Source organism: Mauremys mutica, chromosome 4 (assembly GCF_020497125.1).
Source record: "Mauremys mutica isolate MM-2020 ecotype Southern chromosome 4, ASM2049712v1, whole genome shotgun sequence".
In the NCBI taxonomy this organism is placed as follows: domain Eukaryota; kingdom Metazoa; phylum Chordata; order Testudines; family Geoemydidae; genus Mauremys; species Mauremys mutica.
In genome coordinates this window covers 99,009,032-99,153,210 of record NC_059075.1, presented here as the reverse complement: position 1 = coordinate 99,153,210, position 144,179 = coordinate 99,009,032, and the positions used below count along the sequence as shown (strand labels likewise).

Sequence of the window (144,179 nt, the reverse complement as noted above, 5' to 3'; positions counted from 1 at the left end):
CCTGGGAGCATTGACTCCTGTATCTCTCCACAGGCTCCTTCTAGCTCTTAAAATGTTAACCTGTGCCATATGAAGTCATGCTGAGAGATGCAAGGCTTTCATCGGGGTCTCATAGCTAAATGACACAAGCGGTCTTCAGTTTGTTATTTAACTTAATTGGAAGGACACAGGAAAGTGGCTCATGACCTTCATATCACAGCATACAGAGCAGCGGGCAGGCAGAGACTACGTAGGGGCTTCCTCTGCAACAGAAATGTGATCTCTGTATGAGCACATTCATTTATGAAGTTAGTCAGTTGCTGTAAGTGCCAAATTATTTAGTCCTCAGGTAGAATTTGGTTTTAAAAATAAACTATCTCCAGCCTGAGGAACAAAGTAGCTTTCCCCCCTACTCCTTCTTACTTAAAAAAAACAACTCAATTCTAAAATATTGCATTTAAACTGAAATTGATAAAGGACATGTTGGCTACAGTGAAGAAGTTGGTAGTGAGTAGAGAGCTCTTAGAATCCACAGGTTTTCTCTGCAAGTCTGCTGAGTCAGAAAGGCTACTGACCTTCCATAAAGCATTACTAACACCACAATCATCATACAGAATTATCTGTAATTCTGATCCTTTAAGCACCTACTTCTCAGTAGACCAGCACTGAATCAGATTTCACCTCCTTTAAGGTCTACTCCTTCTCAGCATCAATACCAGTTAAGTAATGTTAAAGTAATTCTGATCATTTTTCAAAAGGTCCAAATCTCTAATGTTGTCAACAGAAAGTCTGGTTGCTAAGCTACAGTGCGGTCATAATCAAGTCCATGTTCAGCACAGAGGCTCTAATGAAATGCTTTCTGAATTCAGGAGTTTGGGAAAGACGAATAATTTACCCTAAAATATTTCCCTTCTTTTTAAACTGATAGCCAGACCAGCTGGTTGTAATGAAGTTTGTCAAATGGATTAAACTGCCATTGAGCTTTCATTTGTTCTCAGTGATTCAGTATGCTTCAGGTTTGAGAGCCTGAAAATATTCTCCATTGCTTATAATAATTTTTTTTGGGGGGGAGCAGGGGATTATATATATATTCCACCTTCGAAAGAGAATATAGCACTTTGACAGAGTTATTTAAGGTTAAGATAAATGGTGCATTTTTAATATTATTTTTAGCTGAGTTCATGAAAAATCCCTTTAAAGAACATACCCAACCTGAGGATGTTTATATAATGATGCAACTAACTTCACACAATCATATCTTCCTGTAATGGCTAGCCTCAGCAGCCTGCTGCTTATTCGCAATGAAGGGGGTTGACCTCCTGCTCAAGTGATAGAAATAGTTCCTTGCTGAAAATCAGCATTTGATGCTCATTGTGCATGTCTGTCAGTATCCTTGATTGGTTACAAAATGACACCTCAGATAGGTATTGAACTTGGGAGGGAGTGTGCAATACATTGGCTTAGTCTGTGTCTCTAGCTAGTCCTTGCCTAGGAATTATAAGAGCCCTCTACTTACAGATAACTAATAATACACTCCTTTCCTTCACGTGGGAGAACGCTTCTGATTTTGATACAGAAGGGCCTATTGACAACCTGTGACAGCAGTTTGTGCACAGGAACAGTTTGTTACATTTGCAATGAAGAGGCACTTTATAAATGAGATTTCCACACAGTAACTGGGTGGAAAGAAATTGTATTTGGAGCAGTAGGTTTTATAATGTTCATAGATTCCAAGGCCAGAAGGAATCATTGTGATCATCTAGTCTGACCTCCTGTATAACAAGGTCATAGGACTGCCCCAAAATAACTCCTGTAGTGTTAGAAAAACATCTAATCTTGATTTTAAAAACTTGTCAGTGAGGGAGACTCCACCATGACCCTTGGTAAATTGTCCTTGGATGATTGAAGACTCTTTGTGGCCAATCTTGATAATCTTATGGGTTGGGCCAATCTGCCACCCACATGTGTGTCCCATACCTCTCTCCATTCCCTTGGACCTGCTGGATCTTGAGAGGTATCTTCCAAAGTTTCCACCTTGAGGACCTGGTATCTGTTTCAACCTTCTAGCAGTGAGGAATTCCTCCAGGTTCTCTTCTCTCTGGTGGATACAGCCTGCTCATCCCTCAACTGTCTCCAGCCATGTAGAATGCCACCATGGCCTCTAGCAGGAACATACTGTCAGGCCTCTTCTCTCTGGTGGCCAGTTCCATTCTTCCTTTAATCTGGGGTACTGTGTCCCCCGAACATGTCCATCAAGGAACTCCTCAGCTTCTCTGATTCTCAGTAGCATCCTTACTTGCTTCTATAATCCAAGAATCTTTTTCTTCGCATAGCCGCCAACTTGCACTTCATGCACAGGAAATCCCTTCTGTCTTTAGGCAGGAAAGAGAACATGACACATCTGTTGCAGGTCATCACTGTTCCATCATTAGCCATCTTGATATCACATGTAGTGCTGAACCTGGAAGGAAAGCCTTTCACACAGCCTCTCGAAACTTCCTTGTTCACATATTAAGACATATTGCACCTTGCCTTTTTGCTAAATAAAGAGATTACCCTGGTGAGCTTTTATAATGATCCAAAGCCATAATAATACACAGATACAATGGACATTAGTTAACTGTAGTTAACTGCTATCATGAGGAATAGGATTTAGAGGTTCTCTCTCTCTCGCTCTCAAAAAAAAAAACCCACAAAAAACCACCAGAGGCCTTTACCACATGAGGAAAAGGAAAAGCTCAATTTGCTGTCAGCAGAGGTAGCCTCACAGTCTGTAGTAACAGCTCTCTGTAGTAAAACAGTAGCTCTTTCCAGCAGGGCCAGCTCCAGGGTTTTTGCCGCCCCAAGCTGCGGGGAAAAAAAAAAAGCCATGATCAGCTCTACCGCGCCATTTTCTTCTTCAGCGGCAGGTCCTTCCCTCCAAGAGGGACTGAGGGACCTGCTGCCGAAATGATGCTGAAGAGCCGGACGTGCCGCCCATTCCCCTTGGCCGCCCCAAGCACCTGCTTGCTGGGCTGGTGCCTGGAGCCGGCCCTGCTTTCCAGTCCTCCAACCACTAGAGGCCAGATAATTGAAAGCAGATGAACACTTCAGTAGGTCTGACACATTCCACTGCATAGAGACCAGTGATATACATATAAACAAGGCAAAACAGGAGGAGGTGAAATCTCATTAGGACCTTTAAGCAAAGAAGCTTTTCAGAAATATTTTGTAGCTTTTAACATTTACATCCTAATAAAGACAAATCGAAACTTCTTCAAAAACAACAGGATGCCTTTCTGGACAGTTAAAGTGTTTATCACTGCTGTGTAAGCCACTGTGTGTGGTTATTTTCATCACAATGCACAAATATGTATTCTGTCACATAAAAAGAACCCTGTTTTCCTGCTGGTTTAACTTCCTGGTATTGCTACATTCTTGGTATTTTTACTGCATATTTTTGATTGCTAACTGATGTATGTTGCTTTGATACCCACGCTGATAATGACAGTCAGAGCCAGGTAATGGCTTCATTATATCAACTGGCTTTTTGGCTAATCTATTTCTATTGAAGAACTACTGACACCTACAGTGTAATTTCTAAAGTCATGTGCTGTCTATGGTTATGTGCTCTTGGTGGAGAGAGAATTAGAACGTAAGTGTATGGAAAATGTAGTTAAAGGGCTGGGTTGCATAACAACAAAACCAAAAGGCAGTGTTTAGTTCGTACTTTATATTTCTAATAACAAAAAACAAACCAGGAGTCATAGATTTGAAGAGTAGGATGACAGCATAGCAAAATGAAAAAAAAAACTATATACACTGAGATAAATGTATGTTGTCATGATGGGATTAGAAATTAATAAGTGTTGAAAGTCTTGGCCCAAATTCTGGTCTCACTGAAGTCAATAGCAAAACTGCCACTAACTTCAAGGGGAACAAGATTCGGTTCTTTGTCTTTAGCTGTTCCTTAGTAATAACTGACCTGTCATTCAAGAGCCTCCAACTGGGTTTTATATGAGCTGTAGATCTTCCTATAAATGTTGCCAGAAGTGCAGCAAAAAGGGGGCTGTAGTAATTGAGCCTAGATACAATAAAGGCACAAACTAAGCTGTCCCTCTCCCAATGGGGAGCAAGGGTGCACACTAGCAATGTACTGAAGGTGATAGAAAAGAACATTTGAAAGCACATGTGACGTATCCCTGCTCAGAGTCTATAATGACAACTAGATTTTCATCTGATGAGAGGCAAGTACAACTCTGCAGCCATCTCTTAAATGGCAATGTGATAAAGGAACATAAAACTCAGCAAATGTTTGCCAAAACTAAAATGAAATAAAAATCCCAAAGACATTTTGCTTTTATCATACTATAGTTTAAAATAAGGCATCCAGTTATTCACTTCTGAGTGTCATGGAGCAGATTAGATAACAGAGTACCCAAGACAGAGCCCCAGTGAAGGCCCTAGAGCAGGAGAGGGCAAACTATGGCCCGTGGGTTGGATCCGGCCCATCAGGGCTTTCAATCTGGCCCGCAGGATTGCCAGCCCCATGGCACAGCGGGGCTAAGGCAGGTTCCCTGCCTGCCCTGGCCCCATGCGGCTCCCAGAAAAGGCTGGCACCACGTCCCTGCAGCCCCGGGGCTGGGAGGGGCTCCGTGAACTGCCCCCCGCAGCTCTCTTTGGCCGAGGATGGGGAACCGCAGCCACTGGGAGCTTTGGGGTGGTACCCTCAGGCGAGGGCAGCACATGGCGGAGCCGCCTGCCCCACCCTATTCCCGGGAGCCACTGCCAGACATGCTGGCCACTTCCGGGAGCGGTGTGGGGCTGGGCAGGCAGGGAGCCCGCCTTAGCACCGCTGTGGACTGCTGTCACCCTGGAGCCGCTCAAGGTAAACGGCACCGGGCCAGCGCCCCACACCTGAACCCCTCCTGCACCCCAACCCCCTGCTGCACCCCCTCCCACACCTCAACCCCCACTCTGAGCCCCCAAGCCCCTACCCCAGCCTTACATTCATGGCCCTGCATACAGTTTCCCCAACCAGATGTGGCCCTCGGGCCAAAAAGTTTGCCCACCCCTGCCCTAGAGGGTCTCAGTCTAAATAGATGCTCTGCTGACAAAAGATATAGAAACTTGGGGCATAAAATGAAATCATATGTAAAACACTCAGGAGCAATCCTGGTGTGGGGCTAATCCTGTAACGGTCTGAGACCACTCTGCTCCAACTGAAATCAGAGGAAGGCATTTGACACTTCATGGGCTACGGCAGGAGTTCTCAAACTGGGGGTTCGCAAGCTGTCAGCCTCCACCTGAAACCCTGCTTTGCCTCCAGCATTTATAATGGTGTTAAATATATAAAAAAAAGTGTTTTTAATTTATTAGGGGGGTCGCACTTAGAGGCTTGCTATGTGAAAGGGGTCACCAGTACAAACGTTTGAGAACCACAGGGCTAGGGTATATGTTTTGCCAGATGTCACTTTCCATAGTTTTGGATCAAGTGGAGAGTTCAAAGTTAATTTAAAAGGAAAACAAATCTGCAGGAGAGCTCAGTGCAGACTCCAGGCAATGCCATTTTAATACTATGGGAGATAGGATGGCCTAGCAGTAGCCTGGAACTCAGAAAAATCAAGGTTCAGGTCCCTGTTCTGCAACAGGCTTCCTGAGTGACCTTGGGCAAGTGACTTAGGGGAAAAAAATGTCAAAATATTGTTTAAGTGATTTGAGAGCTTACATTCCATTTTCAACAGTGATTTGGGCATGTAGGAGCCTACGTCTCATTACTCCTAAGCAAGTGCCTAATGCACATGTGAAAATGGGACTCAGGTTCCTAAGTCACTTTTGGTAAGTTTATCCTTAGTCTCTCTATGCCTCAGTTCCTCATCTGTAAAGGGGATAATAAGTACAGTACAAACCAAAGAACTCAGATATTACAGAAATGGGGGCCAGAGAAGTACATAAAGAGATAGTGTATGAATGCAAAAAAAGAAAATTCATTTAAAAAAGAAACAGTTAAGGTTGCTAAGTGACAATGTACTTTCCCTTTTGTAAAGGAGGTGATAGATAATGGGGTCAGCTACTCACTACTCAGTGGCACCTCCTCATGACACATCTGGAGCACTGGCTCACCTCTGTCGGCCCCCCATCCTACAGTCACTCAGCCCATCGCCTCAGTCACTAACTCTGTGGCCTCTCTCTCACTAGTCAGGAGCTGCAACACCTCTCTTTTGTGGCTTAGCCATCTGGCCAAGTCACATGGAAGTTCCACTTCCCCCCTTCCAGGGTATTAGCAAAGTCTCCTTCAAAATTATCCCCAGAAGCCCCCAGATAGGCTGCCCTTTGTGTGCCATTCCTGCAGTGGCTTTTAGGGGAACCCAGACCTTCTCTCTACACTGGCTTCCAATCCAGGGACCCTCAACAACCCAGTAGCTCAAGTCTTTACTCTTCCTTACTAGCCCTTACTCCTCCTTCCATGGACCACTTTCTACACTGCCTATTATAGGCTACAGCTCCATAGCAGGGAGTGTGACTGCAGATCCTCCTTCTCTCTTGCCAGCAGTCCTGCTTGCTTCTGCCCATGTGAACTTCATCCCCAATTAAACCTCCTAGTGGCCTAGTTCCCCGCCTGGTGCAGTTTATGACTAATTGGCTTCTCTTGCCTATATTAACCCCTCTGGGGCTAGTGTGGGATGAGCACCCCATCACAAAAAGGAAAGCACTTGACCCAAGGAAATGAACAGTTAAGGACATTGTAAACCTTATACTCCCGCATAAGAAACATTGTTATTCTTCTAGTACACAGAAATGTATATGCCGTCACAACTTTCTTCCCTTTTCCCTATGCTGGCAGACTGACAAGAGGATGTTCTTATACTGTCCCTGTCCAAGCAGGAGAGAGACATACCCAGCATCACCCAAAGGTGGTCCAAGCAGGTTTAAAACAACAAAGGAAGTATTTTTTCACACAATGCGCAGTCAACCTGTGGAACTCCTTGGCAGAGGGTGTTGTGAAAGCCAAGACTATAACAGGGTTCAAAAAAGAAGGAGGTAAATTCATGGAGGATAGGCCCGTCAATGGCTATTAGCCAGGATGGGCAGAGATGGTGTCCCTAGCCTCTGTTTGCCAGAAGCTGGAAATGGGTGACAGGGATGGATCACTTGGTGATTATCTGTTCTGTTCATTCCTTCTGGGGCACCTGGCATTGGCCACTGTCAGAGGACAGGATACTGGGCTAGATGGACCTTTGGTCTGACCCAGTCTGGCCGTTCTTATGTTCTTAAGCTTGAGGACCTGCAGAACTCAGTCCCCGCTTCTGTGGTTGTGTAGTAATTTTTGTTGTCAGGAGGGGGTCACGGTGCAATGAAGTTTGAGAGCCCCTGCTTTAGAGAATTGTGCTTTGGTAGTTCAAGGTACTTTACTTAACAAGCCCCCGCTAATGTGACTAGGCTTTTCATTTTCCCCATTACCACTAAGGGGTCTGTTAGAAGATGACTCGGAGGTTGGAAAGAAGGTCTTGTTGGCCCATTAGGTTTGACTCTCCAAAGCATGAGTCTCTGGGACAAACTATGGTGTGATGTGTGCAGGGAATCAGTTACAGACCTTGTTAGTTATTGTTAATGAATGTTGTGAATCCAATTCTTCTAAAATCAAGATGAAACAGTAACCCCTTGTATGTTTTCTGCCCCAATAGCCATACAATCACTGTTGAGAGCAGAAGTATGCGCATGAAGCTCTCCAGAAAAACAAAATCAACGAACAGTAAACATATTATACTTCAGCATGAATATGTGAGGAAAAAAGAGCTGTGGTGTTTGTAGTAGTAAGCAAACATACAGAATACCTGGTCTCTAGTTTGGCTGCTTCGTGCCAGTCCATCAGCATCAAACCAGCAGATTCAGAAATCTAAATCTTCCCTGATGTGGAGGCTCCTTGGGCAGTATCGAGCCATTGTAGCAGCTCCTACACTACACCTCTCCCAGCCCCCAACATACAAAGCACTTCTGGGAGGAAAGGGGTATGATTAGGTGTCTCTAAGCTAGGAGATTAGTTTATAGCGTGATTTGACTAGCACAGTTCTCAGTAAGGATTCCAATCTCAACTGGTCAGGTAACCTGTGTTAGAATATCACTGTGTTTAAATACAGGAGCCCATCTGTACCATATACAACCGTATAAAGGAATGCTATTACAATCCTATTATCTTCTACCATGGTAGCATTTTGTAGTGTAGACTGGACCTTAACCATGTACCTGACAGTCCAAAGGGACAGTATGTTTTGGGGACATGTTTAAAATATAGTGTGCATCCTGTCTACACTATAAAACAGAACCAGATTTTAACCATGATCAGCTTATAACCAGGGCCCTAAAATAGCCACATTAGTTTATCTAGGCCCAAGAATGATCCTGATTCCACTGTGAACATATAGATTAACAAAATCATTTGCATGCTTGGACTATCTTCTTGCAGACAGTGCTGGAAGCTGCTAAAATAACAGCACAATTACTGAGTCCATCAAAAAATAGACTAGGCCAAATTCTGACATTTGGTTACATTGGGCAGCCCACTAAAGTCTGTGAGGTTGCATTAGTGGACAAGAGGACAGAATTTGTCCTACCATAAAAAAAAATCCTACTTTCTAGCAAATGTCACTAGTGGTAACTTCGGATCTATACGGAAATCTGAATATGCAGGTCAATCAAAGTCAGTGTCATTTGACTTTCACTATGATCAAGCAATAAATAATGTAAGGACTAGATCCAAAATCCACTGAAGTCAGTGGAAAGAGTCCCGTTTCTTCAGAGGGCTTTGCATCAGGCCCCAACATCTGATCCTGCAAAGACTTATGCAAGTGCTTAACTTAAAGTACTCAATGGGCCCACTACGTAGTTATAGTTAAGCATGCACTTAAATCTTTGTAGATTCAGGTCTGTAAATGGACGGGTCATATCATGCCATCAGCTTTTAAACTGAACTCTGCATTGACGTCAATGTGACATTCTGCTTAAAAATTAAGAACATGATCTAGTTGATGTGTGCTGTTGAAATGGTAGGTGAGCTATTCATGTGACCTGGCACGATACCATACTATTGTATAAGAAGCGTTAAATCTAGAATATGAAAAACAAGATGTTTATACTTTGCATGTTCTGGGAGCTGTAGATAAACAGAAAATCCTTCCCTCTTATTAACTAGCCCAACCACATTATTGGTAGCTCTCCCTGAAGCTCAACAACTGCTACAGCTTTCAGGCTGTTTGTCTTGGGAGATTTAAAGCTCTGTATAAAAATGCTTCAGATTTCACACAGATGGTAGTTTTGAGAAAACAAACAATGATCTCTTCCTCTTTTAGACTGTTTAAAACATCGGTTATGTTCTTTGTTGGAAGTATGATATTTGCTGGCAATAATCTTAACTAGTTTGGTATCTTCTTTTGAAACTGATTTCCCAGAAATGGAATTTTTGACTCAGTTTAATACCCAGTTCTCTCTGGAATTAAGAGGATTTAAACTCCTTCAGATTTCCTTCCACTGTGAAATCCTCCCTGCTTGAGGGAATGAATTTCTTGGCAACACATTTAGTGAAACATTGTGTAAAAGATGCTAAGGGAGCTATCGCAAAAGGTCATAACATCTGATGAGTCCTGACACTGACACTAACACTGGTTAGTGTAATGAAGTGAATGGTCCTTTCTGGTCTTCAGAGATTGCCTCTTCAGTTCCTTTTTGGAAAGGCAAGGAATCACAATACTGGCCTTGCTTTTTGGGAGGCCAGCCTTCTCCAGAGAGCTACTTTGACTTATGGCAGCTAATCCACAGTGCAAACTAACTGCAGCACAGCATTCCCTCTCTTCCCCCCACCCCGACTCACCCCTGGCATGCTCCTAAGCTAAAAAGTTCAGGGGAGGGGGTGCATCTTAGGGTCACCTACACTGGTAACTTAGCCCTCTGGCTGAGGTTCAAAATACCACCTTAGAGGGTCTGACATTCAAAACACCACCTTCTTACTGCCTTTGTACTGCTTCCCTGCCTAGACCAGTATTTTCATCCTCAGTGGGCTATGGCTTTCTCTTCGTGTCCGCCCAGCCTTCATCTTGTTGATATAGTTATCACCACAGGGAGGACCCAAGCCCTACTACTAGATGCTGGCACTAGGACCTGATTGCATGAGCTGTTCACTCTCAGACTCAACACTGCCCTCTCTAGTCACAGGACCTCTTCCTATAAAGACTTTTCCTGGTTCCTAACCCTCTCCCCAAGGGTTTTCTCTAAAACCACCTCAATGCCCCCTTTCTAGCCTTTTCCTCCACCTCCCTTTCTCATGCTGAGTGCTGCTTCTCCCCCTGATCTTTCCAGATCTCAGCTGCTGCTCCCTGCAGGTCTCTCTCAAGCTTTTCTTATAAAAAGAGAGGAAGGTTGGTTAAGGTGCCAGTTTAGAATTCAAAAGAGCTGTGTTCAATTCCTTCCTTCATATGCGTCCTGTGTGACCTTGGAAAAATCGCTTAACCAGCTCCTCAAAGGTGTTTAGGCTCCTTGCTTCCATGGATTTCAGTGTTATGATAGTGATATGGTAATGATTTCCAGTTAGAAGCCTAAATAGCTTTCAGAATCTGCACCTCACCCTGTCTATACCTCAGTTCCCCATCTGTAAAATGGGGATAATAGCACTTCCCTACCTCACAGGACTATAAATACACTAAGGATTATGAGGCAATCAGATATTATGGTAATAAGGGCCTTCTTAATACCTGTGATAGATACAGTGGTTTGCTGCTGCATGATCCCTGTAACATATAACCTATTTGGCCTTCCTCAGAAATACATTCCTTATAGGCTGGGCTAGAGGGGTCTGCCCTTAATGAGTATGCAGCACACACTGCTCTAGTTGGTAAAAGACTTTCTGGTCTCTTGGTAATAGTTGTTCTGAGGTTTGGCTATGGAATTTCTATTTGAGCTTGGGAAAGCCAATATTTTATTCTTGTGGTAGATTTCCTAGTCTTACCGTGAAATGGGCTTTGGGCCTGATCCAAAGCCCATTGAAGTCAATGGAGAGGCTCCCATTAGGAGGGTCTGGCGTGGAGCTTTGGGTTTTCCACTGTCTGCGAGTGGCTGTGTGTAGATTTTCCTTTCGTTTCTTGCTTCAGGAGCTCTGAGCATCTTGAAAATTGTAACACCTTGTGGAAGGATGACAACTAATTTATCTTCCTCTTGTGCCGTGTCTTTGCTGAAATCTGATTCCTGTGGACTTTTTATAATCTGGGAGAGAACATCATAACATCCACCCTGTTGACAAACAAATATATAAACTGAAAGCTGCAGGTTGTGGGATTATTGAGCCATGAAAAAATTCAATTTGTTTATAACTTTGGCACCATAAACTGGAGGAAAATAAACATATTCCCAGCAACAATTGAGAAGCAGCTCTTGAGAGAGCAGTCTGAGCATGGTAAGCACAGCACACCACTCGACTGTTTGGGGCACATCGGCAGCTGGCACAAATTGGCAGGCATAGCTCATGGGTCTGGCCCTCCATCTTCACACAGGCTCTGAAATGTTATGTACTGACTGAAATCCTCCTGCCACACAACTGTTTAAAAGGGATCAGAATTAGAGATCGTACTCTGAGGGTTTTTAACCTGTTCCTAAGCAGGGCTCCACTGCTCCTTCCTTCCTGGCGCCCTCAACCCAAAAAACAGAGACCTCCCATTTGAGATCACTAGGGCCCCAAATCACCCTTCCTCCCCCACAAGCCATGTGGGCTAGTGAAGAAAAGCAGTGGTCCAAGGACAGAGTAATACAAGTTTAACAGGGCCAGCATGTGAGGGCGTCATATCAGAATGAGTGAGAAATAAGATGAGAGACAATGGGCTAGTGAATTAAGCACAGAATGATCATCTGTCTTTTTCTAGCATTGACACACTGACTGAGTGACAAGGAGATCTGGGCTATGGTGTGTGCAGCACGTGGATGATACCTCGTGTATATCTCCATTACAGCTGGTGTCGCTCGTGTAATAGAATGGATGACCCAGGATCTACAGGAGATTTGGGTTTGGATTTGGATAAACTCTAGTTGATGCAGGCTCAATCCAGACAAGGCAAAGATATTACTAGTAGTTAGAGGGAAGCAACTGAAAGAATTGGCTAGAATTATATCAGCCCCTCTAGTCAAAGATGTTCATTTGTTATTTGCGAATCACCTTTACAAATTGAGAGCTCTTATTTAGAACTGGCTGGAAAATGGGAATCCTTTCCTGGGGATTCGGGGGGGTGGGTGAGTGTTTTTGAAAACAATTGTGTCCAAACTAGGACAAAACATCACAAATGTGAAAATTTTTGTGGGAAGCGATTTAAAGAAAATTTATTTAGTGAGAAATAAAACTGATTTTTGTCCATTTCCCAGCAGCCTTCCTGGGATGTTTGTGTCAATTTTTCTTGCCGCTGAATGCAACTCTTTGTTTCAGACATGGACCTAGGTATGCTTGGTTGTGACGATCCTGCCAGGATTAGGTTGCTGTAATGCTATACCTTGAGCCCATTCAGAAGCTATAGCGAGCCTGGAATGCACAAGTTGCTTATTAAATAACACTGTTCCTAGGAAGCACATGACACCAGCGCTCTGTGAGTTGCACTGGCTGTCTGTAGTTACCAGCTGGAATTCAAGTGGTCATTTTTGACTTTTAAAGACTAAAGTGGTTTGGGCCTGGGTTACCAGGAAACAGATCCTGCCACTGTGCTGGATTGTCACAAATGCTGTCACAGAGGGGTTTGACATGGAGCTGCTTTGATTATAGCTGCTTTGATCACAGAGGGAACTGCTGGCAGGATATTCTCCACATGTACCCCTCAACTCTGGGACATGGGTCATTAGAGCACAGTATCCCAACTGAGCAAAACATTTAAGAATGTGAGTAGTTCCACTAAAGTTAAGCACATGCTTAAGTGCCTTACTGGATCAGGGCCTAGATTTATTTCCTTTCTATACATGCTGAAAAATCACCCCCCACAGGCATTTGGAGAGGAAATGGGAAGAGGGTTGGCCAGAGTTCTTTAGTAGCTTGGAGGAATTGTTTTGGGCCAGATTTAGATTATGATAATGGCGACCCTAGCAATCTACATGATCTAATACAATTTTTTTTAAATATTAGTGATATTTAAGTTTTCAGAGTGAGTGTCCGTACCTTGGGATGAGCTAGTCTAGTATATACACATGTAAACTAAAGGGCTGATCCTAGCCCATCGAAGTCAATTGCAAAGCTCCCATTGACTCTAGTGATGCAGGGTTGGACCCTAAAAGAACATTTGCAAATTGTATTATTTAGTAAAGAAAGAAAGAAAGAAGCTTTGGCGATGTGACAAAAGGAGAGGTTATATATGAAGGACTAAGTGAAGGATCAAAAGGTATTTCTAAACTAAGTGAGGAATCTCAGCTCTGCAGGACATTAGATTAGAGAAGCACTGATTATATGCATGTAGGATAGTGTGACAGTAAACCCTGTAAATTATGAGGAAGCCAGCAACATCTCCTACTAAGTATCTTCTGAAACAAAATGCTTTGTATAGTGCACTCTTAGGCCTCAATGCTACAAACTGTTCAAATAAAAATTAAAAGCTTGGGGAAGGCTTAACTCCTAGGTTTCTGCTATTTTATTGTCGATATGTTGCAGGCAATATATCCACTAAACTACCCTCTAATGATCTTTCTATCTTTTTCATCTAATTATTTTGCTTTCCGGGTTTCTAGGAATAGAATCATAGAATCTCAGGGTTGGAAGGGACCTCAGGAGGTCATCTAGTCCAACCCCCTGCTCAAAGCAGGACCAAACCCAACTAAATCATCCCAGCCAGGGCTTTGTCAAGCCTGACCTTAAAAACCTCTAAGGAAGGAGATTCCACCACCTCCCTAGGTAACCCATTCCAGTTCTTCACCACCCTACTAGTGAAAAAGTTTTTCCTAATATCCAACCTAAACCTCCCCCTCTGCAACTTGAGACCATTACTCGTTGTTCTGTCATCTTCTACCACTGAGAACAGTCTAGATCCATCCTCTTTGGAACCCCCTTTCAGGTAGTTGAAAGCAGCTATCAAATCCCCCCTCATTCTTCTCTTCTGCAGGCTAAACAATCCCAGTTCCCTCAGCCTCTCCTCATAAGTCATGTGTTCCAGCCCCCTAATCATTTTTGTTGCCCTCCGCTGGACTCTCTCCAATTTATCCACATCCTTCTTGTAGTGTGGGGCCCAAAACTGGACACAGTACTCCAGATGAGGCCTCGCCAGTGCTGAATAGAGGGGAATGATCACATCCCTCGATCTGCTGGAAATGCCCCTACTTATACAACCCGAAATGCCATTAGCCTTCTTGGCAACAAGGGCACACTGTTGACTCATATTCAGCTTTTCGTCCACCGTAACCCCTAGGTCCTTTTCTGCAGAACTGCTGCCCAGCCATTCGGTCCCTAGTCTGTAGCAGTGCATGGGATTCTTCCGTCCTAAGTGCAGGACTCTGCACTTGTCCTTGTTGAACCTCATCATATTTCTTTTGGCCCAATCCTCTAATTTGTCTAGGTCCCTCTGTATCCTATCCCTACCCTCCAGCCTATCAACCACTCCTCCCAGTTTAGTGTCATCTGCAAACTTGCTAAGGGTGCAGTCCACACCATCCTCCAGATCGTTAATGACGATATTGAATAAAACCGGCCCCAGCATCGACCCTTGGGGCACCCCACTTGATACCGGCTGCCAACTAGACATGGAACCATTGATCACTACCCGTTGAGCCCGACCATCTAGCCAGTTTTCTATCCACCTTACCGTCCATTCATCCAGCCCATACTTCTTTAACTTTGCTGGCAAGAATACTGTGGGAGACTGTATCAAAAGCTTTGCTAAAGTCCAGAAATAGCACATCCACTGCTTTCCCCTCATCCACAGAGCTGGTTATCTCATCATAGAAGGCAATTAGGTTAGTCAGGCATGACTTGCCCTTGGTGAATCCATGCTGACTGTTCCTGATCACTTTCCCCCTCCTTTAAGTGGTTCAGAATTGATTCCTTGAGGACCTGTTCCATGATTTTTCCAGGGACTGAGGTGAGACTGACTGGCCTGTAGTTCCCTAGATCTTCCTTCTTCCCTTTTTTAAAGATGGGCACTACATTAGCCTTTTTCCAGTCATCCGGAACCTTCCCCAATCGCCATGATTTTTCAAAGATAATGGCCAATGGCTCTGCAATCTCATCGGCCAACTCCTTTAGCACCCTCGGATGCAGTGCATCCGGCCCCATGGACTTGTGCTCGTCCAGCTTTTCTAAATAGTCCCGAACTACTTCTTTCCCCACAGAGAGCTGGTCACCTCCTCCCCATACCGTGCTGCAGAGTGCAGCTGTCTGGGAGCTGACCTTGTCTGTGAAGACAGAGGCAAAAAAAGCATTGAGTACACTAGCTTTCTCCACATCCTCTGTCACTAGGTTCCCTCCCTCATTTAGCAAGGGGCCCACACTTTCCTTGACTTTCTTCTTGTTGCTAACATATCTGAAGAAACCCTTCTTGTTACTCCTAACATCTCCAGCTAGCTGCAACTCCAAGCGTGATTTGGCCTTCCTAATTTCACTCCTGCATGCCTGAGCAATACTTTTATACTCCTCCCTCGTTATTTGTCCAATCTTCCACTTCTTGTAAGCTGTTTTTTTGTGTTTAAGACGAGCAAGGATTTCACTGTTAAGCCAAGCTGGTCACCTGCCATATTTACTTTTCTTCCTACACATCGGGATGGTTTGTTCCTGCAACCTCAATAAGGTTTCTTTAAAATACAGCCAGCTTCCCTCGACTCCTTTCCCCGTCATGTTATTCTCCCAGGGGACCTTGCCCATCAGTTCCCTGAGGGAGTCGAAGTCTGCTTTTCTGAAGTCCAGGGTCTCTGTTCTACTGCTCTCCTTTCTTCCTTGTGTCAGGATCCTGAACTCGACCATCTCACGGTCACTGCCTCCCAGGTTCCCATCCACTATTGCTTCCTCTACTATTTCTTCCCTGTTTGTGAGCAACAGGTCAAGAAGAGCTTTTCCCCTAGTTGGTTCCTCCAGCACTTGCACCAGGAAATTGTCCCCTATACTTTCCAGAAACTTCCTGGATTGCCTGTGCACTGCTGTATTGCTCTCCCAGCAGATATCGGGGTGATTAAAGTCACCCATGAGAACCAGGGCCTGTGATCTAGCAACTTCTGTTAGTTGCTAGAAGAAAGCCTCATCTACCTCATCCCCCTGGTCTGGTGGTCTGTAGCAGACTCCCACCACGACATTACCCTTGTTGTTCATACTTCTAAATTTAATCCAGAGACTCTCAGGTTTTTCTGCAGTTTCATACTGGAGCTCTGAGCAGTCATACTGCTCTCTTACATACAACGCAACTCCCCCACCTTTTCTGCCCTGTCTATCCTTCCTGAACAGTTTATATCCATCCATGACAGTACTCCAGTCATGTGAGTTATCCTACCAAGTCTCTGTTATTCCAATTACATCATAATTCCTTGACTGTGCCAGGACTTCTAGTTCTCCCTGCTTGTTCCCCAGGCTTCTTGCATTTGTGTATAGGCACTTAAGATAACTCGCTGATTGTCCCGCTTTCTCGGTCTGAGACAGGAGTCCTCCCCTCTTACAGTCTCCTGCTTGTGCTTCCTCCCGGAATCCCACTTCCCCACTTACCTCGGGGCTTTGGTCTCCTTCCCCCGGTGAACCTAGTTTAAAGCCCTCCTCACTAGGTTAGAGCCCTCCTCACTAGGTTATAGGAGTATCTGAAATTCACAAAGTTTCCTTGATATTATTCTAAACCTTCCTATATTTGTCTCAACGAGGTGGGAAACTTATTGTGAGTGTAAACAGCTCTTTTTTTAAAAAGTAAAATTGAAACAAGCAAAATTCATTTCAAACATTGTATTGCAGGCTGATATACAGCGAAATAAGATAAGTTCCAACATTGTTACTTTACAACAATATGCTACATGCTATTTAGCATGTTTGGAAGCAAGTGATCACAAAGGACTCATGTCCTGATAACAGGGAAAATGACTAATGTCACTACTGTAGAATTACAGAACTACTTTTTAGGCCAGAGACGTGTTACGTATTTTCAATGGCTGCAAATTTAAGTCTTGTAAAAACAGATCACTGGCGTATTCAGGGCACAAACAAATAAACTGTAATAGCAGCTAAACTTTATTTAGACTTTAATTTGACATTCAGTATGGGTAACAAACACAGAAAGAATAAAGTACCAAAATACAAAACTCGTGGCATATACGTTTCATCAAGTATATTCCCTATTTAGTGAAAGATATTTATACAACACATTGGCAGGATTATACAGTGCAGTCCACCTCTCCTATACATAGAGCTGTCTTATATAAAATACTGTATGTACAGGAGAGTACTGCACCATATCAATGAAATAGAAAATAGCCCAAAACACTAATAATCCAAATTTGATAGCAATATAAATACCCAAGACTAAAAATGGATAGTTTCAAATCCCCTGCAAGAGACCAAACTCCAAGTTGGTAAAATACAGGCACCCATGTGGTAAAGTTAGACCTGCTATTGTAGTCATAGGACAGCAGTGTGCAGTGATCAATGTTATTGTGAACAGATCAGCTAAACTCAGGACAAACCTTTGCCATGGATCAAACTCTGCAGGCCATGCTCTGGGCCCGATCTGGTTCCCAATGGAGCCAAGGAGAGCCCCTCAGTCCTTATTCAGACAAATTTCCCACTAGGCCAATTCCTAACTGGTGTTGAGTCCCAATGAGTTCAGTGGGTGCTGCAGAAACTAGGCCTAGCAGGATTTTACCAGCTGAAGCCCTGATCAAGCAAAGAACGTAATAAGCACGTGTATTTGTAAGTGCTTGAGTAGTCTCATAGTCAGTAGGACTAACATTTTTAAATTAAGTACATGCTGAAGTACCTTGCTGAATTGGTACCTAAGTGCTTTTGGTACCTGAGTGTAGGCTTAATAATGGCTGTAGGATTCAGCCCCATAGTTACACAGCATAAGAAGCAGTACAAAGAGCCTCCTTGAAAATCTAGCTGTGTTGACACATTATGCCAAACACTCTGACTCAATAACATAAGGAAGGATATTAGTTGACTTGATTGTCTAGCAAAGTTCTTAGCTTTGAAAGAAGCCCCTCAGCTGGTGATAGTAAATAATTCCCATTAGCCTTTACAAATAAGTAGAGGATTACTGTAAAAGGCCAGATGCTTTCAAGTGGTGCAATGGATTTCTTTTGTTAGACAGGTAAGCGCTATGTGAAGTAGTAGCATCATCATTAAAACAATATAGCAAAAAGGGCCAAATGCTGGTCTCAATGAAAACTCCCCGTTTCCGTCAGGGGGATCTGGTTTGAGACTACTTGGGGAATTTGCAGATAGATATAAAAATAGTCCATTAAAGATAATGATACTGAAGTACAGGAGTTTAAAGCCAACCTAGCTATCTAACTGCTGGTGCTCCAAGCAGGGGCGGCTCTAGAAATTACACCGCCCCAAGCAGGGCGGCGCGCTCGCCGCCCTTCCCCGGTCCCGCGGCTGGGGCAGAAGCGTCTGCGGCGGGTGCGCTGGTTCGCGGCTCCGGTGGAGCATCCGCAGGCATGCCTGCGGGAGCTCCGTCCGAGCCGCGGGACCAGCGCAGCCGCCGCAGTCATGCCTGCGGGAGCTCAAGCGGAGCCGCGGGAAGAGGGGACCCTCCGCAGTCATGCCTGCGGCAGGTCCGCTCGTCCCGAGGCTCCGGTGGACCTCCCGCAGGCATAACTGCGGAAGGTCTGCCGGAGCCAAATGCCGCCCTGCCGGGACAATGCCGCCCCATGCGCCTGCTTGGCGCGCTGGGGTCTGGAGCCGGCCCTGGCTCCAAGGGTAGTTTCAAGCTCAGGCTAGAGCTGTTGTGTTGGCATAGGCTCATGGAGTAGCACTTGGGTGGGGAGAAAAGCAAAGGCGCTCAAAGTGAATTTGGATCACAATATCCTACACCACTAAGGCTCGGTTCACGACTGAATCTCGTAGGCCAAATTGCCTATCAGCAGCACGGCTGCTTTTTAAACAGTAAAACTTTGTGCTTGTTTCTTTCTTTATGGCTCAACATGCAAATCTAGCAGGATGGAGAATTTTCCAGAATTGCTGTTATTGAACTATGATTAGTCCTGGCAATAGTCTTCTGGTAAATAGAAGTCCTGAAGACAAATTTGATCAGTGAATAATCATATGATTGTTCTTCTCATAGACTCCACAGTCACATTCTTAATAACATGGCAACAATGTTATGGCTATTAGGATGATTTTTTTTTACCAATATGTGATATTTATGTTGATATTTTAATACGAGTGGCTTCCTTTTATGGCTATTTGAACCTGGTGGTGTCAATTTAGTGTATATAAATAGTAGCTATTGAAAAAATCATTAGTAAAAATCTAATTCTGGTAGCTTCTAATCACAGATAAACACAATTATTTCATTTGAGGCTGCTATAAAAAGTACTTTTCGCATCATTAGAGTAAACTCATCAGGTTTGTCAGACCATTCATAATCAGTGGTGCACTATATTAGAGTCTAGAAAATAAGCATATGTTTCTATCTCAAAAACAAGACAACATTGCTAAGTTACTGGCTACTGAATATGATTTAATTTAGCTTTACAGCTCTAGCCTAGCATAGGTGTTATCAATTATACATGTTGCAATTTCCTCTGGAACAGCTGCACAGCTTTGCTTTGATGTCAGGGTTTCTCATTTGTGAGTGTTTCCGTCTTTATTCCTCAGAAGAGCTGAAATGGAAAGAAAAAAAAGAATGTAATACAATAGGAGTTTTTGTAAGGGCCAGGGCTATTTTCTGCAGCCACATTAGGAGAGCAGCAGCCAAGAGCCAAGAAGCAAAAAGTCAATTCCTCACATTCCTTCTAAATTATATCAGAACAATGTAATATCGGGCTGTTAAGAAGACTCCCCCTCCTAATATTACCCGCCATCACAGATAAGCAAGGGAATCTCAAGATGTTTAAAGAAAACGTTGTTTGATGGCATTCTGTCTGGCAAGGAATCACTTAACAGTTGTGATTGTAAAATCTATACTTCTATTGTTTTGCATCGGATGAAGTGGGTTCTATCCCACGAAAGCTTATGCCCAAATATATTTGTTAGTCTCTAAGGTGCCACAAGGACTCCTCGTTGTTTTTGCTGATACAGACTAACACGGCTACCCCTCTGAATACTTCTCTATTGTTCAGCTGTATGATCTCTGTCTGGTTCTTTGATTGTTTCTGTCTGTTGCATAACTCATTTTGCAAGATTTAAATCAACTACGGTGGTGGGGTATTATTGGTTAAAGAATTATTTTGCAATATGTTAGGATTGGTCGAAGAATTATTATGTAATATTTTAGTAAAATGATTGGTTAAGGTATAGCTAAGAAGGACTCAAATTTCACTATATAAACTGGGGTCCAAGAAGGAGACCAGCAGGGGGAAAATAATAAGAAGGAAAGACCTGAAAGAAGAAGAAGAACTCACCCCACAAGACATAGCTTAAAATCAGAGCTGCTAAGAATCCTCTGCATGACCATGATGTGCAGCAAGGAACCAGAACCCAGCCGTGACCGACCTTGCGTAGCCAATAGGGAAAGTCTGCTTGTGTGATCAGGACTAGTAAGCATAGCATTGTATGCTTAGCACAGGCACCGACTTTCCAATGTGCCGGGGGGATGGGGGGTGCTCAACCCCCGGCTCTGCACCAGGCCCTGCCCCCACTCAACCCCTTCCCCAAGTCCCCACCCCACCTCTTTCTGCCCCTGTCCCACCCCCAAGCATGCCAGATCCTTGCTCTGCTCCTCTCCCCCCACCACAAAACTGCTGATTGCGGCAGGAGGAAGGCACAGGGAGGGAGGGAAAGGCGCTGATCGGCCAGCCAACCAGTGGGCGGGGAGGCACTGGGGGATGATAGGGGGGCTGCTGGTGACCATTTTTCCCCATGGGTGCTCCAGCCCTGGAGCACACACGGAGCCTAACGTGTTTTTTTCTTGGTAATTGTTAATAAATAGAGGAGAAGGATATTTCTGTGTAAGGGTCTTTCACTGGTAAAAAGATCCTGCAAATCTGTAGCAGAGTATGCCTTGAGCCCATGGAAGGGTAAGGGTTGGTACTTAAATTAACCAGATTACACCAAGCCCTAGGAAGTGGGCGTGGGTGGCCCTGAGTACTAGGAACTGGGTAAGGGTAGGTGCTTTTTGCCCAGAGTCGTAGGAATTGGGAAACAGTGGGTGCACTGAAGTCTGCGGGTTACATTTTGGCTGAGTAAAAATGGCAAGACTGGACCCTAGACAGTAATAAGAGATAGTAATATTTAGCAATATTAGCACCTCTTACTGGTGCCAGTTCTAGCAGACCACAACCTTAGCTTCTGCCATATTCACATATGTCTTGAAGGAAAAGGTCCCTGAAATAGCCACATTAGTTTATCTAGGCCCAAGCACGCTGTTTTTACCTTGTAGGTTGAAAGGGTCATCTAAATGATATTCCTAATCCCAAATTTCCCAAGGACCAAGTATCCCAAATTTCAATCCTAACCCAAGTAGCAACAGGGCAGCATTCTGCACTCAGTCGACCCACGGGTAGTAAATTTGTTGGGAGTCAACAGGAGTTTTGTGTATGCCAGGGGTGCAGCACGATCTGGTATCATCATGATAAAATATACGATTTGCAAAGGATGGTAGTGGAGAAATGCCAGAGACTTGCATACAGATGTTGTCATTAAAAAGTCAACATTGGACCACAAGCACCACACAGTCAGTATTTCCCTCTGCTTAGAATAGGAAAGAACAGTGGTATCTCACGGACAATTGTGTGTCAACTGTTGGTAAACATTGACTTTTAATGGCAACCACTGAATATACACATGCCCAGACTCTCTAATCTAGTTATTAGTACATGGGCCTACTTTTTGTGCATGTTGCCATATGAAAGCAAATAGAAATAGCTGAAGTCCTATTTATTTCTCATTGCCACTAGGCTGTATTTATTGGGGTCATCTTTAGCATAACAGGGCCTTGAACTAGTTGAAGTCTGTAGGTATTACTATAATACAAATAATTATTGATAATAACAGGCTGCTAAAAGACACCTGAACAACACTATGAAAAGCTACAATACTGTTATGTCCCGGGTCAGCAGGTGGTGCTCTTACACACAGTCTTCCCAGTTCTTTTTCTTAGCAATGAGCAAATGTTCAGCTTTGGGAAGACATGCTGTGTTGCTGTAAGTTTTTGTTGTAAAGAGCAGTGGTCCGGAAAGAGGGAGCTGTGTGAGCTGCAGGTGAGTTTGGTCTCTGCTTTGGTCTCTGATTAGAGTCCATATTTGAGGTAAAGTAGCTCTCTAGTAACCAGACGTTGATGTAACACTCAAAGAGAGATATAGTGTGGCCTAATGGACAGGGCACCAGACTAGGACTCAGGAAATCTGGGTTCTAGCTGTAGCTCTGGTTACCTTAGGAAACTTCATCTTTCTGTGTCTCATTTTTCTCAGCTGAAAAGAGGGCTAATGCTACTCCTTTGTAAAGTGCTTTGAGATCTTTGATGGGAAGAGCTAGGTGTTGTTATTACACGTCTACCCCAATATAACGCGACCTGATATAACACGAATTCGGATATAATGTGCTCGGGGGGAGGGGCTGCGCACTCCGGTGGATCAAAGCCAGTTCAATATAACATGGTTTCACCTATAACGTGGTAAGATTTTTTGGCTCATGAGGACAGCATTATATCATGGTAGAGGTGTATCATTATTCCTGGAAGAAGGAATTGTCCTGCATGCTCCGAGAATGCCTCAATTCAGGACTGGTGTATGTAAATAAAGCAAGTGACTCTTAGAATATACCCAGACTGCAAGCCACTGATTTCTCCTCCACTGGGAAGCTGTTCTGCGCAGCCTCGGGCCATCAGCTAACTCAGCAGAGAGGCACCATTGGTGTCAGGATGGGATGGGGGGGAAGGGGTAAGAACACTACCTTGAAGTGCTTCACAACATTTCTGCACTGTGGGCTAGTAACAGCTTTGTGTGTATTCATTTCCCTTGTGTTTAAAGTCCTTTCCAGAAAAAATATTTCTCAGGGACCATTCTCAAAGCAGAGTGCCAGGAGTCAGGCAGATGACCCCCATTAGCCTCAAAAAGAGCCAAGTGGCTAAGTCAAACCCCTCTGTGTATCTCTTTGAAAATGACCCCTCTATTGTTTGAGGGTAGCTTACAAAAACAGGACAAGAATCAGCCAAAAACAATCCAGTGGCCCGATTCAAAGCCCTCTGATGTAGATGAAAAGATTTCCTTTTCTATCAATGGACTTTGGATCAGGTCCAGTTTGATGACTGCTTTAGCCAGATCTGCATTCCAGGCTAAGAGGAGAACATATACATGAGATTCCAGAATAACTTTAGAATGACACACTTACTTCTCTCCATTTGTGGAGATGTTATTATCAACAAATGGGATTTCTTCTCTCTCTGTCTTCCCCAGTACAAGGTGATGCTTTTCCATATTTATGACACACTAAAATAATAATAAATACTAATGTAAGAGGGGAAATAAAAAACCCATAGTAATCCCCTCTGCAATAGTAAAAGAACAAGAGGGTACACACAAGAGAAATCCTACCTTCAGAGATTTCAAGGTCTGAAGCCCAAGGGAGAAGTTTTTCTCATTTTCTTCTGTTAAAAAAAAAATCAGATCTGAATTAACAATGATCCACTGCAGTGTTTCTCAAACTTGGGACGCTGCTTGTTTAGGGAAAGCCCCTGGCGGGCAAAGCTGGTTTGTTTACCTGCAGCGTCTGCAGGTCCGGCCGATCGCGGCTCCCACTGGCCACAGTTCACTGCTCCAGGCCAATGGGAGCTGCTGGAAGTGGCACGGGCCCAGGGACGTACTGGCTGCTGCTTCCAGCAGCTCCCATTGGCCTGGAGCAGCGAACCGCGGCCAGTGGGAGCCACGATCGGCCACATCTGCAGATGCAGCTGGTAAACAAACCGGCCCGGCCCGCCAGGGGCTTTCCCTAAACAAGCAGCGTCCCAAGTTTGGGATACACTGATCTATTGTATTCTTTGCAAATAGCTCCACTTTGTACGAAAAGACATTCAGCTAAATACAGATCAGTTGCCAGGGGTGGCTCCAGGCCCCAGCACGCCAAGCGCGTGCTTGGGGCGGCAAGCCGCGGGGGGCGCTCTGCCCTCGGCGGCTTGCCTGTGGAGGGTCCGCTGGTCCCGCGGCTTTGGCGGACCTCCCGCAGGCGCGGACCCTCCGCAGGCAAGCTGCCGGAGGCAGCCTGCCTGCCATGCTTGGGGCAGCAAAATCCCTAGAGCCGCCCCTGTCAGTTGCTAAGGGGATTGAATGAGCCTTGAGGGATCAGAAGTAGACTACAGAGCTTTTCACCTCTAGGTCAGTGTCTGACAGTGACCCAAAGAGGGTAGTGACTGAAAGTTGTTACTGCCTGATCAGGCCCTGGTGTGAAATGAGTTTGGTGACTTCCATCCAATTCCTTGTGATCAGATTTCCACAACACAAAATAATCATCTTTTTTGGCAGTCACAATAGAGGCACCAAGGATAGAATACGCCATGGAGACTAAACTATTTCCAGGTAGGGTGACCAGACAGCAAATGTGAAAAATTGGGATGGGGGGGAGGGGTAAAAGGAGCCTATATAAGAAAAAGACCCAAAAATCGGGAACTGTCCCTATAAAATTAGGACATCTGGTCACCCTATTTCCAGGTCAGGGACAAAATATGTTATTGGCAGGGAACTACAGGGAATCTTACATGCTGATGCCTTTATGATACCTGCTCTGTGGATAAACAGACAGACTTGAACTGTTGATCCAGCAATAAATTCACTTTAAAACACTAAGAGAAAAAAACATACTTTCATTCTTATATTAAAGATCTCTATTTTTAAAATGGTCAAACAGCTTCACACTTGTTGTTGATGAGCAAAAATGAACATGCTACCTACTTCATAGCACACTGAAATAGATATGGGATCAGCTTATATCATATCTACAGCACTGGAAAGATACTGCCCAACCACTTACCTGTGACAACTGCAGAACAGTCCACGTGGATAGTTCCCACTGTAACAGCTAAATGTTCTATCTGGCCAATCACTTTCATATTGCGTGGTAATGAAATCTTCACACCTTCAGTCTTGTATGTTTTGATATGCTCCTTTAACCTGTACATTGAAACCAGTAATTGCATTTAACAGTGGGTGTTCAGCTGAGATGGCAGTAAAACTATATTCTTTGAGCTGTCCGTTCATTCCTATTAAGTGATTATCATCTGAAGCTGCTTTATTGGTAACCTATCTGTGATGATACTGTATCCTGACCTGATCCTACTCCAGTTTAAGTCAATGACAAAAGTCCCATTAGTTTCAATGGGGCAGGATCAAGCCCTTTATGAAGAAATTATTTTGGGTTGTATTTCACAGCTTGTTTCTGCAGGAGTCTGTTCCTTAGAGTTCTCTCTCATTTCCCCAGGACAGAAGAATCTGTTAATCCCAAACTGTCTTCTAGTAATAAAGTTCCAAATTCAGCCCTGGTGTAAGCATGTGCTGCTCTGCTTTGAATTCAAGGCATGTTGAACCACTAACACCATATCATCATTTGGCCCAAAACTTCTCCAGAGTATCTTACAGCTAGGAGAGCATATGTGATTTTTGTTCATTAGCAGATGATGACAGGTTACTTCACTGGAAGTAGTGACATATAAATAAAATATCCAGCAGAAGAGGAAATGCTTGTCAATGATGTATTATATTTCAACAAGCACAGTATTTTCCCTAGATTACTACATTCCATAGACTATTCTGATAACATGTATGGATTATTTCAGTACATTTTTTCACATTTTATGTTGAACTGAAATTAAGTAGACATTCAAACACAAAGCGATAATTCTGGCCTGGGATAATCCAGAGTCATTTTTTATTGTTGTAAGGTGTTTTTTTCCCCCTACAAATCTGCTTTGCAAGAGCAGTCATCTCTAGAGGAACCAACTCTGAACAAGGCACTTTGAGGCAAGCTCCATTAAAAGAGCCATTTTCCTGTCCCATAGAACTGTCTTGCCGAGTGAAGGACCAAAGAGTTTCCATTTCTTAATTCTGTTGATTTCCATTTCTTTTGATCTTTCCATGTGTTCTGGTTTGCCAGGCACATTAAAGATAGTGAAGTGGAATACTTTCCCTCTACAACAGCTAAACTGAACAGAATGGCAAAACTCCTTTAGCTGATTTCATTACCATTTAACATTCTGATTAATTATTGTGATTGCTCAGAGTGAAGCAGGTCATTACCAATAATATTTCTACCAAATGCACATGACTAAGCACCACAAAGTGATGACCTCACCATCTAAATTGATAATCCACTCAGGAGAAGTATAATCACAATATTAGGAAATCCTGTTTTCCACCAACAGTCGCATGATATTAAGCAGCGCTCTGCCTGGCTGCACCAGGAATTATTAGAGAATGGGGCAAATTCAGCCACGGAGGGACTCTCTTCAAAGGCTATTGTCCAATTTCTATAATGAATTATGATATGGCGTATTTAGATCTTATAGGAGGTGTAGGTGTTCAGGTATACTGAGTGCAGTGTAAATGCCTAGACACAGACTGACAGATAGAGCTTATAGTAAAATATAGGGCAAAGAGATGCATTGGGTCTTGCCCCTGATGTCAATAGATATCTCAGCTGGGGATGCAAAGCTTTTTTATGGAGCTGGCAAGTGGGTCTCTTCTCTGCTATCTCAGTGTGTAGACATCATTGCTGGCTGAGTTATGATTCATCAGCAGATGGTGAGTAATGTAGCTAAAAGAACAGGAATTCAGGCTCATAGTCCCATGATACAAAAAAAGATCATACAGCCTGAGCCTCGCAAGAGGTGCCGAACACCCTAAACTCCCATTGACTTAATTGGGGTGGAGGGGAGATTGGTATCTTGCAGGGTCAGGACCAAAGAGCCTGATTTTCATAGAAGCTGAGCACATGCAGCTCCCATGGACTTCAATTGGAGTTTTGGGGAACCAGCAGTTCTGAAAATCTGACCCATGGGATGCAGAAGGCTCTCTGAGCTGTTCCATCAGGGCCGGCGCTTCCATTAGGTGACCCTAGTTGGTCGCCTAGGGTGCCAGGATTCGGGGGGCAGCATTTTGTGTGCTCCCCACGGGGCGCACGGGAGCTTCTGGTTCTGCTTCCGTCGTGCCACTGAAGAAGGACCTTCTGCCGACGTGCCGCGGAAAACAGCAGCAGACAATTGAGCAGCTCAATGACTGCCGCTGTCGCCTGCGGCATTTCGGCAGAGGGTCCTTCTTCGGCGGCGCGATGGGAGTGGAACCGGAAGCTCCCGCGCGCCCCGTGGGGACCGCACAAAATGCTGCCCCCCGAATTCTGCCTAGGGCGCCAGAAACCCTGGTGCCACTCCTGTGTTCCATTGTCCCGCTAAGAAGCTAACAGCCAGAGGGGGACATGGAAATTTGCTATTGAATATTCAATGTTAAGGGTTCGTTATATAGAAAAAAGTAGCTCAATTGATTTGGCGGGAATTCCATGGCTTTCTGTGATGTTAGCTAAAATCACCAGCCTAGATCCTCTGGTGCACCCAGTTTCTGATGGGAACAGCAAAGCAGGTGGGGAAAGGCATCAGGGAGCCACTTGTTTCTCCTTGATCTTCAGACTGGCTTTATGTTGACCCTGGAAATGTTCAGAGCAGACTGGGTGCTGCTGTAAACTCCATGAGCTGGAAAGAATGTCCAAGGAGCTGTCTGCCAGTAGAGGACAGGAGTGCAGCACTCTGGCCACACTCCCATCCAGGACATTCCCCTTCCTGTTCCTTAAATACTACCTATTTTGAGGGCTGCAAGGAAGGAAGTCTGTAGGAGCCAGGTATGCTGGATCTACATCTACAGGTGAGATGCAGCTGATTTCTGCCCCCTTTGTGCCACTAGAGCAGTGCACAGGAAGCTGAGGAGAAGGCAAGATCTGGCCTATTTTGTCCCTTAGTCAGGGCCAGATTGACTTCAGTGGAGTTGCACATTTGTAACCAAGGGCTGAATGTGGCCTGCAGCAAAGGAGAGAACAATTACTTGAGGGAGGGCACATGGATTTTTGCCTTTTCTAAATTGCTTTTGGTTGCAAATCAGAACCAGACTTAGTTAAGAAAAGCAGAGCAGTGGATGGAGCTCGCCACACAGACAGAACCTTAGTACAAGATGGATGCACAGTGATAGCTCCTTGAGGGCATGTAATGAATGTGTTCATTTATGTTCATTTGGACAGAAAATCAGCCTGAAAGCAAGCTTGAAAAGTAGGAAGGCTCTATCCATAACCAGCAAAAGGAGGTATTTAAATGATAATGAAGTGGGATCCTTCTTATCCTCTCTGCAGAGAGATCCCATTAATATCTCTCACTGCTAAGCACGGAGGATTTGTTAGAAGATCACTTCAGACTAATTAAATTGATCTCTTACCTAACATGTAAGGAGAGTATTTAGGGTGGCACAAGGCATAGGTGTAAAAGGATGAAAAAAGAAAGGGATAATTCAGTGAATATCAAGAACATTCTGATGGTGAAACCTCTTAGGTAGTGAAGGAGTCCAGTGGGTGGAGTCCTTTCCTGGGACCTTTAAACACCAGACTGCACAAAGTAATACTAGACAATGTACTATAAGCACCTTCCTGTACTGGCAGAGAAATGGATGAGATCTCTTAATAGGTATTTTCCATCTCTGATTTCAATGGCCGCATGAAATATAAAAGCCTATATTAAATCATCCTAATTTTTTCAGTGTTGATCCATGTATCATCTACGTCATTTTGAAGTAAACTGTGCTGCTGCATTCTGCTGCAACACAAGAGCATCAGTGGATGCCAGAACTGAATGGGTTAGATGTCTGATTTAAACTAACAAAAGCTATTGTATTAATCACACTGGAGGACAACCTCCTCATATCTCATAGCAAACATAAAACTGAAATGGCCCAAAAGGCTGGCTGAGAGAAAGAATGGTCTTTTGGTCAAAGCACTAGCAAGAAACTCAGGTCCAGGTTCAAGCTTTCAGCTCTGCCTTAGGTTTCCTGAGTGACCTGAAGACCTCTGTGCCTCAGGTCCTCATCTGTAAAATGGGGTTAATAATACTCTGTTTTTTTATTTATTTATTTTTAGACTAACTCCTTCAGGGGAGGGATCATTTCTTACTGTGTGTGTCAGTACAGCACTGGGCACAGTGGGGTCTGGATCTCAATTGGTGCCTTGAGGTGCTACTGTAGTACACATAAATATACAGAGGCAGTGACTGCTTTAATTTTGAATTTCCTGATATAGGGCCCAATACTATACATCGCTGTAAGTCTGTACTTTAATATTTAAATGTATTTCCTCTCTCTTTGACAGGGAGGGATTTTGACACTGAAGCCAATTGGAAGTTTCCCATTGACTTCAGTAGGAGCAGAAATTGGCCCATATATTGATCTAAGCCAGCTCGTTAGACTTTCTCTTTGATGGCTGGGACTGTTTTTTCTAAGGGGACTGAAAATAGTATAAGAATCAAGTCTGACATGTAAATGGAGAAGAACCGACACATCAGGCGCCATTCTGGTCTGTTGTGTAAAGGCTCACCATGGATGATGCTGAGCATTGTCAACTTCCATTGGCTTCACTGGGAGTCGAGAGTTCTTCTCCCCTCTCAGGAGTGCTCAGCACCTTCCAGGACTGAGCCCTAAATGCATCATCATCACTTGTCAGTGTCAGATGCATGTGATTTACTTCCTTGTTCATAGCAGGTGCAGCTGCTTTGCAGCCATTAAAGACTATTGTGCAAATAAACAACAGACTTTACGGAAAATGGGCATTATTTACCTAGTCGTGTGTAATGGTGCTTAGGGAACAATTACAGTTGTTTGCATAATCATGGTAAGCTGATCTTGAAACCTCAATGTTGCTAGGGGGAAATATCAACACCGATGGCTTTACCCAGCTCCATTAAAGTCAGTGGGAGTTTTGCCATACATTATTGTAAGTCAGTCTTCTAATATTGTTAAATATATTTCCTTTCTTTTTGATGCGGAAAATGTTTGCCACTGATGTCAGTGGGCAGAAGAACAGGCCCCTAAACACCATTTCAGAAATAATTTGGAAATTCTGAAAGCTTTCCTCGTTTGTACAGCAGCAATGATACCATGTATGAGTACTCAACATGCTGCCTTGTACCATGAGTTAGGTTTAAACAGGCCGCTTACCCCAGTCTATCCAAACATGCGGACGATATGAGATTATACTGACAACTGGTGTCAATCACAGCTTTCAAGTCCTTTCCAGCACACTGCAAGGAGAAAACAAGAGTGTTTGGAAGGAACAACAGAATGTAAGAAAGAAATCCAGTGTTAATTGCATCTGTGCAAAGGTCCATGTACATGGAACACAGGACTCCAATAGCACCTGCTATGTCACCATTGAGGTTTCACTGTTCCAGCACTTTCTTTTCTATTTCCCTCAGCCTCTCAACTGTGGCTTAGTGCACATGAGGATTTCAGACTAATGTTTAAATGAAACGCCTCTACAGAATAATGAAGACGTAGGGTTGGATCCTGTGAGGTGCTGAGCACCTGCAATCCCATTGAATCTTTATCTGTAGCTATTGGGCCAATCAGATATCTAAAAAAACAGTCCTTATTGTGGTGTTCTGGGATTGCCCTTTTCCCAAAGGTCTCAGATCCCATTCCTCGGCTGGTATAGCTTCTCAATGGAGAGTGATAAAGTCACTGTGCTGACTGGAGGCCACATACTGGCAATCAAAACTTCCCTATCCCCTTCAAACATTACAGGCCTGGCTCCTCAGCTGATGCTAATCAACGTCACCACACAGATTTCAGAGGAGCTATGCCACATTACAGCATCTGAGGATCTGAACATATATACAGCACTGAGCATCCTGTTGGCTCTCTATAAATAAGCATCTTCTGCTAAATCCAACATTAGGAATTGGCAGGAAAGGGGACCCTTATGGGAAGAAAGATGGGACGCTGAGGGGACTAAGATACAGGGGATGCTGAGGGTAGGGGGGTTTAATCACAAAACAAAATTATCCCAACTTTTGAAATAAACATGTCCCAGATCTGCTAACCTATATGCTCCAATGTCAAAGGGAATGGCAGTCAGGATGTTCCCTGGGGCATTCCCACACAGACAGACCCATGCCTGCCTAGAGAGGAAGGCTTTAGAGCAGTGGTCCCCAACCTTTTTGTAACCCGTAGCACATTCATGTTTTCAGAAGAGCGTGGCGGGCGCCAACAACTTTTCAAGGCTTATTTTGTATTTGTACATTAAATAATAAAAAAAAATTCATATTACGTAATATATGAATCCAGAGAGAAGAGAGAAGCCGGAGAAAAGCCGCGAGGACAGAGAACACCGGTGCCCGCAGCCCTGGAGTATTCAGTCCCCAGCAGGCGTGGGGCCCCAGATTCTCTTCTCTGCTGGGCACTAGGTGCGCCCCGCACCTGCCAGGAACAGAGAACACCACGCCCGCAGCCTGAGTTCTCTGTCCCCGGGAGGTCCCCTGCTGGGCACTAGGTGGGTGCACATAAATGCCCCAGTGGGCGCCATGGCGCCCACAGGCACCACGTTGGGGACCACTGCTTTAGAGTTTGACACACACAGCTCTACCATACTCAGGCTGCCTTCTCTGAGGGGAAGTTAGTGATGATGATGGAAAGATTAATGTACTGGGCATCTCAGGAGCACAGGAACTCCAAAGCCCCAGGAGACTTATGTTTGGGTCACCCAGCATAACAGCTGTGTTTTTACTGGAGCCTTTGTTTTGCAGAACTGCTATTATATCCGTTGTATGAGAGAGAACAGTTAGCTGGAAAATAATAATGCATTTTTTCAGGGCTGTCAACATTGTTCATTTCCTTGTATGAAGGAAAACAGACACCTGTCAAAAATAATATCCCATCAACAAAAACATTGGGCTTCATAACACTAAACCTGGAATACATGGAGCCTAGTTGTGCCTTTATTATATGGGTGGGTTCAATTCCTCCTGCACTGCTGATAAAAGGATTTAGGAAAAGCTGGTAAAGAATCGGAGGAAGCATTACCTGACAGCACACTAATATTAACTCTTCTTCCTCCTTTTTCTTTGGGTTGTCTGGCTTGGTTTGATTCAGCTTATTGGTCTGTGCTGAGATGTCGTTCTTTGGAGTCCATGTCCCTCGGTTGTTTCGTAATTTTGATAAATTTGTCTCCATTAAACGTCTTTGCAGAATGTTATGTGGTTGCTTTAAAACAAAACGAAAAATAATAATACAATTATAAAATGATACTACTACTGTTGGGCTCCATTGGTCAGTGATTTGAGTCTCAACAAGTCTTTTATATAGATAGCAAAGGCTAAATAACTTACCTGACTTCAGCTACATTCAATAGGAATTCCTAGACCAAAAGGTGTATAATGTATTAGCCGAGGGAAAACCCCATGACATCAAAATAGTATTTGGAGAGCATTATTTCCCCTTCCAAGAGAATAGCCAAGCTGAGGGCATAATATTAACATGGGAATCAGAACAGACTTAAGAAGATATATTTTATTCTTCAGTTATCTGGAAGTTTAACTGATAATTTGGCCTTTGACTAAGTGCCTTGTTTAATATGCAGAGGACTACGTGACCTATTGAGCGAATGCAGAGGCCTTTCATCTCTTAACTCAAATTGAGTGTAGGTCACTTATTAAATGAGTGTGTCTTAATCTAATACCTGCCTTCTGAAATTGTTTTACATGAATCAACCAGCTGATTTGGGTTTGCTATACAGCCACTGAAAGGTGAAATTGGATAAGGCACAACTGTAGAAAGATGACTACACAAATACTGTCTATGTTCATATATGGTTTGGTCCAACTTAAACCTTACGCCATATGGCTCTTTTCCCTTCACTCTTCATGTCATCCTTCATGCTGTTCCTCACTTCTCTACATCCTTCAAACAGCTTCCCACTTCCTGTGCAACAAGCACCCCTGCCTAAATCCTTCCTGATAGCACACTGCTTTCCCAAAGCCTTTCTACGTTGGCCATGGGATGATACATATTCACAGAAGTTTAGAGATGAAAGTGACCTGTTAGGTCATCTAGTCCATGCCCCTGCCAATAGATGGTTGCTCCCTCTACATTTTTCTAATGAGCTTCATCTCACCACCAGTGATACATTCACACCTTCTCAGACCTCAACTTTTGCCTATTGGTTGTGCCTATATATTTGCCTGCATATTGTATATTTGCAAAGGTGAATATGACAGTGAAGCACCTAACTCCAATGGAATTTCATTTCAATCTGGGTGCCTAACTCCCCTAGTCGCCTTTGAAAATCTCAGCCTGTATTTTTTTGAATTAGTTTGCAAACTCTTTCCAGTGAAGTTCCTGTGTTTTAACATGTTCAGTGAAGCATGTTAAATAATAAAGGTTACAAGAGACTAATGTAACATGGCTTACAGATCGTCAGATGACATGGAAACACTCTCCTTAAACAAATACATTGTTGGTATTTCAGGTTCTGTTGTGGGGGCATAACATTTACAGAAGAAGTGAAACTATATTAGATGGATAAGAATCAGGTAGATATGGTAAAATACCTGCTGTCATTGAAACATGTCATCTCTCTTTTTTCATACCCTCAGCTTGGCTATCCTCTTGGAAGGGGAAATCTTTTTGTATTGAAAGGAAAATAAAATTCCTTAATCTGTGGCTGATGTTTTGTATGACTGGCACTCATAATGGCATGTTCTGTATAATGAGATAACATACTTGATTCTGCACCCAGCAGTCAGTAACAATGAAAGATTAGAACTCTAATTATGCTGCCTACATTATCTTCAAAAAAGTCATGGGGCCAGTTCTGCCACCCTTGTTTGTGGTGAGAACTATTTTATTCCCAGTGAAATCAATGGAACTAATTTCACAGCAGGGTATTACTTAATGTAAGTATAGGTGGGAGAACTTGTTCCACTTTTTTAATTGTATAGATACCCCACACTGTGGCATGAGGAAATCACTTAAGAAAAGAGTCCTCCCATTTAAAGCAGAACCATTAGGTATGAACCAGCACTGTGATCACAATGAAAGCATTCAAAATAGAGTCAGCTGCACAATACACCATTCTCTAAATAGAATGAGCAGAAAAACTCAGCTATGTTAGTGCTTCCTACAGGCAGAGGGGCAGGTGCTTTGGAGAAGGTTGCATGCCCTCATATCCTTGAATGTTTCCTACAGTACAAGCATGCATTTTTACAAGCTCTGAATCTGCACTTAAAATTCATCAAAGATGAGGATTAGATGGCTTATGTTACAGGTCCTGGGATAGGGAACGTTTCACCTGTAGGCCCTCAGCTCACATCCAGCCCAGATCAGCAGCGACTAGGAACAATAGGAGCTTCCAAACCTTCAAAGTTCTGTGTTAGTCTGGACACTTTCCCAAACCATCAGCTCCCAAACCACAAAACCAATTCCCGGTGAAAGAAGTTACTAGAGAATCAAGGGTGGGCCGTGCCTAGGAATATCATTGCCACCTTTCCTGAGAACCTCTCATTAATTTTCCAGAGTAACAGTTCAATGCACACGTGACAAGCTCCACCACGGGGCATCAGTGGACCTCGGATTTCTCATGCTAAAAGCACAAACTTTAACTGCTTGATCTAAAAAAACTAAGCTCCCCAGCTGGCAGCTCTACCATTCTTATTAATCTTTATATGGATCAGCCACTTAAGAGACAAAGACCTACACTATGGTAACGTGGGTTACAAGTGCAACCGGAAACATCTTTTATCAGTGCTAGTTCCTCTGAAGTCTGAGGCAAATGCTACCTTCAGTAGGACAAGCATAGCTTGTATGTTCCAGTGCATATGTTATCTAATAAGTTGAACAGACTCCCTTCAGCATCATTCTGTCCAAGGCTATTACTAATTAATTTGTTTAAACTTTGATTTTCCTTGACTTTCATGTGCAATACAGAGTGAGGAGTGTTAGTCAGAGAGATGAGTCAAATGCTGGAAACAGACACTGAAAATCAAATAACGGTTGCAAAGATCCTGCTGAAAAATGGCAGCCAGACCACTTAAGGAAAGAAAAAGAGGAAAGATCTTTTCAAGCTAGTTATCATATTCAGTGGTGTCCTCCCCTCACTGCATCTTGGCTGTGCACCCAGTAAAATGTTGAAAACAATTAAACTAGGGTGACCAGATGTCCTGATTTTATAGGGACAGTCCCGATTTTGGGGTCTTTTTCTTATATAGGCTCCTATTACCCCACACCCCGTCCCGATTTTTCACACTTGCTATCTGGTCACCCTAAATTGAACACAAAGAAGCAGTTTATTTGTTTTAGGTGTCATCGCTCCAGCCCTCATACTGAACTACACAGAGTTCTTCTGAAGAGTGAAACATTACACAGTATTCAGTGAGTGAAACAAATATGTTGTTATTTTGGTGTGGTCTGGGAGAGTAGTGATTTTCCTAAAGCATCGCCAGAGAGCTTTTTTGTTTTGCAACACCAACCAAAAGCCACAAGAAACCAAAACAAGACATGGGGCAGATCTGGGTCCCATTTTATCTCATTTCCCAAAGTTCAGGACTGGCTCCAATTTTGGTCCTTCTCTAATTTATATACAAAATAGGTGTAATTTAGTCATCTGCATTTCTCGCAGGCCCGCCCCACTGGTTTGGCTTCTGGCTCCTAAAAGGACAGGAAAACTCACAAACCAATTTAATTCAGGATACTGAAAAGAGAACCACAATGGAGAGTCTAAGGTCTGCCTATTCCTAGATAGAACTTGCTGTGTCCTACTTATGTCAATTGTGCCTAGATACTACAGCAAAGGGTTTCTGAGAGCTAGACAGAGTTCTTCTTATGTGGCAAGAAACTTCTCACTTCCAGCAAACCACTCAGCAAAACTCACTTCTCATACAGCTCATCCAGGAGTAGGTTTTCCCTTTCCCTCATTTTCTGTTATCTCCTATCTTCCACTTTCTCTCATCCTCGTGGTCCATTGTTATTTCTTGTGTTATCTGTCTGGTTTTGATTGTAGGCTCCGGGGAGTAGAGATCTTGTATTTTTGTTTTTCTGTAAGGTGCCAGGAACACACCTAAGGTAGTAGGATAATAATAATACAGAATCCCTCTTTCTAGCCATCTTTGAAACCTGAGTGTACATGCCTAAAGAACTTGATACTGTGGTACTGGTTACTGTTTTTGTTTTTAAAGCTTTAAAGAGTCAGATGGCATTGGGAACAAGTTAGCTGCCCTGGCAATTAGACAGCGTCATCTCCATGGAAATGGATAAGAACAAAAATTACTAGAGCAATTAGAAAAGCTGTTTTTATTTTTCTAATCTCAAAAACATCCTGTTGCATGTCACACCTGGGATGTTGAGCAATAGCTGAGTAGTACAGTTAGCCCCCACATATGGCCAATATGCCCAGCCAACCAAGCTAACCGACAAAAAACAACAAGAACACACAAGCTGTATCTTTGTGCTAACATTGGACATTTATGTAGCTAACAAGAATATCCAGAGCAGTATAATAGTAAGGCTTAAAAAATAAGAGCTTTGGAAGGGCTGGAAACCCTCATGCTTCGGGGCATAAGCCAACGTCTTCGCTAATGGGGGATTAGGAAGAAACTGGCCTTGGGAGTAGGGATATCCCATAGAGGCATACAACATGGCTTCTTGTACTTTCTTGTATCTTCCTGTGAAGCAGCTGGTACTAGCCACTGTCAGAGAGTGAACTGGACTAGATAGACCACAGCTTTGATCCAGTGTGGCAAGTCCTATGCTCCTATTGTCAAGTTATACTGCCAAAAACAAAACAAAACAAAACAAAAAATAGTTTTCTAATTTCAAAAATAAGTGCATATCTAATGCTTGTACAGAATAAAAATAAGACTGCATTTGTGTAAGGCTAGCACATGAATCAAAATAGTCTGCTACAGCCAGTGTCTTCCAAATTCATTGGGCCAGATCCTCAGCTGAGGTGAACTGGTGTAGCTCGATTCAAGTCAATGAAGCTATGGCAATGTACACCAGAGAAGAGTCTGTCCCAGCACAGTAACAGAAACAAGAAGCTGATATTATGGCTTTCTAGATGTTTTTAATGAGGACCATTATCTGTCATGCCTCTGAAGCATCCCGCTGCCATCTTTGAGAGACCCCATTTTGAGCATTACAATGGCTGAAATTGCATTGAATACAGTGTGGTGAGGCTGGAAAAGCTACTCAGGAACAGGGTGGATATGTTACATGGGTGATGAAATGGTGAACATGTAAAGTTTGGCTTGATTCCGAGTTCCCATTCAAATTGTGCCTAATGTATGAAAATCTGTAAATACCTCAGCCTCGGTACGGTGGCCTGTTACTTCTCATCAGGTTCCAGGCTCCTGCCAAAAAAAATACTTCACCATGGAGTTCATGGCTGGCAAAGCAACAAGGCCAAGGAGCTGCTCAAAGTGCTGATCTGGGAGCTCCTCCCAGTCCTTCAGAGTTGGATGGTTCCAGTATATGCTGAACAGAGGAAGGACAAACCACACGTGACAGATGTAACCCTTCTGCCCATCTGAGTTGGCAGCAACAAGGGCCAGGTTCCGTCTCTAGGGGTTCCGTTTCAATAACGCAATGCAAAACCGGCTCGAGCCCTCACCCAGTGACCTGGGACAATTACATACCACCCCCCTGGGTGCCTCTAAAAGGCAATACTTTCCCTCTCGCAAGAACGGAGTCTGAGTGTAGCAAAATCCTTTTAATAAAGGAGGGAAACAATGCGGCATTATGTTGGGGAAACACCACAAACAGGATTCATAACACAAACCATGAGCAAAAGACCCACCCCCAAGTAAGTTTGGCGGTATCCTTTTCCCCTCAGGGTCTTAAGTCCAACAACCCAAAAGATCACCCCAAAGTCCTAAAAGTCCAACAACCCCAAAGTCTCTGTCCCTGGTCAGTGCAGCCCCAGAGTTCAAAAGTTTATCTGCAGAGTTTTACCCCCTCAAGCCTGGATGGAAATGGGGGTGGGGAAAGGGGCACAGGGGTGTTAAGGGGCACCTTACATGGTCCGAGGCCAACTGCCCTGCCTCTCCGTGGGGTTCTGCTGCAGCCTTCACCACAAGCCGCTCCACTCCACCAGCCGTCCCATGAGCCACTCCAGCCAACCCACAAACTGCTCCACTCTGCCTTGCCCACCCCGCCCCATCCCGCTTCACTTGCCGTCCCACGGGCCACTCCAACTGTTGGAAAATGTTTTGCTAGCTTGGCAGTTGGTAGTGTGGGAAGCTAAGATGTTTAGGTTTTCAGGAGGTAGTGTGGGAAGCCTAAGATGTTTAGGTTTTCAGGTTGGGTTAATTAGGTTGTGAGTTTTGTTATGAGAAGTTGGCCTTGGCTAACTTCTCTCTAGCAGGCATAATAGGATAATAAATTTAGAAGGCTGTCTAGGATGATGTTACCCTATGAAGTTGTAGCAGTGCTTGTGTGTATTTTATTAACCAATTAGCAATTGCTTGCTTGCCTGCTTCAAGTGTATAAAGATGTATGCTGGAAAGAAATAAATTAACTCTTGCTATCCAATCATACTGACTGTTGAGCATCTGTCCAGGTCCGTCTGCAATGCGACATCCAACCATCCCACAAACTGCTCCGCTCTGCCAGCCGCTTAGCAATATATCTTCAGGCTCCCCCACTAGTTAACACAGCACTCAGTGATCTCAGCTCTTAGTAATTTTAGTTCTTTAGTGATTTCAGCTTGTAGTAGGGGAGCCTCAGTGCTGGTGCACCATTGGCCCAAAGTGAATTCAGCTCAGCAGCCTGTAACTAGACTCTTAATGGAATCAAAATGAGCTCTGCTATTCAACAGTGGAGAGAGGAGGCAGTGCAATTGGTGTTTCAGGTCCTCAAGGAAGGCCCATACTATCAGGTACAAATACCTATCCCCTGCCTCTCTCAAGGCTCCCTTCATTTCAGAGTTAATATGCTTAGCATTCTGCCTAGCGATTTCTTTAAATTAACATGTACCTCCAGCATGTCATTACAAATTATTCCACATCAATTCTATGGCATTTTGATTTTTTTCTCTCTGAAAAATATTTACCTTTCATCATAGAGGGTGTTTCACTGGAGAGGTTTCTCTGAGCCCGATCTTGAGAGGTCACTGGCCACTACAACCCTCCAACCAAGCCAAAGAGAAACATACCAGCAAGTGCTCAATATTTCTCAGAATTAGGCCCTCAATGGAGAGGAAGGATGGTCTTGTGGTTACAGCACAAGACAGGGATGGCTGGACATCTGGGTTCAATTCCTGGCTTTGCCACAGACTTCCTGTGTGACCAAGGCATTTAATGTCTCAGTTCTCCTTCTGTCAAATGGAGATAATAGCACTTCCTGAGTCTGTCTTGTCTCTTTAAAATGTAAACCTCTAGGGTACATGCAGTGTGTAGCACAGTGAGACCTAGCTGGGGCCTTGACACTACTGTAAAATATGTGATCAGATGGAGGTACTTCATAAGCCAGCCCTTCTTGGAAATATCACAAAGTAGGTCATCTTTCTCTTCCCTCCTGAGGATTCGATAACAAGTCACAGACAGCCTCCAGTGTACATACATTGCCTGACTATTAACCACTAAGCAGAACAGATAAAGCTCTGTCATTTATAGTTCTGACACTGTACAAGCCTGAGAACCATTGTTTCTACTTGCTCAAAGTATCAGCCAGGCAGCCAAAGAGCGACTGGGTGTCTATGTAGCTGAAGGAAAGTTTATTAAAGAGCAAGAAAATAAACATGACCAAATAATTATAAAATGAATTTGCTAAATGTCACCTTTAGTCAGGTAGGCAAGGCTGCAACAGAACAGAACTGAGAAATAAACAAAGAAACCAAAAACCCCAACCCTTGGATCCAAGCATTCATAAAAAGCAAATAGTAGGAAAATTACACACAAGGCTCTAAATGCGACATTTCAGCCCCTATAGTATTTTATGCACCACGAACATCCCCGCTCACATTTCTGGCCTGCCTTTCACCTCTCGATCTCCAGGGGGCATCCCATCAATCAAGCAGTTCTACCAATCAAAAGGCCCAGTTGTCCCCTCATCACACCAGGCTTGGGGGACATGCAGAATGCTAGTTCAACAGCACAATCTCCACTTACTGTAATCCTGGGGTGGGGAACACAGCAAGGACTGGGCTCTGTGGATTGCAAAGGGGCCAGCCAGGGAGAAAAGTTGGAATAGCTATTGTCATAAACAGTTAGTTAAGGGTTAAGGTTTGTTTTTTTTACCTGTAAAGGGTTAACAAGCAGTACCTGTGAACACCTGACCAGAGGACCAATCAGGGACAAGATAATTTAAAATCCCTGTGGAGGGAAGTTTTTTTCCTGTGTCCTTTGTTTGAGTGACTTGCTAGTTGGAATTAAAGGAGTCCAGACGTCTGAATCAAGTCCTCTCAGAGTTCTGCAATAATTTCTTCTATTCAAGCTAGTGAGTATTAGAAAGGGAACTAGTATTTTTATATTGTTATTTCTGTATTTGCAATTGTGTGTTTTGCTATAGAATTTCTTTAATTCTGTACTGTTATTGTTTTTACTGAGAAAGAAAGGAGGGGGGATTCTCTCCAGAGATTGATAAGTTTAGACCCTGTGTATTGTTCCATCTTGGTATTACAGAGACAGTTTACTTTCTTTTTATTCTTTAATAAATCTTTTCTGTTAAGGACTTGGTTGATCTTTCCTTGGGTGAATTCTCAGGGAAAGGGGAGGAGGGAGGAGGAAGGCATCCCTCTGTAGTTGAATCCCAGTATCTCTCCTAGGAGAAAGGAGGCGGGAGGAAGCAGAGGAGAATGGTTTACTTCTCCTAGGTGTAAGAACTCCATGGATTTGGGGCTCTTGGGATCCCCAAGGATTTTGGGGAAGGACTGTGTCCCAATACACGTACATTATTGGCTGGTGGCAGCTTTTACCAGATCTAAACTAGGATTTTAGTTTAGGGGAGTCCATGCAGGTCCCCATCTTGGAACCCAACAGCTCTAAGTGGGGGTGAGACCTATGACAGCTATATTACAGGAAAATCAACACACACACACACACACAAGTGCTGTGGCTTGGGGGCAACAGATCAGAAGTCTCAGAGTACAGTTCTGGAGGGAATCATGCTCCCATGGGGGACAGGATGTCGTGGGAAGCCTTGGATCTGTATGCAGATAGCCTTGGCTACTGATGCATAAAGCTGAACACCCTATTTCTGGGAATGGGGCAAACCCTATCCCCAATGAAACAATTGAGAGGTAACTCTGCAAAACAAACTCTCCAGAGTGCACTGCCCCCTATTCAGGACAGGGAAAGTCCTGCTGGAAGGAATATAGCCCAGTCCTTAGCTCTAACGAGGTGCCAGAGGAATCAATGTACTTTTTTATTTCTTCACTTTTCTCCTCCCAATTTCCCCAGCTGTATTTGGCTTCTCACTGCCCTTGATAGCCCTCTCACTTCTATATGCGGCCCCTCACAGAATCAATCCCCTTGGGGACAGCTACTGAATCTATTCCCTTTTGATGCCATAATGCAGGTGTCCCTTCACCAACCCCCTTCCATTCATGGAAGCCCACTATTGCTGAATGCTGCTTGTATATGTTTTTGGAACTAAACGAGGCCCCTCCCAAATGTACATTTGTGCTCTCTTTGCCTCCAATTCCTCCTCCTGCTCCACCTGTGTCTCCCCTTAGACAGCCCCTTTGTGCTCTTCTCGCATGGTCATCTTCACACCTTCCCCCCTTCCACTTGGACTCAACTACATTTTCTCTGCATCAAACCCTGTCCCCTCTTTTTCAAATGCTCTTCTCCCTCACGGTCTTTCAAGGACAGCATCTGCAAGACTCCACGCTTTCTTCACCACCGCAAGCCTATAGCATCAGCTAATGTATCATCTCGATCTGAACTGTTTTGCCCGTGATTGAACTAGACTGTACTCTCCTGGAGGCAAGGCCTGTGTCGCTTTGTATCCTTTCACAGGGTTTAGCATACTGAAGTACTTGACAAATAATAATAAGGATCAGGGAAGTATTTTTAGTGCTGTTCTATCCCAGCAGCTAGAGTAGGGAAAAGCTAGGGAACTTAATTATAGAAATTTCCACCCTTGCCCAGAATCTTATTTACTCAACAGGGTCCAAATTACTCAACAGGTGCCTCTTCCCCAGCCCAGCCCAGCCAGAGCTGCTTCGGCTGGGGAGAGGCACCTCTCATCCAGCCCCAAGCTGCTCCAGTGAGAGAAGGCTGAGGGGAGTCCACTTTCCCCGCCGCAGCCCTGGGGCAGCCTACACCCCAAACCCTTCATCCCCGACCCAACCCTAGAGCCCATACCCCCAGCCGGAGCCCTCATCCCCCCGCACCTCAATCCTGGGCCCCAGCCCTGAGCCCCCTCCCGCACCGTAAACCCCTCATCCCCGGCCCCACCCCAGAACCTTCACCTCTAACCAGAGCCCTCACTCCCCACCCCAACCCTCTGCCCCAGCCCTGAGCCCCCTCCCACACTCCAAACCCCTTGGCCCCAGCCCCACCACACATCACCTCCATATTGCTGCACATAACAAAATTCATTCCGTACATGGACATAAAAAATTAGAGGGAAGACTGGTCACAGCGCCATTCAGGTTTGGCCCAGTGGCCCCTCCTTCATGGCAGAGGGGCCAATGGGCCAAACCTGAGTGGTGCTGTGTCCCCGTCATGAGGTCACAATGCCCGGAGCAGAGATCCACTGTTGCAAGGTGGGTGTAGGATGGGCTCATTCTCCAGCTACTGCAGCCTCCCGTCTGCACCAGGCAGGATTAGGAGCGAGGTGGTGGAGGAGCCATATAGGTAATGGTGGGTCACAAAAAAAAGACAAAATGCAGCTGCTGGGTCAGCTTAGTGAAAGTCTGCTCTGCTCCACACGCAGTTCTCAGGACTGTATGGTCAGGTGTATGTGTGGTCAAGACACCAGTCTGTTGGTCAGCTTTCACAGATGGACTTTTGGTGCTAGCAAGGATTCTTGCTCTATGGCTGTCTAGAGAAGGAGAGATGTCAGAGGGGTAAAACTGAACAGCGGTGCACAATAACTTTTGGATTGTGAGTCACAATTCAGCTGTTTGGGAAGAAAACCACCCAATTCATGAAGGTTTCCTGTCAATCTTCAGGCTTTCAATCAAAGTGGTGATGACAATGAATTAGTGGCAAATATATTTAAATATAATGTTATAAGTATTAGTTTCTCTGCCAAAATCCAATATGTGCTAAGATACAGTCAACCTTCAGTTATACAAATGAAATGGAGGATACAAAAATAGTTTGGATTCACTGGCTAGCAGGTGCCAGTAAATGGACATTTTTCACCGTATTTGATACCTGCAATAAAATAATGAACATCCAGATAAATGAGGTTTGATTGTATGGAAAGGGAAAAATACAGAAAAGAAATCCATATTCCTCTAACACACTTGCAGATGTCAGATTAAAATCACTGCCACCTATTATTCAGTGATTTCCTGTATGTAACACTATCATCTGTTAGAAGCAGGACCATTCTGATTTCATGCACGTTACAGGTGTTGCTGTTCTTAAGGCACCTTAAGAAGGCAAAAGCAGCTTGAAAGATTTACAGGTTTTCAATACTTCTGCGTGCTAGTAATTTATTAAATACACTAATAAACATTGCCCATGGGCGGTTTCACAGAGCTAGAAGAAGTAACTTGGGCCAAAAGGAGTTAATTCAAACAAAAGAATACACTGAAAAATGTTTGAGGAAGAATATAAAGAATTAAACCAGTTATTATTTGTGCATATCAAACTCCAAGGAAGAAAGAGGCTGCTGCATCGTCTGGAAGTATTGCAAAACTGTGTTATGTAATAAACATGTCCGGAAAAGCTTTCTGACAGCAGTCAAAATTAGGATGGCAAGGCACTATTGACCTGATTTTCACATGTGCTCAGCACCTCTGAAAATCAGGCTGTACAATATTAAATCTAGAGTTGAGGAGAACTGCACTATAATATTATCAGAGGAAGATTTGATCTGACTATTGTGGGAAAAATTCTGAGTTGTCATTAAAAATGTTCACCAGTTTGTAATCACGAGAGTGGATAACATCTAGCACCACTCCACCTTCAATCACCCTCTTTTCTTTTGGGTTGTAGTTTACCCCTTGTTTTTTTTGTTACCAAGGCCAGCAAAAAGCTCTTACAGACAATTGGGTATTAATATGGCCAGCCAGTTACCTGAAAAGCTATGAAGTATTTCTATATGTTTGATCACTGCCACTGTTCTCTTTCAGACCTGAAATGAGAATATTCTACTTTATTACATAATTTATAATAATTTAACCTAGCAAGTTTTCAGCTGCTTGTATAAATGCCCTGGGCAAATGTTCCACATCGTACTCCAGCTTCTGACTGATTGACTTTGAAAGCCTTCTCCCGATCTTCTTGGCTTGGGAAGGTATCGAGATGACGACCCACTTTCTCAAAGTGGGGCAAATGCCAAAGTGGGTCTGGCTGCATGGGCTCTTTGCATTTCTTCAGCATAGTGGAATACGTTTCATATACTTTCCCCCGCTGTCTTATTTTCTGTTTTGCCTTATGACGAGCTTCGGCTGCTGCTCGTTGTCCCTCCATCCAAAGCTCCTTGTACTTGTGCTGAAAAACATCTATGATAGGGGTGGACGGGCGAGGTGGCATTCCATAGGTCATGGCATCAGGGAGACGCGGCGGGTTCCTTTTAAAGCGACGGTCATCATCTTCCGGACAGCGGATGTCATGGGTTTGGCGGTACCGGTAGTGTTCCTTTGTTGTGACAAGACCAGCTACGACTGCTCCATGGTTCATGGCAACAAAATCACGCGGCAGCTCCTTTGTGGCCTTGCTAATGGGTTTCACTGAGTTCCAGTGGCCTATTGCTTCAGGAACTCCCCCATCGGTCCCACGAAGGGTTAGTCCATACACAAAATCAGATCCGGGCAGCCGTGTGCACCTTGAGCGAGTCTTTCCTAGCTCTGGCTTGAGGATGAGGTGGTTCTGGAGCATGGTGTCCCTCACTACTCCAGCTCTCTCGTTTTCCATCCCGGGCCGGAGCTCAGCCATTCTCAAGGGCAGTAGGGGCGGGGGACAGATGACGGTAGCACTGTGCCTCTTTTTCAGCCTCTGAAAAGGTTTTGGACTCCTAGATGCTTCCATTGCTGATCGACGAGAAACTAGCATAGATAGTTGCTCCCACTCTCTCTCATCTGATGAGGACAACTCAGCTTGTTAGTCCTGCACGTGTAACTTGAGGGTCTGGTGACATCACAAACATACAATCTGTATTGTTATGATTTATTAGGTCATCAAACCCACGTATTTAGTGCTTGCCATTCAGTCACCATTTACAGCAGTAGGAGGTAGATGGCTGTGGGTGAATTGTTAGTGCTCGCTGACGAGAAGGAGTGAAAACCCCCGCTGGAGCCAGCATGACAGATATAGCGATGGTTTGGAATGAAGGGACGGAATTTCTCTAGGTCTAGGGGAGTTCATTCCCACTCACTGGATGCTGCTAATCCAGCCCTGACAACAATGACTTGTCATCACTAGACAAGAATACTTCCAAAGAGCAATATTTTTCCTTCTTTTATACATCAAGTTATAACAATTGCTATTGTATGCATCAAAAAGCTTTCCAGACCAGGATACCTCAAATGCCTCTAAAAAGCCTGAATCTTTCCAGGTTACACATTTCAAACACTGACAGGCACTGATAGACATGGCACTAGACACAGAAATCAGCACACCTGGGTTCAATCCTTGGCTCTGCTGCTAACCTCCTCATTAAGAGCCATACTAAATCTCTCCGTGCCTCCATCTCGAGTCCCACCCTTTGTTACTATAATCTGTTTAGACTGTAAACTCTTCAGGGCAGGGACTGTCTCTCAGTGCCTACCAATACAGGGGTTTCTAGACTCTATCGTAATACTAATAATAATACCACACTGTTAGGCTCTTTATAAATGTCTAAAATAAATAATAGCACAATTCAATGTTGACTTGAAAAGCGCTTTCCAAGTCTGGACGCAGGTGGCCCCCTTAGGCAGGAATTTCTGAATTGTGCCCAAGTGTGGATTCTATGATGTCAAACAAATCTCTGTTGTGCACAATGCAGAGAACACCAAACTCATTCTTTCGGTTACCTATGTATAGATCTAAGGCAAAGTTTCCAAGCAGAAAGACTAGGTTAGAACAAAATTAATTTGCCAAAATAATAAGGAAGTTCAGCTTCTTCAGTTAACCTAGTGTGAGATATTGCAGCACTTGGACATACTGTATGTTATATACTCCAAGAGCTAGACTCAATGGGGAAGTGATATTCAGCTTTTACATTACATGTGGGGAGTTTTGTTCATTTACATCAGAACTTTAAATGTTCTGTTTTCTCTTTATTCCTATTCAAAGAAAGCAAGGAAGTTTTTATTTATTAGCTTTTAGAAGGAAGCCAGTTCTTCTGGAAATGGGAGGTGATGTTCTGTACTGTACACCATTTACTCAATAAGAGATTATCACAAATATATATTTATAGCCTGAATATGAAATCTAAATGAAAGGAAATTAAACTGCCTAGACAGAAAACATTGAGCAAAGTTTAATCTTAACAATTTTATAATTTTTAAATACCAAAGTGAGTCTATGTTTTACCAAATATATATATATATATTATATATATATAATATTATATATATATACTATATATATAATACATATATTATATATATAATATATATATATATATATATATATAAATAAATGTGAAGCCATTTTGATGTACTCCAATATAAAGAAAGCATTCTGTACTGGTAAAATTGTATCTATTTTGTTAAAATTGTTTTTAGGTCTGAGATACAGACCTGTAAAGGAGGTTAGTAGTGAAAAGACTAACAACCTCACCAGGAGCAATTAAAATCGTATTTCCACTTCCTTTTTCTATATACAAGAGCCTCATAGTCATGCTAATTTACCTCTGCTTCCACAGGCAACCAAGTTCATTATCCTCTTAACATAAAAACATATCTAAGGGGGCAGGGGGGAAAGCAATGCATGCCAGCCTCCGAAATATAATTTTTCCTTGTTAATTAAAAAAAATAATCTTACAGTGTCTTTGGAAGTCCCCAGTTTCTTCAGTCCATCCAGAGGTAGCAGATCAGCTGAATCCTTGTGAATAAACTGCACTGCCTGCTTCATTCTCCTCTGTTGTCGGAGAGATGCAGCTTCCCTCATCTCCACTTCCTTCCGACTAGGCTCGGTGAGGATACCTGAATAGAACATCTTTCAGTCTGTGTGCCTCTCACTCTCTGAAGACGTTACACTCCTGTATAAAAATGAGCAGTGAAATGATCTATTATCTGCACTTATAACTGAAGCCTCATGACGTTTGGAGACCAGCAGGTACTCCAGCCAGTGCAATGTAGTAAAGGAGGGGTTAGGCACATTGCAATATGCTGCACAAACAACATAGGTTAGTTCAGACTCAGTCTGGAGGAATAATCAGCATGCTTACTCCTCATTGGCTCCTCTGCAAGGGAGATCTGGAACGACAAAGGAACATTAGCCATAGGCTACCTGCCTTTCACACTACACACTGCTAGGAGACTCCGAGTGGGTTGTTAAAAAAATAAAATAAAGAAAGAAACATTTCACAAAATGAGAGTTTGCAAGTGGAACCAGTTTGTTTTCTAATAAAACAAATGTGGGTCTTTAAACAAAAAAAAAAGCCGAGACGTGTGCAATAAGCAATATAGGGGTGGCTCTTGAAAGCTTGCCAGGTGCCTTCGATAACTAAGGGCCATATTATGCCTTTAGGTTCTGCCCTGTGCAAGGGGTAATGTGCAAACTGCACTACCTAGAAGTAGCCCTAGGAGACATTGTGATTCAGTGACACCCCCTGAGGCATAACCACTCCCTTCTGTACTGAGTGAGCGGAGGAATCTGCTACAGCCCTTTACAGGTGACTGCTGATTGACACCATGTGGGAAAGAGCCCTCCCACACCTGCCCAGGTGGTGGGAGGGTTGAAGGGGAAATATGGGCACACAATTCCCTGCTCCCCCACCTGTACCTGGCGCCGTGGTCTGGGTAGGTTTCACGTGGCCATGCTGGGGTGTGTGGCCTGGCCTTACTCCCTGTGCAGCCATTAGACCCAGGCTTTTAACTATCTGCACTCTGATATGCTAAGTATCTGCAGCACTGGATGTGTGTCAGCTTATCTGTATCCATTCCTCTTATGAGAAACTGGGAAGATTTTAAGGACCATCACTATATGTGGATTTGTTTCAGTATATCCAAGGAGTTTCACAGGAGATTTCGCTTGCTGAAGAAAGACAACATGTTTATTATTATCAAAAGAGCCTGAACATTTAAACACTACAGTTTAGCCAGCCATGCAGTTTACATTGCACAGAACAGAGGCTGAAGACCAGAATTATTTTTAAATTTAAAATACTATTTTGTGTTTCAAAACATGAGTAAGTTTTCTGGTTGGATTGTACATAAGGAGGAAAAAGAGAGATATTTGCATGGTTTTGACCAAACGTCATTTTTTACTCAGTAATAAATATAATGCCTGTGCACGCACAGAAAGCATGAGGCAGGGCTGAAGCTTATGACACCCATCTCAATATTTAGAACAGTCTGCATGGGTTCCACACACTGTAGGCAAGGATCTTACTGTTTCATCATCTTCCACCTAAACGGAGCCTTAACTCCCTTGGGCCACACACAGGGCTTCATTCTCTCACCCGGGACAGAGCTCCTAACTCAGATTTTTATGTAGGCTTCATAGGGGTTTCACAAGTTTCTGTCTGTCACAGTTTACCAGCAAAAGGGAATGGGGGAGGCAGGGAGAAATACCCCAGAAAGTGACCAAAAATAAGTGGAGATGGGGTTAAGTAGTAAAAAAAACCTGACCCACCAGGGAAAGACAAGTTTATCTCCTCTTCAAGAAACTGAGCGAATTATTTCTTTAAAAAGAAAAAAAGGCAGGTAGGCAAACTGGCTGTAAAACACATCGGGCCAGATTCTCGTTCCGGTATTCCCGCTGAATAGTACCTCACCAGTAGTCTGATTAAAGTAAATGCACAAAGGTGCTACATAACGAGAGGAAGGGGGATCAGAATGTGGCTCACAGTGAGCCAGAGTGGGAGCAGCTGTCACCCATCCCTCCCCATTTACACCCATCCCCTTATATAATCAGTCTGGTTGCAGGAATGCAGCATTAATCTCACATTAATTTATATTAGCACATTTAAACCTTAATACAGATTCACTGCTAGGAAGGTGCTGAAGGCTAACAGGAAACCCTTCATTCAGGATAGCTCCCAGCCGATGACAGGAAGACCAACTGTGACTTATGATAGAGTGAGAAATTATCCAAACATTTACATCAAACCCGCCCCCCGCCCCACTGACATTCCATAAGCCATATGATTCAGAGAGTGCACAGATACGCTGGTTCCAAAGACATCGCCTCTCTTCCAAGACAAAGAGTGACGCTGACGTCGAGAGTCTCCTGGAGGCATGCTGCTCACGTCAGCGTACACCACTGCTCTGTGCTGATGCTCGGGAGGAGGAGCCCCTTGGATAAGCTCAGGCCTCTGAGCTCTGTAACCAATTTAGTACAGCGTGCAACTGCATAGTCATCCAACCTAAGCCACTTTATAACGTGACGCCAGGCTCCCGAAGAAGGGGAACTAGAATGCAGAATGCTCTGACGTGCAAGGCGGTTCTTTCCCATTCTTGACTGAAAAGGCCATTGAAGTGGGAACTGACCTGAGCATTCAGCAATTCTGTGTCTGTGCTGAAAGATAACGACCAAAACATCCCCAATGGGCAAAACAGCTTGAACACGGATGAGGACAAAAGCATCTTATTTTTCACCTTAAGTACTAGTTGGCACTCAGCCAGTTGATTAAATAAAGATGTTTAATGATCTCTATACCATCCCTAAGGCAAGAGAGGGTACAATAAAACAAAGGCTCATATTAAAAGCAGTGTGTGAATTCTATATAAAAGGAGCCACACTGCAGAAGCATTCTGTGTCTAGTTGTATTAGCAAATGCCCAGTTAGCACTGACTCACAGCAAGAAGAGCATCTGCATCAAAGCTGACCTATCAGGGGAGTACTAAAATAAAAGCTTCTACTACAGCTCCAAGGTACAGTTTACTTATTAATCTGGCAAACAAACAAGTCCTGCAAATTCACTTACGCCATCCACATGTTATAAATATACCTTACGCCAACAGATGAGCAGAAAATGTACCCAATAAGATCAAATCTTTGTGCTTTAGGGCAATTTATAGGATAAAAAAGGTCTTTGGATTGACCCCCTTTCCTAGATGTTAAAGAGGAGGAAAAAAGCAACATATTCTCTATGTAATCAAAATATGCTGTATCCAGAGCAGTACGTAAGTTTTTCCCTGTGTTTTTAACACACCGATTAGCTTTTGTTACAAACAAACAATCAACTCAGATTAGTCAAATGTATTCCTTCTTCCAAGTTTGGTATGTTTAAATCAGAAAATACTTTAGCAAAGGTCTCTTTCTGCTGGACAAAGGTGTTTCCATGGAAGAACCAGCTTTTATGGGAGTAAGGCCTCAAAGGGTACGTCTACACTGCAAACAAAAACAAGAGCAGCAGTGTCTCTTAGAGCCCGGATCTACAAACTTGGGCTCACACTATGGTGCTTAAAATAGCTGTTCTGGCTCAGGCTGGATGTCCCTTCTCAGGCTTCAAAGCCCAAGCCAGAACATCTACTATTTTTAGCGCATCTGTAGACCTGGGCTCTGTGACTTGCTGAAGTGGGGTTAGTTTTTCTTTTGTTTGTTTGGGTTTTTTTTTGCAGGGTAGACATACCCAAAGTTCATCGAGATCTTTCTCCCTGTTCCTGACTCCAAAGTGGCATGAAACCAAGGCTGCCATAACCAGAAGACTTGAACCAGGCTGCTATCAAACACGTTCTCTTCTAATTTTGGAGGAATTCGTCCCTCTTCTATGAAGCTGACAGAGAATCTGGCCAAAACAACGTGTGCCTTTGTATGGTGTGGTGGTTGACAAGCCTCCTAACATTGATTATGGGCTATTTTTAGAAGGGATAGGGAAGGATCCTTGCAGCTAGACTACAGCCTTCCCCATGAAATATTTTTCGCCATTTGCAAATGTGAATGTAAGTGCCCCACACAGCTCTGTGAATCCAGCTCCAGCACTTGCAGCAGCAGGTGCTTCCATTTGTGCATGGATTGTTGATGTGTGTAGTTTTCCCAGTGTTTGACAACAGTCTTTCTTCTGACTCATTTTCTCTGCTGGGGGTTTCTGAAAGGAGCTGCTAGGGACACAGTAACAGAAGATTGGCGGCTGATACTTTGATTTTCCTCAAGCAATGGCAGCTGTCAGAAAACAAAAAAAAAGTAATTTCACATCACAACCTATATCTAAAACTCGGCTGGAAATCTGGAAGTTTCATAGCTGCAGACATAGACAGGCTGCATATGCTGGAGAGCAAAGGCAGGCTGCTGGTGATGCTTCAAATATCAGCAGCCTGCGATCTGAAATGGGGAGAAGCCCCTGTGCCCTCTCCCACACCCAAGGCATTGGCCAGATTGGCAAAATCAAAGCCCAACACCTCTGCCCCCGGTCCCCAAGCCAGTCCCATGGGGAAAGCATGAGGGACGCCTGCTCTCTTCCTTTCAATGTCAACTTCACCATCATGCTTCTGATGTCCTGAGATTGTTTGTCCCAATTCTTCCGGATTAGGAGGTTAGATGGGTATGTGGATAATCAAGTTGCCTGTTTGCATTCCTTGCTGAAAAGGGAACTTAAGACTGAGTGAGTTTCACTCGGGGCTTGTCTAAACGCAGACGTTGCACCATGTGAGATGTTAAACCGATTTTGTTACACCAGTGCAATGCTGTGCATCAGTTTAAAGCTGTGCTTATATTGGTTTAGTTTGCACCTGTGCTTTATAGCTCACATCGGGGAAGAAAGGCTGGGGAGCTTTACTCAGACCCTTTCACATCTCCCCTCCCAGTGGCGAGTAAAAATGGACAGAGAGGGTGCTTGGTCTTCGTATGATTTTTCATCTCTCCTTTAAGAAACAGGGTGTTAGTAACAGCCACATCTTAAAGTGACTCTTGTCAAGATAAAATGCTGCAGGAAACAGAAGAATCCAGGAAAGAAAAGGACAGAGTAGTTTATACTGCTGGAAACTGAAGTGAAGGTAGATTGGAGTCCCAGAAAGAGCAATTTACTCCTGAAATGAAGACAAATTTCACAGAAAGAGACAGAGCGCAAAGTAAAGACTAGGAAATTCCACCAAGTGTAACCAGATGAACTGGAGTGGAGAAATAAATGATTCTGTCTGAGACAGAAAAGGGTCAGATGCAGTGTAATCACTCCAACAATTGAGATAATTCAAAGATTAGAAAGGATGTATTTTCTATATGGGTTTGTTACAAATGTTCTTAAAATTTTAGTTGTTTTTTTAATCAAGTAATAAGAAAGTTGATTATTTATGTTAAGAACTACAAAATCTATGGAGTTGGAAAATGCTATACTATAGGAAGGTATAAGCAGCATTAGGCCTCTGGCTATCAAGATTAAGAATTTCAGTTTATTCAGCCAGTAGCCATGTGTCACTACCTGAAATTTCAGTGGATAAACAGATAAAGTAGCTTCCAGAACTGGGCTAAAGAGCTCATTCACAAACATGAACATTCCTGTCTAGATAACTGTTCCTAATGGCAGATTTGACCATTTACCTTTGGCACAATTGGAGCCTTCTCTCCCTATCTTTTATACGGAACATTAGAGGATATAACTGGCGTTTGGTAGGCCACTGAGCAATTAATGAAAACTGTCACAGGAACCAGATACAGTGCAGATCCTTGCACAAATATAGGCTTTGCTCATCTTCCAATTTCATTTGACATACAACACTGAAAGATAGTTTATAGTTTCAGTTTTTTAAAAGCCAATCATGGAAGCAGAAGCATAGAGTTCATGATTCTAAGGAATGGTAGGAGGGAGAACAGCAAAATAAAGACAATAGATTTCAAGAATGCAGACTTTAGCAGACTTAGGGAGTTGGTAGGTAAGATCCCATGGGAAATAAGTCTAAGGGGAAAAACAATAGAAGACAGTTGGCAGTTTTTCAAAGAGACATTATTAAGGGCACAAGAGCAAACCATCCCACTGTGTAGGAAATATGGCAAGAGACCAACCTGGCTTAACCAGGAGATCTTCAATGATCTAAAAATTAAAAAAGAGCCCTACAAATAGTGGAAACTAGGTCAAATTACAAAAGGTGAATACAGGCGAGTCTCATCTTACGCGGGGATTCCGTTCCACGGTTTGCGCGTAAAGTGAAAACCACGTATAGTCAAAATTACATTGAGTTGAATGGCGGGCGGAATCGCCTGCACTACAGGTACAGTATTAAAATTGTTATTTTTCTCTTTTTGGGGTTTTTTGTTTTTGCCGACCGCGTAAAGCTGAAATCGCACATGTTAAATGTGCATAAGATGTGACAGACCTGTATAAACAAATAACACAAATATGTAGGGACAAAATTAGAAAGGCCAAGGCACAAAACAAGATCAAACTAGCCAGAGACATAAAGGGTAACAAGAAAACATTCTACAAATATATTAGAAGTAAGAGGAAGACCAAGGACAGGGTAGGCCTGTTACCCAATGCGGGGTGGGGGCAATAACAACAGAAAATGTGGAAATGGCAGAGGTTCTTAATGACTTCTTTGTTTCGGTTTTCGGTTGGTGGTGATTGGATGTCTAACATAGTGAATGCCAGTGAAAATGAGGTAGGATCAGAAGAGGCTAAAATAGTGAAAGAACAAGTTAAAAATTACTTGGACAAATTAGATGTCTTCAAGAGCTTGTCTACACTTACATTTTATAGCACTCTAACTTGCTGGCTCAGGGGGGTGAAAAATCACCCCCCTGGGCACAACAAGTCTGAGCACTTTAAAGTGCTAATGTAGACAAGCTCCAAGCGCTGGGAGCTTGTCTCCCAGCGCTCGAAGCTAATCCCCTTGTGGAGGTGGATTACCAGGAGTGCTGGGAGAGCTCGCGCGCGACCACTCTCGCACTTCAAAGTGCTGCCGCGGGAGCGTTCCCACGACAGCACTTTGAAGTTTCCAGTGTAGACATACCCCAAGTCACCAGGGCCTGATGAAATGCATCCAAGGATACTCAAAAAGCTGACTGAGGAGATATCTGAGCCATTAGCAATTATCTTTGATAAGTCATGGAAGACAGGAGAGATTCCAGAAGACTGGAAAAGGGCAAATATAGTGCCAATCTATAAAAAGGGAAATAAGGACAACCCAGGGAATTACAGACCAGTCAGCTTAACTTTTCTACCCAGAAAGATAATGGAGCAAATAAGCAATCAATTTACAAACATCTAGAACATAATAAGGTGATAAGTAAAAGTCTGCATAGATTTGTCAAAAACAAATTGTGTCAGACCAACAGGGTAACAAGGCTTGTGGATGGAGGGGGAAGCAGTAGACATGGTATATCTTGACTTTAGAAAGGTTTTGATACTGTCTCACATGACCTTATTATAAACAAACTAGCAAAATGCAACCTAGATGGAACTACTATAAGGTGTGTGCATAACTGGCTCAAAAACCATTCCTAGAGAGTAGTTATCAGTGGTTCACAGTCATGCTGGAAGGGCATAAGAAGTGGGGTCCTGCAGGGATCAATTCTGGGTTTGGTTCTGTTCAATATCTTCATCAGTGATTTAGATCAGTGTTTCCTAAACCTGGGACGTCGCTTGTTTAGGGAAAGCCCCTGGCGGGCTGGGCTGGTTTTTTTTTACCTGCGGCGTCTGCAGGTCCAGCCAATCGCGGCACCCACTGGCCACGGTTTGCTGCTCCAGGCCAATGGGGGCTGCTGGAAGCAGAGGCCAGTACGTCCGTTGGCCTGTGCCACTTCCAGCAGCTCCCATTGGCCTGGAGCAGCGAACCACGGCCACTGGGAGCCGCAATCGACCGGACCTGCAGATGCTACAGGTAAACAAACCAGCCCGGCCCGCCAGGGGCTTTCCCTAAACAAGCGGAGTCCCAAGTTTGGGAAACACTGATTTAGATAATGGCATAGAGAGTATGCTTATAAAGTTTGCGACGATACCAAGCTGGTAGGGGTTGCAAGTGCTTTGGAAGATGGGATTAAAATACAAAATGATCTGGACAAACTGGAGAAATGGTCTAAAGCAAATAGGATGAAATTCAATAAGGACAAATGCTAAGTACTCCATTTAGGAAGGAACAATCCATTGCACCCATACAAAATGGGAAATGCCTGCCTAGGAAAAAGTACTGCAGAAAGGGATCTGGGGGTCATAGTGGATCACAAGCTAAATATGACTCAACAGTGTAACGCTGTTGCAAAAAAAGCAAACATCCTTCCTGGATGTATTAGCAGGAGTGTTGTAAGCAAGACATGAGAAGTAATTCTTCCACTCTACTCCATGCTGATTAGAACTCAACTGGAGTATTTGTATCCAGTTCTGGGTGCCACATTCAGGGGCAGCTCCAGACCCCAGCACGCCATCCCGCGGGGGGCGCTCTGCCAGTCGCCGGGAGGGCGGCAGGCGGCTCCGGTGGACCTCCTGCAGATGTGCCTGAGGAAGGTCCGATGGTCCCGCGGCTCCGGTGGACCTCCCATAGGCATGCCTGTGGAGGGTTCGCTGGTCCCGCTCAGCTTCGGTGAAGCCGCGGGACCAGCGGACCCTCCGCAGGCACGCCTGTGGGAGGTCCACCAGAGCTGCGGGACCGGCGACCGGCAGAGCACCCCCCGCGGCGTGCCGCCGTGTTTGGGGCGGCTAAATGTCTAGAGCCGCCCCTGGCCACATTTCAGGAAGGATGTGGACAAACTGGAGAGAGTCCAGGAAAGAACAACAAAAATGATTAAAGGTCTAAAAACATGACCTATGAGGGATAATTGAAAAAATTGGGTTTGTTTAGTCTGGAAAATCAAAGACTGAGATGGGACATGATAACAGTTGCCAAGTATGTAAAAGGTAGTTACAAGGAGGAGGAAGAAAAAATGTTGTTCTTAAACTCTGAGGATAGGACAAGAAAAAATGGGCTTAAATTGCAGCACGGGAGGTTTAGGTTGGACATTAGGAAAATCTTCCTAATTGTCAGGGTGCTTAAGCACTGGAATAAATTGCCTAGGAAGATTTTTAAGAACAGGTTAGACAAACACCTGTCAGGAATGGTCTGATAATACTTAGTTCTGCTATGAGTGCAGGGGACTGGACTAGATAACCTCTCACGGTCCCTTCTGGTTCGATGAATCTATGATTCACGTATGTCAGAACTATGGCTTAAAATGACTAGTATCACCAAAGCTTCCTTACCTTTATTTTCTTGATTTATGCAGACTGAAAAGCACTTCTCCTAATTACTATTATTCATAATAATTAAGGCTAAGATTTTGTCACGGTTATTTTTAGTAGAAGTCAGAGAAAAATAAGTCACAGAGCAATAAATAAAAATTCACAGAAACCATAACCTCTCTGTGACTTTTGCTGCTGCAGCTCTATGGTTTCCCCACCACCATGGTGGCTGGGAGCTGTGGGGTTCCCCCTCCACCCACAGCAGCTGGACGCTGCAGGGGGGAGCCCTCTGCCCATGGCAGCTGGGAGCTGCACAGTGACCATGTTTCCCAAAGAGAAAACGGGACACCCCCAGTCGCTCGCCTAAGGCATCCTGCTTCCCCCTTCCAAGGCTGTCGCCCATCATTGGAACCCTGAGGAGGGGCCCTCTCAGGAGTCTGTCACTTGTCGCTGGGGGCCTCCTGTCACTGCTGTCACCTGTTGCTGGAACCCTGCCAGGGCCCCGCTGGCTGCCAGCTCCAGAGTCTCACAGCCCCTGGGGCTGAAGCAGAGAATGTCAGGGAGGTCTCTGGAAGTCACGGATTCCGTGACTTCCATGACATAAACGTAGCCTTAATAATAATCATACTGCATAGGCATGTGCTAAGGAACCCTAGACTTCAGGTGGCTGGCAGCCTAGGTACTTACTTAACCCAAGAAACCAATTAACCCTACCCAACCTTGGCACTGGAAAAAAGGAGACGAGGACAACAATGAGGAGGAGGAAGAGGAAGTGGGGTTGGAGGTGGTAAGAGAAGTCTTCCTCTTCTCTTGAAAGGGCACATTTTCTAGCCAAAGCATTTCTCGTAGACTTTTAAAGTTACCATTGTAGGAATTAACCTGTATTTACTCTGTTTGCAGACAAGCCAATAGCAAAGTCGACCTTAACTGTCCTTTCCCTGGCTGGCTGGCTCCCTACAAAACAATATTTGTAGGAAACTCAAAGGATTCTATCCACAAAAATCTTAATATTGTTCTTGTCCTGCAACTGGCTCCACACACTGAACACAACTGGCTACACACACATGCCTCTTATTTCAAAGCCTTTTTGATTTGTTAAAAAATATTGCTCAGAACTTCTCTAATTCATTTGCATTGAGACCACAGTCTGCTGTTCCAGTCTCCATGCAAAGGCAGGCCCTTGCTTTGGGCATTCTCTCTTTTAATGCTGATGTCACAGATTTCTCCGCAGACTGTATCAGTCCAAAACACTAACTGTGGGACTCCAGGGTGCGGTTAGCTTTTCCTCCTCTTATTTGTTACACAAAATTCTGTTCTATTTTCAATAGATTATTCCTATACATAAATTAAATGTGTGAATTCTGAAAGCATGCTGAGAAACATTAATCCCCCTCTCCGCTTCACACACATACTAGAGCTGAGCTGCAAATATTTATCTTAGGTAAACTAAATGTATGTGCCGAGTGCCCACCGTAGCTCCATAACTTAACTATATATATCCTTACCCTAAGAGGAATTTTAGATACGCTTGCTTGCTGAATGTTTCCTCCAGCCTTGATATTTGGGACATTCTGCACCTTAAATTTACATTCAGTGTGTTAAAAATATTGGAGGGGCCCAGTTAAATGTTAAAGCTAAAGCTCTGCAACCGTTTCACACTGCACGCTCTTTCTGCTTCAGTACCCCGTTCTAGTCTTGCCCCAACAGTACAGTACAGCAGCTCCGCACTAATCTACACTGATAGGGAGTGTGGGGGGTGGAGGGAAGCCCAAGGCAGATTTTTGTGATTTCTGGATTAACAAGTGCTAGAGAGGGGCCAGTACAGTTGACATTGTGCTCTCTACCTTACCCAGTGGCCCTAATCTGGGCACTCAGTAACCCACTGAAACAAGCCCCTTACTATTAGTTCCTGGTGCTGTTCTCTTTCCCTTGCTGCTGGTGAGGCAGGGAGAGATGGGAGGACAACCTGACTTTTGCCGCTCCCTCAGTTCTGCTGGGGCTGAAGCAGTGCAGGGGAAGTGGCAGGTGGGCTGGGATTCCAGAAGAGTGGGCAGGCCGTTAGAAAGCTCTGCTCTCTGGTAACCACAGCAGAGTCATAGGAGCCTGCTGCCAGCCTACTTGCTGCACCGCCTCTCAGTCTTTGGTGGAAAGAGAGGAGGAAGGGTGAAGGTAGGGAACAGTCACTTCCTTCAGCACTGAAGCAACATCTTTACTCATTCTCAGTGTGACTGAGCTGGGACACCAATGAAGACAGGAATGGCAGTAGCCTCTCTGGAGGCTTCCACACCTGCTGAGACCGGTTCCCTTTGCTGGCTGCCCAGAGGCTCCTCTTTGTTCCTTGTGGGCCCCAGAAGAGCTGGGAGGGGAAAGAATCCACAGTAAGAGGCCCAGAACTGGGCTCTCATTTCTAAAGCTGCAGCGTGCGGCAGCTTGTTTGTAGCTGTCAGTCACGCGGCTGGGCTGATTCCAGAGTCAGAGGAAAAATGTTGTGCAATGGCTAGAACAAGAAGCCACTTTACAGAGCCAGCTTGGTGCATCTAGAAAAGAAACAGCTGGATCCCTGCATGGCATAAGGCATATCACAGGGCGATTAGACTGCGCCTCATAGGATTTTAACTGGATTGAGCAACCACCTTCTTACAAAGCAGTTGAGTACTTTTAAACCATTCCTATCATGTAGAGTCTATTTCTTGTGATATTCCATAAGCATTCTTCACTGAAAAGGTCATGCAAGAGAGGGGACCTTTGACACTTCAGGTGTTCTCATCCACAAAAAAGAAACCATTTAACGTGACGGTGGTGAAAGAAATCCAACTACTAAGGACCATTGATAGCAATATGCCGTTCACAAATAAAAATGGACACTTACAGTCTGTTCCTATAATGATGGATCCCCATTTCTCTGCCTTTTTTCTTAAATCGTCCAATAAGCAATTTTCACACTTCTGATGGGTAAAGTTGTCATGAATGCAAAGATTGTGTTGGATGAAGCTCTAGGAAACATATAATTAGAGAGCTGTATGCTAGTCTACAAACTAGAAATCTCAACAGTTTCTAAACACTGCAAGGGCTATTCTCCTATTAAAGGCCCCAATCAGTCCACGTCTACCCAGCAAAGCACTGAAGACACCAGCTAAAGATTAAGCATATGCTTAAGAGTTTTGCTGAATAGTGGTAGATTTAAGCATATGCTTAAATGTCTTGCTGAGTTGGGATTATAGACTACAAGAGCTGTGTGCAAAAGTCTCCTCCCATTTTGGCAAGTATATGTCCCTATGTCTGAAGCAACATGCTTACACCAAAACTTGCAGTGTATGTGTTGAGGGAGCAAAGGTATTTATATTAAATGATCACTGCATACATAATCTAGGGAAATTGAAGAGATTGTGTTTGGTCTTAGACCTATATGACTAATTTATGTCATAAGCCAGAGAGCCAAATTTATCTTTGATGCAACATCATTGGTGTTAAACTAGGGATGCGTTTGGCTCAGAATGTCAATTTCTGATGGTTCTTTTTGTTAGCTGATGTAATTGATTAAACAATCTAATTTGGCAGCAAATTGCTGTAAATATTTAGCTATTGGTTACTGTAAACATATAACCATAGGTTATAGCTTCCTTCTTACTGTCTTTTCAGGTCAATAACATTATTATTTTAAACAATAAAATATTCTAAATTGATATTTTAAAGACTACAAACTATTTCTATTTGCCCCATAAACTGAATCAATTATGTAGCTTTTACTGAACACTCTGTCCATCTGTTAGTTACCCAGTGTAATATTGACAAACAAACAGGCCACAAACCGTAATACTTGGTCCAATTTGTTCTCATTTTACAATAAGGTGGAGATCGAACAGAACTAGAAGAAGGGCAATAAAGATGGAATTTACTTATGAGATTAAATAATCCTGATTCTTTTAGACTGGGAAGAAGAAAAATTAGGCCCTGATCCTGTAAACACGCACATACTTAACTCTTATCATTGGAAAGTTAAGCACAGGTATAAGTGTGTTTGCAGGCTCTGAGCCCTAGAGGGGATACAATGAAGGTATATGAAACTGTGAGGGAATGGCATACAGAACTGATCAAGTGTCACTTTACTTGTCTCATTACAAGTGGACACTCAAAGAAGTTAATGTACATTTTGAATAAGAGAAAATGCTACTTTATCTACATAGGCTAATCAACATGTGGAAAAATCACTGCTAGAAAAGAAACACTATGACAAATAAAATAGACACACCACTCAGGGTATTTGGGTGGTCCATTCCATGATGCGATAACCCTCAGATATCCATCCCAAACACATTGCCAATCTCATCCATTTCATCATCACCCATAACAATTTTGCATTCAACAACAAACATGTTGTCCAAACCATGAGAATAGCCATGGGTATTAGGATGGCTACCCAATATGCCAATCTCTTTGAGGGCCACCTGGAAGAAGAATTTCTGGATAAATAGATCACAAAACCAGTGATACCATTGATGTATCTCAGCTATATTTTCATCCTCTGGACAGACAGCTTAAACTGTCTCATAGATTTCCACCACACCTTCGACAACCATCATCCATTAAACTTTCTCTAGAACACTCCCACACTAGCATAAGCTTCCTGAATACCACAATCAGCTTCAACAACGGAAAACGACAGACAACCATGTACAAGAAACCTATGGATCACCACACCTACCTTCACAGATCCCTTAACCACCCAAACACACCAAGAAATCTGTTATTTACAGCCAGACACTCAGATACCACAGAATATGCTCTGAGGAGAAAGTCCAAGATACACACCTTAACACACTTAAAACCATCTTCACCAAACAAGGACACGCCACCAGAGAAGTAGATCACATCATGGAGTGGGCCACCCAAATACCCCAAGAGAACCTGCTTCAATGCAACTCCAACTACACACCCCCTCCAACTACACACCCTTAGTTGTCACCTACCACTCTCAAATGAACTCATATAGGAAAATGAGAAAAGACAAAGACTATGTCTACACTAGCACTTACTGCGGTATAACTTATGTAGCTCAGGAAAAAGTGACCCCCTTAAGCGATGTAAGTTACATTGACCTAAACACCAGGGTAGACAGTGCTATGCTGGGGGCGGTGGGGAAGGGGGACGGCTGGAATAGTTAAGCCAAAGGGAGAGCAGTTAAATTAGAAGCTGCATCACTGCAGATCCACCACTGTAAACTCTCTAGGGTAGCTGAAGCCAAAAACACCGAATCACCTGTGGGTGAACACTTTTTTCACAAAGCGATCACTCTATATCTGACCTATCCTCAAAGGAAACCTGCACAACGCTTTCAAAAGATAAGCCTAGGAGTTTAAATTCATAACTTTGCTAAACACTAATAATCCTGGACTGAACAGACACACTGGATTTATGGTTGATGACAACAATCTGTAACTCACTAACCCCATCTTTTGGTCCAATGACTGCAGAGGTGTTAACTGCCCAGTCTACCTTGAATGGTCCTTTATAATATGTGCTAACTACTTATGCTAAACAATCTGTTCCACCTTGCATTTTGCAGCAAGAGCTCTGTTGGGCTCAAAAGCTTGTCCATCTCACCAATAGAAGTTGCTCCAATAAATTATATTACCTCCCCTGCCTTGTCTCTCTAATGTCCTGGGACCAAGACAGTTACAACTACACTGCATTAAATAAAATGAGTTGTATAAATTGTATTTAGCCATATGCTGTTCACCAGATGAAGCCCTAAGTAGGCCTAGACAGGAAGGCTTTGGCTCTATAACTATAGCGCTGTAAAATAAGAATAATCCAATATCAAGCTCCGGGACAGAAGCTTCTTCTCTGTGTGGGTAAGGGAAGAAATCCCCCTCTCACCAGTACAGCATTGCACAACTGGTATTAAAGGGGTTTCTAGCCTCTCTCTAAGCATGAGCTATATGGTGCAGCGCCAGAAGCAGAATGCCAAAGCAACTTGGCAAGTGGTCTGATATGGTATAGCAATGCCACACTAGCACTGTGGGCAGATACAGTACACCAGGCCTGCACAACTCGTAAAGCAGCGAGGGCCACATTCCTCCAAAGAAAACAGCTGAGGAAACACCCCGCCCCAGGGCCGCCCAGCCCTGCGGAAACAAACTCTTCTTCCCCAGCGCCGCCCCACCAAAACAGTTGTGGGCCAAAAAGGAAGGTTGGGGGTGGGGAGGTGATACTTTATTTTAAAGGCAGCCCAGAGCCCTCTGATTCCCTGCCGCGGCTGAGATTTAAAGGGCTCTGGGCTCCCTGCTCCTTCAGGCAGCCCAGAGCCCTTTGATTCCCTGCCGCGGCTGGGATTCAAAGGGCTCTGGACTGCCCGCAGAGCGCCGTGGGGGGGGGATTTAGAATCCCCCGGTGGGCCGCACAGTGAGGCTCCGCGGGCCGCATGCTGTGCAGGCCTGCAGTACACACTTCCTCCACACAGCTCTGCTAATGCACTTCAACCGTGACTTGCAACAGGCCCACAAAGACTTCCAGTCAGAATAGTTTTGCTGCTAGACAGATGCCTGCGATAGACTATGATAAGATGACCAAACGCTTTTCCCCTTGTAACTCAAAGCATGAACATAAGAACAGCCACTCTGGGTCAGATCAAAGGTCCATCTAGCCTAGTATCCTGTCTTCTGACAGTGGCCAATGCCAGGTGCCCCAGAGGGAATGAACAGAACAGGTAATCACCAAGTGCTCCATCCCATCGCCCATTCCCAGTTTCTGGCAAACAGAGGCTAGGGACACCATCCCTGCCCATCCTGGTTAATAGCCATTGATGGACCTATCCTCCATGAATTTATCTAGTTCTTTTTTTATAGTTTTGTTATAATCTTGGCCTTTACAACATCCTCTGGCAAGGAGTTCTACAGGTTGACTGTGCATTGTATGAAGAAATATTTCCTTTTGTTTGTGCTTGTAACAGGGTTCTCTTCCCGCCCCTCTTCCTGGGGACCACTGGCTGCCCCAATAAAGCTCAGAGAGGCTTCTAGTTCTGCAGCACCCGTGGCTTTATTTACACATGTTCTCCCACCACCAGTGATATACTATATACAGCTTGCAGGCCTGACAATCTCTTCTTCCACATAGAGTCTGCCCTCAGCCTGGAGACTGACCTTCCCCTGGCCATTCCCCCTTCTTCTGGCTGCCAGCCAGCCTTTATAGCCCTTGAACCCTCAGGCCCGCAGGTGCAGCCAGTTCTAAAGGCCAGGCACCAGGCTTCTCCCCAGCCCCAATCTATTTCCCCTGATTGGGGCTGGTGGAGCAGGAGCTAATTAGGTGCCTTTGCACCAGCACCCTGCTACAGTGCTCCATTTTCTATCTCCATTATTACAGATATTTGTCTCACCACCAGGCCAAGTTCCTCACAGCCCTGCTTTTTTATTGGCTTGACTCTGAGGTAAAGTCAATTCTGTATCTATGACATAAGAATGGAAGTGACTGATGTCACATACCGCATGACGACTTCACTGCAGAATCATATGAAAGGAGAAGCTCAGCTGAGATGAGAGAAGTCCCTGTTTAAACAAGAATTGGTCATTAGCAAACAAGAACACACAGTCAGAAGCATTACAGGGAAAATACAAGGGAAGACAAAGTGGAGTGAGGTGGCCAAATTTAAGTCTGCTGTACAAATAGTTATAACTCCATTGACTTCAGTAACATTGTACCAGCTCACAGCAGGCCTAAATTTGGCCTGCCACTTTAAATGGAGCTGGGTGAAATTTTTCAGACAAATCATTTATTTGCTGAAAAATGCAGTTTCAGCTCCATTGAAATGATTCATGAATTCGGGTCCAAATCAGTGAAGAGTTTCGGCCAATAAAGAATAATGAAAACATATTTTTGACGAGTAGAAATGCTTTGACTTTTCATTTCCAAATAATGTTTCATTTTGAAATTTAGCTAGATTTATTTTTTTTAAAAGAAAAAGAAAAAAAGTAACATGCCCAAAACAAAAAAGATGAAAAACATTGTTTCAGATCCAACAGAGCATTCAGTTCGAAACAAAACAATTTTTTTCCAGATTTTTCAGTTTGCCCAACAAACCCATAAAATCAGTTATTCACTCAGCTCTGATTCTGAAGTTCAATATGTTTGAATGTGTCTCTCAGTATGAAAGACCCTCCTTTAAGGAACTCCACACACACAATGAACATGTACTCCATTTAACATTTGTTACCTTCCAGCTTGGGGTTGGTGTGGTATTTGTAATATGAAAAATTTTCTTCTACCCAGGTATAAATCAACTGGCAAGGTCATTTTCATTTTCCAAACATTATTGAGTGCTTGTTACATGATTTCTGAATAGGAATGAAAGGGCTGTTTTGTCAGGTCTGATTTAGAACGTTTTACAGCCTGCATAACAAAAATATTGTGACAAAGTTAAAAACTACGGAAAAATAATAATTCGGTTCCAAAACATAGCTAGGAAAGCTCAGCTCTGATACAGCTCATGATTTTTACTGAGATCCTACTGGTTAAAGCCAGTTTTCTGGGTGGATTTGCTTGCCATTCTTGTGCATTGGTCCAGTTGCCCGAATTTACACAATGGGATTAGAACCTAGGAGCTTCCCAGGTCCTTTGCTAAAACCCTGCAGCCAGATGTTTATCTCACCAAATAAGGATGGTGGGTTCTCCAAATCATAACACTACTATTTATATCTTTTATAAACAAAACTTGAAAATATTCTGCCTCTCAAGACCAGTTGAGACTAGAGAGGACGTTATTTGGCAAATATTTTCTCCATAACTACTACAGCAGCATCCCTCCTTGAGAGAGGGCAGAAAGTGGGCAGGGAGAGAAAGCATTTTTGTGTAGGTCCTTTGCAAACTTTTGGGGCGGTTTCAATTTCCCAGCAGAAAAAAACAACCCCCCCCAAGTTTTGAATCCTGAATTTGCCTGATATTTTTATGATAAATCAAAATTTGAGCCTGAGCTATTTGACAGTATCCATTTAGGATAAAAATACTTTGCCTAGCAATAGAAAAGAAGCAGACACCACAGTGCTAATCAAACACAGGATCTCTCACCTACATGGCGCTGTGATGTTTACTTTATGAGGCCAAACATCCAGAACTCCCAAGTAGTGCCGTACAAGCGAGTTAATATCACGCCCTCTCCACACAACATATTCAAAAATGTAGCAACTCATGATCAGTAAGATTGAGTGAGACATTACTGCATATTCAGTGCTAATATTTTCAAATGCACACATTTGCCAACCGTGTGTCAAGTACACAAATGGCCTGGAATGTAATTTTACTGAGTGGGTGTGTTTACCATGTTGTGGTTTTAGTTAAATACCTTCACCTTCCTGTCTAGTGAACTGCTGAGTACTTTAGCTTACGCTAAGCCTGGATGTTAGCCTGTCTACAGGCTTAGGTCTGCTCAGCACTGAGGAGAATTATCAGAAATACTGAGCTATTGAGTACCTTTTCTTCAAAAGGCTTCTGCTCTACCTTAGGAACTCAACTATTCCAGGAGAGCCTGCCCATTGGATATTGGTCAAGCTGTCATCCAGCTTGAGCGTGCTTTTCTGAAAAAAGGAAGAAAATGGAAAAAAAAAAAGGTATTAGTTCTACAGACAGGGTTAAACTTTCAGATGTCATTAATGACGAGTATAAGAACTGGCTAACATTAAGGATGGGACTTTTCATGTTGAAACAGATTGTCAAAAATACTTAAGGTGTTCATACACAAACAATAGTAATTGTGCATAGTTTTACCCATCCAGGATACCTTTTCCCATTGTGCGCTAGGGTGTTTTCTCTGTGCAAACCACAACTTTCAGCCTGGATTCTTTTGCACTGGGAATTCAAAAGCGGAGACAACAGTCCTGATGGGAGGCAGTGTGGAGGTTAGTTCAGAAAAAAGGTCTCTTTCCACTGCCCACCGAAGAGGTGGAAAATGCATTTTCCACACTTCACAGCTGTTTCCAGATTTTGTTTCTGTCATTTGAAATAAGTTTGTGGATATGAAATAATGCAAGATATGAGTTTGTTTAAAGTCAGTTCAAAGTCATTATGTTTATTCAGCAAAGTTACAGTGACTGTAATGGCTGCTGCTACAAATGCTATCCAGGGTGTAACACGATTTTACATTTTCATCATCCTGCTATTTTAGTAAGTGTGCCTTCAGTAAAACTGGATGAATCATTTTGTTAGAGTTATTTATCTGACTGCTTTCACTGCTTAGACCTAGAGTCTTTCTTGCCTGGATCAGAGAGAAGCAGCTTCTTCATTCAGATTTCACCACACAAAGTAGAAACTATGGCTGCGTAACAAGGTATTTTTCATGATTACCATGTAATGTATCTGTGCAGCAGGAAACAAATGGGCCCTCCATAATGAAGCTCTCTGTTTCAATGTCCCCTTTAGATTGAAGCCCTCTGCTACAGTGGACATAGAACAAAACCTCTGGTTGCTTGGCATCGTGTGTTGTTTTAATAGCTGTTTCACTAGGGGCCATATGCTGCCCTCTTGTGGAAAACCATGTGGTAAGCGCTCCATCTGTGCTAAACTCCAGGAAACAACTGTGTGTTAAGGAGCACACTTGTATGGCCCATGATCCACATGCAAAGCATCACTCAACGGAATGGCAAACATGGCCACCACAGAGAGCCACAACCTGTGCATATCCTGCAAGGATAGTTACATAAGAGAGGACACCACTACGTGTGCCCGCTATAAGGGAGGAATCACAGAGTACACGTCTGTACAGCACACACCCAATTGCATTTGGGGGGGGTGTCTCTGTGAGCTCATAACAGTGCACACAGGGGTCTAAGCTGATACATCAAGGTGTTCAGATGACTGCACACAGGCCATAGCCATCCCTAACTAATGCTGTTGTCAACACCAAGTTTTACTTCCGTAGTATTGCATGTACTAATACAGTAGGGGTAGGGGAAAGCCACATTCTCACAGATCATACTCTTGTGTGTTCTATGGATGATTTATGTTAGATGCTGGGCTGCATTGGGAAGTCACACGAGCAAGTAGGTGAGAAACTATGCCTTGATTATCTGTCCTAGCTGCAAATGGCAAAGACAGACAGATTTATAAAAGGATACCAAGTATGAGATCAATAAATATTTTTGTTTTCCATATTGCGGCATCCTTCTGTTATCCTAATGCTACAGACACAGACGCACAGACTCACGATCTCTATTAAATACTATACAGAAATAGCAATGACTCTAGTCTTTAGTCCAGTTACTAGCATACTGGTTAGTTATTAAGCTGAATGAAACCACTGTTCTCGCTGTGAATAAAAGCCTTTTCACAACTTTATTTTTGTAAGTTGGCTGACAGAATTAGCACCTATGTGAGTGAAAGTGTAATAATTTTGCTGCTCGAGCCAGGCAGGCTACCCAACCACATCCGTGCCATCATGTTTGGATTGATTTGCAACATCCCAGCTTTTCCATTACTTCCCCCCGAAATCAGTACCAGTACATAAAAAAACATTAACACCAGAGCAACACAAGTGAATGAGGCAAGGAGCGTGCAGTGGGGGGTCGTGACCACGTTCTATGTAGATACCTGCACCAGTTTGTTGCCTTGTGTGTTGTGTGGGGGGGGAGGGCTGCCAGGGGGGTTGTATTTCAACGGTGGTAATCCTACCTATCGTGTCCACCTGGAGACTCCTATCCTCAGCCCCCTCCCCCAAGACCCCATTCTCCCTATCATGCCCCATACTTTCCCTGCCCTAATGCGCCCCCTGCTCCATTAACATGCCATCCTCCCTGCTTAAGCACCCCATTCCCCTATCTCATCCCCATCCCCTGCCCTTAGACCCCCACCCTCCTTCCTAGCCTAGAAACCCCCTACCATGCCACCCTCAGAGCCTGCTCTCAACGTGCCTCTCACTACACCCCACACTCTGCCCCTATCCTAAGATAATCCCATCCCTCCCCTCTTCCACTGAAGGGACATAGTGGGTTGTCCCAGGGCAACACCTCACCTCCTGCCAGGTGTGTGTAACAGGGGAGCCTTTAACTCAGCAGCCAATTCACCAGCACCACTTGCTCTCTGCTCAGGTTTCCATTCCAGGAGGGGCACTGCCTGTGCAGTTGGGGGCAGAACTAAGAGGGGCCGGCTGGGCAGTCAGGGGAGAGCAGACAGCAGCACTGGTTGCCTTGCCTCCCAACATGGGGACTCAGAGGGGAGTGGCAGGATCGTGTTTCCCTTCCTACACAGGCCTCACAGGCTTGGCCCAGCACTGCAGTGCACCCCCCCTTTGGGCTGAAAGGCAGCAGCTGCTTTAGGACGGGAAATGAAGAGGGAGAATGTATCTGATTGACAGTGCAGAGGGAGGCCGGGTGGAATTACAGTATATAGAATTTGGCCAATACATGAGGGTAACACAGCCAGACCCAAGTCAGACATTCCATGGAGGCTCTCAATGATCAGTGGGGTCAGGATTGCAGTTTTACTTTTAATCCAAAATACAACATCTCCAGCAGCATAGCATCCCTGGCATGCGGCTCCAATACTGACTGAGTGCCTCCTGCTCCATCACTATCACACCCTACAACACCTCCAAGGTCTCCCATCCAATCTCAGGCCCTGCCACTGCACTACTTCCCTGGCTCTCGTGCCGTTTAACATCCTACAATGCCTCTCTCAGCCAAAGCTCTCTGTTCTTACAATTGGCCACGATAAGACATACAAGACTGACTTGAGGCAAGTTAGGGAAAGGACACAGCTGTTACTATGTAGATTACACAGGAACAAACATCACTGCGAATCTGGGCTAGTGCCTTGATAATAAGCAAGCACTGAAACTTTAATCCTTTGCCACTGAGTTCTGTTCTTTATATACACAGCTCCCCTTGGCTTTGGGGAGGGCTGCTCAGGCGTAAGTGGAGGCAGAATTTGGCCCTGTGTATTTTTGTGCAGCTTAATCACTCTAATAACATCACATACACACAAAAAAAAATCACTCAAACCCTATGCCATGTAGTTAAATGTAAGTCAAATCTTGTTCTCCATCTTCTTTTACTCTCAACTTGCTGTAGACATGGCAAACACTTTGTGTAAGTGAAGTGTGATCTGCATAAATTGCATGTACTGTACGTATTTGTCTTTATCACTACTGGGTGGGGCCAATAGTCAAATGTTAGATAAAGCCTCTACGTTTGACATCCAACTGTGTAGCTGTAGCTGATGCTGTCTCATGAACTGTGTCTCCTCAGTATGCATGATATTAAACTGTAGAAACTATACTATTAGCATTACACACACCGCTAGCTTGCTTTTGGCAACAATATTGGCATGTATTTAAAGGATCCTAATAAATAATAATACATAGCACTTACGTAGCATGTTACATCTTCAAAGTGCTTTACAAACTCTAACCTGATTTGGGTATCAGCACAGCTTTTCCCGATTGTACACTCTCTTGAGAACAAGGAATATTTTTTCCAAATCAAGTGTTTTGCCTTTAGGGGGATTTACATACTGCTAATGTCACCCATTCTTGGCAGGACAGGATCTGAGGAGCTTCTGTGTGGTACTATGTGAGCTATGGCAATGGACATGGTGTGTCCTGAGTTAGTGAGTTTGAAACATGTTGTTTCAAAATAAAGCTCTGCCCCGCTTTTCATGACTTTTCAGATATTCTAAATAACCCAAGGTTATTAGCCCTGAATGAGTTTTCAGTCTCTTCCCTCCTGAACTGAATGACAGTTATATCTCTACAGGCTGCTTCTGTGATAGCAGTCTCACATCGCCATCTTAGCCTCATGAAAGGGACACTCTCTAACCTTTGCCCCACAATATTCTCCATCTTTTTTATTCAATCCCATATGCAGATTCCCAGACAAAGTCACGACTCTGATCGATTAGTCCTAGGCTTTATGTTCACAGCATATTTCCTCCCACCATAGCGCACAGAAGAGAGCACAGTCAGGACAGTATTTCAACCACCTTTGCCATTTTAGAGCCACACACAGGGTACAAGGCAAAGTCGCTTTGTATGGACCCAGTCATGCAGTTTTTCTGCACACAAAATTCCCATTGACTATCGTATAAAAGTATGTGTGTACAAAATACACTTACGCTGCAGACCATCTTCAACAATCCAACTTCTGTCTTAAGTGACCACTTCAAAATATTACAATCATTTCCAGTACAAGTGTGGCCTTACTTTAGTTAAATTAGACCATGAACCATTTATCCTGGCCCCTTTGGTTAGTCATTTAAATGAAATTTCATTGTAAATTTTTAAAAACTAGACAATATTACCTACCAGGGTCCTAAATCTACAGTCATTAATCAGGCAAACTTTCCATTAAAAAGAGACTGGGCCTCAGATAATAACAGTTGTAAGGGCTTGTCTATACTTACGGCCAGATCGGCACTGCTGCAATCGATACAGTGGTGTCGATTTAGTGGGTCTGGTGAAGACCCCTAAGTCAATGGCAGAGCACTCTCCTGTCGACTTCTGTACTCCAGCTCCTTGAGAAGAGTAAGGGAAGTCGGCGGGAGAGTGTCTCCCATCGACAGTGCAGTGTGGACACTGCAGTAAGTTGACCTATGTTACGTTGACTTCAGTTACGTAACGGAAGTAGTGTAATTTAGGTTGACTTACAGCTGTAGTGTAAACCAGCCCTAAGTTAGATCAAATTTGGTGCCTATGCTGCATAGTGGATTGCCCTAAACATGCTATGGACGTTGTTCTACTAGGGAATGAAACTTCAGCTCACAAACATGGACCACAAAAGGGTTGAAACTTACTTTTTTTTTTTTTACCGGTTCACATTTTTCATTGCATACTAAATGGGTTTTACTACATAGAGGCCCCAGAGAACTTTGTTTACCACCTGACAGATTCTTTGATATTCTGGATTTCTTTCATCAGAACACCCTCTTGACAATGGCTGTAGGAACACAAAGATGCAGTTAGACAGCAAATGTTTGTTTCTTTTAGGACTGAAAAGTGCATTTAATAATAATTCCAAATTCTACCCTCAAAGGTCATGCACAGCTAACATTGATTTTGAGGGAAATCATGTGTACTCACCTTTAAGGGCAGAATTTAATTCATGCATCCATCAGCCCATGAACAGATAATTCTGCTCTCCCTGCACATGTGGGTTTTTCATTAATGTCCACTGGAGCTTTACACAGGAGAACAGAATACCAGTGCTGATTGCCACCATACAGATCTAAGAGCAATAGTTTGCCTACGAGCAAAAGAATCATACAAAAGTAATGGGCCATATTGAGACCTAGTGTAAGAGGATGCAGCTTCATTGATATCAACAGAGTTGCACCTCCTTCCACCAAGTCTGAATTTGGCCCAGAATTATTAAAAAGCAGTACTTGTGTGGGCAAAGTTGTAGTCAGAATGAGTGATGTATGAATGGAACTGTATAAAAAGAATGTGGAGAGTACCTAGGGAAACTTACATTTTCTTTGTTACTTCGTTTACAGAATGTAATTAACATAGTAAACCATTTATCTGCATTTGAAAGAATCCAGATGGTTTATTTAATTTACATACATTTGTAGACTGTTACCCTTCGATTATGTTTTCAGAGATTATAGTACCATTCCTTCCCTCTTATTTTGATCAAATCCATTCCTATCACTTGGATTTAAATAAGCTGCAGATCTTACATTATTATTAGTAGTAGTAAATATTTACATTATGGTAGCACCCAAAAGCCCCCATTGTTCTGGGCAATGTAGAGATATTGAAGAGAGACAATCCCTGTCCTACAGGGTTTTTTACCTCCAATGTGTATATAGTTTACCTAGCACACAATAGTGCTTATAATGTCAAAAAGCATGTCTGAATAGCTCAACTTTTCACTCTAGTTGGCCTGTTACTATCATGGACCTTCCCTGGACTTTATGCTCTTCTCTTTCATTTACAACATTGTCTTTTCATGTTAATTAAAAAGTCAGCTTTCTACAAATAGTGATTGAAGTGGTCAGTCACACCTACCAAAAACGAACATAATAAAGTCCAGATGTCTACACTAATTTTAATACAAATCAGTTCCTGTGGTTGTAATCAAATTAAACTGAGGACCAAATTTACCAGTGGGTGAATTAAGCAGAAGGCATTATATTGGAATTATTTTTATAAGAGGATTTGACAAACCAAGTAAAGAAAGTATACTCATAGTTCAGCATTACAGAAACCAATAGGAAGAAATAGTAGCTTTAAATTGTGTAATAGAGAACCATATTATTTATAATTTCTTCTGGCACTGAAGAAGATTATTTTTTAATCTAAATGATTCTTTGGATGCACTGACGTCACTGGTAAAATTCCCAGACATTTCAATGAAGCTAGGGTTTAGCCTTAAATTTACTGTGCGAACCGGTTAGTTCTTTATTATAGTAATTATTGTGATTGTAATTTTATATCATAAACTGACAAAATGCTTTGTAGCTGTTACATATAGTTCATTCTTTGACATATGCAGTCAGTAGTTTACCCACTTCTTTTTTATATCTACATATTAGTCAATTTCAAGATTATAAACCCTTCTGTATTTTCCTCATTGGATTATAATATTTAATACCAAGATAACACAGTTTTTATGTTCTTCAAAAACATGTACAATTTTGTATGACTGGGAAAACTAACTAATTACAGAGAATATATAATAAAATATAACATATGTTACCAGGACATGAAGTTTATCTCTTGTGGGATAACTTGCTATACAGCCTTTAGTCTGAGCAAAATACTGTTTTGATGATAAAAGAAAACTGAAAACATTATCCAGTGTTTTTCTCATGCAACTCAAAAGTCACTGATTTATTTCTCTTATTAAGAATATCATGTAACAATATGAAACTTTTTACATTATTTACAGTCATGACAGCAATCCTCATGAATCCACTTCATACAACAGATGGTAAATCATCCAGTTAGTGCTAATATTTTTTTAAGTTAAATCCTATTTTATAAGGTTACACATTTTCTGAATTCTTTCTTGCTGTGAAAAAAAAAGTCACAGTCTACAAACACGATGTAGAACGCAAATTAAATGTCTACAGCACTATATCTACAACTACTAGCCTCCCTATGGAGTTAAAATTCCAAGCACAATTTCATTCTGATATAGTGATCAGTTCTCTCTATAATTAGGTGGCAAAAGTGATTTCTCAGGGTAAGAGTCCCCTAGTCATTTTACACTCCAAATCAATAGTGAAATCTACAGTGTAGATCAGAGTGGAATTTTGCTCATACTGTTTAGCACAAAGGTCATGCTAAAAGTAAAACTAAACACTGCTATTAAGCATTTCCCAAAACCAAACATTGCCATGGAGCAAAAATGATTCTTCTTTACAAAGGGCAGAATTCTCCACTCAGTTCAGCAACATAGATCTTGCCTCTAATACTATTCTCTCCCTACGAACTGGGAATATCCACTGACAACAATGGAAATCTCCACAACAACCTGGGAGAATGGAATATCAGACTTGATATCCACCATGTGGGTTTTAGGGGAGAAATTTGCCATATGGAAACAATATGGAAGTAGAAATTAATTTAGACACAGCATGAGAAGCAGTGAAGTCAATAGGAACCTTTCCATTGTCCCAGCATACACTGGAATTGGCCCACCAAATTCACCAACATACAAATACAACATGTGAATGTTTCAGAACTTTCTATTCTTGGTCCCTCTTTTAAATCAATCATTTTGGTTATTGTCTCGCTGGGAAATAAAGTTGAATTGTTTCAGCTGCTTAGGTCTATAGCAGTTGTATGAACTGGGTTTATATCCCTAGCAGCACATCCAAACCACAAAAAAGTCACTTTGCAAGGGCATGGGTAGTGTGGCCTGGAGGCAGAGGCATGGCCTTGAATCCTAGCCAAGGGGAGTACTGAAATCTAATACTACAGCTATTTTGTGCACAGAAACCAGTGGAAGTTTTACATGCTGCAGAACTACAGCACTGAAATCTTATTGCATTGTGATTCAGGTGACATTCAGTGACATTCATTTACTCTTATAAGGCAAGTAAGAGATTTTGAATGTCTTCTCTTTGTACACTAGTTTCATCCATTCCACTGTAAACATGATATTATTCTCATATAATAGTTATATACCCCACGCTAGTGCAACGAAGCCAAAAGAGTGTTACTGTCTTTGCAAGCAATTCCTTGGTTCCAAACTCTAGAACATGGGTCAGCAACCTTCGGCATGCGGCCCTTCAGAGTAATCCATTGGCAGGCTGTGAGTCATTTTGTTTACGTTGACCGTCCACAGGCATGGCCCCCCACAGCTTCCAGTGGCTGCGGTTTGCCGTTCCCAGCCAATGGGAGATGTGGGAAGCGGCACGGGCTGCAGGGATGTGCTCGTCGCCACTTTCTGCAGCTCCTAGTGGCCAGGAACGGCAAACCACGACCATTGGGAGATGCAGGGGGCTGTGCCTGCGGACGGTCAACGTAAACCAAATGTCTTGCGGCCCACCAGTGGATTACCCTGATGGGCCGCGTGCCGAACGTTGCCGAGCCCTGCTCTAGTACATATAGCATTAGTTAGGATCATACTACAGGACCTCAGCTTGCAAGGTCCTGTACCTTTCAAAAAGAAACACATAGTAAAAGCATTTGGATCAGAAATGCTTGCTATTTCCATCTCACAGCACTTCCAGTGACTAATCCCTAGAGAGACAGCCACTTAGTCTCTCTGTCCCTATCTGTAAAATGGGGATAATAGCACTTCCCTACATCACAGGGGTGTTGTGAGGTGCCCATTACTATGGTAATGGAGGACACAGAAGCTGTGTGAGAGGTTAATGTAGAAGTGAATATTTAAAATGGGATTTGGGAGTTAATCTGCAGTTGCCCATATATGAGCATTTATAACACTCCATTTTCAAAGGGCCAAAGCCTCTTTCCTGGACATAACCTAAGAATAAGGGCTGTGTGGAAGGGGAAATATACAGGGATCTGGCAGAGAGAAGCCACTCTGCCACTTCTTCAAACTCAGGGCTCCAGGAGCTGTTGCACCCATACCCACAAGGGAAATTGGCTGGTGGATCAGTTTGATCAAGGTCTGATTCATCATTGCGGTACTCCCATTTTACTCTAATATAACACCACTGAAATCAAAAGAGAGACATCAGCAGAAACTGGAGCAATGCAGTGGTAAATCTGGTGCATAGAGTTCAGGCTGAAATTTCATCCTTAGTTTACTTTGCCACGCATAGGTACTGTACCTAGTATGACACACAGAGAGAAATTCACATCTTGTGCAAAATTTGGATTCACTCGTTTGGTTAAGACCATTTCAAACTCTGCTCTGAATTTCCTGGCAGTGCAGGTTTGAGAGGGACATCAAACTTATTTTCACTTTCAGACAGACTGAATGTGAGTGCAGCTTTCTGGAGGTGACAAGCCTTAATTACAGCCCAGAGCCACACGGCAGCACTTAGCATGTCTACATTTATTAGCTTTTGTGTTATTGATGCAGCAACAGGGCAGAGCTCTGAAGATATCATGCCTGGCATCATTTGATTACAGAAAACATTCCCAGTCTCTAATCCAACAGACACTTAACCCGGAGAGCATCTTGTGACCCGAAAGGGATCATCTGGAAAGGAATCAAAATTCTGTTAGCCAAAACCATTTATATCAGCTGTGAAAGCCAAACTCTGCAAACGAGCTAATTGGAGAGCTTCCCTACAGTCTCTCTGCCAGTGTGCAAAACACTCAGACACAGCCCCACCCATCGCAATGCTCTGCCCCATCGTTAGGGGCAGTTTAGTGTTCAAAATGTAGGACCAGTTATTTGTAAGGCCTCAAAAATCTGGAAACTTTAGAGCGCAGCAATCGAATAAAGGATCGTGGGAACATCTCTCTAGACTCTTGCGCCGTGTACTTGAAGTAGTTCTGTGGATGTGCCAGGACATCAAACAATGCCTTTATCAGCTTCTTATCCTGAAAAGGGTAAGGCAGATTTGTTACTGTCAAATTACAATCAGAGTCACCAACACTTAATCACCAATGATTCCATAACGAATTGTTTTAATAGAAGCAATGGCCTGGAATTTTTACTTTCCTGTCACTAATGTGGGTTCTCAGATCTGCACAGCTGGAGTGAAATCTTGCCACGGACTTGAAGGGAGCCAGGCTTTTGCCCCTGGTCTTTATTTCAATACTAGCAGATCCAAGCATTTACAGAAAGCAGAATATTGAGTTGAGGTCTAACAGGAGAAATGTGCTTTTTGGGTGAAATCCACTCCACTTGCCTGAGTACTGGCCTCTGTATAAGGTGGAGTATGATGTGTGTCAGAGAAGTGAAATCAGTCTTTCCAATCCAGGGTTAATAACTGCAGGGCCCTCACTCCTTCAAGGCTGCTATTCTGTGAGCTGAAATAGCCGCCATTGTCTCTCCGTGCCAGTTGTGCAGGGCATTGCATCCAAGTAGATGTAAGCCTATGTCCCCCTCCCCAAGCTTGGTCCCACTGCAGCCTTCCAAGATGGCCTATGTGAAGCCAGCCTGGAGATCCTTTTCCTGGCACTTTAGAGATGCATAGGCACCCTTGTGCAGCTGCTCCACCCACCCCTAGGCAGGGGGCTTCATTGATGCTGAGGCCTGGGAAGGGATGTGCACTGATTTAGCACTTCCCTGAAGTGGCTTGGACCACTAGAATGATCCGAGGAATGGAAGGCCTGTCGTATGAAAGGAGACTTGAGGAGCTCGGTTTGTTTTCCTTAACCAAAAGAAGGATAAGAGGAGATATGATTGCACTCTTTAAATATATCAGAGGGATAAATACCAGGGAAGGAGAGGAATTATTTCGGCTCAGTGCTAATGTGGACACGAGGACAAACGGATACAAATTGTCAGTCAGGAAATTTAGGCTTGAAATTAGACGAAGGTTTCTAACCATCAGAGGAGTGCAATTCTGGAACAGCCTACTGAGGGAAATAGTGGGGGCGAAGGACCTCCATGACTTTAAGATTAAGCTGGATAAGTTTATGGAGGAGATGGTATGATAGGATAACGGGCTTAGTCAATAGGTCAATTAAGTGCCACACTGGTAATTAGTACAATGGGTCAATGATAGGATATTGTTAGCCTTTTTCCAGAGGGTATAGCTGGAGAGTCTTGCCCGCATGCTCGGGGTTCAGCTGACCGTCATATTTGGGGTCGGGAAGGAATTTTCCTCCAGGGTAGATTGGCAGTGGCCCTAGAGGTTTTTCGCCTTCCTCCAAAGCATGGGGCAGGGGTCGCTTGCTTAAGGAGTGGGTGGATCGGCTTATGTGGCCTGCATCTTGCAGGAGGTCAGACTAGATGATCATAATGGTCCCTTCTGATCTTGAATTCTATGATTCTATGATTCTATAGAGCTAGTATAGAGGTCTTGGAAGGCATTAAAGTTGCTCATGCAGACAGCCCAAGAGAGGGCCTCAGTGGGGTGAATCCCATGTAGGGAAGTAGCTTCACTAGCACAAGAAAGTGTAATTTACCATTCTGTATTAATCTCTCCATTAATTCTCATACCAAAGATTGAATAGAGGAAAATTTACCTTAAGTATCTCTTGATGATTTTCAGATGCATAGAGTCTACCATCCCGAACTATGTCTTCTATTAGCTCCTGGTAATCCTCTGTTGGGGACACATATAAGCATTTGCCTGTTAGATTCAGCTGCATAATCAATGAGGGTCAAATTCTTCCTTTAACACACGAGTGAGCTGCTGGCGACTGGACGCAACAGGAAGGGTGGTGGGCATGTAGGTTCACATGTAACACCAAACATCTGGCTCTCAAATTAGCAATCTTTGGTATTTCAAATGACCTTCTATAAATACACTGTGCTATTTATTATGATGACACAATCTGTCAAAGGCAAAAGAAAGCAGCAGAAGCATGGGACAGCTCTGTACTGTAACCATGTGGCATGCTTCAAACTTATTATGTTGCTAAAGAAATCCACACAAAATCCATCTTTAAATATTCTGAATCTTTTGCTGGCTTCTTCATATAATAATAAAAATTTTTCTTAAAGAGCAGTTACAGTTGATCCAGGGCAAAACCCTCCCAGGCAACAAAAGCCTTAAAAGGAAGGAAACTCCAAGCTAAGGGCGAGGTCTTCCCCCCAACCAATGAATTATCCACTGTCAGTGAGACACTGCAGCCAACCAGAGAAGGGCCTTCTGCTCCTAGTGGGTACAGGGAAATGTTACACCTCACTCACGCTGTCTGACAAAGCCTTCACTCCAACCTCACCAACAGTGACACAGGTGCAGAGGAGACATCTGGGGTGAAGCTGTGGCCTCACTGAAGTCAATGTGGTTTTTTTGCCATTGAATTCAATGGAGCCAGGATTTCACCCCTGGGATTCCAGGTGAAGGGCTGAGTTTTGGGAAGTTTCGAGGGTAAGCATGAGGTTGGAGTTAAGGGTGAAGGAGATGAATGTGTGCAGTCAGAGTCCAATTAAGCACAGTAGGCGTGTGCCTAGGGGTGCTGGCATTCTAGGGGTGCCTAAAAGTTACATGTGGATTAACAGTTTCATTTTTTACAGAAAACACAAAGGTCAGCTGTGGGGGAGGGGGGGCTAAAGATGCTGTGCCTAGGGCGTGTAAAGTGTAAATCTGGCCCTGTGTGCTGTGTCCCTCGCACAGCCTGACCAGCTTCTTAAGGCTCATCGGATGTGCATCCCTGCCGCCAAAGGAAAGATGCTGCTGACAGGAGAGGTTGTTGGGAGGAGGATAGTTCCCCCCACCTCCTCTCACAGCCACTGTGGTAGCATCTACAGGCCAGGACCTTTTTGTGCTAGGACTTGACAGACATATAACAAAGAGACAGTCTGTGTCCCAAAGAGCTTACAACTGAAGAAAAAATCAGACAACAAGCAGAAATAGATTGGGGGGCGGGGGGAGAGCACGAGGACACTAAGAGACAATAGTAGTCAACAGAATAGGCAGTGGTCAGAGCATGCCAGCTGCCTAACCACTGTTGAGTTTTTGTAGGCAGCAGGCACAGGACAGTTTTAAGGAGGGATTTAAAGGACACTGAGGTAGCTTTGTGGATATTTACAGGGAGAGGTTTCCATGCATAAGAGGAGAAAGTATACAAGTTCTTGTTGGAAAATTTTACAAGCTGACAATCAGACTGTCATAATCTGCAGTACGGAGGTGGGAGTTGTTTATGTGCAATTACATCAAGTCCTCCGTTCATTCAACCACTTGGCTAAGTGAATTTAACGCCAGATAAGCATAGCATCATATTTTTTGTCACTGGAAACATATTGATTTTACAATGTATAAATATGCAAAAACTTTCTATGTTTAGCTGCAAGCAAAGTGCATTAAAATAAATAAAAGCAGACTCTAATAGAAGTAAAGTCAGTCAAACTCAATGCTTCGATTGACACATTTTAAGAAATACTCCCCAAATCATGCAGGCATAAGCCCTGGGAATGGCAATAAATTCAGATGGAGACAGGGTATTGCTTCTTTCTGTGATGCTCCAAGTTTCTACAGACTTATCCCATACTGACCCAAAGAGCACAAGTATTCAGGGAGCAAATCATGTCCAACTTCACCTGCTTATCAGGAGACCTGTACTTGAGTGCCAAATTAACTAACAAAAGATTCAAAGGGTATTCACTGTTACTACTGTAATAACCTATTGCAAAGGAGCATCTTTTCCTTGCATGTTTTTGTGTCTTTCTTTTACATTATTTACTATATTGTGAAATTAGCACCCAAAAAAAAAAGGGCTCTAAAACTTCTCCCAAAATGTTAATTTGCAGTTTGTGAAACAACAGGGCAAAGCAAGCCTAGGACTTTGTATACGCTGACATTTTTGCAGCTCCATCACTGCTAGCAGAGCATGAATGGAAGCACTAGCATATACCAGCCAGAAGTGTTTTATCCACCTAGTCATCTAGACTGTCTCTGGGCAGAGTTTGACAACACAGTGGTAAAAATGTCAACGGCCAGTCTACGCTAACATTCTCATGGCCTGCATGTTAGAGCAGCAATAAACACAGACTAAGTGTCAATGCCCCAAACTGGAAGGGTTCAATTTTTTGAGAGTTCTATCTGTTTTATAATGTGCTCCACCTACCCTCCAGGGATTGAAAGGTTCATGCTCCCACTGTAACATTCTACAGTACTTATCACCTGTTAATAGCCACTTACCATCGTATGTTACGTAAGGCACCTGGAATCCTTTGGCACTATTCCCTTCATTCGACTTGAACTGGATCCACAGTTTTTTAGACCTAGACGTGAAAGCTATAGGGCGTTCGTAGGTTTGGCAGGTTTCATATGTGGTCACAGAATTGGAGGAAGCTTCCAAAGAAAATGGACAATACGCAGCTGTTAGACAACTCTTAATAGGCAGCAGGTTCAAAACAAATAAAAGGAAATATTTCTTCACACAACGCACAGTCAACCTGTGGAATGCCTTGGCCTTCACACCATCCTCTGGCAAGACAATAACAGGGTTCAGAAAAGAACTAGATAAATTCATGGAGCTGAATCCATCAATGGCTATTAGCCAGGATGGGCAGTAATGGTGTCTCTAACCTCTGATTGCCAGAAGCTGGGAATGAGCAACAGATTACCTGTTCTGTTCATTCCCTCTGGGGCACCTGGCACTGGCCACTTTCGGAAGACAGGATACTGGGCTAGATGGACCTTTGGTGTGACCCAGTAGGGCCGTTCTTATGTTCTTAACTCTTCAGTTACTTAGCGATTAAAAAACACATTAACCTATGTGACAAAAATGCTTTTATGGTAGGAGAATAACCAGAATACAAGAAGTTAAATAAGTGCAGTTTTACCCCTTGTTTTACAAGCATTAGTGTGCCAAGATTTTGCTGTTAGTCTGAACTGTTTTGGGCAATAGCCAGAGCCAAATTCTGCTCTCAGCTACAGGAGGCCAACTCAGGGCCGCACAGAAGGGGGGGCAAGTGGGGCAATTTGCCCCAGGCCCCACATGGGCCCCCATGAGAGTTTTTTGGGGGCCCTGGAGCGGGGTCCTTCACTCACTCCGGGGGCCCCAGAAAACTCTCGCGAGGGCCCGGGATCCTGGAGCTTCTTCCGCTCCAGGTCTTCAGTGGCAGGGGGGACCCACTGCCGAAGTGCTGGGTCTTCAGCGGTAATTCGGCGGCGGGGGCCTCCGCCGCGGGTCTTGGGAGCAATTCGGCGGCAGGTCCCGGAGTGGAAGGACCCCCCCGCCGCCGAATTACCGCCAAAGTGGGGGCCCCCCATCACCGAAGACCCCAGACCCCCTGAATCCTATGGGCAGCCCTGGGCCAACTTCCACCCAAATAGTCTAATTGAAAGGACAACTGCAGTTATTAGCTGAAATACTTTAGAGCTCTTTGAAGAGAAAATTCAACTCGCCTCTGGGAGGTGCAATCTCCCAGACAACAGGTTATCTGGCAGTGCGGCAGGCTGACCGAATCAGGAGACAGCCCAGCCCATTGCCTAAGGGTATGTCTACACAGCAAAAAGCTGTGCATGGACTAGCCTACCTGAGCTAGTTTGAATTCAGCTAGCGCAGGTAACCAGCAATGGAGACAGCGCAGCACAGACCCTGGGTAGGTGTTCTGGTTGCTTGCTCTCCCAGAAGCCTGCACTGTGCTGTGTTCACTGCTTGTTACCTGCGCTAGCTGGATTCAACCAAGGGTAGGCCAGCTTCTGCTGCGTAGACATATCCTGAGTGCAGGCACCGGGGAACCAGAGCTGCAGGAATTGAGGACTTGTTTGTGGACAGAGTGCTTGTGTCCGATCTCCACAATCCCTTAACAGAATCACATCAGTTCTCAGTTCAAGCTTTTTTATCCCACTGGCGCTGTGCAGCTTGAGAGGTGTTACTAGAGCCCTACACTAGCCCGATGAATGGTTTGTGGAGGTGGGGCATCAGGGGAGTGACTGGTCAGTGCAGGCTCTGTTTTTTCTTTACCAGGTGACCTGCAGTTGGTAAGGAGGGCCTCTGCCACCTTGATCCCTGTGAAGCATATTGGAGGCTTGCTCATACCGTGACCATGTAACTTGGCCCCATAATTACTTTCATAAAACATTTTTTTCTTCTTTTCTTTTAGCTTTTTAAAAACATATTGTTTGTGAGATGTGCCAGCACCAGAAACTGAAATGGTGTCTCCACAGCACATGTAGAATCAGACTCAGAAATGTAGGGGTGGAAGGGACCTTGAGAGGTCATCAAGTCCAGCCCCCTGCCCGCAGGCAGGACCAAGTAAGCCTCAGCATCTCTGACAGGTGTTTGTCCAATCTGTTCTTAAAAACCTCCAACAATGGGAAATACATAACCTCCCTTGGAAGCCTAGTCAAGAGCATAACTACCCTTGTAGTGAAAAAGCTTTTCCTAATATCTACTCTAAATCTCCCTTGCTGCCGATAAAGCCCATTCCTACTTGTCCCACCTTTAGCGGACATGGAGAACAGCTGATCACCGCCCTCTTTATAACAACCTCTAACATACTTGAAAACTGTTATCAGGTTCCCCAGATATTTTTTAACTCAAGATGATACAGGCCCAGCTTTTTTTAAACCTTTCCTCACAGGTCAGGTTTTCTAAATCTTTTATCGTTTTTGTTGCTCTCCTCTGGACTCTCTCCAGTTTATTCACACCTTTCTGAAAGTGCGGCACCCAGAACTGGACAGCACTCCAGGTGAAGCCTCACCAGTGCCGAGGTGAGCAGCACAATTATCTCCTGTGTCTTACATACGATAATCCTGTTAACACACCCAGAATTATATTAGTCTTCTCCTCAACTGCATTACACTGTTGACTCATGTTCAGTTTCTGATCCACTATAATCCTCAGATTCTTTTCAGCAGTACTACCACCTCACCAGTCATTCCTCATTTTGTTATTGTGCATTTAATTTTTCCTTCCTAAGTGTAGTACTTTGCACTTGTCTTTATTGAATTCCATCTTGTTGATTGGTACAAGTGGAATGGGCCTCAATCCGGATGGTATTAGTATTTGATCAGTACAACCTGGGCAGGGCTCACCTAGAGGTAAAAGCACCCATAACTCTTTACCATTCATCAGCCCTTACAAATGCTATATGAAGGTTTCTCACAAAGATCAATGACACATTTCAGCGTTAGGACCTCGATTCATCGGGACCCAATTCCACATGACGATGCTTTTGGAAAGGATTTCCAAATTCATTGTCAAATGAAACCTATTTCTCTACTCTTTAGAACTAGGCTTTAGGTGACTGGTTTTTAGTTTATGCACCAGGCGTGGAATAAGCAGGAGAATTCTGTTCTTGACGCTGAGGTCCATCGGAAAAAGACAGACACTGTATGGTTTGGAAGATATTTCAGACTTACAACTCTTTCGCATCACCAGGTAGTCTCCACATTCATCTTCTACTGGCAGAAATATTTCTGGAACCACAATCAGAATGCGGCGCTTAGGAGGTGGATTTATAGTCCACGTACATTCAGTGTTCGCAGGGTAATTCCCAGGATAGTTTGGGGATTCAATGTATCCAGTAAAATCTCCAAGTTCACCTCCACAGTGTCGATCTGAAAAAGGAACATATCACCCAGGGCCGGGGCATGAGGAGAGGGATATCTAGAGCCTTCTCTACAGTCATTGTCAGCAAGAGCAACAGACATATGAACCCATTTCTGTTTGTATATGAAACAGGTGCACTTCTCTGCCAGCTGCACATCAAACTGGTCCCTGCTTTTGCCTTTGTTTCTTTAAATAGTGAGATCAAGGCTGAAAAATAAAATTAGGAGCAGAACCAGCTATTAGCACAGAGGCATACGGTGGCTGTGAGGCTACAGTGGCTTGCAAAGGAGATGTAAAACATGACCATGTCAGAGTTCTCCACTCCCTCACATCCAGGGTAACCTTTTTATTCTCAGCTTTGCACAGGGGTAACTAACTACACAGGGTGTAAGGTATTGGAAATTCAAATATATGGTGCACAATGTCTGCAACAGCTCAGGACAGAGTGACTTCTGCCCCATCCATTCAGAGGGTGCGGTGTGTGTGCCCCCTAAACCAGACCTGCTCCACTGGCTGCTGTCGAGGAGATGCAAGGCCATGACCTTGAGTCCCCTCCCTGCCTCTTTTGAAGAAACAAATGCAGAAGAACTGGGATTCTGACTAGCGGGCCCCTGCAGGATGTTTTGAACACTCTTCTTGTGCACCTGGGCAGGTCTGGGCACTAGCTGCCTTATAATATCGTTAAGACTGTGGCATGCCCTACGTTTATAAAGAGATGCAGCTACCAGAAGCAGACATATATAGTCAGGGTTTCATCAGAGAATTTTCTCTTCCCCTCATTTTCCTTGCTTTGTGCCCTCATCTTCCCACACTGCAGCCACCACTATTCAGAAACCAACAGGGACTCCCTTTGGGGCATGTTCTGTAATAAGCTGGAGAGGTTACTGTTAAGAAGCCCAGAGAGCAAAGCGAGTTGCCTGAGCAGCATTCCTCAGGGAGCGAGAAAAGGTGACTAAGAACCCAACCAAATCTCTTGCATTACATGGCAAAGCCAAGATCTACCAGCAGTACCCAAGCGTGGCTCAACACTCCCGGGGTTGATCTTTCTCATGTGCGGACTGGCAAAATTCAATTATTCTTAGCGTAATAATACTACATGCCTCATTCACAGAGCTGGATGCCTCAATAAGTTATCTGGGGACGTAACTCATGTCTGGTGTAAACAGGTGCAACTCCTGTGACTTCCCTGTGGTTATGCCCTCTTGTACCAAAGCTGAATTCGATCCCTAAAATCCTCATTTTGGATGCTAATGACTCTGGCCTTTTTCATTTCTAACTGGCTGAGAAATCCATGTGTGATACTTACTTTTACACTGGGTTATGTTTGTTGATCCATCAAAATCAGTAGTGGTGTTTCCAGGACATGAAATACAATAATTTTGACCAAACTCAGGTTGGTAGGTCCCAACTGTGCAGCGAATACACCGGTGAGTTGTAGTATTATAAAAATGACCAGGTGAACATTGAACTGTAGGGGTTTGTAAACATGTAGTACAGTTACTAAAGTGCTACTATGACACTAGAAAGTAGTTTTATATATGTTTTTATAGGGCTTATTATAAGCTAAGTAAATAACTAATGTTATACTTGCATGGAGCTACAGCAATAAAAGGAAGGTGTACTAGGCTCCTGACTGCATTTCCAAGATAATAGCTCTTTTTGTGAGACCACAAATATAGCTCACAGTGCCACATGGTATTTCCTGGCTAGAAGTTAGAAACAGGCGAGAGAAAGAGAAAGAATGTGTATCTGTCTGTCGGGGGTGGGGAGGGGGAGAGAGAGAGAGTAAATAACAGATAGTGAGAAAAAGAACATTTCATTGAATGGTCCAGCCCTGGTGATTTGCCATGAGTAAAACTAACTGTATATACATATGTATGATACATATATCAACTGAACAATTCTGCCACACTTAAAGTACCATACTGCCTGAACAGTCTTGCTGAAATTCATTGACTACACTACTCACTATGATTAAGGGGAGAAGGATTTGGCCCGTCGCGATTTGTACATTTGTTTTTGCAGGTCTTATGCAACGATTAATGAGTTATATTAGAATCATGCATTATAACCCCTGCCTCCTGGTTACATATGTCTCCTTAACTTTTTGTAAGGATGTGGGGCAAAATCCTGCACTGGATTTACATCCAGGCATCTCCATTAGGACCAATTTTGATTACTGTTTGCAAAAAAAAATACAATGCTGCTTACAATAAACCTATGATTTTTGATGCAAATGTTAACAAGAAACTCCTTTGTCATTAAAATACCATCACCACAGGATTCTCATCCTAGGTCACTGGGGTTGGGGTTCAAGTGCCAATTATGTGGGACCTCCCTTAACTCAAGTTTTCAGGGGGGCTTCTGACCCACATGCTGCCCATTAATCATGCTCCAGAGCATCCTGGCCAATTCCATTTTTAGCCTGGTCATAAAGGACTCTCTTCCTGCAGGAGCTAGTCAATGGTTCTGACTGTTGCGGATCCATCTCTCAGAACCTACTGCTCTTTAGTCATACCCTAGGTTCCTTTATCCACATCCCTGGTTTCCAGTCAGCACATAATTAACATTCTAGCCAGTTTGGGTACTTTGGCCTCTGTGATCCCAAAGGGTTGGTGTTGCTATAATTGTGTGACTCCCTTGTGCATCCATCCATCCATCCAGGTACTAAGGGGACCATTTTGCTGCCAGCCATCACACAGAGACAGTCAGCTCTCCTTTGTCCTTGAGATTAATACCTGTTTTTTCCTATGTTCTTTCCTATCTGTCTTCACAGATCATCATGACAAATCATTGACCAGGTTCAAGATATCTGCCAGACCATCTGGTAGTCCCAAAATGCCAAAAAACTTGAGATGTAAGAGAGCTCCCACATGACTTGAGCCAGGGGAATGACATTAAAGTGTGAGAATTCTGGGAGACGATAGCTTTAAAGAGGGGATGTATTTCGCCCTTTAAACTTTAGAGTTCATGCAGTTCGTTGTATCTCTTCTTGATCTTACCTTTCGTCTCGCAGTCCTGAAACATCGATGCACTGCTGTATTTTGTTGTCAGACCTCCTCCACATGGAAAGCAGGATGTCCGGCCAGCTTCAGGTTGGTATGTTCCAAAGGGACATGGCAGACAGGGCTTGAAGCCATCAGAGGAATATTCACCCAGTGAGCACTGACCTAGAGGACGTAAATACACATTAGCATAAACCTGAACTTCATGGAAGCTGTCAGGGCCAGCTCTGGCTTTTTTGCCTCCCCAAACAAAAAAAAAGAAAATTCAGGGGGTGGGGGGCAGAGCGGTGAAGCAAAAAAACCCCAAACAAACAGAGAGAAGGGAGGCGGCCAGGGCTTCAGCAGGGTGCTCTGCGCCACTCCGGTTGGCTGGGAGGGAAGGACGCGGGACATTGAGTTTGCTGCAGGGCATTCCCCACCTCTGCCCTCACAGGGCAGCCAGAGCGGCAAACCAAAAAGAAAAAGAAAAAAAAAAAGGGTGGCCGGAATGCCGCCCCTTGGAATCTGCCGTCCCAAGCACAAGCTTGCTTGGCTGGTGCCTGGAGCCGGCCCTGGAAGCTGTATCATGGCTGAAAGAGTATTACGCACCCGCTCCTCAGCTAGTGCAAATCATTTGAAGATCTGGTCATAAGTATGAAAGTCTGAAACCAATTTTATGCAACAAACCATGGGCTGAAATAAGATCTCAATAAGTACGTGGCTGGAATCATTTACAGGCTTTAATACAAAGATGTTTGGAATAAAATTGGTTCTGTTTGTGCTACACGTTGCCTCAAAATTGTAGGACAACATTCTAGCCCTTTTTCCTTTTGTCCCCAAAATGGACAAAAATGAAAGCAGGAAAAATGCAGTATTATTTTGCATCCATTTTCTTTCAGCCCTAATTGCCTGCACTACACACAACTCTCCGGGCATGTGACACAAGTAATCAAGCAAGGGAGGCTGCCAGTACAACTCACAGGTGGTACTCCGAAACAAAGTCCCACTCTGATCCACCACTACATGGGGGGAGAGGCCTGCTGAGCTGGAACTCCACAGATTTTAGGGAGCCAGAATTAGGGACAGTAGTTGGAATTCCAGTGCAGCTCTGTTCCCCTGCTGCCTGTGGCTTCTCTCATTCAAATGGAAGCAAGAGACAGCACCTGCCCCATAGAAGTTGCCTATTGTAACATCAAAATGAACATTACCTGGTTCACAAACCTTGGTGAACTCTTCAGTGAACCTGGTCTGAGGAGTTTCACATTTCATTATAAAAGAGTCTCTCATGGACTAGCCACTAATAACATTTTTAATTCATAGAGCTGCAGATTATGTAGACTCTCCTGCCATTTTGTTAATGAGCTCAGAGTCTATAAAACAGGCAGCTGAACTAACCTAGCCCTGAAACTATAAGTAGCAGAAACCCAGATTTTGTAGAATTCACCATTTATTTTTATTCTATAAGATGATTATTAATAATAATAATTAGTAATGAATCAAACACTTTATTACTGTATCGCCCCGAAACCCCACTCCAGATCAGGGGTTGTGCTAAACTCCATAGAAACACATACTGCACCACAGTTCATGACTCAAAATACTCTTGCCCTCAGACTCTGGGTCTTCGATATTGTCTCCACTTTGAATTGCTTTGCTCTGCTACGGTATGAAGGTAGGATTTACCTCACGGAACTGATTCTCTATAGACCCTGTGGATCCTTTATGGAAATCTCTGAAATAAAATCTGTCTTCAAAACTTTTAACAAGCAATTGATTTCAATGACAGTGGTAAGTAATTACACTGCTCTGGGTGACACAGAATAGTGCTGCAGTTGTTCAGCCACGCCGAGAAATTTTGTCCTTTTAAAGAGCTGTTGCAATAATAAACAGTTGTTAGTTTTAGTTTATAGCTCCAATAAATCATTCCGTGAATGGCTGTTTTGTTAAGGAGTTAAATTAGCCTTGGCTTCATTTCAAAATATTTGACTAACAACAAAAAGGACATTAACTACTGGTCATGATCAATGATGAAGAATTTTGTTTATGGCTAACAAATTCAGTTTAATAATGAGCTTCTCCTTAGAGTATTATAGGCAGCAGGTAAAGTGATGTTATCTGGCTCATTATACTGAAATTGAATGGTGAAAAATATCATCCGAATTCTTGACTCTAATTTCTCCAACACAAAACACTTTTATCCAACCTTCTGCATTTTGTGGATACCCATTCATTTGCTCCTGGCTCTTTTCAAGTCCCTCTTTATTTTATAGGTATTTCTGTGGCACACATCTCTGTAGTGTCTGTGAGCCCCACAAATATTAATGAACTAAGCCGCAAACATCTCTAAGAGGTTAAAAAAAAACAACACAGACTACTTTCATTTTAGTGACAAGAAAAATGATGTACAGAAGAGGTTAAGGATAGTAAGGTTCATTTTGAAAAGCAGCTAGCCAATTTAGGCACCCAGAATCAATGACCACTTTTGAAAGTCAGGCTAAGTCACTTGCCAAGATCACACAGGAAGTCTGTGGCAGAGACATCTGGAACAGATCCCCGATCTCCTGTATCTCAGTTTTGTGACCTAACTGTGAGAACATCTTTCCTCTTAAGTGCTTCTCCTTTATTGTTTGTTTTTTTTTTTTTTTTTTTGCTGAAGTTATTTTACTGGTTTAGATTTCATTTTTTAAATCAGGTGTGACTTTTTATTTCCAGACTTTTCTTAGATCTCTAGCTTCACATTATACACCCCCTGAACAAAGCAGGGCCACCCAGAGGATTCAGGGGGTCTGGGGCAGGGCTGGGTCTTCAGCGGCAATTCAGCAGCAGGTCCCTCTCAGAGGGAAGGACCCGCCACCGAATTGCCGCCAAAGAATGAAGCAGCAGCGGTAGAGCAGCCTAAGTGCTGCCGATCGCAACTTCTTTTTTTTCCCCCCTGCCGCTAGAGGCGCTTGTAATCACCGGGCGGCGCTCCAAGTCTTCAGCAGCACTTCAGTGGCGGGTCCTTCACTCGCTCCGAGTCTTCCGCTGCAATGAAGGACCTGCCACCGAAGACCCGGAGCGAGTGAAGGGCCCGCCACCGAAAACCCGGGGCGGCTCGCAGGGCCCCTGCAGGCCCCGGGGCCTGGGGCAAATTGCCCTACTTGCCCCTTCCTCTGGGCAGCCCTGGAACAAAGTAATGGCCCAACACAGTCTTTAGATATGCACAGGGAGCTCAGTTGAAGCCTTGTGCACCTATCCAAGGGCAGAAGCTATGCCCTGAGACCAGGGGCTCTAGCTTTTTTGCCGCCCCAAGCATGGCAGTCAGGCAGCCTTCGGCTGCTTGCCTGCAGGAGGTCCCCGGTCCCACGGATTCGGCGGCTTGCCTGCAGGATGTCTGCCGGTCCCGCGGCTTCAGCATACCCGCTGCTGAATTGCTGCCAAATCCACAGGACCGGCGGACCTCCCGCAGGCATGCTGCCAAAGGCAGCCTGATGACTGCCGCCCTCGCAGGGACTAGCAGGATGCCCCCCATGGCTTGCCGCCCCAGGCATGTGCTTGGAGCGCTGGTGCTTGGAGCCACCGCTGCCTAAGACCCCACAATGTATGTGATCACACAGTATATCTGAATGAAATCTATTCCACTGGATCTCTTTTTCTCAGCAGCTTTGCCATTTGCACATTTCTTGTCTTGACAAATCACTTTCATCTGTAGTTATGTGCTGTAAAACCCACTCTGGAGGAAACTGAGTTGAATTCAATATTTCAGAATCACATACAAAAAGCAGGGAAGAGTCACAGCTGCTACTCCATTTTTAACTTACCCTGTTGTTCTGTACTGCAGGGGTCTTTGAGTGCTGGGTGATCTTACATAGCACACATGGTTCTTTCAAGGTGAGTGAAGTAAGGAGTGGCAGCATCATTTCTGTGCCTTTGCTAGCTCTGTAGGGTGCAACAGCCTTACCTCCACATTCAGATATATCGCGAGCTCCAGCAAATTTTTGGTTTCCTGGGTTCTGAGGACTTGGGCAAGGTTCACAAGTTATTTGTCCTTCCTCGTCTTGGTATGTTCCATTAGGGCATAAAACACAGAGTTCTTGTTCCCCATCATAGTATGTTCCAACACTGCAGCTAGCTAATGACAGGAAAAAACATGTGGTCACCAAAATTCAATTTATGTTCTTCAAAGCCAGTAAGTTAAATTGTCAGGTACCAGGTTGCTGAATGACTTGCAGATTGATGCCTTGTACCTCTAAGGCAAATCCACTAGAACAGAACCATGAAAATGCCTGGGGAGAGAATGTTCTAGAATTTTGCATAGAGTGAAATGTTCCCTATGAAGAGAAAACCAATTGCTCTAGTATAGTACATAGCAACAGAGACTGCATCAGACTGTATAGACTATTTTGATTTTCAGAACAGATATGGGACATTGAAACATAGGAATTGCCCTATTGGGGCAGATTTATGGTCCATCTAGTCCAATATGCCATGTCTGACAATGCCCGCTGGGGTGCACAGGGTGAGTTCAAAAGGAAGTACCTCTGCACAGCCGACAGCTGCACCCATAGGGGGGTGGTTTGCACGCAGTTGGCCCTAGCAACTCACTCAATTCTCATTGGTGGCTCCAGGCAGCTGTGTGTGCACCACTGTGACACACCCTGAGACCTCACCTCAGCTGGCATACTAAAGCTAGTGAGGGTAGCTATCTGCGACAACAATTAGTGAAAGGGCATGTCTGGCCCTCCTCTTACAAAGCTGGCAAAAAAACTCCCAAAGGAAACCACTGTCAGAAACGGTGCTGGATCAGGAAGAAGGTCCTGAGCCAGTTTAAAACCAAGGGAGAGGCTTCAAAGGGCTGACAATGGAGGAAGTATAAATTTAAATATTTTATTTCTGTTTGTTGAACTGAATCAGAAAGTTTAATTTCAACTCAGTTCTATGTTAATCTGTGCTCCCCCCAAAATGCTACTGTGCTTTATGGGAGTTGTAATTCGAGTGCCTCATGAGGTCGCTATTGTTTTCTATGGGCTAGGGTCGCCAGACTACATCTCCCAGGATGCAGCATCACCACATAACTTCCATGGGGCACCGTCTTGACTCAACCAGATGGGAGACTGTGGTGAGTCAGAAGAGATGTAGTCCAGGCAGGGGGTCTGCCTCACAGAAAAAATGGGGGTACAAGGCACCCAAACTGGAACTGCAGAAGCATTCGAGACTCAGATTAATGTCAAACTGACCCAAAATGAAATGTTTTGATTCAGTTCAACAAATCAAATTCTTTCATTTCAGGTCAACCCAACCCAAAACAAAATATTTAGTTTTGAATTTCCCAACTGCAAATCAAAAAATGTCCTGAAGTCCTGGGAAAAACTTCAGTTTTGCTGAAACTACATTTTCCATCAAAAAACATTTTGACAGAAAATTCCTGACCAGCTCTAACAAACATGCTTTTTAAACTGTATACGTCATAAAGAGAAGGGGAACATTGTCAACATTCACTCCTTCCTCCTAAAATAACAAAAGGCCAGGCAGTAGCTCACCAAGAGCCAAAATCTGCTTTGGTCACATCCCTGCAGTTTTCTCCCTACAGGAGTGTAACCAAGAGCAAAGTCCCCCCCCCCCCCAATCTAGGCTGTGAAGTAATTTCCTGAGCACTCATTCCTGTTGAGGGCATTAATTTCAAAATGGCATCCCCAAATCAGGCTTGCACCTACGTGCATAATCCTTGCCCACTCCATAATTTGATCATTCTGGAAGTTGTTTTGCTAAGTATGACGAAGAGAAAACATGAAATGTTCAGCCCTTTTTGGAGGGGAGATAAAGATTTCACAAAACAAGCCACAAACCTCATCATTCAACTCTCCATCATCCCTTAAGATTTTCATCAATTAAATGACATGGGGTGAAACTCTTCCAGCCACAGAGGGGCTGCATAGGCCTGATGCTCAGTCATATCATTGTAGATCTGCTATGCAGAGGGTCAGGAAATACAGAAGCTGTTCTTGGGGATTCCACAACCCCTACCCACCAGGGAGCTGAGTGACACATGAAGGGAGGTTGTAGACACATCTAGGAGTGCCAGGGGCATGGCCACTGCAACTGCAAGCTGCCTAAATCTGCTTATAAACCTCATTTTGGGGAGCTCACAACCTGTAGTCTGTGGTAGTGGCTGTTTAACTGGTTATGTTCTTACATTGGCACCCATCACTGTAATATTAGAGAAGCCCAATCACACAGCCACCCACATCTTGCCTCCCACAACTCCTGCACTGGGTCCTGTGCAAAGTCCATTTATTCAGGGGACAAGGATTCTACACTTATTCATATCTGATGTTATTAGAAACAACTGGCTACCTAACAAATCCCTTTGCACAGACTGTGATAACAAAGTACTTGATGCTGAGGATCCACTACTCTCTAGGAACTGAAAGTGCTCAACACATCTTGGAGTTAGTTTCAATAATGGTAGAAATGTACTCAAAAAGCGCAGACTGAGAAAATCAAGTCCTAAAAAACCTTTTCACAATGTCTGTAGAAAAATTCATTTCTGTATTTCTATCCACTGTCTCCTCTGAGACATGCCACACGATGCAAGACTAAAACAGCTCCTGCTTGTCTATGACAGTGATGATCAAAAAATTACATTTTCATGCATCTTTTACTATTCATTAATCTGACAGCTGCTAATTATTAAACCTAAATATTAGAATTAAAGAAGGCAAGAGTTCCCCAGCCCTCTCGAGTACACAAAGGGTATTTATTCCAGATAACTCCATGTGGATAAATGGTGCAATGTATCAGACTATTTAATGTCACATAGATATTCACTATGGATCATTAAGAGCACATAGCTCATACTCATCCCCATCTCCTGTTTATAGATGAGTTAAACGTGGGTCACTTATCTGCTGCCCAACAAATTGAATATGTAGCTAAACAAAAAAGATTTGTTATCCAAAGGACACAGATCTTTCTTCATTCCTTTCTCATGGCAAGTAGTACCTGACTACAGAAGTCACCCAGAGAAATCAGTGGCACTATGTGTGTAGTAAGAATGATACAGCTAATCCTCTAAGCAGGAAACCTAAGAAAAATGTTAAACTCAAATTCTTTTGTGCCAATGTTTGTTTAAATAAAGCTAAAGAGTTTGATTTTCATCTCACAAAACCACAAAATGGAAGGTGTCCCATGACACATGGGAAACACCTGGTTTGAAACAAGATTTAAAGATTTGCAAACAAGGAAAAATCAAGAATTCCACTGGCTTTCTTTGCTTCCTCCCCTCCCCCAGCAACCTGCTTGTTTTTCTTCAAATGAACAAAAGAACCAATTGCCTCCAGTAGACTTCATTTTTGTACCCACTGTCTTTGTTTGGCTTCAATGCCCATTAAAATCCCATTCTTGTATCTCATGCAGCTGTTTAAAAAAAAATATGTGAAAGCTTTTCTGATGGAAAAAAAGAGGAGGAGCCCCCACTGGGAGCCAGGATTACTAGTTACAAAGACATTTAAAGACTCTTCCCCTCTTTTCAGCACTTTACTCTTTGAGCATTTGACCCTATTGACAAATACTATGGTATCTCAGTGGCTAAGGTGAACTTCATAAAAGAGGTCATGATCTAGCATCTAACCATTTTCCTAAGATTCATGCCTTGACTTTATAAGGAAAATCACAAATAACTGATGCAAATTGATTCCTAAGCAGCGTCCTTGAAGTTTTTGTTTTTAACAGTTCACAGACTTCGGTCACATGGAGAGATAATGTGTCTTAGAGATTTATGTCTATTATCGTGAAAGCAAGCAGGTTAGCAGTACTGCACTTTCCTCTCTCATTTGAGAATTTATTTCCCATCCCATTTTCAGTGGGGGAAAAAAATTGTAATATGTTGGATTTTAGCTATGTGAAAATACATTTACTAATTGCAACAAATGAAAAAGCAGACAGGCCTTTGTGTTTCCCTTTAAACATATTTTTCATACTTTGTCTTTTAGAATCCCAGTGTCATACAACATGCAAACAATGGGAATCCGCTGTGTTTTCAATGGTGATTTCTTACTGCTTTGGATTCGCTCTCTAAACTAAGGGCATGTCTACACTTACTGTGGATTGACGCTGCGGTGATCAATCCAATGAGGGTCAATTTAGCGGGTCTTAGGTTGACCGCCGATCGCTTTCTCATCGACTCCAGTACTCCACCAGAACGAGAAGCATAAGGTAAGTCGATGGGAGAGTTTCTCCCATCGACCCAGCATGGTATAGACACCGCAATAAGTCAACCTAAGGTACGTCGACTCCAGCTACGTTATTCATAATTTGCATAATTGCATAATTTAGGTCGACTTAACCCTGTAGTTTAGACCTGCTGTAAGGGCACAAACCTGTATGATGTTGAGCAACCAACATTATTAACTTCCATGGAAGATGAGGTGCTCAGCACCTCCCCAAATTAGGCCCTAATATACCAGAGCTATTCACACCTACTGACCACTAAAGAGGCTGTTGTTAATTTTGACACATACATACCCCCAGAGGGAATGCTTTTGCATTGTGTTACTGCACTGCAGCAGGAGCTTGCTGATGCTCTTGATATATTATGGGAAATTCAAGGAACACTGCCAGCTGCTGCGTCACCTTTGCCTTGCTCACATCACTTGGGCTGTTCTGGGTGCCCCGCCTACCACACATCCAACACAGAATGTACACTGGTCGCAAGGGAGGAAGCTCTACTGGAATGATGTAGCCAAAGTACATCAGCAGCACAGTTGTCAAAGCAATGGAAAAAGTGTCAAGAGCTTGCTTCCCCTCTCTCATTGGGAAATAGGGTGACCAGGCAGCAAGTGTGAAAAATCGAGACAGAGGGTGAGGGGTAATAGGCTTCTATACAAGAAAAAGCCTCAAATATCAGGACTGTCCCTATAAAATCGGGACATCTGGTCACCCTATTGGGACATGTCCCAGCAGGAGAGGGGGCCATTGCTGGGTCTTATCAGCCACTCCTCCCCCTCTTCTCAGATACAAATATTCCAAGTAAATTTAGGCACTGATAAACTGTCAATGTTTAGACATTTGATCTTGGTCAGAGTAAGGCTTTAGCGAAACATGGTGACAGTCCAGTCTGCACTACAGAACCAATGTTTGTAACCACATTAGTGGAGAGTCTTGCTGTAACCAGGTACCCTGCTGTATATTCGAGATGCAGATAAAGCCATAAAAAAACCTTCCAGGACGAATTGCCATCTCCTGAAGGATCATTTGGAATTTCCAGTATCCATGAATGACCCCATCTTGAAGTTATAGCATTCAAACCCGCATCCCTTTCAGCACAAAGACGTAAGCCTGATGTGGGGGACGATCACCTCTAGAAACAAGAAAGCAGTTCAGTCTCCATGCCTGTTCAAGTCTTAAGATTGCTAATAAAGGGGAAATTATGGAGATTTTTATTTATTTATTTTTTATTTTTTTTTGTAAGTTTTAGAAGCTACATTCTCAGAGCTGCAAAGTTTTATTGAATCTACTAACTCAATGTTACATATTAATTCTTTCTAACAACTGTCTAGATATCTCTTTAACAGAGCACACTTTAACAATATCTACAAATGGAACTATGAGACTGGGACCGTGAAATTCAACTGCACCTAGACCTCAAAACAGCCATCAGCTGTTGAACAGAAAAATCAGCTTTCAGTCAACTTGATTTGGATTTGAACCGACAACCTTTAGATGGAAGATTCCATGCTCCTGAACCAGTGATGGCCTTGCTTTTATCATCAACAACTATCTACTAGGAATGTATATGCAAACATCCAGCACTATAGGAAAGGTGGACTGCACTAGTAATAAATTTTCTACTATAGCCCGTCATGTCCCTAGTCTAGGAATTTTATGTTATATTGTGCTCCAATTTGGACCTTGGGAGGTTAAAAGAGGAAGGGGGAGGAAAAAAATATTTTCTTCAAAAAATGATTCCTAACATGAAATGCTGGACAACATAACAAGAAAGTTTTCACTGGAACCCCCTTCAACAATATATATTAATTAATAAAACCATCACTGAAAAGGAGACCAACTAAATAAGAGATTGTTACTGGTATGTAGAGATTATAGCCCTAATTCAGCCTTTAACTTCAGTGGGACTGCTCATGGTAGAAGATCAACATATATTTAAGCACTCTGCTGAATCAGGGCCCATGTAACTGGATTCAATTGTGTGGGAGTAGGTAGAATCTCTGCCGAGTCTTTTTCATTGCTGCTCTTATTATCTTGTTGTACGTAATATTTGTCCAACTGATCTGTCCAACTGAAATAAAGATAAAGCATTTGCCCCCAGAATCCCTCCCTGATCATTGCTAGGTTTCAACTTCTGCCTAACTATCAAAGAGAAGGGAGGGAAATCATCTGAGCATGTAGAGGAGAAACCAACCCACTATCTAACCCCCACTCCAAACACCAGCAAAAAGTGTGAAGAGGGAAGAAAAGCATAGGGAAAGAATGATGGGGAGACATTTAAAACAGAAATAAGGGCAACACCTGAAGAAAGGAGGCAAAAAATTAAGGATAACAAGGCAACGTGGAAAAGGAAGTAATCAATAAATAAAAACAATAAAATCCTGAGGAAGATGAGACTTAGGGGAAAAAAAAGAAAAATAAGAGTGGAAAAGAGATAAAATAGCAACTGAGTGAAGAAGGGATTGAGTCATTTATGGAAAAAGAGGACAAATATTGAATTGGGGGGGGGGTAAATAAGAATAAAGGAATAAAAACTAATTCTAATGTAACTAGTGCATAAAAAAGAGGAAAATAATGAAAAGGAAAAATTGAGACTGAGGGAGAAAGAAAAGTAAGTCAAAAGAGGCTATAACAGAAGGGGAAAAAACTGAAAGGAAATTATTGGGAATGTGAATAATGTCCAGATTGCAGGAATTTTCTGCTAAGTGGAAGGTAAGGGCCAGTCTACACTGTAGCAGCTATCATTCTGGGGATCTGATTATAACATGGCAGTCTCTTGGGGAGTAAAAACATTTGCAATGGAGAGAGGGTCAAACTATATTTTAGCCTCGTTCCCAAACTATGCAAATGCCCTGCAAAACATAAAGCTGCAGTACAGTCCGAGAACAGAGTTAAATCTGTCTACACTGCAAAACCAACTCTAGGTTAAGCTACATGAGAGAATCCAGAGTTTTAACTGGAGCACCCAATACAGTAGTTGTTACAGCACAGGCTGCACCTTTACCTTCCACTTAACAGACACCTTTTATAGTCTGGACCAGAGGTGGGCAAACTACGGCCTGCGGGCCACATCCAGCCCACAGGACCATCCTGCCCAGCCCTTAAGCTCCCGGCCGGGGAGGCTAGTCCTCGACCCCACCCTGCTGTCCCCTCACCCCCGCAGCCTCAGCTCACTGTGCCGCCAGCACTCTGGGCAGCAGGGCTGTGAGCTCCTGCCAGGCAGTGCAGCGGCGTGGCTGGCTCCAGCCGAGCAGCGCGGCTGCCAGACATGCTGCTCTAAGCAGCATGATAAAGGGGTGGGGGGGTGGATAAGGGGCAGAGGGTCCCGGGGGGGCAGTCAGGGGACAGGGAGCAGGGGGCGATTGGATGGGGAGGAGGTTCTGGAGCGGGGGCGGTCAGGGGATGGGGAACAGGGGGGCTGGATAGGCATGGGAATCCCGGGGGGCCTGTCAGGGGGCAGAGGCCAGGCTGTTTGGGGAGGCACAGCCTTCCCTACCCAGCCCTCCATACAATTTCAGAATCCCGATGTGGCCCTCAGGCCAAAAAGTTTGCCCACCCCTGGTCTGGACACTACTCAGAGGTGATAAATTCATCCCAGTACTGAGGGCCAGCACAAGGCCCTGTGAATCTATAAAGCAGGCTGTGTGCACTGAGGTGAATTTCATTCAGAGGCAGTCTCCTAAGATTCCAGACATTTATTCTGTTCTCAATAGGATATTTGAAATTTCTGAACCGCAATCTGCCCTTTACTCAATAGCTGCATCACAAAGCCCCATCCATGCCAAGAGTCTACCTGCTCCTGTACCCCCATCAATTCAAAATCCTGTTGCCAAAGTTCTCTCCCACTCCTGTTATGTCCTTGAATCCATTCACTGACTTGCGATCTCTTGCTACATAGTCATCCTCATGTTCAAAGTGCTTCCTTTTCCATGTGTCTTTAAGGTGCCTAGCACAGTAGCTTGGGACATTTGGGAACTACTGCAAAACAAACAAGAAACAACTTAATCTCATACTTACCTACATCCCTGAACTATTTTTTTCCTAATACCCACTCTTGCTCACTACAGTCCTCCAAATTCCTTCTTCTTACTGTTTTTTTCAGTTGCTCCTTAGCTTTGCTCCTTCTGGCTGGTGGTGGGAGGTAGCAGTGGTCCCAGTGCCATTTTTACAGTGCACAGCCAGAAATGGTGCCATAGTCCTTAGTGAGGATCCTAGCCCTGTCCCTTCAGGGCCTATCCTGCCCACACTGAAGCTTCCATTGACTTCAGTGAGGCAGGTTCAGGCCCCCAATGCAGACATTTTGCAAGCCAGCTTCTAAATGAAAAATAAAGTAAATGCAAAGATTGATTATTTAGGTTCCTCTCTGATATAATAGGCAAAGACTAAGGGCAGGCTGACTGCAGATGGGCAGGGGATCAGCACTATGGAGGACAGAACTAATGAACTAAACTCATCCACAGCTAAACTTATGAAAGATTCAGAAAACTATGTTTTAAAGAGACAAAATAGATGAATTTGAAAATAGATCACAATGCAGTAATCTGACTCCCAGGGCAGAGGCACAGAAAGAGTGGAGCCCAAAAGATCTCTGAGTATTTTGTTTGCAATGTAACTGGAGAAAATGGAGCACCAATTCAGTTCCCAATAACCACTGAACAGCTTATCTGAGTCCCTCCTCTTGACGTTTGTGCTCAAAGGGCCATCCTCTGTTTTAGTTAATGTGGCATTGGCTAGCTACAGCCAGAACAATCTTTCTTGCCATTCTGCAGAAGCCTCCTTATCCCCAGATTTTAGCACAGAAATGCAACAAAAGCTTCCTGAGTTTTAATGAGTAAGGAATGGCTCTGCAAATTACAGGAAAATAATTACACACATCCTCTCACATGGCTCTGCATGTCACAGTTCCTATTTATAACTAACTCGCTACAAGTCTGGATGACAGAAAATGGTCGCCAAGAAAATCAGGACATAGTTTAGCCATATGAGTTCTGATTTGTTGTGTGCAATCAATCTGCCCTCTGGTATTTCTAGTTTGCTCATCGCCATATTAGCTAAGCACTATTATCTTTCCCCTCCTTTCTCCACTAAAAAGACTTGAAAACTTTTCAATATTCAGTCAGTGACGCACCCAAAGCTTTGCCCAGCCTTATTACAAAGCTACTAAGAATTAAATGAAACTTCCAGCTCATTTCTGACATTCCTGAGCAGTTTGGTGCTGTGTACATCCAGCTCCCTTTGACCTGGCCTCCTTGCAAACAGGTGTTTAACCATTAATTACATTTTCTTAATTATATGAAATTCAGAGATGCTTCCAAGTTTTCCAGAATTTGCCCATCCAGAGCAGAAAAGGGTTGCTGCTGGAAGACGCACTAACAAAAAAATCAAATTTAGTTTAACAAGCATTTTAAAGGCTTATTGGTTTGCAATAGCAGTTACATATTGCATACACTGTGCGACTTGAATTAGCCGTCATGGTCATTAGGCCCCTATTAAGATAACATCTGACCCTTCTCCCTAAACCTTTGTTCTTTGGAAGCATTTATCACTGGCCTCATTATGGTGGCACCCGCTAGTGCCAAGATCATTAAGATTTGCTTGGCGTTCCCCTATAAAAACCCGGCTTTCTGTGAGTTTATAACTCGGCTGTAAAGCGTCTTTGTCACACAAGGCCTCAACTAACAAAGAGAATGTGATTTCATTAAAATCTGAGTTGGGTTGGGGACTAGACAGAGATGATATGTTTGCATATTCAGACACTAAGTGAGACTCACAGCAAAACCCATTAACATCATAATTAAAAAACGTATTTGGTAAACTACAAGGATAATTAAAGATCAATACTATCCCCACTTCCTAACTCCTTATAGGCAATATGTCATCTACCAGGGAGTGCAGAATAGAGTACATGCTCTACTTTGTTACCCCAATCACACATGCTCTGAGCCCAACATAAATTCCCACTGTGCACAAGCTCTTACACCTCCTTATTCTGTTTTCCTTTTTTATTCTGGTGAAGCTCCCTCACTCTCTCCCCATTCCTCCGTGCTCACCAATCCTGAGCAAGATGCTGAAACGGATGCAAAGGGGTTTGTCCCAAAGTTAGGTATGTTCCACACTGCGCTTACCACATCTGTTATCCACACGCATTTGTCCCATGCCACAGAACTCCTGTAGATTCAAGAGTCTGGGAGACTTTTCAGCTACTTCATGGTCCATGCCAGAGAGACGAACGTGGAATTGCTCCCTGTTGATTGCCTTCCGCAAAGTTCTAATTGTTTTGCGGAGTCTCTTCTCAGTCCTTTTTCGAGCACAGCTCAAATCACATGTGTCTACAAGGTAACAAGAATGAAAATTAGGAGCGGAGAACTTCAGTATAAATGACAGTTGCGAGAATATTTGGTTTAAAACACTGGTCAATGCAAACAACTGAGAATGCAAACTGTGTGACGCAGGGGTGAAATCTTCAAGGAGAACACCAGCAGGCCAGAAGAAAATTAACAAACGGACAATTTTTAATGATCTTAGGGACTAGGCATAAATATCATACTTTCCAAACCAGTAAAATGAAGCTTCAAAACAGGAGATACTTTTTGTATGATTATTTTTTGCATAAAGGTGAAAGTGAAAGAAAGAAATTAAGGATCAAACTGCAAGAAGCCTTCCATTGCATTTTGGATTGTTCTCCAACCAACCTGTCACCTCCTTTTGGTTTGTTTCAAGCTCAAAGTCCATTGTGATGAACATTTCTTTAGCTGTCGTGGGTCTGCTGACGGCTCCGAGAACTTGCTTGCCAGAGCTGCATTTTAGGTTTACATAGTAGAAGCTCTCCATTACTGAGTTATGATTATCTGTATGAACAAAATTAAAAGAAGCAAAAGCTTGGCCAACTATGTTACTGGACATTCACTACAGCTCAGTAAATATTTTGTTATGAAGACTGCTAGGGGACTAAATGATTAACTCCAGATGCTAATAAACTACAAGCAACTGGGCTGCATCCTTGGCTAGTGTACTTTGCTGTAGCTTCAGTGACTTCAATTGACCAATAGCAACTTACACCAGCTGAGGATCTGGCCTCACTGCGCAGAAGGTACTGTCCACACTGAGATTAGAACCTTGCTAAAGCTACCAGATGGCTTAAATGTCGCTGCCGCTAGCAGAGTCCTAGTGTATCTTTTTTGGCCTGTGTAAACATATTAGAACCATTTTCAGGTTTTCCCTGCACAGAATAGGTTAGTTTTTTCAAGGGAAAAACTCTTGCCTGCTCTGGTCTGAGTGTGTGTGAAAGCTATGGTAGCTTACCACAGTTTTTTCCACACAACTGGTCCTGGTCCCAGTATGCACAGGCCTTACAGAGACTATTGTTTAAAGTTTCACTAAGGAAACAAGTTCAATTTAAGGAAACATCCTGAGCACGTTTTGGCTCTTGGATAAATATATGTTCTTGCTAAGTGTGTAGTACAGATGATCACTCCTATTCTTTCAAAGCCAAACATATTGACATGCTGATTTGATTCTTCGTATTCAATCAAGTAAAAAATTCACCATGATATGACCATGTGCTGAGTCCTCATTCTGCATCTTGTTTTCATTATAAAGAATATTCAGACTCATCTCAAACAGTGCCCTGTGGGCAGATCACATGGCACCCCTTGTTTCCAGCTGCCTTTACAGGCTTCCAGCTCATCCTTTCACCAGAAAGAAGCTGGAAACAAGAGGGAGGAGCCAGCCTCGTCACTGTGTCCATTAGGATCTACTGCTGCATAAGTGGAAGAGAAGAGAACCAGGAGCCAACCTTGGGGACCACAGTCACCAGAAGGAGAAAAGCCAGGAGCTTCTTCAATGCGACATCAGGTACACAGTATGATCATTCAGGTCAGGGCCCAGGGAGACAGAGGAGGCAGGAGATGTGACTGGGAAGAGGCATGGTCCATAGGATCAACAGGGCAAGGAGAGGCAGTTTGCAAAGTTCTTGGACTATTAAGATGCAGCCTATGCCATGAAAATATTTCAGAATCCCTGAATTACAGCATTCGCCTGCTTACCTTCATATATACATCCTTACCTGGTAATATCTGTTGCAGATCTTCTCGAAACATCTCAGTCTTTTTCAAACTACATTTTCCTTCATTAAACTTAAAGGTTACACTTGTCTTGATGGTTGAGGTATCTTCAGAGAGAAACAAGGACGTGTGACTTTCAATGAGAAAAAGACTGGAACTACTAGGGCAATGTCAAGCAGGTCACTAAAATGACATTATAACCTGTAAAACTATCCATCACTAACATGCTGCTTTTTGTGTGTGCAGAGCTGGATACCAGTTTTCTTCAGCTGGTAAGTTAGTTCATAACTGGAACTGGAGTAACAAGTTGGGATATATTTTATTTAACAAACCAGGAACAATAACGATCATAGGGCCAGGTCCTCAGCTTCACTGAACTCAAAAGAAATATGTCATTTAACACCAGCTGAGAATCTGTCTCCCTACACTTATCTATAGAAGCACCTTTCATCCACTTAGCTCCCAAATGCTTTATACATTTTACTATCCAGCTAAACAAACTATATGTTATATATAGCCAAAATATTTCCACCTGAGTGCCTCAAAAGAGGCACCTAAATCCTCAGCTCCGCTGTTCACCTTAGCTACTGACCCTTTTCTGTATTCTCATTTTCAGGATGCAGGAATGTGGGAGATGCTGGTGAAGCAGTGCCCGGACTTTGAGAAGGATCATTGTGTGTGTGTTGTGCACACTCAGGTAAAGAAGAGGAAGCAAAAATGAAGGTAATAAACTGAAGGAGAGAACATCACAAAAACTGAATAATATACCCCTGTTTTACACTGCCCTACTCAAAGAAATGAGCCACATCACAGCATGCAAGTCTAGTAATTACCCAGGCAAGTAGATTCATTTGTATTTTGCTGTTTTTTCTTAAGCTGAGAAGAGCTGCCACAGGTAAGAGTGTAGGCGTCTTGCATTCCTAACAGACAGATTATACAGGTAGACGTTAAAGGCAGGAAGCAGGTTACACACACAGATGGGATATCCACACAGGTTTTAAGACATTGGTAGTTTGCTGATCTTTATTCCCTTTTTTTCCCAAAGTCAGAGCTTGGGGTAACTACCTGCATTTTTTTAAACAATCAATGTTTTAAAAGAGGTCAGATATAAATGTGGCTTTGCCCTCTTGTCTGTATGTGGTCCTTAACCAAAGGCTGGTCCTGTTTCCTGTTCCCCAGGACACAGGGGCTGGGAGTGCCATGCAGGCAGCATGCTCAGATGCAGAGGATGGAGTGCCTCACATCCCTGAACAACCTTGGCCAGTTGTGGAATGGCACGGACAGCACTGGGATTTCTATCATATCCTCTTCACCGAAGAGAACAACTGTTATGATCTGGGGTATCTGAGGGTAAAGTAGTTATACAAGATAGAAAAAGGGGGATTCCTAGGGCTCTGGCAGGGACCTGAAAATCCCTATATAAACAGAAGAAGTTTCTCTTTTTTCATTACTTATTCTAGGCTTTCACAAGAGTAAGTATTGTTATTCCTAAATTCTCTACATAGCAGCACATATTGAACAGCCTTATGTTTTGTTCTGTTTGGACTTACCAGAAATCAAATGGACCTCGGAGGGACAGTTTAAGATGCACCTATCACTCCCATCACTCTTTATACAGGACAGCAATACTTTGGGTGATATATCATCAGGCATGGACCTCTCTATCTCTAAACAGGATAAAACACAAACACTCATGGGAGAAGTAAAACATCCGCATTCACAGAAAGACAGACTTGCAGCTACATCTGTCACATAACTGGTACCAAACTGCATCCATGCAATTAACATTCTGCACAGAGAGAAGTGGGAGGGAACTAAAAAAAACTAAAAAAAAAAAAAAAAAATCACACCCGGATCAAACACCATGTGTAATTTCCTTTCACATAAAACTATCCCAGCATATTTTTTCATGCAGGAAAGCACAAAAGAGAATGAAAGAATAAGCCTAGATAAAAGCACAGAAAAGAAAGCACCAAAACCCCTCAAAGTATCTCCTGTTTTTCACCTGTTTCAACAATGGCCATCATGGCTGATTAAAAAGTAAAGCAAAAATCTAATGAAGAAAATAATGATCCATGCTGCTTTGTTGGATGGATCAAGATTTTCAGCATTGCCTTGAGCTGCATAGCCTTCAAGCACACCCAAAGTATAAAAACGTCTTCTATGCACCTTACCAACACAGTCCTTTTTATTCCAGTGTAATTTGTGGCTGGAATGACACTGACATTCATAATCCCCCAGTGTGTTCACACAGGTCTTCTGGCAGCCTCCATTGTTGATACTACATTCGTTAATATCTAAAGAGGAGGGAGAAAAAGGCCTTTTTAAAATATTGGTCTAGTATTTTCATTCAGTGCTGAATTCACACAAATAAAAATTGGGTAACTGTGCACACAAATGCTGCTCTGTATAATTTGGATCTGATTCTATGGGCAACTTTTGAAAATCTGACTGTATACGCTTCTGCATTCCCTACCACCCTTTAGCTGATCAAAATGGTTTAGCTGTGTGTTAAATATGCCCAAATTGACTATATTACAAACGTTCCAGCCTCCGCAATGTGCTTCAAAAGTTAACAGAGCACTGTTTATGGTTATTTATTAAGTTTGGAACAAAATCAGACGATAGGATACAAGATTCACACTGACCATTTGTCTTAAATGTTCAGATGTATAAATATGCTGCGATACATTTTATCTCACTGTTAATGAGTACACGGGGGCAATACTCTGTTGCATATTGTTACCCCTTTTGGCTGAGTTCTTAGCCAATATTCAGGGCCTTGCCAGGTTGCTTCCATTAGGGTGAGGAATCAGTTATACAAGTCAGATAGTTTTGTGTGTGTGTGTGCGCGCAATCCTGTTTAATTATAAAGAACATACACAAAGCCTTGTTTTCCTGAACATAGGGGTAAGAATAGGAGGGTGTTGGGACCTCGGTTTCAATGGATCTAGAACCTAGAGCTGGAGGGGCCCTGAGTCTCTAATACTCCCTTGTCATCACCAAAGGAGATGGATGAAGATATCTCACCGATCCTGAAAGGTCAGGCTCCACAGGAAGTCCTATCAGAATGCCCAAGGTACGTGGTTGCCTGATTGGCTCACACCCACTACTGAAGCCAGGAAGTGACCTGTATGGCCTGTCCGAGCACTATGCACAGTCTCTCTCTGTTGCTGCTGCCTCAGACCCTTCTGTTGCCTGTCTCCGTCCTGTGATCCATATCCAACTCCCGCTCCCAGTTTCTGTTCTGCTCCTGTTCCTGCCCCTGCCCTCCATTCCTGCCTTGCTCCTGCTCCATGCCTAATCCTTGCCTTGTCTCGGCTTCTGCTCCCATGTTTCACTCCTGACCATTGGCTACCGGTTCCCAATTCCAACCCCAGCTCATCTTCTGGCTACCAACTCCAATTCGATTCCTGATTTTGAGTCTGGTTCTGACCCTTGGCTAAACTCCCAACTCCAGGTCCACTCTGACCACAAGGTCTGATCGCCTACACGCTGGTTCCTAACACATTGGGTGCAACAGCAGGCAGTGATTCCAAAACAGTCCTGTGACCCAGGTCCCAAGGAGCTCTGTCTCTCTGCTCTCTCTTAGGGCTTGGCTACACTTGCAGATGTAAAGCACTGGGAGTTAAACCAGCCTTCGGAGACTGCAGCAGGGAAAACTCTGCTGTGTGTTTACACTGTCAGCTGAAAGCGCACTGGCATGGCCACATTAGCAGCTCTTGCAATGCCACAAAGAGCAGTGCATTGTAGTAGCTATCCCAGTGTGCAAGTGGCTGCAACGTGCTTTTAAATGGGGTGGTGGAGTGTGACAGGGAGTGTGTTGTGTGTGTGTGGGAGGAGAGACAGTGTGTTTTGGGGGGCTGAGAGCATGTCAGCATGCTGTCCTGTAAGTTCAGACAGCAGCAGACCCCCCCATCTCCCTCCTCCTCACACACACTCACAACAGCAGCATTCCACACTAATGGTTTGCTTTGTCCCAGAGCAGATAAGCATGCCGGCTGTCAGAAACAGAGCTTTGGAAGGGGATATCCGCATGCCTGCAGCCAATTTCAAAACAATGAGAAGAGTGGCCACTTGACTTCAGAGGATTATGGGACGTTTCCGGAGACCAATCACAGCGCAGTAATGCAACACCTCGTTCGCACTGACGTCAGGGCCTTTCAGTCGGGGCACAGCAAGCTTTATGCTTCTCGTGGAGGTGGATTACCAGGAGCGGTCCAGCTGCAGAGTCCAGGCGCTCTACGCGCCTTGCCAGTGTGGACACCTCAGGAGTTAGGGCGCCCAGGGCTACTTTAATGCACTCTAACTTGCAAGTGTAGCCAAGCCCTCAGGGTCAGGCATTTGATGAAGTGGGTTTTAGCCCACGAAAGCTTATGCCCAAATAAATGGGTTAGTCTCTAAGGTGCCACAAGGACTCCTCGTTGTTTTTGCTGATACAGACTAACACAGGTACCGCTCTGAAACCTATTTTTTCTAGTTATCAATACATAAAGGGCCTTTTAACTGCTCCTTAGCCTGAAAGATAGGTGCTTAGCACATCCACCAGCTTTAATAAGGTCTGACTTATCTGTAGATCAAAGGCCCACTTCATGGCAGCCATTAACCCCTTCCAGCATAACAATAATATACAGAGAAGCCTTTTAGTAACAGAAGGGACTGCTATTTTTCTCTGTTATAGTGGGTGGTCACATAATGATGTACAGTTAATATGGAGGAACTTTTGCGAGGACTGATATTCTGCTGGCCATTAGGGCACGTGGCCATAAGGGTCCATAGATAGGTTTCACTGCATATGACACAACACAGTATCCTGCAATATACTGAAAAAACCTTATTGAATTCAGTTAAAACTCACTGAATTTAGGAGTTTATTCTATTAAACGTGCCAATGATTACATACTATTGAGAGACTGTATGCATTTCCATGGGGGGAAGGAACCACAGCCCTCCAGGAAGTAAAAACAGTGGGAGATGGTCAGGCAAATTCACAAAGGTTGAAACACGTCAGAGAGCTACCACCACCTGGCCAGAGACTCATATGTACTGGTTAAAACTGGATTCTCCAGAGAGCAGCAGACAAAAGGATTTTTGGATAAACAGCCTGAATTAAAACTAACTCAGGCCCTTCTTTCTGATCCAGCAAATGGATAGGACCTCGGTCCAATGAGGGACTCCAATCCTTAGGGAAGGGTTGGAAGGACTTGAGCCCACTTAGGCCCGATAAGACTTGGATGATGGTTTTCAGCTGAAGCTGTGATGAACCTGTGCCCACAAGGAAAAAACCCTATCTGGGATTGGAAGGACTCATTATCAGCCAGAGGTCTTATTGGAGTGTGGGGTGACCTCTGGTGAGTTTATCAGCATCCATGTAAATTCTTCCATTGTTTTAATATGTTTTCTCTGTGATGTTACCTAGGCTTGCTTAGAAAGAGCTGTGTGGTAACTTAACTGTGTCGATTACACTGTGTCCCATCTCTGAGAAGAGAAGTGAAGCAGGCCTGCTTAGGTAGCCTGTCTTTTGCCGGGGAGGTCACAGTATAGTCAGGGAACTGTTTGGCTCATCAGAAGGGAGAGAGATGCAGGTCTCCACCCAAGAGAGGCAATGGCTGCAGAGTTGGAAGCTTGAGAGCGAGTGCCTTGGCTGGACCCACAGAGGGGAAATGCACTGCTCTGAACTGTGACAGCAATGTCATCATATTTTTGTATCTCTCTGGCTGGGCTCTGTAGAGGCTGGAATAACCACACTCAAAGATGATAAATGAAAATGTCTTAATTGGCATGTTTACAACATGCAGCTCCTAGGAAGCCAGGTGGGCAGTCTCACCTCCTGCTGGCTACTCTCACTGACATTATTCCCAGTGCTATACATATCTTTTCTCTGCCCGACACAAACGCAGGTCTTCCTACCTGATCTCTGTAACACACACTGCAGAATCACATGCCACACCATATGAAACACGTTTCTCTTAGGCCTTCATTCTTCTCCCATTGACTTGAATGCCACAGGATCAAACCCATAAACAGGAGTTTTTATGTGAATGGCCAAGTGAAGCTATTTTCTAGAAGTGATTCCACTCTCACTGGAGCAGCATCTTTGTAAGTTTCCATAACAGCAGTCAGAGTAGCAGCCGTGTTAGTCTGTATCTGCAAAAAGAACAGGAGTACTTGTGGCACCTTAGAGACTAACAAATTTATTTCAGCATGAGCTTCCGAGAGCTACAGCTCACTTCTTCGGATGCATAGAATGGAACACACAGACAGGAGATATTTATACATACAGAGAGCATGAAAAGGTGGAAGTATGCATAACAACACGAAGAGTCTAATCAATTGAGATGAGATATCATCAGCAGGAGAAAAAAAACTTTTGAAGAGATAATTAAGATGACCCATAGAAGGTGTGAGGAGAACTTAACATAGGGAAATAGATTCAGTTAGTGTAATGACCCAACCATTCCCAGTCCATGTTTAGGTCTGAGTTAAGTGTGTCTAATTTGCATATTAATTCAAGTTCAGCAGTCTCTCTTTGGAGTCTGTTTTTGAAGTTTTTCTGTTGCAAAATTGCCACCTTCAAGTCTGTCACTGAGTGGTTAGAAAGGTTGAAGTGTTCTCCCACTGGTTTTTTAATGTTATGATTCCTGATGTCAGATTTGTGTCCATTTATTCTTTTGCGTAGAGACTGACACCTTCTATGGGTCATCTTAATTATCACTTCAAAAGTTTTTTTTCTCCTGCTGATGATAGCTCATCTCAATTGATTAGACTCTTCCTGTTGGTATGCATACTTCCACCTTTTCATGTTCTCTGTATGTATAAATATCTCCTGTCTGTGTGTTCCATTCTATGCATCTGAAGAAGTGAGCTGTAGCTCACAAAAGCTCATGCTGAAATAAATTTGTTAGTCTCTAAGGTGCCACAAGTACTCCTGTTCTCATAACAGCAGTGTTCATCCATTCTCCTGTGTTCCCAGTTCCCACTCCCCAGGGTAATGATGTGATTGCACTACCCTGAGTCAGGGGTGCATGGTACCTTACCAGGGCCGGCTCCAGAGCCCAGCGGGGCAAGCACCCGCCTGGGGCGGCCCTTTCCCGGGGGGGCGGCAGGCTGGGCCGGCAGACCTGCCGCAGTCATGCCTGTGGAGGGGACGCTCGGCCGGCGGCTCGGCTGGACCTCCCGCAGGCATGACTGCGGCAGCTCAAGCGGAGCCGCCGGACCTGCGAACCACCCGCAGCTGCGGGAGGTCCAGCCGAGCCGCGCGACCAGCGGACCCTCCACAGTCATGCCCGCGGGAGGTCCGCTGCTCCCGCGGCTCGGGGGCGCCTCCCGGGCATGACTGCTTGGGGCGGCCAAATTTGTAGAGCCGCCCCTGTACCTTACTACCAGTCAGTATGAACAGGGGTGACAGAATCAGGCCCCATGTTAATAGAAAGATGTTCATATAAGACTGCATTAAGTACAAAGGGGAAATGAACTTGGTCCTGTTTGCCACATTGCAAAACTACCACAAACCTGATTATCTGTCTCTGCCTAAACAAGGTCCAGGACTGGAATGGCAGAGATGTTGCGGTCAGGAGGGGAAAATGGCAATACTGTGTGGGGAAGTCTGCACCGCATCTGCCTTCATTAGACAAGACTCAAGCCAGCTGCAATTAGTCCCTCGCATTAATAAGCAATGAGATTGGGATTTTCAAAGGAGACCTTGGGAGTTAGAGGCCCAAATCTCATTGAAATGGGTGCTGGGTATGTAATTCCCTTAGGCTCCCCTGAGAATCCCAGCCTAAATTCATCCCCATGGTTACAAGCATCTGATATGCTGCAAAGGAGAATTGTGAAAATAGCAAAGTATTTGCATCATGGTCCCCAAGATCAAGCCTGCCCATTCTGCCTCATATTCACATATGCCTATCAGTGAACTGAATACATATATATAGTCATAGAAGATCTTGCCCATATTTCACATGAAAATAGCTTTGTTTTCATTTAGTGTCAAATAACTCAGGCTGCTTCATATGAACATTCTGCAAGTTTCCTTGCTTCAGATGTCAGACCATGTCAACATATTGGTCTTTTTCATTTAGGGTTTCTTTGGAATCAGAAGTAAACAATTTAGGGCCAAATTCTTAGCTGGTATAAACCAGTGTAACTCCATGACTATTGTGGAGCTACACCAGTTTAGATCAGATGAGGATCTGGCCGTTAGGCTTGTTGGTAATGTGCATTTATTCTAAAGAAAGCCTTCAAAATAGCTAACATCATAATTCATTTGAAGCCTTTTCTTACAAGTTTGCAATTAGTGTACAGAACGCCACATGAAATCAATGGGAATTTTTCATGTGGAAACACTGTTGGATCATGGCTTTAGTATCTACATGTGGAATGCATCTGTTTGTTCTAAAATCATTTAAACTAGAAGACAAGCATGGAGGATAAGCTAATAGTCAAGCATGGAGGATTGTGTTTCATTTTTGGACTGTCTCCCCTTTTGAAAAACTGCCTGGAAAAGACAAAGGATACATTTGCTGTACAGGGTTTTAGACACATGGGTCCCAGTGACTTTAATGAGCATTGCTCCAGCACTCTGACAAACATATACACTAGTATCTTTTTATACTCACCTCCACAATGTGTGAAGCCATAGAGAGTGTATCCTTTGTTACAACTACACTCAAAAGAGCCTGGATGATTGATGCACGTATGGTCACATGTCCTTTCAAAAGAACATTCATCAATGTCTGTAATTTTTAAAAGGATACGTTAGCGTCTCTGGGCTTGTCAAGGAAGCATTTATGAGCTAGCAAAGTTGGATATAGAAACACACGGCTTTATATGACCTAAGCAAATTCTTTTAAACCCATTAGTCTGTAACATATTGAAGTAACAACTTTTAAGAGAGCAGTTAGTTTGCCAAGTAAGACATTTCTTGGCAAGTGAGTAAACTGAGGTTATATTTTTAATAGTAATGTTTAAAATAAATTGCTGCAAAGTTCTCTTCAGTGCAAAAGACTGTCAGCAGAAAAAAAATACTTCTTCGAGGGAAGGCAACACAAAGTCAGCAGGAAAAATATTTTCAAAGTAACTTTCCATTTCCTTCTGCCTTTTTACAAAACTGGGAGGCCAAATTTTTACCTCAACTGTGCATGTGCACAGTGGCGGCTCCAGGCACCAGCGCTCCTAGCGCGTGCCTGGGGCAGCAAGCTGTGGGGGGCACCCTGCAAGTCCCTGCGAGGGCGGCAGTCAGGCAGCCTTCGGTGGCATGGATTCAGCGGCAGTTCAGTGGCTGGTATGCCGAAGCCGCAGGACCGGCGGACCTCCCACAGGCGTGCCGCCGAATCCGCGGGACCGGGGACCTCCCACAGGCAAGCTGCTGAAGGCTGCCTGACTGCCGTGCTTGGGGCAGCAAAAAAGCGAGAGCCGCCCCTGCATGTGCAGTGCTTGTTTTAGATCTGTGCTAGGCCTCTCACCTACCGACTGAAATACTTCTCCCAAAGGCGAAAAAAGGACAGGAAGCTTTGGGAATTCGTGCAGGTGAAAGGCGTCAGGCTGTTATCCCTAGAAACCCAAATACTCTCCTTGGCTATACAGAGCATGGGCTTCTGCAGAAGCTTCCTCCACGCAGCCCGAGCAAAGTGCCTCAGTGCAGTTCTGGAGGGACCACCACCAGGGTCTATTCTTTTCTTTGTGCAACACCACTGGATACAGTTATCATTAGGCCACAGATTCATCACACTGCACATCTTGGGCTTAAGGCTTATATGCCTTAAGCCTTTGTGTTTAATGCTGGCTAGAATGTCTTTGCTTCATCCACCTGAATTTTTCCTGGGCATTTTAATCATTTTGTATATCGTACACTTACACTGAATTTGCTTTTTTAGGTAATGGCCCAATTCTGCTCCCACTGAAATCAATGGCAAAGCTCCCATGGATTCCACGGGCAGCAGGATCAGAGGCCCTAAATGTTTATTATATTATCATCAAAATAACTCTATGCTGCTATAACAAAATATTAAACATGATGAGGGTTATCCTGTTCCCATAGAAGTCTGTGGCAAAACTCCCATTGACATAAATGGGAACAGAATTGGAGTCTTACACCAAATTTGCTCTTTAAGGGATCAGGCCCAAATCAAGCTACATCAAGTTTACAAGATTCTAGAAGTGACAGAAAAAACAGACAAAAGGAGATATAAATCCTTAAAATAGACATTCATAAACAACTTCCATCAGAAATCTTGGAAATCCTACATTTCTCTGGCAAGTTTGCACTGCATAAATATTTGTCCTGTTAAGTCTGATCTAAAAAAAGATTAGAAATAGCCACACTGGAGTGAAGTTTCTTTCCTGATAGTTCCATTTTCTGCCATTCTCTATTATTTTCAGATAACCATTCAGTGTACAGTGAACACTCTTTCAAACAAATCTCCCACTCTGATATCATGCCAAAGGCTTTGATTTTTAACAGCAACTTTAGAAAGAAGAAATCATGGAAATCATTCTGGAGTCTACCAGGACCTCATTACTTCAGTAGGTATCCAAGTCAATCTTATTTATTTTACCTTTTTTGCCTCTCCATGCACATACCTTGACAAGACTTCTCATCTGTCAATAATTTAAATCCTTTTTTGCAGCTGCAATCAAAACTGCCGACAGTGTTTTTACAAAAATGATCACAGCCTCCATTGCTGGCCTGGCATTCATCAATATCTGTAACAGAAAAGTGATTAGCAAATAAAAGGAACATGTTTGGTGTCCTTTCGTTGGTAGATCCCAAAGACATACATGTTCTGTGGATGAAACGGCTGGACTTGACTGGAAAGTTCTGTGCAGGGAGAGTCCTGAACAAGATTCAATAACTAAATCACCTCGAACTTTGGGAAAATTCAGATTCAGAAATGATCTTTGCAGTTCAGCCTCATTTCTGTATTATTTCCTTTCATCTGACATACTGCTCTCAAATTCACTTTTGCTTGAGCACACACATACAGGGGGCTCCTTCTTATCTCATCTGTTTAGAGACGATAAAGTCATTTGTCCTTCTGGAAAGCCTTTAGAGCCTTAAACTAAGCTTTTCTCTTTAAAGGTCTTAACTTTGTAAAAATTCTCTCTCTCTTCCTCCTTGCCAAAGCATTTCAGAAATTACAGACAGAAGAGACCTAGAGGGTCACCTTACCCTTCCCACACCAATGTCAGATTATTGAGTTCTTTGTCTAATTCTAAATAAGCCAAGCAAAAGGGACTCCATCACTTTCCTTGGCACAAGTCTAACAGACCTCACTCTTGGGAATTTTATTCTAATGTGCGACCTACATTCTCCTTTGCTCGTTTTCAACATGTTATTCCTTGTTATATCTGATTGGCACAGCATAAATAATTCCACACCCATCTTCACATTTAGACCCTTCAAATGCTTGTTATAATATCAGGCTGACAATCTGCTCCTCCATGGGGATATACACCTGTAATAGCCTGCATGCATGCCTTGGCCCGTGGACTAGCAGGCTACATTTACCTCCATTGTACCACCAGTGCATTGCTACCTCCTGATTAGAAAAAGAGGCCATACTGGAGATCGGAAGGGCGTCAACGGCAAAGCAGAGATACTTTGCACTCATATGCTCCATATCTAGGACTGGTGCAACAGGGACCATGTGAAAGGGGATTGTGCATCACTCCCTGCCTCAATGCTTCCCTAGTGCTCTCCGATCCCCAGATAGATACACATTAGCTTTTTCTCAGGAATGCTTCAACTAGTTTCCCTTTGAGTTTAGTGCACTTGCTGCTAGGTGTTTATACAGGTATGTTTCCAAAAGTGCAAAATCTACCTTTACATGTCTTCCCATCAAACTGGAGTGTAAATCCGATGGGACAGCTGCAGTGAACTCCAGTCGAGGTGTCTTTGCAAGTGCGGTCGCAGCCACCATTATTTACAGCGCATGTTTCTAACACAGAAAAAATAAAGCTAATATTTGTACAGAAATGTTGTAAGGGAAATAAGGTAGCATATGGAGCTAGTAGTGGCCCACTCCATTTCTATTCAGCTATATTGTATATTTAGAGAGGGAAGAAAATATCTACATTCCTTGTGTCTTTTCCTGTCTGTCTAATTTATGTACGTACCAGTTTTAGCATGACGTCTGGCTGGGGATAGGCAACCACCATCCCTCCCCAAGCCACTTCCAACTTTCTGTGTGGCTTCCTCAAGGCTCTGTCCTTCTCTTTTCCCTGTACATCTTATCTCTGGGAAATTTCATTCATAAACACAGATAGCATAGAGATGTAGCTTAATTTCTCTGCTTCAAACCTGTTTCCTTCTGCCCACATTAAAATCTTGGCCTATCTCTCCAACATCTCCTCATGGATGCCATCAGCTCAAATCAACATGGCTGATAAAGAATTCCTATTCCTGCTCCCCAAAGCTCTCTCTTCTGCCTTCTTTCTCAATCCCTGTAGAGAACACCACCATCCTGCCTGTCAGTCTGGCCCATAACCTGGGTGTCATCTTTGACTCTGCTTTACTTCCACAAATCTAGATGTCAGCAACCAGGGCCTGCAGCAGAGCCAGTCTCCCAACAAAATGAGCACAGCTGGCCTGTAATAGGCTGCCCAATTGGCTATGTGGCCTGACTGATTGGAAAAGGATTGGAAAAGTCAATAGACTGACTTTTAAGACCAGCAGCAGATCAGTGGCTGCCCAGTGGTCGCAATAGTTCCTGTACCTGCTGGCTCCCAGCCCTGCTCCTGCCTCACCTCACTCCAGGTAACCAAGTTATGACCCTCGGATTTAATTCCTGACCCGAGTTGAGCTCTGACTGTTGGCTCTAGCACCTGGGAGCTGAAGAACACCTGCAGTCTGCCACAGAACCCCATAAACACCATGCAGACCAAGACCATCAGGCTGCCCACAATCTGGCCATAGACGACAAAGTGTGGCTCTTGACCAGAAACGTAAATCGAGTGGCCCATCCACCAAACTAGACTACCATACCCAAGCCCCTTCAAGACTATAAAATGGGTGAAGCCAGTGGCCTTCGGATTATAGATGCCCAAGTCCTTGAAGATCCATCCTGTCTTTCAGATCTCGCTTTTAAAGCCCTATATCGAGAACCCATCCCAAACCATTTCAATCCAGCACCCACAAAAGCCCGCAGACAGGAAAGTACTTGGCCCACTGGATCCTTGACTCTCAGTGAGTGAGAGGAAAGCCCCAGTTCTTGGTGGACTGGGAAGGGTATGCTCTGGACAAGCAGTCTTGGGAAGCAACAAAGAACAGCCATGCCCTGGACCTATTACGAGAGTTCCATCGGAAGTACGGAGAAACCAGGCCCCAAGGCCCTGTGAGGTGCCTGCAAGGAGGGAGCACTGTCAGGCATCAAGGCTTGCAGCACAGTCAGTCTGGAAGCAGGACCTGCAGCAGAGCCAGTTCCTGAGCAGCCTTGCCTCTCTCCAGGTAACTCCGTTCTGATCCTTGGCTCTGATTCCTAACCTCTGACTTTGGATTTGCCTTTTGGCTCTGGCACCTGGTTCTGGCACCTGGGCTCCAACTCCTGGCTCCAGCTCTCAACCTGGGCTCCAATTCCTGGCTACTGACTCCTGTTCTAACCACTAGGAGTGACTCCTTCTCTGACCATTAGACCTACTCCAACCACTAAGCACAACCCCCTACGTCCCAGTCAAAGACATCAGGCTATGTCTAATCCTGCCAATTCTTCCTGCAGAACATCTCTAAGATATGGACTTTCCTATCCATTCACACAGCTAAAACTCTCTTCCAAGCTCTCATTATCTCATGTCTCAATTATTGCAACATCCTTCCTCTGGCCATGACAAATGCAATCTTGCCCTGCTTGCAGCCATTCAAAATGCTGCTGCAAAGATAATCTTCCTAGCTCATTGCTTTTACCACATCAGGATAACTCAGTGGTTTGAGCATTGGCCTGCTAAACCCAGGGTTGTGAGTTCAATCCTTGAGAGGGCCACTTAGGGATCTGGGGCAAAAATCAGTATTTAGTCCTTGTAGTGAAGGCAGGGGGCTGGACTCGATGACCTTTCGAGGTCCCTTCCAGTTCTAGGAGATTGGTGTATCTCCAATTATTAAAACATCATCCCCCCTCTCTGGCTCCCTCATCTCTATTATATCAAACATAAGCTGTTTGTTTTCACTTTCAAGGCCCATCACAGCCTGTCCCCACTCTACTCCTCATCTCTCATTCAGCATGGAAAAGTTGATTCCTGCCTCCATCGCCCACTTGAATTTTCAAACAAGCACCTTTGTGCTTTCCCCCATGCTACCCTTGACAGTTGGGAGGAGCTCCCCATAAACATCTACAAAGCTACCTCATCATCAACCTTCAAAACCCTCCTCAAAACTCTCCTTTGCTGTGATGCCTACAAACAAACAAAAAACACATGACAACAGTTACACTGAAACCATTGCTAATCATACTGGCCATATTATCTCATTGTTTCCTTGTATTCCACCATTGGTTTGTCTCTAACAATCGGTTGCCTCTTGTCTGACACATACATTGTAATTTCTTGGGGCAGGGAACATCTTTTTGTTCTGGGTTTGTAGCACACATCACAATGGAGTTCGCTCCTAGGTGCTCTGGTAATATAAATAATAATAATAAGCTCGCTAGCACAGAACAGTGGAGACTGCCCTTCTCCTCTGCTAGACAGCTCCACAGCATAGGTGTGGGGAATGAACTTCTCTCATCTCCCACTGCTCTTAACGGGACTGTTGGGAGCTCAATACTTTTAAAAATCAGGCTGCTTATTTAGGTGCCTAAATATGGATTTTGGAGCCTAACTTTAGTCTCCGATTTTTGAAAGCTTTTGCCTCTGCCTCCACCGCTTTGATGAGACTGCCAGCAGGAATAGGAAATGATCAGTGCCAGCTGCGGAGATGTTTTTGTGACACAGATATCTGTTCACTCGGAACTGCACTGAGATCACAGGGACTTGTTCCACAGTCCCCTGGATACACCTTTGGATTAAATAGAACACAACTAAATTTAGTACATACTGAAACATTTCAGGAGAGAGACAATGTGTGGCACTTCCCTAGGAGAGGAAAAAAAGGGAAGCATTGGAAATTTCTTGTTCTACTGTGGGAATTTGCCACCCTTCCCAACTCCCTATCAGCTACAAAATCAAGGGTGAAATCCAACTCCAAACAAGCCTGTCCTTACAGTCCATTTAAAAGAGACACACACAGGGAGAAAGAGTGCACCTTATTGTTAAAGGGACAAAACAAGTTTAGAGGATACTGCGCCTGATTCTCGTTTTCCATACACCGGATTTATACTGTTGTAACTATCTACCTCAGGGAACCAGTTAAAAAACTGGTGGTCCAGTGACCTACTTTCAACATGGTTAAAGACTGTAATATAGATAGGACCTAACCATGCTCCCATTGCTGAGTTAAAACCTTGGACAGTCGCAGATTTTAGCCCATATACAGAGGTAGAGCTAGGTCCTGTCCATACTACAATTTTACTCTATGGTGACTGAGTCCCCTAACTTAGCTAGATCTGTAAGGTCAGGGAGCCTGAGTAAAGAAGAAGAAGAATTATATGAAAGTGGTTAACATTCTGGGAAGCATCTAAAGAGACTAGAACCCTGCTTTCCACCAGGAACTGTATGTTCACAGTGCATGTCTCAGAGATAGGAAGGATAGTCTCGTTGAAGCACTGGACTAGGACTCACGAAACCCAGGGTCAGTTTCCAAACTTGTAGTGGGACTTTGGGCCAGTCCCTTAAATCCCTCTGTGCCAATCAAAACGGCCAGTACCAAAAAGTTTAAAGGTTTTGAATTTAATCTGACTCTAAAAGAAATCATCTGACTAGGCATTTGAGTTTTATATTCAAGCTCTGAACCGCAGAATAGTCAGACTGGGGAACTCAGTAGTTACGGGGTAGGTAGAGAGCAGGTTTCTTGGCTCTGGTTCAGCTCATACTTCTATACATCCCGAATACTATACATGATTACTTATATACTATAGGGACATAGCCTTTCCTTAGAGGTGAGCGAGCATCCATTGAGTTCAATGGGTAATGCATGCCTCTCCAAGGGCAGACTTCAGCCCATAGTCACAATAGCTATGTTCGATGACAGCTATCCAAGACAGTAAGGGTTCACCATGCAAGACTAGTTAAGAAACCCCACAGCAAAACAAGATAGGCACTTTTACCCATGATCAGCCGCCGCTTTACTCGCTTGTCCACATCCGCTCCTGCTGTGGCATTGCTCTCAGATATCTCAGCTACAACCTCCTCTCTTTCTGTAATGCAAGTACATGGGGGGAAAAAATCAGTGAGTGGTGATGTGACTGTTGGTACCTAATGCAGTAGCCAACTATCTTGTATGACACTCCTTTTGAAATCCAATTCTAAAACAAAGCTAAACTCTACAATTAATTGAATCAAATATCATAAGCAGAAACAGTCAGAAATAAACACTTGAAAACAAAAACATTAAAACTCCCCAATTAAAAATGTGATAGCTTTTCTTGTTGTTTTGTTTTAATTTGCTTTTCAGAGACCCAGAAACCTTAAAACATAGTAGGTGTGGTGAACAGAACAACAAAAGGGTTAATCAGAGACAAGATGCTACATACCAGTGTCCTGCCATCCTGATCACCCATTGGCAGGGCCGGCTCCAGGCACCAGATAAGAAAGCAGGTGCTTGGGGCGGCCAATACAAAGGGGCGGCACTCCGTCCGCTATTGGGGCGGCCTGTCCGGGTCTTCAGCGAGAATTCAGCGGTGGGTCCTTCAGTCTCTCTCTTCCTCTTTGAGCTGCCACTGAAGTGCCACTGAAGAGGAAGAGAGAGAGGGAAGGACCCGCTGCCGAACTGCCGCCGAAGAATGGAGTGGCGTGATTGAGCTGCCGCCAAAGTGCCGTCGATCGGCTCTTTTTTTTTCCAGCTTTGGACAGCAGAAACCCTGGAGCCAGCCCTGACCATTGGCTAATGAAAGAGATGGCTGACTATGGCTAGGTTTTTGTTTTTAATCAATGGTCAGAGACTGGTCATCAAAGCATTTGTGTTCATCCACCAAGCACTTCTTTACATAAGAATGGATGCCTTTCTAACAGATATCCTTTAGTTCAATCAGACGTTATGGGTTTGATGCAGGAATTGCTTATTGAAATTCCTGCGTTATACAGGAAGTCAGACTAAATGATCCTAGAGGTCCCTTCTGGACTGTATGAATCTATGAAAACTTAAGAAAATGGAAAGAAATTGTCCCCTGGTTAATAATATGTGTGATGCTTCACAGGTACCAGAACAAAATATACTTAAAAACAGATTTTTTTTTCTTAAACATTCTGGGCCAATTCTTCTGTGCTTCTCACACAGTCAGAAAGCAGCCTGTAAGGAGCAGATGGAGAGTCCACTGACATAGGGGAACCTCCATGGCATGTAAAGCCAACACAATCAGCTCTACACCACCTCCTTCTGGCCTTTCCTAGCACTCTGGTGGCTCCCCAGATAGTGGAATGCTCCATAAGAGATTTCCTGCAGGCATCACTTAAAGTTTCTCTAAGTTATGCCAGGGGCCAAACTGGATCCAAATTCGGGGGTGGGGGGTGGGGAGTGGGGCAGAAATGTGACCTAGAACCACTTTTCCTTGACATCCAGGTCTTGCATCAAGCATGTGTTGGCCAGACCCATGGATCCGGCCTATGCTTGTCGTTTCGGCCTCTATGCAATTTTTCATCAATAGAACTGGAACATATTACTCCTGCAGAAATGGTAACATTTTGAAACTCATTTACATGTCAGTCATCAACAGAAAGAATTCATCCACTGCTTACTGACCAAGGCAGGTTTTCCCATCCAAGTGCACTGTGTACTTTGGGTGACATCCACAAATGGGCCCATCATCAGCATCCTCACACATATGCTGACACCCACCATTCCCATGATTGCATGTCACTGGAAAGAAAACATACAGTAGAGCCTCAAATTTCCAGATCCCTGCACAGGGCTGAATTTACCCTTCTTGTGTGTGAATGTTAACATGACTCCCATACTAGAGCTTTCAATACTAATTGATGGATTTGTACAATGACATTTTGAAAACCCACTGATTTAAGTTGATATTTCACTTCATCAAAAACGTGCAGTCTAAATAACATGTCATCCTAGCACATCCATAGATACAACTGCCCAAATTAGTGATCAGCTGCAGAAATAATAGAATTCTATTATTCCCTTTACGGATCAGTATGAATTTGTTGCGTACAAATGCAGTCCCTCTGGTTCCTGGCCAGTTCAAATCCAGGTCTGCATTCACATGCCACTCCTCCTTTCGGTGCTTCTCTGCAGATATGGGCACAGCCATGCTCTTTATTCATGCAGCTCATGCCATCTGAAAAACAGTACAAATGTCATAGATCATTGGTATCCTCAGTGTCTTCAGATGCAGGTAACAGCTTAAATACAAACGTTAGCCCAACTATAAGTAAACAGCAGACAACTTGTACCTCTTGAAAGAATCTCCTGTATCTGAACAAAAGGGAAAAAAAGTATCAGCTGATATACAAGAAATAAAAAGAACCTGATACTGCTAAAGGCTAAGCAAATGGCCTGCAAGGTGATTTCTCTGCCCCTAATCCATTGTCTGTTTGTGTCTTAAGGTCTCTGGGGCAGGGACCTTCTGTCTCTGTGGTTGTACAGAACCCAGCACAATGAGACCCCCCACCCTCATTTAGGCCTTTGGGTGCTATCATAATATAAATGTTTATTAGTAATAATAACTCCTCCTCTTCTTCCCACATATTTTAATAGGAATTGAGAGCTGCTCCATACCTTGCAAGACCAGGCACTAAGGCTGCTCATTTCCCCTTTACTCTTCCCATAAAATAGCAAAATGAGATGTTGTGAGGCAAGGGAATGTCCAAATTTATTCAGATAAATACAAAATTCAAATGCTTCACACATCTTTTCAAATTACTGGCCTTGATCCATAGATTCACAGAGCTACATTTCCATTGGTGGTTAGCAGCGGACCCAGCAGTCACACATACTTGTACCCGTGGGCAGCAAAGAATTTTCTGTTTTGGGAGCATCTTAACCTTTTCTGATATCTACTGGCCTCTTTCTAATTTCAACCAGTACATTTTAACACCTCTGGGAAGTCATCATGATGTTTTATATATAACTGCACCTCTGTGCTGTGTCTCACTAGCTGAATAGAATGTAGTTCAAGCAAATGCAGTCTGGATCCAAATGAATAGAGTAATGTGACATTAGTTGACTTTTTCTTCCCTTTGGTGTACCTCATAAAAACATCTTGTTGTTTTGTCTCTGACAGTTATAAGCTGTTCACACTCTAGCACTTAATCTGCAGGCTGCTGTGGTGACTCATGTGGCCTCTGCCAGAGAGAGGCTGCAGTCAAACAATAAGGAAACGTTCCCTGCATTATAAAACCTTTTGCCTCTGTCCAGGGTTTCAGCTAAATCCATGCCCCAGCCATTGGCAAGACTTTACCCTACTTCCTAGCATTAAAGGAGCCAACGTTTATTTTAACTCTATGTGCCACAAAGGTTCCATTGTATCCCACAGACATACTGATGCAAAGGTTCGTCCCCTCACTGGGATTTCCTAACCACTAAAGTCCAGCAGTAAAAACACGCTACTGCTCTGTTCTTTTGTTCTCCATTCCTTTAGAATTACTTACAAAAATAAGGTCTCTTAAAAGATTATGGGTGGATTCTCTGGTCTGGCTGAGCTGTGCTTGCCACAATCTGGGAAGGGAGCCACTCAGGTAGCTCTAAACAGCCGGAGGATCTGAGAACTCTCAGGGAGCCTCCTTGTGGGAATTTAGGCCAGATTTACGCTTGCTTTACTCTGGGGTTGGGACTTTAATCTTGTTAGTTTTCTAAGGGCCAAATGCTGTGCACAAGGCAGAGTCACTGGATCCTGGAAGGCCCATTGAACCTTCTTCCATAGCTGGTGCTGCAGTCTATGTACTCAACACTGCAACTCAGCCAATACAATAAAGTAGCTCCCATAGCTACTGCAGCACCATCCGGGCAATAGGGGGGTTGGGAGGTGCATGGGGATTCACCAGGGTCCTTATCCCGAGGATTTTACAATATAAAAAGGAGTTTACCACCCAAGCAACAGTGCGCTATTACCATCTCTTCTTCTAATATTACCGAGGTATTCTCAAAAAGGCAACAATATATCAAAGAGACAGAATGGAATCATGGTTGGTAAATCCAAACTCTCCTTGAGGAGTCTGAATATTAGGGAGGAGGACGGTGAAGGGGTTAGAGCATTTCCTTGGTTCTTGGGAGACCTGGGTTCAATTTTCCTGTTCCTCTTCCTGTGTAACCTTTGTCAAGTCTCTCCGGGTCTCAGTTCCACAGCTGTAAAATGGAGATAATAGCACTGTCCTACCTCAGGGGGTGTTGTGAGGCCTGGTCTACACTGGGGGGGCAAGCTAAGTCGGTCTAAGTTATGCAACTTCAGCTACGAAAATAGCGTAGCTGAAGTCAGCATACTCAGAGCTACTTACCGCAGTGTCTTCACTGTGGTAGGTCGACTGCTGATGCTCCCCCATCGACTCCGCCTACGCTCCTCATTCCAGCGGAGTACCGGAGTCGACGGGAGAGCGCTCAGCGGTCGATCTAACGCGCCTTCACTAGACGTGATAAATAGGCCCCCGCTGATTCAATCACTCCAGAGGTAAGTGTAGACATGCCCTAAGAATAAAGACATTAAAACTTGTGAGGGGCTCAGACACTATGGTAATGGAGACTTTTTAAGTACCTAAGATAGACAGACAGAAATGTGACTTAGGCATCATCTGTAAGGAATTCAGTGCCTGGCTTGGCTCCTTGAAGACATTTGTTCACATTGCAAAGCTGTTATGTGAAGTCCCGATATTTCACTCCGCCAGCAGCATTTGTTGGGTTTTTTTGTTGTTGTTTTTTCTCCGCCGGCGGACTCCTCCCTGCCCCCCATGTGTCCCGATATTTTCTTCATCTCATCTGATCACCCTACAAGCAGCTGCTGCCTGTTGTAATAGCAAACCTGGATATCAGGGCTGAAGCTCATTGACAGATCTTTAGGCATGACTTGCAAAATGTCCGCACATCACTATGGGTCTCCAGCCTAATCCATCATGAGTGTCACACTGTACAGAAATATCGTAACATTGCAAAAGTTCTAGCATGATACAATATATACAAAACACACACACACACACACACAACTCTTGCAACAGCATAACTTTTGGCTGGCTTTTGGCTGGAATGTGACTGCAAAACAAAACACAAATTTCCATATTACAGAAATGTTGGGGTTTAAACTATGAACTCTCATATGGCTTAGTAATGTAGAGCAGAATACTCTAGATCCTTACTGAATCCTTCTGTATTGCTAAAATTTGGGAAACAGCAAAGAAAGACTGATTGCTACTCCAATGGAAAACAGACGGTGCATCCCAAGGAGAGTGTGCTTTACAATAATCTACACTAAGGCAGTGGGGGTTTTTTGTTTGTTTGTTTAAGGAAAGGAGTTGCACTACCATCCATTTCTTTTTTCTTCTTAGATAATATAACCACTTCAAGAGGACTCTGGTCAGTTTATTTAGGCTTGCTGGCTAATCCTATTGAGGGCCCAATCCTGCACCCATTGAAATAACTCCCATTAACTTCAGTGGAAGCAGGATCATGCCCTTAATAAAAAAAATCAGAGACAAGCCTCATTGTGTAAAAGAAAATAGGTAAAGGTTTCCTTAACCCATGCATTTTCAAAATATCTTCTCTTTGAAGCAATATTATTAAATGAAGAAAAAATATTTGTAGTGGGAGCTGGGGTCAACCTTTCATAAACATTCAGTTACATTTTAATCAGGCAATTACTTTGCATATTATATTTTTGACATCCCAGTTTTAGGCTACAATATTCTTCCTCTATTAAGAAAGCTTTAAGTAACAAAGGAATGGATGCTACATTGCTTAGATTATTCTGCTCTATTGGCTTTTTGATTCCTTTCCCACAGTGAGAACTCTGTAGAAGCCTAAAAAGACAATGATGCCTCAAATCCGACAGAATATACAAAAGAGCCCAAAGATCCCCACATGAAAGCTATCATCCACTATTATGGTGTCAATCAAGGATCTGTGCAGCACATAAGACCACAAATTAGCCTTATTAACTCTAGTGTTTTTGTGACATTTTTAAGCTTAAACATGCAATACGATCTGTTTGTAAGCTAAGAGGTGTTAAGAAAGCATTAAGAGAATTAATGGATTAGTTTCTGTTAGCAAAGTAATTTCTTCGGGTGCATGCATCTCCTGAAGGAGAAATTGTTAAAGCAGGTACTTTGGTAAAGTTCACTGAACTCGAACAAATGGTTTAAATGCTGAATTGGGAATTGCTCAGTTCTGTGAATCTGGAATTCGGTCACTTCTCCACCAAAAGTTAAAATGGACCTTACAAGTTCTATGAACCACATTTTAATAATAAAATACCCAGGGTCTGACTAGTTAAATGTGCTTTCTTTGACCAAAAAAGTTAAAATCTAGTTGACCAAAAAAGGGGATATTTTATGGAGAAGTGCATCCAAATGTTTTAACATTTTATTTACTATAAATCAGGTCTGTTAGTTTAAAAATCAGTTCCAATGAATATTTTATATTACATAATATATATATATTATATAAATGTCAATGTAACTGTACCTGATATGAGAATGAGCAAAGTGATTCAATTCTTATGCAGTCATATCAGCGGAACTATGTGGGGAATAAGTCAGAATGGTATTTGTCCAGCCAAATGTACACCCAGTTAGCAAACCCTGCTAAGCACTGAGAGAAGGTGCTGTATCAAGGCTGGGTCATATTCATCACCATAATTGCCATTCTGTTGTCAACACTGAGGCTCAGATTCTGGATAGTCTTATGCAGGTGCACAAGGAGGTGTGAGGAAAGGAAGTCCCTGCACAAAGTGCGACCAGAATCTTGGTGCTGGCCCTGCTTGAGCACAAGCTAGGGGAACGTCAGCACCATTAGCACAGCTAGACATCCCGAGAGTGCTGCATCCCTTCCCACCAACTGGAGAATGGGGCTGGTCCTGTGTAGTGTCATGCTTTACCCTGTTAAAGGGAGCAGCATTTCCCGCTCCCAGAGACATTCTGGCTGCCTAGGTCTCCACCGGTAAAACATCTCCAGGAGGTACTGCTGGTGCAGTGCCTTTGTACACCAGCCTTCAGGTGGCATGGCTTTAAATCTAACCCTAATGAGCCAAATCCTGCAGCTCTTATTCATGCCCATTGATTTTGGCCCAAAAGAAGTAAATAACCGTAGTTTATGTGACACACTGCGATGGACTGTGATGGATTCCTGAGTGGAGACGGATTATCACTAGAAATGGTAGTAAGAGGACATATCATGGTCACAACGCTTATTTCTATGGTAAAAACCCCATGTGCATGACATTCCCCTGGAATTTGCTAACTCAATATTATGAAGTAAATTAAACAACAAAGAGAAAAGCCATTCGTAGGTAAGTGATTTATCGCTATTACTGACGCAATGTCCTCACAAACAGGGGCGGCTCTGGGTTTTTGGCCGCCCCAAGCAGTCATGCCCGGGAGGCGCCCCCGAGCCGCGGGAGCAGCGGACCTCCCGCGGGCATGACTGCAGAGGGTCCACTGGTCGCGCGGCTCGGCTGGACCTCCCGCAGCTGCGGGCGGTTCGCTGGTCCGGCGGCTCCGGTTGAGCTGCCGCAGGCATGCCTGCGGGAGGTCCAGCCGAGCCGCGGGACCAGCGAACCGTCCGCAGTCATGCCTGCGGGAGGTCCACTGGAGCCGCCGGCCGAGCGTCCCCTCCGCAGTCATGCCTGCGGCAGGTCCGCTGCTCCCGGGGCTCCGGTGGACCTCCCGCAGGCATGACTGCGGCAGGTCCGCCGGCCCAGCCTGCCGCCCCCCCGGGAAAGGGCCGCCCCAGGCGGGTGCTTGCCCCGCTGGGCTCTGGAGCCGGCCCTGCTCACAAAGCATTTGTTCCGTCACTTACAGCTGAAGAGGAATAAACCCAGGGCATATAGTCAAGGAAAACTTATGATTGTGCACAACTCAGTGGGAGGTTATGAGCCCAGCTGACCTACGCAAGGCTTAAACAGAGCCAGAGAACCATCTGGAGCACCTCTCTGCTCTGGATCCACCCCGCTACAGTAAGTAACTATCACACTTGACTATTGCCTCTTCTCTAAAAATTCCTGCAGTGTCCCAGCAAACAGTCCTGAGCCAGACAATGGGGAGCACAGCAGATGAGGGAGGATGGATTCCAGGAAGCAGATAATCCAAGGCAACCTCACCATGCAAATCTGCAGGAGGAACAGAACAGCCTCTCCTTTGCCTTCTCACTCTATCCACAGGCCAGGCCTCCATATTTCTCCTGCCCTACCTCCACAACCTCCTTACACGAACCACATCACTGCAGAATCAGAGAGCCCACAAACATCAACAGATTTATCCTCAGAACACTAGGAGGTAGGGAAGTGCTCTTACAGATGCCGAACTGAAGTACAGAGAGATTGAATGACTTCCCCAAAACTACACAGGAAATCTGTGGCAAAGCAGGGAAATGAACTCAAATCTCCTGCATCTGACTAGTCTTCCTTATTACAGAAGTAGGCTAAGGCAGGTGGGTACAAATGTCAGAGGAGGAAGAAAGAGAAATGGGAGGAGGGCCAGAGAAATAAGGGACAGGGATAAAGTGAAGTATGGGCACAGAAGAGATTACAAGTATAGAAGAAGAGAGAGGTGAGGTTCCATCCATGGAGAGGTGGTTTAGAAGTTTTTAGGTTTTCAATGAAAAAATGAAATCTGAAAAATTTTTGGTATTCTCAAAGCATTTTAGGTAAAAATATGAGGTTTTTGGTAAAAACATTATTGGTTTCCACAAAAGTGAAAAATTTGACTTGAAAAGAAAATTTCTACTGAAAAGCTATTGGTTTTTCCCTTCCAGTTTTTCATTGAAAAAGCAGAAACTGTTAACCAAAATGAAAATTTTCAGAAAAAAATTACATTTTGGTCAAAAACGCCTTTTTTTGGAAAACATAAATGTTTTGAGAACAAATGTTTGACCAGCTTTAGAGTCATGCAACATGGGGAATCCGTCAACCAAAAATGAGGCAGCAGGTGAAGGGGAAAGAGACAGCAAAACAGAGGAGAACAAGAGCAGCAAGGCAATGGATCCTGGGAGAGAATTTCAGGAGGAAATGGAAAAGATACAATGAAGAATGAGGGGAAAGGACATGTTACTCCTGCTGGAACAGGACCAATGGGGACAGTGCTTTTCAAGACATACTAAAGAAGAGATGGAGAAAGAGGGAAGGGCTCTCCACCAGGGATCAGGTACAGACATGTGATTAAACAACTGATTTTGCCTTTTGATCCATCATACAGTATCCAAATATATGTTCATCTTGGTGAGGAAATACAAAGGAAAAAGGACCCTCTCTCCCACGGCAAAGTCATCTCGTTTGACAGTGTTCCAGGCTCTGATCCTACAATGAGCAGCATGAGGGCGGCCTGCAGAGGTCCCCTGAAGACAAGAGTACTCAGGGTATGTCTACACTTAAAATGCTACAGCAGCACAGCTGTGCCGTTGTAGTGCTTCAGTGTAGACACTACTTATGCTGACAGGAGCAGTTCTCCCATTGGTGTAGGTAATCCACCTCCCCAAGAGCCAGTAACTAGGTTGATAGAAGAGCTCCCGCAAGGTAGGAGGGGCCAGAGCCCGGGTTCCAGCCCAACATCTACACTGCAATTTTATAGCCCCACAGTCCAATCCCTGTGAGCCCATCAGCTGACCAGGGCCAGCCACAGGTGTCTTGTTGCAGTGTAGACATATCCTCAGGGGCAGGCAAACAGTGAACCTCTTCTCTTGTTGACGAAAAATCTAAATGTTTGTGAAAATGCTTAAGAGTCTGCTATGTGCTCCCACAAGAAGTTTCTGCTCATTGTTTGGAAGGGAAGAACCAGTACCTTCGGAATGGTGAATGCACGTGTGCTGGTTGTCACTCAGGAAGAACCCTGCCTTACAACGACACTCATAGCTCCCCATGGTATTGACACACAGGTGCTGGCAACCACCGTTGTTGAACATACATTCATCTGTATCTGAAAAATAAAGAGACTGGGTTTGTACCTGTACAGCTGCATTTACTGTCACTGCTATAAATCAATGCCCGGAGGTTGATCTCAAAGTGTGCAGCTAGTATAGATTAAATAAATGTTTGTTTTACCAAAGTCCCAATGGGTCTATAGATCAGGGCATTTAAAGAAGATTTTAATTCTGAGGCAGAGATGGAGGAAGGGAAAATTATCAAAAAACTTCAGGCTCAGGTTCAAGCAAGACACCGAACCTTCACCCAAACTGCAAGCCAAATGCTAGGTCTTTTCTGAAGCTTGAGAATGTCTGATTAATTATCCTCCACCTGCCTATTCCACCTCATTGTCTCTTATTTTGTGGCTGCTTTTGTATTTCCTGTGGCCAGGGACAAAAGCAGAAGTTACTGAAATAGTTTAAGGAATGCTGATCTTGTAATATTTATGGCCTCACCAGAGGCAGGAAGTATGGGGAACCTCAGGAGAAATCTGTTCTTGCAAATATCTATCTAGTTTGGCAGAAGCAAGAGATACGAAGAGTCGAAAAGCTCCAACTAAGTCCCTGAACATTGCAGTGCTCATCTCAACCTCCAAGCCTTTTGAATTTTGCCCATCACTGATGTAAGCTTTCTGTAGCCTCTTGCTATGGTATAAACCTTACAGGCCTGATTTTCAGAAGGACTGGGCACCTACAGCTCCCACTGATTTCAGTGGGAGTTATGGATGCTCGACACCCAGGAAAACAGGCCATAAAGGTGTCATGGCAAAATTCTGCTCTCATTTGCACCTATGCAACTGCATTTGGTGCACCATGTTTGCTTCCCACTCTGCTCACTGTTACAGTACTAGGGTTAAGATTTTGAAACTAGTATTTAACATTTTTTGCATAAAATAGTGCCTAAAAACAGGAAGAAGCCATTGTGTTCTTACCAACAAGTGAAATCAAACACTGTGATAGATTTAAGTTCCCTTGAAACCAGTGGGGCAACCTGAGTACCTAAACCAAGATGGATTTAGCACAGCATCATGATCATAGAAAAGAACAAAGATATAAATTATGTTCCAAGCGGTCTAGATGTCTCAGTCTTAATAGAAACAGTTAATTTTAGTAGTTCAATAGTGATCTGAATCTAAGGAATCAGCTTTGAAACAACCACCAAGATTCTCTAGTACTATGGATTTGAAACTCCAGAAAATGTTTCTGCTTCGTGGACCATAGTGAAATAATGGAATATTGTCTTCTCTCTCCAAAAAGTAATTGTCTATTCAGCTAAAATCCAGGCACACATATCGAGTCTTCAGGAATATGGGTGTGGCTTGGTTAACAAAAAAGTGGCATGAACTAAGTAAGTAAACAGTTTATCAGAAAATTAAGCCAAATTTGCTGCATGTCAAAATATCTATTTTAATTTTAAATCATATCCTCAAAGGGGCAGTCAAAATTAGGAGGTCTGTGATTTGAACTTCATTGTTTTAAAGTCCATTTTACCCTTTATATGCTCCCTCCACCCCAAGAACCATTGCATCAATACTGTTGTTCTTTTCAAGACAGCCTAGCAATAATGAGAAACCCTATATTAACACAACAGTGGGCCAGTTTCTGGCCTCAGTTACAGCTGTGTAAATTTAAGGTATCTCCAGTGAAGTTACTGAGATCAGAATATGACCAGATGTATTCGTGTGCTAGAGGAGTTCTTTGTATGGAGAGAAAATATACCCCTTTATTGCCTTATTAAAGAGGTCAGGTGCTCACCCAGTTGAGTGTCCTTAATGTGAACCTCATGGAACTCCACTTGTGTGTTTAAATAAGTGTGAAAGGGGATAAGACACTCTTCCTAATATTAAAAAGCATCAATAAATAGTTCAGTTGCTTCTGCCCAGACTATATGGCTATCCAGCTTTGACAGGATAGTGCAACCCTTGGGACATAGTGTCTTCCCCACCCTCTCCCATTTACACACCAACAGACAGGACTTTGTCTATGGGCCAGACCCTCAGCTGATGTAAACTGATGTAGTTCCAATGAAGACAAAGCAGCTATGCCAAATTACACCAGGTGAGGATCTTGCCCTAAATATTTAAGAGAGGCCTGGTCCCATTACTAAAATACTGCATGCTAATCTGAAATATCTCATCACTCTTGCATGGCTCACAATAGTCTTCAAATTCTGCAATAGGAGGCAAATCCCCTCCCCAACAGGAGTGGAAATCTCCTAAGGTAACATACCCAGTGATGGCCCCACTGCTCAGACAGTGATGAGCAGCATTTGTAGGGGGTCCATAGGGATCCACACATTAGTGTGAGGAAGACTCACTACACGGTTCCACCAATCATCACCCACCATGTAGCAGCATGCAGGAGCCAGAGGTACCGTCAAACCCACAGAGCAGAAGGGTGATGCAATGGTTGGGACTCAGGAAAAATTGGGCTTCATTCCCTGCTTCACCACAGACTTCCCTGATAACCTTGAGCAAGTCACTTATCTTTCTTGTACTTTGGTTCCCCAACGTATGATGGAGTCAATAGGACTGCCCTACCTCACACAGGTATTGTGAGGACAAATACATTAGAGATTGTGAGCTGCTCAGGTAGTACAGAAATGTGGTCCATATAAGATACATAAATGGGAGAATGAGGCATATCTACTCCATTACCTGGAGAAAGGATTCCTCTCTCCCAACCCCAACACATGGCTGGGCTTGGACCATAAATTAACATTTCCAAAAAAAAAAAAAAAAACAGGAAATGTTCCTCGTTTTAAACAGGTCAATTTACTAAAGTTTCCCTAAAGAAACACATTAACAGAATAATGAAGGATGCTTTTAATCCAAAGAACTCAAAGCACTTAAGAAAAATGTGTCAGTATTATCCCCCATTTTACAGATGGGGAAACTGAGCCACAGAGCAGTCACACAGAGACTGAAATGTCGAAACCTGGAATTCCTTTGTCTAATATGTATCATTCTTGTCTAGACATCTTATCTAACACAGCATTCAGGAATCACAGGCTTTTTACTTTCACAAATTAAAAAGGGATATCTTTGCATCAATATTTGCAATGTTAGCAAGCATGTTCCTTACCGAGACAATTATGGCCATCATGAGCCAACATGAAGCCATCATAACAAGTACAGCGATAATTGCCTGGAATGTTGAAACATTCATGTACGCAGCCTCCATTGAAGTCATTATCACATTCATCAATGTCTGAGGGATAAAGCAAAAGTCAATCTGATGGATGCTTCCTGGTTTGGCATAGACAGGTCCTGACATGATTGTATAAATGTGAACAGTAATTGCTCTCCTAAATCATCATTGTCTTGCAAATAGACTATACTTAGCACATTATTTGTTCAATGTTTCTGAAAGATGACAAGATGCATTAGGATTTCCACACAGTGTTATAGTATAGTTTTAAGCTTTCTAAAGCTGCTTATTAAAAATGATGTTAGATTAAAAATCATGGATCTGATTCTCCTCTCTTATATGCTGATGTAAATCAGGATTAAATCCATTGAAGTCAGTGAAGTCACACTGACATAGAATCAATTTGAGGGAAGAATCAAACTACATAATTTTTTTAAAATGACAAATCTCCTTACCTGCATTCATCACAATACTCTCATTATTAGAATGGAAAGAATTTTAACTATCTAATTTACCATTTCAATTTGTCTGTACACTTTGCATTTGACTCAATTTTGATTATTAAAATGCATGAGTCAATTTAGCTTCTGATTCTCAAGCACTAGCATAAAACTGCAATGCTTGGGTTGCAAATACTGCAAGGGAATGTTTAAATCCAAATAAACAGCTTTCATTTAAAAAACATTTTCATACGATTCTTTCTATTTAACATATTTTCTAAAATCTGTTAACACCCAATATAAACATTGGTCCTAAATTACCTTTGTCTTTTTGATACTTCAAATGAAATGATAAATGACCAACACTTTGTTTCCTCTCTAAATAAAGAAATTGAATATGTAGGACTTGATCTTCCTCATGTTTGTACTAGAAAACAATTTCTAGCATAAAACTCCTTAAGCAAAATAAACTAATCACACACCAGGAGCTTTGATTTAAAAGACACAAACAAACCAACAAATGATCTTGTTCCCATTTCAATCAACAGCAAAACAACATTGGTACATCTAGGACTCAGCTCATATGATGACATTTGCCTCTGCACATCTTCAAAATCCCACTTACACTCTGAGGTAGTACCTATGTCTTCTGCTGCCCTTCTGTTTGCACAGGGGAGAATTTTACCAGCATGGTTAGGGCACTAAGGGAAAGAGATAGGGACAATAACCAAAGCCCTTTACAGTCAGACAAAAGTTTCAAATAGAGCTTTTATACTAAAGATGGGCGAAAGCCACAACATCCAGATAAAAATGTTGACTCCCCCAATGTTCAGTATCTTTAATGCTAGGGTTCTGGTCTGACCCAACGTAAAGAGAAAGAGTTGGTGTTAAATTCAGATCCAGGCTTCAATTCCTAAATCCCCCCCAACGTGAAAGTTTGGCAGGTTAGATCCAGGTTTTTGGTTTTGACCAATCTCTACTTTTCCCAGACATCTGATGATGCTTGTTACACTATTAATAATACTATGAGAGCTTACACGGTTATTTTCACCTAAGGATTTCTAAGGGTAAGATTTTAAAAAGCAATGCAGTGACTTTGGACCACAACACTCATGCTCCTAAATGATTTAGGTCTGGTCTCCATACAGTTTTTGTACCACTGCACTTATTACGGTGAGGGATGGGAGTTAGGGGGTTTGTTTTGTGTTCATTTGTTTTGTTTGGTTGGTTGTTTTTTTATCATAACAGTTATACCTGTACAACCCCTGTAAGGGAATAGCCATACCAGTATAAAGCACCTTTATGCTGATATTGTATAATTGTGTTTACACTAAGGGGTTGTACCACTTTAACTATACTGGTATAGTATAACTTTAATGTATAGACACTTCCTGGCCCAAGGTCATACAGTAAATTAGTGGCAAATCCAAGAACAGAACCCAGGTCTCCTGACTCACAGCCACTAGAGCTTCTGCGCTCTAGCCACTAGAGCTTCATCTATGGTAGCGGTTACCCCAAAATATTAAGATGCAATTTTTCAAACATGGATCCCTAACAAAGGCCCCCTAAATCCACATTTACATACCTAAATCAGTAGCCTGATTTTCCAAGGCACTGACCACCTACAGTGCTCACTGAAGTCTTTGGGAATCAGGACACTTATTAGTACATGCTCAAATATAGATATAGGTGACTAATTTTAGGTGAAAAATTTGGCCTTAGCCATAGCAAGTGCACTCTGCCAATCTTGTGTCATCTGAGGGGCCCAGGTTGGCTTTTTTCATTTTAGGGTCCAAAAGCCCAATCCTAAAACACATTCTGTACTTTCTGAGAAGCACTAAGAACGTCAATGGAAGTTAAGATTTCCCAGCCTCCCAGAAGACTCAGCCCCCAGTGTTTCACTGCCTAACTATGTTTTAAAGAAGCTGCTCATTATAAAAATACCTTAATAACTCAGTAGGTACATGTGCCCTCTTGGGATGAATTTGTCATAGAGACAGGGTAGCTGGGTGTGTTCTTTTTTTCCCCAAAAATCCCAAAAACCGTTGTGTACAATCCTGGCTCCACTAATGTCAATGGAAGTTTTGCAGTTGCCTTCAAGGAAGCCAGGAGTTCACCCACTGCAAGGCCCGAAAAAGTCAATATTTTTTGCAACATTTTTAATTAAAATTTTAATCAAAACAATCAGTATGGTCAGAGATTTTTTTTGTTTATCAAAAATCTGGTACATGCAAAATTTCACTAACCATTCTGATAACATTTTGATAAATATTTTAAATAAAAAGTGCTGAAATTTTTCAAAAACAGAAAATGGAAAATGGTTGAAAACGTGTGAAACAGAAAATGATGTTGAAATGTTTCATGTAACTTTTTAAAATTTTGTGATCCATCCTAGTTATCATTGCTATGCTGCCAATATATTGCTGGCTGCTAATAGGATAGATAATAACAGAGCAATATTATATAATGACATTCTCTAAATTAATAGTATGCCTTCACCTGGAATGCTGTGGTCAGTTCTGGACACGCCATCTGAAAAGGGCTATAACAGAAACAGAGTGGGTTCAGAGCCAGATGACAAGAATGAGTAGGGATATGGAAAAACCCACATATAAAAAGACATTGAAAAGTTGGGTTGTGTTTGCCTTAAAGAGGAGATGAATACAAGGTGACATGATAAAAGGTATATAAAATAACAATTGGGATATAAAAGATAGTCTTTGAACTTCTATTCACCCTGTCTCAGAATAAAAGAGCAAGGGGATACTCAATGAAATTCAAAATGAATACAAAGAAATATATTTTCATACAACATGCAGTTGGCCTGTGGAACTCCTTGCCACAATACATAATTAAGACCAAGCAGGATTAAAAAAATAACTCTGTCTATTGCAAGGTTTCCCCTTCCCCTGAAGCAGTTGGTGTGGCAACTGTCAGAAGTAGGATACTGGATTAAATGGACCACTGGTTTCATCCAGTTTGGCAGTTCCTATGTTTCTAAGTCATGCATATGACTGTAATGTAAGTGACTCCCTGCTTTGAAGCTAGGCTTCTTATCACTGTTTCCCTTTTTAGAAATATGATAAATAGAACTGAAGAAGCAAAGAAATACAGCAGGTGCTAAAGTTTCTGCTTTTTATGGACCCAATCCAGCTACCATAGAAGAAAATGGAAAGAGTTATACTGACTTAAGCAGAGCTGGATCAGGCCCCTACTGTGCCCAGACTTGGTCAAACCCGTTTTTTTATGAGAACTTTAATAGCTCTGTGGTATTGTTCATACAAGCATGATTTTGCCCCAGTTTCAAACTTACACATGCATTGCTGAAACCAACCTCAACTAAGCCTGAGGCACAAACCTTCAGCCTTAACTGCAAGAAACTAATACTTCCTTTAAATGAATCAATGCTATATTTGTTCCCACATATTGTCAATGGCCAGCCTGCTTTTATGGGTAAGCACCTTGAAACTTACCGGGTGGAACTTATACATCTAGGAACAAAGAATGCAGACCATGCTTACACAATGGGAGACTCTATCTTGGGAAACAGTAACTCCAAAAAAGTATTTTGGGGGTCAGGATGGCTAATCAGCTGAACACAAGCTCCCAGTGTGACTCCGTGGTAAAAGGGTTAATTCAATCCTTGGATGTATGATCAGGAAAATCTCAAGAAGGAATAGGATTGCCAACTTTCTGCTTGCACAAAACTGAAGACCTCTGCCCCACCTCCTGCCCCACCCCTCCCCTTAAGCCCCTCCCATACCCCGCCCCTTCTCTGAGGCCCCACCCTCACTCACTCCAACCCCCCTCCCTCTGTCACACGCTCACCCCACCCTCACTCACTCATTTTCACCTGGCTGGCTCAGGGAGTGGAGGTGTGAGAGGGAGTGAGGGCTCCAGCTGGGGGTGCGCCTGTGGGCTCTGGGATGGGGCCAGGGATGAGGGGTTTTGAATATGGGAGGGGGCTCGGGGCTGAGGCAGGGGGTTGGTGTGTGGGAGGAGGTATGGATTCTGGGCTGGGGGTGTGGGGCAGGGATGAGGGATTTGGAGTGCACGAGGGGGCTCTGGATTGGGGTAAGTGGTTAAGGTGCAAGGGAGTATGAGGGCTCTGGGGTGGGGCCAGGGATGAGGGGTTCAGAGTATGGGAGGGGGCTCCGGGCTAGGATTGAGAGGTTCAGGGGGTGGGAGGCAAATTAGGGCTGGGGCTGGGGCACGGAGCTGCGACCTGGGAGGGGATCAGAGGTGCGGGCTCTAGGCAGCGCTTACCTCAAGTGGCTCCTGGAAGCAGCCAACATGTCTGTTCTCGGACTCCTATGCAGAGACGTTGCCAAGCGGCTCTGCGCACTGTCCAGGCGCTGACCCTTCTGCGGGCACTGACCCGCAGCTTCCATTGGCCATGCTTCCTGGCCAATGGGAACTGTGGGGGCGGTGCCTGGGGCGGGGACAGCGTGTGGAGCCCCTTGGATGCCCCACATGTAGAAGCTGGAGGGGGGACATGTTGGCTGCTTCCCAGGAGCCGCACACCACGGAGGCTAGCAGGGAGCCTGCCAGCCCCACTGCGTGGAGGCCCCAAGCGGACAGTCAACGGCTTGGTCAGCAGTGCTGACTGGAGCCACTAGGATCCTTTTTCGACCGGGTGTTCCAGTCAAAAACCAAACACCTAGTCACCCTAAGTAGGAAGGTTATATTACCTCTGTATTTGGCACTGCTACAACTGCTATTGGAATACTGTGTCCACAAGTCCAGAAGGATGTTCATAAATTAGAAAGGGTTCAGAAAAGAGCCATGAGAATGACTGAAGGATTGGAAAATATGCCTTATGAGTCTATAGTGATACACTCAAGGAGTTCAGTCTATTCAGTTTAACAAAGAGAAGGTTAAAGGGTGACTTGATCACAATACGTAACTACCTATGTGCAGAACAGCAATTTTGAAATTGAGGGCTCTTCACACTAGCAGATAAAGGTACAACAAGATTCAATAGCTAGAAGTTGAAGCTAGACAAATTCACAGTAGAAATGAGGCACATTCTCTCCTCTTCCAAGCCAGGGCTTCTCAAAAGGGTACCTACCATAAATCTATATCTAAAGTAAATCTAAGGAGCTGGACAGAAGTAGTGGCTGCATTTGTTGTCTTTTTAAGATTGTGTTTTTTTAAAATCACACACAAATATATAATTAAGTTTGAAATATATCAGATTCCTGGGCTACATATATGACATAAGGAGTCAACAGCTTGTCATGGATGTTCCCATGAATCCCTTTTGCAGTCTTAACTATGAGTTAACCAGCAAATGGCGATAGGACTGTCTGGCACACACACACTACGGCTAAAGCAGTGTGTATTACTGCAGTCAATTTACCTTCACACGTTTTCCCTTCACCACTGTAACCCAGTTTGCATGTGCACTTGTACAGCTTTGGAATGTTTTGACAAATAGCATCTGGATGACAGTCATCAGTCCCTTGGGCACACTCATCCACATCTGTAAAAAAACAGATTCATGAGAGATGTCAGAAGGTGCAACATGAGAATGTTTGGTTGGTTGCTGAATGGTCACGTGTGTCTATGTGCACACGCACATGCATGTGCAAGAAAGAGTCACACACACGATATGCTTGCATGATGGTTGTATGTGTGGATGTGTGCGTGTTAGCATACACTTGCATGATTATGTATATGCATACATTTGCACAAGTATCAGCATTTATACATTATGGGCCAGATCTTCAGGTGATGTAAAACGGTGTAACTCCATGGAGTTATACTGATTAACAGCAGCAGAAAATATGGCCCTGTGTCTCTGTATGGAGCTAAGAATCAGACACACACAGAGACAGAATTAATCTATAGAGCCCCAAACAACCAGTTATTGAAAAAAATCATATTTCAAACCTGTGACATCACTCTTCGGAAGCATGACATTCTTTAAACTAACAAAAAGGTCTCACAAAAAATGAACACTCACTCAGTCAAGAGTTTCAAAATCACAGCCCCAGACACGTCAAACTTTTACTTACCATTAAACAGATGGTTATTCAAGTGTTTTTACTGCTCCCAAATTAGCTTTTTTAAATAAAAAGTGAAAGTCACATCTGGTGAGCAACATTGCTGAAACACACAGCAGGCAGTCACCTTTCAAGAAGCACATAGTGTACATAGCTAAAACATCCAGCTGGAAACTTCAGCGCAGGGGAGGAGCGAGGAATGAGAAAGATCAGCAAAAGAGGAAGTCCTGGATATGAATGAGTTGTAGGTGGCCATCAAAGAAGAGTGACAGGGAGGGGAAGACATCATCAGAACAGGAGTTTCTAGGGCAGCAGAAAAAAGATGCAAATCAGCACAAACAGAGTAAGGTCCCATGGATGGTCCAGGGGAAGGAGATCAGCGGAAAAGGCAGTTCTGTAGGAAAGGAAGTCGTAGACGGGAAGGATCTGCGAGTACAGACAAATCAGCAGAAGTGGAGGTCCTCCTGGAGTCTTAATACAGTATTTGGTGGCTATATCATAAGTGCCCACGCCTTCCTCTTCCCTCCAATGTAGACTACATTGTAACAGAGAGATTATGAATGGAAGAGAAGGTGTCCCATGAGTCAATCACACCGATCACCTTCTCCTTCCACATATCACCTAACAGCCCTTAATAACTAGAGTAATTGCTTATGAGGAAGAATATTAATATGGTTTTAACTTCTTTTAAAGCAGTTTAGCAGCAGGGAACAAGACAATAGGCCAGCATCATATGACCAACCGGCTCAACAGACCATGATCAAATACTCTGCTGAACCTCAGTGGCCCATTGAACACAGATTGCAAATCTTTGGTCTAGATAATAGTGATGGACACCCTACAAATACCTCTGGATCAAGATCATCAGGAAATGAGGGGAGGACCAATGCTGAAGTGGTGAGATTAGCAGAAGATGGGATCTTGGGACAGGATAAGGAAAACTATTATAAGGGGAGGTTTTGAGTCTTGGGAGTGGTCAGCAAAGAAGGTTCTGGACGTGAGAGGAATTACTAGAAGACCTTCAATCGGATATGGATGTATAGCACTGAGACAGAAAACTGGTATGGGGTGGAGGAGATCAGCTGTCAACAAACCTTAAATGTGTAGTGTATCAGAGGGGTAGCCATGTTAGTCTGGATCTGTAAAAAGCAACAATGAGTCCTGTGGCACCTTAAAGACTAACAGACGTATTGGAGCATAATCTTTCGTGACTCATTGTTGCTTAAATGTGTAGAAATTAAGCTCATGCATTATCTCAAAGTAACTATTCCCACTCTCCTTGTGCATGTACTTGTCTGCACATTAGGGTTTTTGTAGATGTACCTGTCCATGGAAAGCACTGTCACAGAGAGGACACACTCAAGAGTGTTTTTCTCTTAAAACTAAAATGCATAAATGTCAAACAGATACTGCGCCTTATACATAGTGGCTGGTTCAGTTTTTAGGGTTTTTTATTGTTAATATTAATTCCTTTGATCTCCAGGATGCATATGAAGAACGGGAGTGAAAAGGCAGCATTAGTGTATATAACATAATGAAAGCTGATTTAAAGTTACATTGGGTGAGATTTCTGCTCCTACAGAAGGTAGTCTAAGCTGGAGAGAGAGGCTCTGGGGAAGGAAACTAAGAGAAAATGCTGCAGTCTTAAACTTGGCAGTGAAACTGCTGCGGAGGAGGAAGATGCATGAAGAATTATTAGGTTTATTCCACATTTAATAGAACACGGTTTAGACTGTGATACATCAACCTTGTACTTCTAGATTTTTTAAAAACACTAAACATCTGTTTTATTTCTTTGATACTAATGTTGTTATTTGAAAGATTCCTAGTAGGGAAACAAAACTTTAAAATAATCAACACCATCATAATAAAAGTTCAGTCACAGAAATATTTACCACTGCCCATATTACAAACCAACTAAAGCAACCTAACAGTCCACAAAGTTTGCACATTTTAATTCAGATAAATTATTTTTCATTTAATAATCTCATATGTTTGAAAAGTGCCAGCCACCTCTCTGGTGCTATGTAAATACTGTATTCATCTAGTATTGTCCAGCACCCTGGTCAGAAATGAGAGATTTTTTTCAAAAATAAAACAAAAACTATGTTTTTCCCAATTGAAACCAATACAGCTAAAAGTAATAATTGTGAAGTTCATTTCTGAACGCTCCCCGTCTTCCACGGATGTTTTAGAGCTGGAGGCTGGTTCAAGCCCATTTCTAAAAAGAATAGCAGCAAAGCACGGAAAGAGCAAGTGTCACTTTAGAGAGACAGGGTGGGTGAGGAGATAATATCTTTTATTGAACCAACACTCCCACCACAACACACCTGTCAGGATCTATGGATCCTACACATGGCCATCACAATTTGGTATACCAAATCCAGGGCACTAAATGCCCAAGGGCAATAACAGAAGTTGGTCCAATGAAAGATAGTATTTCACCCACCTTGTCTCTCCAATATCCTGGGACTGACGGGGCTACAGCCGCACTGCATGCAAGTGTAACTTTAGACATGTGAGCAGCCTTACTGAATTCAACGGCACTACTCCACACAGGCTTAAAGTAATGGATCAAAGCCAATATTAAGAAACAAACCCCTCCAACAGTGCCCTGATCTTCCCAGGAGCTGAGCAATGGCAGCGTGGGAGCCTGAGCCTTAACTTCCCCCACCCCTGTAAGTCCCACTCATTTACCCCCCAGGGGAGTAAAGTTAAGCAGGCGCGCAAGTGCTGGCAGACTCAGGCCGGGCCAGAAACCGGTTCTGGGGGGCGAGGCAAAGCGCGAAAGCCGCTGTCCAGGTCTGGAGGTAGCGGGAACCATCTGCTCTCAGCATGCGACGCCCCGGCCGGCGCAGGGCAGCCGGGCTGCAATAGCGGGGTCCGGCAACACACGGGACTAACCCGGACCCGGGGCTGGGTCACTCACCGGGCAGGAGCAGCCCGGCGGCGCGGACCTGTCCCTGGAGGAGCAGCAGCGGCAGCAGCAGCAGCAGCAGCGCCGCCCCCGCGGAGCAGCGGCGGCCGGACCCCATCGATCGCGCGGCCGCCGGGGCCTGGCGCGTCCCGCAGGAGGAGGAGGAGGAGGGGGAGCGGGAGGTGGCGGCGGGCGCCCAGCCTGCCTGGCACTGACAGCCGCCTCGCGCCCCGCTCCTGCTGCCGCGCGGCGTGGGCAGGGGGCCTGGCCGCGGGGTCTCCCTCCCATTGCTCTCATGGGCCACTCCACAGCCAGGCACCCTGAGAGAGGAGCCCGCACTGCCTCCCTCCCGCGCTCTGCCTACAGGGGTGTGGCTCTCACACACCTCCTCTTACATATACACAACTGCCCCCGACCTGCAGATACCCCCTCACGCCAATACCCCAGCCCAGAAACACCTGCAAACATACACAGGCAAGGCCAAACAACACTGACTTACACACCCTCTGCAGCTATAGATAAAAGCCCTCCCCATACACAAATACTCTGCCTCAGAAACACCTCTGCGCATCTACAAATATCCCCACATACAAGCACCACCACCTATAGAAACACCCGCCAATGCACATAGTCAACCACACACCAGCATCTTACGCAGGCCCTACACTTATACACACACCCACAGCACGTGTATTCAAACAGCAGCACAACACCCCATACACACACAGGCATTCCTTGCAGACATACACAAACACCACTCACCCACGTGTAGGGCTTGACGTTGGTCAAAGCAATAGGTGTAGCTAAACTGGCGCTGAAAATGTTTCAACTGCACACGTAGATAGAGAGAAACTGTGTCACATTCATTTTCTGAAAGGCCCCAAAAGTGATTTCTTTTCTAATGTAGTCAACCCCATGCAAACATCCGACATGTGCAGTGCACACTGCACGCACACTCTGTACCCATTAATTTACATGCAACTTACAGGTGTATACAGAAGCACTGCACGTGAACACCCCCACCCCCTACATATATAACTTCACAACTATTTTGTTAATTGTTCTTATTTAAGTGCTGACTATGCTCAACCCTGTGCAATATACAGAGGCAGAGTCCCTGTCATCCAAATCCTACCAAGGCTACCACAGATCCGTAACCCTTTTTCCTAAGCCAGATATTACTGTGACTGTTCTTCACACAGCTGGTTTCCTCTGCAGGCAAAGTGACCATGTTAGTTGGTAAAATAACTTTAAAAAAACGTTCTTCCTTTGACCTTTTTGTGCCCAGTGAAGGCAGGTGGGCAGGCTGTATCCCCTTCTTCCCCCTCCTCTTCCCTTTTGTTTTGTTCTGGGAGAAATACCAGGCTATGTCTAGTTGTAAGGGTGTTTTATACACATTTGTAAATCTTCACTTAGTGAAACTTTCCCTCGGTCTTTGTCTTTGTTTCCTTAATGGTAGCCATAAATTACCGCCTTCCTTTCTCACTGGAGCATCAGGCTTCAATGCTTTTGAAATGATCAAAGTTATTTTCTTTTAAAATCCAGCTAGAAACAACCTATTGTATGTCATGGACATTTTTAGCTGCAGTCAAACCCATCTATAAATGCATAAAGCAGCCCATTAAATATTTGAGGGATCCCTCCAGTTTATTTTACCAAATAGAAAATAGTGGGAAATTAAATTAAAGGACATGGTGGCTGTTGGTGCATTGGTTTCCATGAGCTTGTGAGTAAAGAATATTTATAATACAGCTTTATGCTTCTATAGCATCGTCCATCCAAACATCTCAAAGTGCTTTACATCCATGAATTTGAGTCAGAGAACTGGCCTTTTCTATGGGAACACCCACTATAGACTATCTCATTCTGTGGCACCTTCCTTCCAAGGTTTTCAAAGTGCTTTACATACATTAATGAATTAAATCTCACATCACTCCAGTGAGGTAGAGGGGTAGGTAGAAACTGACACAGCATAAAGTCACAGGGAACAAAGGCATAACCCATATACTAAGCAAGTCAGATTTTAAGGCATAATAAAGATATAAACATAATAAAATAGACAAATACTAAAACAACATTGGTGGTATATAGCGCTTTTTGTCCATAGATCTCACAGTGCTTTGCAAAGGAGAGTAAGTATAATGCAATAAAAAGATATAATACTATTGTGATCATCAAGAAGCAATGCCAGAGTGTTTTCCATTACACATGTTCTCTTTGGCTCATCCTTAGTGATGGATACAAATCGAACCAAATTTGAAGTAAGGAGCTCAACTCAGGCCAGTTTCTTTAATTTTCTTT

General features: G+C 43.6%; 3 protein-coding genes across 4 annotated transcripts; all 3 read right to left on the bottom strand.

The window, feature by feature from the left end:
* Nucleotides 1–18,784: 18,784 nt before the first annotated feature.
* NRIP3 (nuclear receptor interacting protein 3) lies at nucleotides 18,785–63,883 on the bottom strand. 2 transcript variants are annotated; one of them, XM_045015399.1, is made up of 9 exons: nucleotides 63,821–63,877; nucleotides 59,318–59,441; nucleotides 47,181–47,397; nucleotides 32,119–32,298; nucleotides 30,256–30,338; nucleotides 25,052–25,191; nucleotides 23,623–23,675; nucleotides 23,420–23,517; nucleotides 18,786–19,752 (listed from the first exon to the last, which is right to left on the bottom strand). In XM_045015399.1, the coding sequence occupies exons 3-9, from the start codon at nucleotides 47,352–47,354 to the stop codon at nucleotides 19,737–19,739; spliced, it is 744 nt and encodes a 247-aa protein (XP_044871334.1). In that variant the 5' UTR covers nucleotides 47,355–47,397; nucleotides 59,318–59,441; nucleotides 63,821–63,877; the 3' UTR covers nucleotides 18,786–19,736. The 2 variants fall into 2 exon arrangements, with proteins under 2 accessions (XP_044871335.1, XP_044871334.1); XM_045015400.1 differs by lacking the exon at nucleotides 59,318–59,441 and having other exon boundaries at nucleotides 18,785–19,752; nucleotides 63,821–63,883.
* Nucleotides 44,398–45,401, bottom strand: LOC123369615 (cilia- and flagella-associated protein 77-like). Its single transcript, XM_045015398.1, has one exon. The coding sequence runs from the start codon at nucleotides 45,261–45,263 to the stop codon at nucleotides 44,403–44,405; it is 861 nt and encodes a 286-aa protein (XP_044871333.1). The 5' UTR covers nucleotides 45,264–45,401; the 3' UTR covers nucleotides 44,398–44,402.
* Nucleotides 63,884–74,966: 11,083 nt separating the features above from the next.
* SCUBE2 (signal peptide, CUB domain and EGF like domain containing 2) lies at nucleotides 74,967–141,996 on the bottom strand. The gene is made up of 23 exons (XM_045014374.1): nucleotides 141,891–141,996; nucleotides 138,316–138,438; nucleotides 132,448–132,573; nucleotides 129,243–129,377; nucleotides 121,481–121,606; nucleotides 121,054–121,170; nucleotides 119,423–119,512; nucleotides 115,052–115,168; nucleotides 113,811–113,933; nucleotides 111,848–111,964; nucleotides 105,404–105,526; nucleotides 104,780–104,896; nucleotides 104,063–104,149; nucleotides 103,232–103,336; nucleotides 101,859–102,014; nucleotides 101,292–101,495; nucleotides 90,902–91,072; nucleotides 86,980–87,147; nucleotides 85,284–85,445; nucleotides 83,788–83,985; nucleotides 80,614–80,766; nucleotides 77,993–78,072; nucleotides 74,967–76,396 (listed from the first exon to the last, which is right to left on the bottom strand). The coding sequence occupies exons 1-23, from the start codon at nucleotides 141,994–141,996 to the stop codon at nucleotides 76,244–76,246; spliced, it is 3,057 nt and encodes a 1,018-aa protein (XP_044870309.1). The 3' UTR covers nucleotides 74,967–76,243.
* Between the last annotated feature and the right edge of the window lie 2,183 nt (nucleotides 141,997–144,179).

Bases quoted from the DNA above. Each gene is read 5' to 3' on its own strand.
- LOC123369615 (XM_045015398.1), bottom strand. From the start codon at position 45,263: ATGCTAGTTTCTCGTCGATCAGCAATGGAAGCATCTAGGAGTCCAAAA.
- NRIP3 (XM_045015400.1), bottom strand. From the start codon at position 47,354: ATGTTCTATTCAGGTATCCTCACCGAGCCTAGTCGGAAGGAAGTGGAG. The intron at 32,299-47,180 runs GTAAGATTATTT...TTTGTTTTAAAG, and splicing joins TGGGGACTTCCAAAGACACT to CAACCACATAACATTCTGCA. The intron at 25,192-30,255 runs GTAAGCGGCCTG...TTCAATGTACAG, and splicing joins GCATGTTTGGATAGACTGGG to GTTAAAGGAGCATATCAAAA.
- SCUBE2 (XM_045014374.1), bottom strand. From the start codon at position 141,996: ATGGGGTCCGGCCGCCGCTGCTCCGCGGGGGCGGCGCTGCTGCTGCTG. The intron at 119,513-121,053 runs GTCAGTAAGCAG...CTTGCATTACAG, and splicing joins GGATGGGAAAACCTGCCTTG to AAAGAGAGGAGGTTGTAGCT. The intron at 102,015-103,231 runs GTAAGGATGTAT...TTGTTCATACAG, and splicing joins TCTGCAACAGATATTACCAG to ATAATCATAACTCAGTAATG.